Source organism: Falco biarmicus, chromosome 16 (genome assembly GCF_023638135.1).
Source record: "Falco biarmicus isolate bFalBia1 chromosome 16, bFalBia1.pri, whole genome shotgun sequence".
In the NCBI taxonomy this organism is placed as follows: Eukaryota; Metazoa; Chordata; class Aves; order Falconiformes; family Falconidae; genus Falco; species Falco biarmicus.
The window spans coordinates 1,779,658-1,915,462 of NC_079303.1; the positions used below are offsets into that span (position 1 = coordinate 1,779,658).

At 58.4% G+C, this 135,805-nt stretch overlaps 6 protein-coding genes across 9 annotated transcripts in view; 5 read left to right on the forward strand and 1 right to left on the reverse strand.

Annotated features, from left to right (window-relative positions):
• The first annotated feature begins 2,079 nt into the window (after positions 1-2,079).
• CSF1 (colony stimulating factor 1) lies at positions 2,080-10,556 on the forward strand. 2 transcript variants are annotated; one of them, XM_056361785.1, is made up of 9 exons: positions 2,080-2,200; positions 3,477-3,608; positions 5,394-5,456; positions 5,770-5,949; positions 6,214-6,391; positions 7,367-8,205; positions 8,474-8,529; positions 8,619-8,671; positions 9,004-10,556. In XM_056361785.1, exons 1-8 carry the CDS (start codon positions 2,180-2,182, stop codon positions 8,668-8,670), a joined length of 1,521 nt encoding a protein of 506 aa, XP_056217760.1. In that variant the 5' UTR covers positions 2,080-2,179; the 3' UTR covers position 8,671; positions 9,004-10,556. The 2 variants fall into 2 exon arrangements, with proteins under 2 accessions (XP_056217760.1, XP_056217761.1); XM_056361786.1 differs by having other exon boundaries at positions 8,078-8,205.
• A 4,271-nt stretch (positions 10,557-14,827) lies between these two features.
• On the forward strand, positions 14,828-42,618 carry AHCYL1 (adenosylhomocysteinase like 1). Of its 2 annotated transcripts, XM_056361687.1 has the most exons (18): positions 15,032-15,130; positions 15,994-16,144; positions 30,360-30,471; positions 30,834-30,977; positions 31,789-31,889; positions 32,168-32,270; positions 32,518-32,612; positions 33,508-33,614; positions 33,695-33,811; positions 34,029-34,092; positions 35,540-35,628; positions 36,109-36,179; positions 37,610-37,704; positions 37,789-37,887; positions 38,466-38,534; positions 39,705-39,783; positions 40,267-40,387; positions 40,535-42,618. In XM_056361687.1, exons 3-18 carry the CDS (start codon positions 30,381-30,383, stop codon positions 40,539-40,541), a joined length of 1,452 nt encoding a protein of 483 aa, XP_056217662.1. In that variant the 5' UTR covers positions 15,032-15,130; positions 15,994-16,144; positions 30,360-30,380; the 3' UTR covers positions 40,542-42,618. The 2 variants fall into 2 exon arrangements, with proteins under 2 accessions (XP_056217661.1, XP_056217662.1); XM_056361686.1 differs by lacking the exon at positions 15,994-16,144 and having other exon boundaries at positions 14,828-15,130.
• A 606-nt stretch (positions 42,619-43,224) lies between these two features.
• On the forward strand, positions 43,225-53,573 carry STRIP1 (striatin interacting protein 1). 2 transcript variants are annotated; one of them, XM_056361783.1, is made up of 21 exons: positions 43,225-43,290; positions 44,874-44,943; positions 45,233-45,307; positions 45,832-45,966; positions 46,351-46,471; positions 46,840-46,908; positions 47,351-47,457; positions 47,886-48,013; positions 48,470-48,652; positions 48,774-48,991; positions 49,247-49,312; positions 49,532-49,595; positions 49,988-50,059; positions 50,332-50,406; positions 50,602-50,699; positions 50,981-51,107; positions 51,200-51,300; positions 51,524-51,590; positions 51,878-51,982; positions 52,289-52,493; positions 52,821-53,573. In XM_056361783.1, exons 1-21 carry the CDS (start codon positions 43,240-43,242, stop codon positions 53,066-53,068), a joined length of 2,385 nt encoding a protein of 794 aa, XP_056217758.1. In that variant the 5' UTR covers positions 43,225-43,239; the 3' UTR covers positions 53,069-53,573. The 2 variants fall into 2 exon arrangements, with proteins under 2 accessions (XP_056217758.1, XP_056217757.1); XM_056361782.1 differs by lacking the exon at positions 43,225-43,290 and adding an exon at positions 43,299-43,454.
• Positions 53,574-56,759: 3,186 nt separating this feature from the next.
• ALX3 (ALX homeobox 3) lies at positions 56,760-59,270 on the reverse strand. The gene is made up of 3 exons (XM_056361845.1): positions 59,001-59,270; positions 57,728-57,790; positions 56,760-57,074 (listed from the first exon to the last, which is right to left on the reverse strand). The coding sequence occupies exons 1-3, from the start codon at positions 59,268-59,270 to the stop codon at positions 56,760-56,762; spliced, it is 648 nt and encodes a 215-aa protein (XP_056217820.1).
• Positions 59,271-91,082: 31,812 nt separating this feature from the next.
• On the forward strand, positions 91,083-114,209 carry SLC6A17 (solute carrier family 6 member 17). Its single transcript, XM_056362065.1, is given in 17 exon segments — positions 91,083-91,344; positions 99,008-99,415; positions 102,919-103,076; positions 103,358-103,484; positions 104,176-104,357; positions 105,458-105,568; positions 106,572-106,813; positions 107,492-107,684; positions 108,058-108,171; positions 108,173-108,208; positions 108,211-108,253; positions 108,447-108,606; positions 109,170-109,332; positions 109,776-109,916; positions 109,918-109,980; positions 109,982-110,035; positions 110,038-114,209. Coding segments are annotated over 16 exon segments (2,184 nt in total). The 5' UTR covers positions 91,083-91,344; positions 99,008-99,129; the 3' UTR covers positions 110,149-114,209.
• A 5,100-nt stretch (positions 114,210-119,309) lies between these two features.
• KCNC4 (potassium voltage-gated channel subfamily C member 4) overlaps positions 119,310-135,805 on the forward strand; it is a 22,316-nt gene continuing 5,820 nt past the window's right edge. The window contains 5 exon segments of the mRNA XM_056362096.1: positions 119,310-120,499; positions 120,501-120,644; positions 120,646-120,714; positions 125,513-126,449; positions 128,003-128,188. Coding sequence (XP_056218071.1) covers positions 120,062-120,499; positions 120,501-120,644; positions 120,646-120,714; positions 125,513-126,449; positions 128,003-128,188 — 1,774 coding nt within the window. The 5' untranslated portion in view covers positions 119,310-120,061.

Here is a 135,805-nt window from a genome sequence, read left to right on the forward strand (position 1 = left end):
CAACAGTTCACCTCGTGGCAACTAATTATTTCCATATATTCCCATATATTACTGGCAGCAAACTCCCCCAAGCAGAGGAGGAGGCTTTCTGCATGCCCAGCACCTCCGCACCGGTGGATTTGCTGTCCCCAGGTCTGTCCCCAAGTGGGTCTGTTGGTGCATTTCTTTGCACGTGGCTCCATCCGTGCGCTCGTGGAACCCTTCCTGGAAAACTGTGCAGGAGGATCCGCTTGTGCATACAGATCCGTCCACGCACACGTGATTGCATCCGTACAGATGTATGCACACAGATCTGTGCATGCAAATGGCCCTGCTTGTGTGCGCAAGGAGACAGCCGTGCAGATGTGCATCCAGCCATGCACATGGTTCTGTCCATGCACGCCCATGTGAATGGATCCATCCCTGCACACAGGGATCCATCCATGCCTGGCCACGCACATGGATCCACTCACAGCTCTGTGCCTGCCTGGCACCAGTGATAGGAAATGCAGCCGTGGGAGCTGGACCCAACCCTGGCAGGAGCACCCTGGCACCTCTCAGCACCCCCTTGTCCCAACACCTCCATTCCTGCCCTGCTCACACACGCCAACACCCCAAATTTGCCCCCGCCACTCCCCCCAGCACCCAGTGCACTCCTGCACCCTGCATCCCGGCATGGCAAGGGCACCCCGGTCCCGCGTCACCTGTGACCCTGTGCAAGGCAAAAGCATCTCCCAAGGGCATTTTGGCGGCGGTGGGGTGCAGGCAGTGGGGCTGGGAGTGTGTGGGGGGGTGGGCAGTGGGGCACGCGCCCCCTTGGGAAGATCGCCCATCTGTTCCATGCAGGATTTTCTGCAGGAAAACTTACGGCGTGGACCGGGAGCAAGGCACAGCATCGCAGCGGGGCTGCGCGTCAGCCAGCGCACCGGGGTGCACAGTGGTGTGCGCATGGATGTGTGTGCACGTGCTGCGTGTAGGATTGTGTGTGTACCCCTGTGCGTGTAAGGGGGGGGTTGTGCGCCAATAGAAACATGCAACCCTGAGCGTGTGGAATGTACGTGCGTGTGGGTGCATGCACAGCTGTGCAGTTACACAGGTGTGTGTGCAAGTGTGTGTGCACATAGGAGTTAATGCATATGTGCACTTTGGGTGCGTGTTTGTGTGCAGTGGCTACGTGGGTGGGGGGTGTGTGTGCACGTGTGTGGGTGTGCATGCATGCCTGTGCGTGCAGGCGTGGGGGCTGTGCGTGCATGTACATGTGTGTGTATGCCTGCATGTGCTCAGGGGTAAGCGTGCACATACGCATGTCTACAAGCCCCAGGGCTGTGTGTATGTGTGTGCATGTGCTCTGTGTGCACATGGGTACAAATGCCCAGGGGTGACCATACACATACACATGTGCAAGCCCCCGTGCTGTCCATGCAGTAGTGTGTGTGTGTATATACACCCCAGCGATGTGCATGCATGTGTGCATATGTATGTGTTCCAGGGGATGTGAATGCACATATGGGGGGTGTGTGTGTGTCTGTCCCTAGTGTGTACATGTATGTGTGTGTATGCATGCCTATGTGTGTGCCCAGGGGTGCACACGCATGTGTGTGTGCGTACCTGTCCCAAGGGGTGTGCATACGTATGTGTCCCAAGGGGTGTGCATGCGTGTGTGCATATGTACGTGTCCCAAGGGGTGTGCGTGCATGTGTGTGTGCATATGTACCTGTCCCAAGGGGTGTGCATGCATGTGTGTGTACATATGTACCTGTCCCAAGGGGCGTGCACGCACACACGGGAGGGTGCCCGTGACTGGCATGTGCACATGTGTGTGTGCATGCGTGCATGTGCGTGTGCCCAGGAGTGCTCATGCATGTGCGTGTGCACACATGTGTGCGTGCATGTGGCGGTGCAGGGGCTGGGGGTCGCGCACACAGCCCCCGGCTCTGCGAGTGTCCCGAGCCGAGCCGGGCTGTGGCGGGGCCGAGCCGAGCCGAGCCGAGCGGGGCCGAGCCGAGCGGGGCCGAGCCGAGCCGAGCCGAGCCGCGAGCGCTGGCCGCCCGCCAGCCCTTTCTCATAAACCACATGCTGCCGCGGCGCTATAAAGGGGAGCGCGGCGGCGGCGGCGGCTCAGCCCGGCCCCGCTCGGCCCCGCCGCCGCCTCGCCCGCACCGCCCGGCCCCGCCGCCGCCCCGGCCCCACGGCAGCCCCCATGCCCCGCCTCGGAGCCAAGGTACGGCGGCCCCTCCCGTGCCCCCCTCCGCCGCACGGCGCCCGCTGCCACCTGTGCGGGGTCCCCGGGGGGAGCAGCCCCCGCCGCTCCGCCAGGCCCGCTTCTCCTCGTCCCCCCTCCTCGATCGCGCAGGGAGACGTGGCAGGTCCCCGCCTGGGGGTCCCGGCTTCCCGGCGGGGTGATGCTCCAGCCCCGGCCCGCCTGCGGGACCCGCGGGGTGAGGCCCCGGCCCGGTTCCCGGGCCCGCGGGGTGAAGCCCCGTCCTCGTTCCCTGCTCCAGCCCCATCTCGGTTCCCGGGCCCGGCGCGGGGGGGCTACGGCCCCAGTCCCGTCCCGGTACCCCGCTCCAGCCCCGTCCCGGTTCCCGGACCCGCGGGGTGAGGCTCCAGCCCCGTCCCGGTTCCCTGCTCCAGCCCCATCCCGCCCCCGGTTCCAGCCCCGTCCCGGTTCCCGGACCCGCGGGGTGAGGCTCCAGCCCCGTCCCGCCGGGGTGAGGCTCCAGCCAGCCGTGGCCGTGCTCGGCGGTGGCCCGGGCGGCATCTCGCAGTTTCACAAGAGGGGAGGATTGCTGGACCAGCTCCAAGGGAAATTCCCCCCTGTCCGCCCCTCCATCACCCTCGGCACCCTCTCGGTGCCGGTGCATCGCGGGGTGGGGGGCACAAGCACCAACCCCGGGGGTCTGCTCCATCCCCGCCTCTGGGGTCTTGGCCCCGGGACAAGCCCTGTTGCCTGTCGGGGTCCCGCCGCGGTTCGGGGCCTCCCCGCTTCCTTGCAGGGGGATTGGGAGGGGAATTTGGGGCCACGCCAGAGCCACTGCATGGAAAGAGCCCGGCGGGTGCAGGCACTGGAGGCTGGGGGGGTCCAGAGGGTGGGAAGTGGATTTTTGGGGATGGGTGGGTCAGTGTGTCAGACGGCTCCCCGGAGCCGGGGTGGAGGAGAAGATTTGCAGGAGAGACTGAGAAATGGTACGGGAGAGGGGATGAGGGCTATTGGGGAATGTGGAGGTGGCTGCTAGCCATGTCTGGGCTTATGCCAGCCAGGCCCTGGCCACGCAGCCCCTGCACCACTGGGAAATTCCCGGCTGAGTTGGTGCTACTAAAAATAGCAGGATGGGGATGGGCACGGGGTTGGTGGACCACGGTGGGATTATCCCCTGGATCGTGGTCAAGCCTTGGCCGCCACAAAGGTGGCCACTGGGGGTGGTGGGGAAGGGTGGGGGGCTTAGGGGGCTGGGGGGGGTTACCCCTGCTTCAAGCCTTCCCTCTGCCATGCTCAGGCGTGCCTGCTCCGCTGCACCGTGCTGTCGTCCCTCCTCCTCCTCCTGGTCTGCAGCATCCATGAGACGGAGCAGAACAGCTACTGCCAGCAGATCATCACCGAGAGGCACCTGGCCGAGCTGGAGGAGCTGGTGAGTGCCCCGCCAGGCTCTGCTGGGGGGGAGAGGGGGGCTCGCTCGGGGCTGGGCAGGCACAAATCAGCCCTTATTTTAGGGCTGAAAATAGGCAAGTCGAGTTATTTTCTGCTCTACCAGCATCGTGATGGTACCCAGGAGCTGAGCATCCGTGGACACGAGGGACAAGTGGGCACTGGGGTGGGGGCAACGTGCTGTCATGCCCTTAGCAGGGATGGCTGCAGAAAAGTGCCGGCGGGAGAAGTGGAAGAAGAGGGGAAGCGGGAGCTGGCAGGAGCGTGGCCAGGAAGGGGACCCGAGTGGGGCTGGGTGGACGCGGGGGTGATGGGGAAGCCGTGGAGGGGCCCGGCGCTGTTTTCCGGGCGGTTGCGCAGGGGTTAAGCTGAGGAATCCGGCTGCATTCCTGAGTCCAGCTGCTTGCCTGGAAGCTGGGCTGGCAATGGGGCTGTGGGTGGGTGGCAGGCGAGGGGGGCCGCCGGCCAGGCTAGCGTTGGAGCCAGCCGGGCTGGGGCGAGGAGGGATGCCTTCATCCATGGGCAGCTCCGGGTGCTCCTGCTCACCCCACAGGGAGGCAATTCCTGGCCCCATCCCGGTTGCTGGAGCCGTATCTCGCCCTGGCCCTTGGCTCACCTCTGGACGGGGAATCACGCGGATGTTCAGGGGAGAAACGGGAATCGGGGGCACGCAGGGATTTATTTGCACGGTTGGCGCAGATTAAATTCTGCTGTTGCAGCAAACGGGGTGCGCGGCGGAGAAGCCATAGCTGTGCCTCTGAATCCTCGCTTGCTTTGCACTGAGCTCTCCGGCTCACAGCGCCTAACCGCTGGGCTGGGGCTGGTTTACCTCTTCCTCTTCAAGCACCGAGTTGTGGTGGTAGGAGATAACAGATCCGTGTGTGCAAGCTCTGCTTCCTCAGCTCCAACTGGCCCAGCACCCCGCAGCCCCGGGAAGCCTTTGCTTTGCAAGCCCTGGGGATTAAAAAGCGGGTGCAGTGGCTGGGGGGAGAAAGGGGATGGAGCAGGTTTGAATGGAAGCCGTGGTTTTTCTGCCGGGGATTGCAGCCCTCTCCTCTTCCCGCTGGCGGAGAAGCCAACCCTCGCTCCAGCCTCTGCAGGATAATGGAGCAATTGTTTCCGGGCCGGCATCCCAGGCTGGGAGGGTGAGGGCTGCCAGAATTGCCGGCCGGCAATTCTGGCAGCCCTCGCCCTCTCAGCCTGGGATACCATCCTGGAGGTGGGGGGCTTGTTTGGAGTGGGTTTTCACCCCCAGCGGAAAGACTTGTGGTGTGGGGGGCCAGCAGCGCTGCGTGCAGGACCCCGGCGCTGTGTGATGCTGAGGGATCTGTGACCTCTGTGTCACAGCCACCTCCTGCATGGCAGGATGCTCTTTTGCAGCCTGGCTTCGGCGGAGCAGGGGAGACTCTGGGAGGATCTAGCTGGGCTCTGTGTGGTGCTGGGAGGAAGAGGAGGAGAAGGAGGAAGGGAAGTGGGGTGGGAGCAGGCAGGGGGAGGCAGCCATCCCTGGTATGAGGGGCACGCTGTCCTGATGGGAGCGGGGCTCACCCCTGCCTGAGGTTTGACCTTAGGGAAGTGTCTGTGAGGAGGAGGACGGTGTGGGATGAAGAATGGGTGGCAGCAGACCCCGCCCCCCCCCCAGCCCTGTGGATTTTGGTCGGCTCAGGCACCCCTTTGTGCCCAGGGCACGGCACATCTCAGGGCTGCTCAGCTGCAGCCCCTCAGAGCGCCCATGGCCGTGGGGTCACATCCTGCTCTGTCCTTCCAGGCTGACACCCAAATGCAGCACCCGGGCAGGGTCTCCTTCAAGTTCATCGATAAGATGCAGCTGGTGAGTGGCTCCTTGCTGGACACCGGGGCACAGAAGGGGACCAGGGCTGCCTGGGGTGGGGGGTGGGGGGTGTCCCTGCATCCCCAGTCTCCCCTCTCCTGTCCCCCTTTGCGGGAGGCAGCCCAGGAGGGACCTGTCCTGCTTGGCCAGGCAACTGTCAAGCACTGGCTTGGGCCGCCTGTGGGACCAGGGAAAGGCATTTTGTGGCTCCATGCCTCAGTTTCCCCCAGGTAGAGAGTGGGATGGAGGATGGGCAGAGGCAGCAGCAAGTAACCAATCTCAATTTTGGGGTGGGGGGTCTGTGTCCTTGCAGAACAATTCCGTCTGCTACGTGAAAGCTGCCTTTCCTCTGCTGGGCAAGATCCTGGAGCGAACGGAGTTCAAGGAAAACTCCTCCAATGCCAAGAAGATGCAGATGGTGCGCAGGATGTACAGCCGCATCGACGAGAATGTTGACCCCTGCATCAGGGAGGAGGATGATGAGGAGAGAAAGGTACAGTGTCCCCTGCCTTGTGGGGTGCCAGATCTGCAGGGCTGTGGGTGTGAGCCCTCATCCTTGGGTGAAATGGGGTGTCCAGAGCATCCTGGGGTGGGTGCATGGGCAGGACCTGGAAGTGGAGCGGAGCTGGGGTGTGCACGGACACCAGGAGCCATGGGGGGTCAGACCCTGCCCTGGGTGCAGTGTGGTACCCCGTGGTGGTGGCACCGGTGCCCTGCGTGGTTGTGGAGCTGCTGCTGAGCCTGGCTCTTCCTCCAGCTCTCGCAGATGTGCTTCGAGGAGTTCACCACCTCCCCCTATGAGATGCTGGTGCTGGTGAAACAGTTCTTCCAGGACATTAACCAGCTGCTGCAGAACAAGGAGACCTTCGAGAAGGATTGCAGCCAGGTCTACCGCAGGACCTGCCTGGGACCCAGGAAGGCTGGATTCTCACCAGGTGAGATGCTGAGGCTTTGCCTCTGCCCGGCAAACGTGTGCTGGGCTGGGGGGCTTGGGTTCACCTGCATGGAGCAGCTTGGCAGCCGCGTGTCCCTGTCCGTGGGCACACGTGGGCGTCATGGGCACAGCATGTGTCTGAGTTGGTCCCTGTCTCTGTCGCTCGGCTGGTGGCCATCCCTGCAGGGTGGCCTGGGCGGTGTGTTGACGAGCTCCGTGTCTGTGTCTGGGGAGAGCCAGGGTGGGGAGAAGGGGGCTGGCCACCCCTTGGAGGTGGGATTTGGGCCGAATCCTGCTGGAAACAAGGCCAGAAAGAGATGCTGGCGGGGAATAAGGAGGCATCTCCATCGGCTGGGCTGGAGGCATCAGGCTTGGCTTCATCTCAAAGCCCCAGCACCTGGGTTGAGCGTAACACGGAGAAATCAAGGCGCTGAAACCCCTCTGCCACCGATGTGCTGCATGACCTTGGCTGTGTGACTTCAACTGCCCCGTGCCTCAGTTTCCCTCGAACAAGCCTTCAGGGAGAGCCCTGCCTGCCGGGGTGGAAGAGCCCGGTGTTGCCGTCCGTGCTTTTGCGAGTGCCCGTGCTGTGTGTTTGCATGCCCGTGGAGGACATGTCTTGCTGTCATCTGTGTGTTGGAGCCGTGCCGTGTTCCTGTGCCGTGGGGGACGTTAAACGTGGCTCCTGCAAGTCGTGGATAACCCACTGCCATCGGCTCAGGGGACCCGCTGATTCGGGTTTGCTTCATCCTGTCATCTGCTTGTCATCTCTGTGCTGCCGCCTGTGTCCCTGCCTGCTCCCTGCCTGTTCCCTGCCTCACCTTGGCTCTCCCCGTTTTTTTGGGGGGCTGTTTGACCCGCTTCCCCGGGGCTGCGGGGAGGGCCAGGGATGCTGCCCCCGACCTCTGATCTGCTGGCTGTGCCCCTCTTGGAGGCTGGTGACCCCACGGCCGTCTCTTCTCTCTGCTTCTTTCAGGTGTGGGGACAGATCCTGACTGCAATTGCCTGTCCCCTGCCCCCCCTTCTGCCACCCAGCCCTCCCTCCCTGCTGCCACCCATGCCGGCAGCGAGGTGGCACCCGCTAGCACCCAGGTCCCTTACAGCCTCCTCCATGCCACCCTCGCTGACTTAGACACCCCGTCACAGCCCCCCAGTAGCATGGACAGCGGTTCAGGGACCGAGGAGGTCCTGGGTGCTGGGGTAGGTGACGTGGCGTCGGTGCCGTCCCCCGCGATGCAGCAGACAGCTCCAGCCGACAGCGCCGAAGCCCTCCTGGATCCAGCTGGGACCCTTGGCCTGGCAGCGGTGGATGTCTCCATCCTGCGTGGGGATGGAGAGCTGGTGGAGGGGGGCACCGAAACGGTGGCCAACCACCTGCCGCAGGATCCGGCCCAGCAGCAGGGAGCCTCCGTCCTCCCGGATCATCCCGGTGGGCTCAGGATCACCACGCTGGCAGCATCCCCCAGCGCCGGCTCGGTGGGCGATGGAGCCAGGATCCGTCCCGCTGAGGCGTCGGAGCCCGTCATGCAGCTCCGTTTCTCCAGGATGGCCCCAGAGCCACGGGGCCAAGTGCCGGGTGGCCCCGGGGACGGGGCGAGGGTGCGAGGCTGGGGGCTGAGCCGGCTGCGGGAGCCCCAGGACGGCGGTGCCGGCCCCAGCTTTGACTCTGGCTTTGTTCCGAGCACAGAGCAGCGCAGGAAGGAGCCAGCCGTCAGGGAGGGCCGCCGGGAGCCCCTCATATACATCACGGTGGCCAGCGTGGTGGCCGTCTTGCTGGCCATGGGAGGGCTGCTCTTCTACAAGTGTAGGTCCAGGGTAAGCTCGCCCCTGCCCCTCCCCAGGCGCCAGCATCCTCTCCTGCCTCAGTTTCCTCACTTGTGTCCTGGTGCGTGGGGGTTGAGCCCCACTTTCCCCATCATTTTGAGATGGGGGGGGTCATGGGGACAAGTGGTGGTGCTGAGAGGGGTGGGAGGATGTTATCTGGGAGATTCCCCCCGTCATTGCATGGGGAATTGCCCCGCTGTGCTGCAGCCCCCTCCCCATCCCCAGGGCTCACCCCCCCATTCCCCTTTCCTCTGCACAGGTCCTGGAACGGCCACTGGAAGATGGAGACTGCGACCCCGAGGAGCCGGAGAGGAGGTGGGTGCAGTACCATCCTGCCTGGGGGGGCTGTGGGGACCCCCGCCCTGGCCTACCCTGCCCTAAACCCCCCTGACTTTCCCCCGCAGGGCGCTGCAGGGAGCGAGGGGATGTCCAGAGCTGGAGACTCAGGACCTCTGAGGTGAGCAGGGGCTGGATGGGACCTCACAGGGCTCCGGTCCAAGCCCGTGGGGACAGTGTTGAGTCCCTGGAGTGTCCCCACTGGCACTGACCTTGGCCACAGGCAGGGAAATCTGGCTGCTGGCAGGGAGTGGATGGGGTGGGAAGACCCGGAGAGGAACAGGTCTGCGCCCCAGCACTGCCAGCATGCGGTTTTGCAGCCCATTAATCCATTACCAGCACTTTCTTAATATATATAGTATTTTTTCCTGTGGTTTTTATGTATTTCTCCCCGCACCCCGCCCTCCCTGGCAGAGCCTCTGCTCCCGTTCATCATTCCCCTCCTTTCCCCAGGCCCGAGGCGGGATGTGAAGCTGCTCGGGGGATGGATCCGGCCACTCCTCGCTGTGTGAAGGAGGGTGGGCACACGCTGGCCCCTCTGCGGTCCCACCATGATGCTGATGCTCCCTCACCCCGCGCCGGTGGCCAGAGACTGCAAAAAAAACTCCCTGGCAGGGACAAAAGGATGGGGGGATGCACCCCGAGTGGGACCCCCAGGCACCAGGAAGCGAAGGGCTGGAAGGTGTTGGACCGATACTGAAGGGCTTTGCCGGGGCTGGTGTGGCACAAGGGTGCTGAGCAGGATGATGGAGATGCTGGCGCTGGATGTGGGATGATGGATCCTGCTCGAAGATGGCTGGTGCTGGCTGAAGATGGAGGGGACCAGCTCCCCAGATCCCTGGCTCTCCTCCCACCCCAGCATGGTGGGGTTTGGAGCAGCACCCATCGCCCCCCCTCTGCCCTGCCTTCAGCTGGAGCATCCTGGATGCTGGGGGATTGGGGGGGGTGGTGGTCAGCCACCGGGCCTCCCCTGGGCTGCACGACCCCAGCCCCCACTTGCAACTTAAACCCTCACACTGTGAATATTTAAAGCCCACCAGTGCCTGTGTCCCCACGCAGGGCCAGGCTTCGGGGGTGACGCTTGGCACCGTCCTGGTCCCCATCCTCCTGCCACCGGAGATCTGGCTCCGGTCCTGTGCCCGAGCTGGCCTCGGCTTGCTGTCGTGCCGTTAGGGTTTTCTTTTTAATATAGTGGATAAAAGCCTTGATCCCGCAGGAGGATTTTCCGGGGGGGCCTGTCCTGCCCCCTTGCAGGGTTATTGCTGCGAGCTGGCCTCGCTGGCGACTGAATTCTTTGGTGACTGCGCTTTGGAGAAGGGAAACGGGGCCGGGAAGGACTGGAATGACGTGGGTGTAATGGATGGAGATGCCCCACTCGGATACCCGGGGGCTTTTCGGCTCAGCCCTGCTCCGTGGCCTTGGGAAGAGCCTGGTCTGGGATGCACCAGCCCCAGAGATACCCCAGGCTTGGGCTGCATCCTGCCCCACCGCAGCACCCCTCTGGCCCCGAATGTGAAGCGTGGCCTGCGCTGCTCTTGGGTTTTGAAGTATTATTTTTATATGATGGAAGAAAATATGGACAAACCAAACTGTTTTTAAAGAAAGCATTACTATTAATTTTTTTTATATATATATGTGTGTGTGTATTTATGACTGCTAGAAGGAGGGGGTTCCAGTGCAAGGGATTGGTGTAAATCAGGAGGAAAGCCCTGACTGCAGCAGGGAGGCTGGGGCCAAACTTGCTGCTGGTGTAAGCAGCTGGCTCAGCACCAATTTGCACCGTGAAGGAGATGCTGACACCGTGCTGGCCCTGCTCCTGGGGGAGAAAACTTGCCTTTAAGCTGTGTTGGATTTATTTTGCCTCCATTTTTTTGTGGTTTTTTTTTTTTTTTTTTTACGATGAAATGTTGAAATATTTTATACAAAGTCATTTAAAGAAGTCTATTTAAAGAAAATAATAGAAAACAACTTGTATATTTAATATTATTAATAAACAGAGATGTGTAGCACTGTGTCAGCGTGGGAGCTCTGGGGTGGGGAGGGGATACAGCCTGCGCCCAGCCCTGGGGTCACTGATGGGGCGGGGGGGGGGAGTCTGGGACCTGGGGGCCCTGCTGGAGCAACCCCCGTGCCCAGGGGATGCTCCTGGGGACACTGATGGGGGGAGTCTGGGACCTGGGGGCCCTGCTGGAGTAAGCCTCATGTGCAGGGGATGCTCCTGGGGTCACTGATGGGGGGGTCTGGGACCTGGGGGTCCCGCTGGAGCGACCCCTGTGCCCAGGGGATGCTCCTGGGCTAGACCCAGGACCCCAGGCTGTGTCCCCTCCCTGCACCGAGGGGGTGGCTTTAGTGTCCTGCAGGGGGGAGTCCCCAGGAGCCCATGGGGGCAGCTCTGGGGGGGCTCTGGGAAGGCTGCCGGAGCCCTGGCTCGGGATCAGGCTCCCGGCCGCTTTCCTGTTGATGCAGGCGGGAGTTCATGGCCAGTGGCGCGAGGGTGGAGGGGACGGTCTGACCTTCCTGCCCCCCCCCAGCCCACCCGTGTCCCTCCGGGAGCGTGGGGGCCAGGGGCTTCAGCCTGGCATCCCTTCCCTGGCGGTGGGGCCCCCCGAAATCTGGGGAAGCATCTGTTTAAAGCAAACACACTCGAGGCTGCTCTCGGCAAAGCTTCCTGCGAGCACTTCACTTGGAGAGGCAGCGCGAAAAGAGGCATTTCCTTGCCCCCCCCCCCCCCCCCCCCCCCCCGCCCCCCCGGCCACTTTTGCCTTCCAGGAATGGGGGAGCCCTGCACCCCGCTCCTCTCGCACCGATCCAGCATCTCCAGGGGGGTACCCAGGGGGCTTCGACACCATGGGGAGCCCCTACCAGCGTGCTCACGGAGGGGTTGGGGGTGCAGTTTAAGCCCCTCCCCCTCCATCGCTCGCCCGGGGGGGGGGGGGACGGGAAGGGCAGGATGGGACCCGGGAGCCTTTTGCGGGTGTCAGGGTCCTGAGGTTGCTCTGCCTTTGCTGACAAACAGGATTCCTCGAGGGGAGCTGACTCAGCCCAGCCCTTCCTCTCCCCAGCAGCAGCCCGGGGGTTTCCCAGGTCCACATCCCCTTCCCAGGGAAGTGGGACCTATATATATCCCGCCGGATTCGGGCCACAATCATTATGGTTGGATTTGTGGGGGTATTTAAGGTCAGAGGCTGCTCTTAGGGGTGGGCAGGCTGCCCGGGTTTGGGGGTGCTGGGGGAAGCGAGCCCCTGCCCCGCAGGCAGCTCCAGGTGGAAGCCGGCTGCACAGGGGAGGGTGTTAACTCTGGAGCTGAATGATGGCAGGGCCGTGGTGGCAGCTTAATGCTTTGGCAGAGCTCAGAGGAGCGAAGGTGGAGGCGGCCCTGGCTGCTGGGGGGCTGTGAGGAGCACCCGTACCCGGCCCCTCCGAACTTACACCCCACAGACCCTCATCCCTGAGCCCCTCTGGCTGCTTGGAGCAGCCCAAACCTGTATAAGCACATGGAAAACGGGGGAAAAAAGCAAAAATCCGGGGGTCTGGGCAAGGAGGGTCCCTCTGCTTCTCTCATGGCCACAACTGGGGGTTCTTCCCCACCCTGCTGCTGACCCAGCTGGGAGCAGGGAAGTGACTCCCTGCCCCGACACCCCCCTCCAGCCCCCTGCGGGGGGGGCGGGGAGGGGAGGGGCAAAAACTGCTCTCAGCCCCCCACATCATGGGACACACAGAGCCAGGAGCCATATCCCGTCCCTCCACGGTTGTAGGGGAGGGTGGAAAAAGAATCCCCCCACTAGGGTTGAGGGGAGCAGGGAGGGTGGTGGCACCCTGGGGTCACTCTTGGGGGTCCAAAATGAGTGTTTGTCCCTTAAAAAGCTGCTTGGGTGGGGTAAAAAAAGATGGTTTTGGGCAAAAGATGGTTGGTGGGAGGGGAAGGTGTCGGCGAGCAGCTCCTGGGGTGGCACAGATGGGGGGCACTCTGCCCCAGCACCCCTCCTGGGCGCCCAGCACCAAACCTGGGGGGTCCTCCTGCATCCCCAGTGCTTGCAGCATCAGGGGAACTGGGACCTCCCAGGCTCATCCTGCTGCACTGAGACCCCCCCCAAGCGCCCCAAGACCCCCCCAGGCGCCCCGAGAGGGCTCTGCCCACCCTGGAAAGCTTCCCCCCGCGCCACCGCGCCACCACAGAGCTGCTGACGGGGCAGAAGTGCCCGGAAAAGGCCCCAGGACCGCGGTTCCTGGGGCACAGTGGGTTCGGGATGGGGTTTTGGCTGCTGGAGGGTTCTGGTGGCTGGAGGCCGTTTTGTGGCCAGACACAGTGATTTTGGTTAAAAAATGTTATCTGCATCCCGCCTCCCCCTCCCCGCCTTGGGATTTAACCCAAATGGCGATGTTTTTGCAGCTTGTGTGTTCAGGCGATGCCCCGGGGAAAGCAAAGCCCCTGCAAGGCTCAGACCCCACCTTGGGTGCCCCTGGGGGGCTTGGGGCTGGGGTCAGGGTGCCCGGGACAGGGGCATGAGCCTGTCCCCAAAGCCTGTTTGGGGACCCTATGGACCTGGGGGTGATGCTCGGGCCGGGTGGGTGAGCACCCATGGGTGGGTCTGCAAGTAGGGTGGTGCCCAGCAGGACAGATGGATGGACACCCATCGGTGGGGACAGGGGCCTGGGACAGGACAGACAGACACCCATGGGTGGGGACAGAGGCACAGCTGGGACAGACGGACAGCCATTGGTGGGGACAGGACAGACGGACACCCATCAGTGGGGACAGAGGCACGGTGGGGACAGACGGACACCCATTGGCATCCCAGGTGGGTGCCCCGGTGGATGCTCATCCCTGAGCCCTGCCCATGGTGCAGGATGCGGCCCCTTGGTATCCCTGGCCCCATGGGTGTGGGTGTCCCTGCCTGAAATGAGGGGGCCAGCATGGACCCCACACTGGGGACCCCGAGGAGGAGGAGGAGGAGGGGAGGAAGGCAGCCCTGCCCAGCACCCCCAAAAGGGGCTCAGCACCCCCCATCTGGGCTGTGGGTGCAGGCTGGGGATACCCAGGGACCTCAGGACCCCGTGCAGCTCGTTAACGGGTAATGAGGGCTGGGGAGGTCACGGACCTGACCCTACGCTGGCGCTGAGCAGGATCTGTGTGGCCGGGGCTGACCCTGCCCAGCACCCAAGGGTGCTGGCACCTGCCTGGGACCAGGCACCCAGATGGACCGTGCACCCACCCAGGGCTGGACACGCACCCGGGCCCGTGCACCCGCATCCCACTGAGCCCACACCCGCTCCCTCTGCCTTCCTGGCTTGGAGCTCAGCACTGGGCAGGATCAGGCCCAGCATGGCTGCTCCCAGCCTGGGTCCTGGGGTCCAAAGGGTGTCTGTGCCCCACCCCCCCCCCCGCCCGCTCCCACGGGCGCTGCCCATGTCCAACTTCTGCCACCATCCCTGTCACTTGTTTTTTCCCCATTATTTCTCCATTTTCTGGAATTCTGATTTTTTTCCCCCCAATTTATTTTTTTCCCCTATGTTTTAATTTATTTTTTTCCTGATTTATTTTTAATTTCCCCCGATTTAACTTTTTCCTCCCCCATTTATCTTTCCCCCGTGTTTTAATTTTTTCCCTGATTTATTTTTAATTTTTTCTCTCGATTTATTTGTTTCCTCCCCAATTTATTTTTCCCCCAGTTTTCGTTTATTTTTTTCCTTAATTTATTATTTTTATTTTTTCCCCATGTATCTTTTTCCTCCCCGTTTTATTTTTTCCTCCGTATTTTATTGTTTCCCTGATTTATTCTTAGTTTCCTCCCCGATTTAATTGTTTCTTCACAAATTTATTTTTTCTCCCAGTTTTAATTCTTTTTCCTTGATTTTTTACTTTTTCCCCATTTATGTTTTCCTCCCCAATTTTTTTCCCCCGTGTTTTAATTTTTTTTCCTGATTTTTTTTTTTATCCCCCCCGCCTTTCCCCTCCCCCCTGAACACACACACACTTTTCCCTGAGAATCCAGGTTCTTTTGTTTCCCCTTTGGCAGCTTCATGGGGATGCGCCCCGCGATCGGTCCCCCCGCCCCGCCCCGCCCCTGCCCGGCCCCGCCCCCTCTCCGCCCCGCCCCTGCCCGGCTCCTCCCCCTCTCCGCCCCGCCACTGCTCGGCTCCGCCCCCGCCGAGCCATCCCCGCCCGCCGCCGCCAGGGGGCGCCGCGCCCATTCCTCCCGCCGCCGCCGTGCGGCTTCACTTGCCCGGCGGGTGCGCGCTGACGTCAGTACGCGCTGACGTCACGGCAGGGCCGCCCCTGGCGCCGAGCGCGGCGGCCGCAGTCCCCGCCGCAGCGCGCTGCGAGCCGGCGGCACCGGAGCCTCCGCCGCGGGTCCGGCTGGGCCCAGCCGAGCCGGGCGAGGCCGAGCCGAACCGGGGCGCTCCTGCCTTCCCGCCGTGCCCCGCCCCGCCCGGTGCCGCGGGCGGCCCGCCCCGCCGCCGCCGCCTCAGGATGTCGGTGCCGGAGCCCGCCGGCGGCGACGAGGTGAAGCAGGCCAAGGAGGTGGAGGACGCTGAGAAGTACTCCTTCATGGCCACCGTCACCAAGGCCCCCAAGAAGGTACCGGTACCGGCGGGAGCCGGCCCAGCGCGAGGGAAGCAGCTCCCGGTTCGGAGGGGAGGCCCTGGCCCGGTTGGGGAGGGGAGCAGCCCCTGGTTTGAGGGGAGGCCCGGCCTGCTTCCGAGGGAGCAGCCCCCTGGGGTGGGGGGTGCTGGGGAAGCAGACCTGGGCCGGTTTGGGGGTGCCTGTGAGGGGGAGGGGTGGGAAATCGGTACCGGGCTTGGAGGGGGCTGGTACCGGTGGGGGGGCTGGCCCGGGCTGGGGGCGGCTGGTACCCAGCGTTGGGGCAGAGGTGGCCGGCAGGGGATGCTGGCCCAGTTTGGGGTGGGACAGGGGGACACTGGGTACTGGGGGAGAGGGTCTGCACTGGGGTACAGCCCCGGCCTAGCTGGGGATGAGGGGGGGCTGCTATGGGCAGGGCAGGGGCTCAGCCCTGGGGGGCCAGGGCCCCCTCTGGGCAGGAGGAGGTTGGGGGGAAGAGGGGGGTCTTGGCTGTGGCATAGGGGTGCCAGGGGGACCCCGGGCAGGGGGACAGGCAGGTACGACTGGGGGAGTGGGTTTGGGGGCCCTGTGTGTCAGGGCCGTGGGAGTGCCGTGTGTGTGGAGGTGACAGCACTTTGCAGTGGGGACAGAGGAGGGGGACCCGTTAAATAGGACGAGCTAGCGGCAGTGATCTGGAGACCCTGCTGTAGGTCACTCTGAAGGGCAGCACGAGGAAATTTGGAGTGTTGAACTCTTTTTGGGGCAAGGGGTCTGTTGGAGATGTGGGTGGGAGCACCTTTGGGCGGGGGGAGGAGGCTGCTGGAGCAGCCCCTTGGCGCTGAGCTCTCCTGAGTCACCTCTTTACCCTTTCATCCTTGAAGGCCTTCTCACAGGAGCTCCTGAGATCTCCGGGTGCCGCTCCCTGCTGCCCGCGGTGCTTGTGTAACCTTTACGGGGCATACAGATGGCACTGTGGGTGGGCGAGCGCTGGCCACGCCGCTGTGACAGGGTGCAGGACCTCCACTAACTCGGGTAACCAGCTTTTAGATAGATGAGCGCATGGAGACGTGTGCTTCTGCCTCGGTGCAGACCTGCCGGGCTTGGTAAGGTGCTGCTGAAGTCCCTGTCCTGCCAGCGAGGCGGATTTTGTGAGGCGGATTTTGTGCTCCGGGGCTGCGGCCAGAGGTCCCTGCTGTGCTGATCATCGTGTTCCCCCTGGGGCTGCAGCCACCTGCCTCCCTGCTGGAAGCAAAAGCAAAGCAGTTGCAGCAAAAGGCCAATGTCCTCCTTCTCTGGAGGAACGTCTCTCTTGCCTGTTCTGGCCGGTGGTGGGGTTAGGGGAGCGTCCGACCCTCCTGGCGGGGCTGCCGTCAGGTGGCTGTTTGGAGGCATCTCTCCTCGCCCAGCCTCATGGCTGCTGCTGGGGAGCAGGGCTCTGGAGGCTCTCCCTGTGTCCCAACCCTGTTTAGCTGGGCTGTGGACATGCATAGCCTGGAGGAAGGAGCAGAGGAATGCGGAGCTGCGATCTGTCTCTTCCAGCAGTGGCTCTGCGCAGCTCAAACTTGCGGATTGTTTTTACCTTTTCATTACCGGCGTCTTTCTCAAAGCTGGGGAGCGAACAGTGCAAGGCTGCAGCTGGCTGAGCTGAGAGGGGAGAGCAAACTACTAATCCTGAAGTATCCTATAGAGTCAAAATATGCGTCATGAAAAGAAATGCAATGTGTGTAGAGGGTAATCGATCCGGCATCCTCAGAGGCAAAGTTTGCGCGTGTCTTGGGGGTATGGAATTTTGTATCACCTTGAATTAGCTGCTGTACACACAGGCTTGTTGCCCAGCGTGAGGAGCACGGTCAGACTCGGCGGCTGCTGCAGCCTTTCCTGGCTGGGTGATGATATTAAAGGTGCCCAGAGCGAGACACGACATTTAAGGCTGATAACATCAGCAGCCAGTGAGATCTTGGGGAGCACGGATGCAGCTGAGGTCAAGGAACAAAATGCTTCAGGCCACTATTTTCCTTGCCTGGCTAGTTACTGTGGATAGAGCTCTGTAATAGCAGAGGCGTTGGCAGAAGGATAAAAGGACAAGGAAGGGAGAATTGCCCTCCTGAGATAAGATGGTGCGTGCCCCCAGCTCAGATGCCTTCGAAGCAGGATCGCAATTAAACCATTAAAGCACCTTTCTGTTTGAATGCAAGTCGAAGTGACTTTTGTGCGCACTGCCCTTGGAGCTCTCAGCGTGGTCAGAGGCCAGCGAAGATGATTGAGAGAGATGATTTACCAGCATTGAGGTAGGGGAAGTCGTGGTGTGCTGCTGGAGCAGGTCCCTCCCTGGGCTTTTAGGCTCCTTGAACTTTGTCGATGCAGTTTGCATAAGGTGATTGGAGATGGGGAGGGTGGGAATGTGGCCAGGCTTAGTGCAGGCTCCGTCTCCTCCGTGTGACCTGCTGCTGAATAGCTTCCCAAAGAGGAGCTATAACTTGTGCTGGCGCTTGGGGAAAGTGCCAGTGTGCAGCGGAAGAGCCGGTGTGAGTCTGCCAGCGTCCCGCGTCCAGCCGGGATCTGGGGGAGCATCTCGGACATAGCTGGAGGTACATCAGCCCCACGGGTGCTGAGAAGTCACCGGCATCCTCCTTGCTGTTGGCAGGCTGCATCGAGGGTGCCCGGAGCGAGCCCGAGCTGCCCAGCCAGCCTGGGGATTGCTGACCTCTTGTTTCCTCTCTTGCCAGTGACTTGTTTAAGGTGAAAAAGTGAAACAGCAGGAGGTAAGAGATTAAGAGATTAAATATGATCAACCCCGGATTTAAGTAGGAGCCGATGCAGTTGAGGTGAATGGAGCTGTAGCGTTTCTGCAGAAATGGGGTGGTTTCTCCCCAAAAGCTGGGGTTGCCTGGCTCTGCCAGAGCTCCTTTTTCACTGCAGTTTATGGGAAATTGGTCTGTCAGCAAAATAACACCAGCTTTGGTCAGAGCTAGGCGGTTCTTTGGTGGGGAGTGGTTTAAAGGCAGAGGTGAGCAGCGCTGAGCTTTCTGCTTTCTCCTGCGTGCCTTGATGTTGCTGGGGAGGATTTGAAACAGAAGCTTGCGGCTTGTCTGGGTTAAGTGAATACGGGTGTGGGGATGATGGCAGAGCTCAAGGGCAGGTTGTGCTCTTCCAGATCCTTGTGTGCCATCACTGCTGCGTCTGGGCATCTGCTCTCCTGCCTCCCTGGGGACCGTGGGTGCCCTTGACGGCAGTTGCTTTCCGAATCTGCGTCAGCCAGTTGGCGGAGCCTTAAACCCCCAACTGAACCGTGGGTGCCCTCAGCTGGGAAGGACGTGGGCCTGTGCTTGTGGCAAAGCAGGGGGGCTCGACAAGTGTTATTCCTGTCTGTCACTTCACCTGATCCCTGTGGTGGCCTTGTCTCGGGTGGAGGGGGGGAGGGTTGCTGTCTGGTGGGCTCCTTCCCACCTGGCTGCCGGCGGACAGACAGACAGACGGATGCTCTGCAGACAGATCTGCTTACTCATGCAGCGTGCCTGGAGTGTGAAATGGGCTAAAGCCTCGAGTTTGCTTTTGGGGAGGTGAGCTACATGGCACCTCTGCGCCCCGAGAAGCTGACGAGCCTGTGGCTGGTGTGTTTGGGTTGGTGCTGTGCCCCTGCGGATGCTGGCACTGGAGGAGTCCCGCTGAGGCTGTGCGGCGGCGAATGCTAATGCACAGTGCTGCAGCTTTGCAGTGGTAGCGAGCCGGAGCTGCGTGCTGGCTGGCACGGGGGTGGCAGGAGGTGGGAGCCAGGGGAAGGATGGGGAGAGGGGGATGGAGCCCGTGGGGAGCTGCGTCTCCTGGGGAGGGCTGGATGTCTCCTCCAGAGCATCGTTCCTGCTGCTGCTTTTTGCAGTTGCCTGCGGAGCCGCTCTGCTGCTGCCTGAGCGGTGTCTGACCTTGCTGCAGCCGGCTGCTTCCCTGCCCTGTGCACAGCCCCTTCCCAGGGCCGGCTTTTCTGCCCCATTTTTCTCAGTCCGGAGTCATCTCGGGTCCCTGCAGCTCTGCCAGGCCGGGTGCTAATAAACAACCTTCCACTTCACTCTGTCAGGGGGACGAGACTGTCATTGTACTGACAGAGCTGCCGGAGTCACTTGATTTTCCTTTCTTTAATTTCATCCTTTAGACTGGCTTCTCGTAAATTCTTCTGTGCCTTTGTGTGCTTGTCCAGGGCAGCAGCCACCACCTCCTCTCCCGGTGGTTTGGCCAAACGTACACTCGACCGTCTTTGCTTCCTTGCCCAGATCCTCCATGCTTTTGCTTTCTTGCTCTCGCTGCAGTTTTTCCTTCTTATAATGAGATGCTTGGGCTGGGGTGAGCTGAATGGCTCATGCTACTCTGTGTGGATCACCTGGGATGGGTCTGGCCTTCCTTGGGGTGCAGGAGAACCCCAATAAGCGAACACGCTGCTGTGGTTAGACAGTCACAGGCTGAGCTGGTCATACCCTGACCTGTGCTGAGAGCAAACCATGAGGGTGTTCTTAACAGAGATGATTTACTGGGTGCTGGAAGCCAACAGGTCACTGGTGGTGCTATATTAAAGTGATAAAATCGTAATTATTTCTGTTATAAGTCAGTCCTGGGTTCTTCTCATCACTTTGGTTTTTTGGAGGGTCTCATTGCTGTCCAGAGGGGAAGCTTCATCCTTGTGACCCAGCATTACTGCAAGGCCAGAAGATGCTTAATTGAGTTATTAAACTGGAGAGGAGGAAGAAAGGAGATCTTCGGGGTCTGATGGATGCAAGCCATCTTCAAAGCGGTGTGCCAGGGCATTTGGCTTTTGCTCCTGTTTTCCACCACCTGCAGTCCCGTGAGGTAGGCTGGGTTTCCACTCCAAGGTCTGGCCTTTGGAGGCGGTAGAAGAGCTGGATATTCGTTCTCCCCAGTCTTCAGAAGCATCTCTTATCATCTTTTGATGGTGGGGGCGTGGGGACCACCCATCTGAGCAGCGCTGGCTCTCCTGCGAGCCCTGCTGTGCTTGGTGGGAGCCTCCTTCCCATATGAGCAGCCAGGTCTGGAGCGTGGGAAGTGTGCTGGCGGCAGAAGCACAGTGTTTTCTTTTGGCCTTTCCCAAAATGTGAGATTATCTCCTGCTAGGGACCAGCCTACCACAATACTTGCTTTGGGGCCTGAACAGTTTTCACCGTGCTTTCCAGCCCATGCAAATGTCGGAGCCTGTTCCTGTGTTCCCTACTAGAGGTTGGGGCCGGGATTTTTTTCCTCTGGAAACCAGCTCTTCAAGGTCAGGTTGGAGTTGATCCTTTCGGATAACCCACTGGCTTGATGCGGGGATTTTGCAGGTGAGGATCCTGTCCGTGCTGTTCCTCCGAGGAGCTGGTGGGTGCCTCGTCCCAGATGTTAGAGCCGGGGAAGGTGTGGGATTTGCCTGCTCGGAGCAGCACTCAGGTGAAGAGATTTGCTTATGCCTGGCTGTGTCTTTTTATCATCAGGAGTTTCCTGAAGGCGCTGTTCACGTTTGCAGAGGGTTTGTTGCGTTTCCTGCTGAGCCTTTTGATCAGGGCTGCTTATCTGGGGACTCTGACTCACCTTCACTCAGCAGATGGTGGTGACGTTTGAGGTGACTGTCCCAGGGCCTGCTGCTGGCCCTGTGGAGCCGTGGGTGCAAAGGACCTTGTGCTAACGCTTCTGCAGAGCGTGACCCTGCTCTTTCTCAATGAGACTGTGGGTTGGGTCAATGCAGGGCTGGGGGCTGCTGTAGGAAGGTCGGGGGGTCCCACCAAGGAGGAGCATCTTGTTACCGTCTCAGCAGGGTATGCTGGAGCCCCCCATCAAAGCCCTGGGGACTTGGCCACCCTCAGCAGTGCCTGAACCTGGTCTGCTCCGTACCCCTCTAAGCGTGGGATAAGCATCATCTCCTCACGCTTCCCAGCGTGGGTAACCCTCGGCGGGGAATGGGCACTCTGCGGCAGCTTGGCTGATGGTCCAGAGAGAAAGCTGCCACTTGGGGTGGTTGGTTGTTTTTTTTTTTTTTTTCCAGCAGCTGATCTCACCCTGTGGGCTCCCTGCCTCTGAGAAAGTGGGATGCGGAAGCTGGGGCTATTCATGCCTTGAGGAGGCTGCCCCAGTTGCCCTGTTGCATTGGGCTGCTTGAACTGTGAATTTTAATTACACTTTGGGATCAATACGGTGGCCTTGGTAACGAGCTTATTGCTGCTGCAGAATCTGTTTACTTCAGGTTGGTGACAGCCAAAGAACTTAGGTGGCCGAGGACATGATGTTCCAGCTTGTCAAACAGGCTGCATTGTAATTCGGGTGAGGCTCCCGCGGTCCTCTGAGGTGGGTTCGGCTTCCCCTTGGCTGCCTCCCGCGGACCTGGAGTTCGCTGGCAGGACCCGTTCGTGCCTGGCGGCGGAGCCTTCTTAATTCAGGAGCCGTGATTTGGGTGGGGGTTGTGGGATTTTGGTTTATCTGCAAGGCGTGGGCCTAGGGAATAGCTCCTTCCAGCCTTCTGCGGGGAGGGAGAAGGTAGGCAGCCTGGAAAAGGAGGTTCCTCAGGGCTTTGCCTTGCTGAAAAAGACATGTTTTGGTTTTCTCCTTCCAGATGGCCTGGGGTGAGGTTCAACCTGTGTCTGCTGTTTTCTGTCTCCTCCTTTCACTTCCTGTAGGGAGCTCCGAGTATTGCACATTCTGTATTGCACATTCTTGCACCGTGGGGGCGAGGCTTGCATCCAACCTGGGCATGTTTTGGAGTGAGAACATCTGGCCAATCCCTGTTGACCTTGGAGCCATCAGCCTCTTGCAGGCAGCGTAGCCTGTGTCTCCCTATGTTAACCAACCCCTTCTCCAAATATTCTCTGAGCTCGCCATCCCCGCAAGGATGTCGCTTGTTACCCTTCCTGCCCCACTTGAAAGGAAGGAGCTTAATTGAATCAACCCTGTTTGCAGGATGGGGTCGGTTTTGCTCTGACGCGAGGAGTCGGTGTCTGGGCCGGTGATGTTTCTCCATCCTGGTGACGATTCCTCTGAATCCTGAGCAGTGAAGAGCCTAAGCTGAAGCCTGGGGTTCCTCTCCGGCCTTGCCTCTAAGCGGGTGCATCAAAATCAAAGTCTTTCCCAGGGCTGAAAATAGTGCGTTGGTAAATGAGAAATGAGCAGCTCTAGGTGATACACTTGTGGAAATAGCGCTGCGAGGGGCTTTTGGGGGTCAGCCAGGGCAAGCAAGGGGTATGGGGTGGGTGTACTGGTGATTTTTCTGACTGTGTGGCTGGTTTCCCTGACTCTCTGGGAGGTATTGCAAACAGGCTGCTCCTGTTTCAATGCTGATCCTGCCAGGCATTTTTCCCTTAGAGCCGTGGCATAGGGGTGGATGGAGGGTCTGCTGAGTGTAGCTGGAGCCTTGTCCCGGTGGTGTTTGCTATATTGGCCTCTTGAAAGACCAAAAGGGGTCTTGAAATGCTGTGATTCTGCAAGCCAGTTCTGGGGGAGAAAAGGAGGCAGGTGGATTGTGCAGCTGTGGCTGTAGAGGAGTTTTCTAATTTAAAAATCAATGCTAATGGAAGATGATTCCTTATCAGCTATTGCACACAAACACATTTCTATTGGCTTCCAGCTCCAAAGCAACCAGCCAGGCCGTTAGTCCTTGGGCTGCCCCGCGAGTATTTAACCCACAGTCCTGTCCATGCAATGCTCCCAGCAAGGTAACTCCAATTAATACCAATTATCCTATTGCCCAAACACTTGGTGTGCCAGAGGCGCACAGCTGGCTGGGCGCTGCAGGTCCACCCATAGGTGAGAAGTCTGGGATGTCTTTAAACCGATTGCTTTTTGCGCTGCGGGAAGCGATGTTTGCACGCCTGGGTAGCTGCGCTGGGCTTGTAGGGTTGACCTGCGCAACGTGGTGGGAGCTCACTGTCCTTAAGGATCCCAGATACCGGACTGCTGCTGTTCCTGCTGTGAGGAAGATATCCCTCTGCATGACAGCCGGGAGCAAGCCTTTGCTTCGATTCCTGCAGTCTAAGGACGAGATTCCTGCAGTCTAAGGACGAGATGCGTTATCTGCTGGTGGGGAGCTTTCCCTCTGCTTTTGCTGGAGGCAGTGCACCTTTGACCTCAAGGTGTTTATAAGGCAGTAGTTATTCCCAGTTACTGTTTAACAGCTGGGCACTCGAAATCACATTTATTTTATTTAATCCCGCTTTCTGTTTATTTTTCCTTTAACTAGCATTTACAGTGATTCCCATGATGACCGAAACCTTGCAGTGGTTTCCAGCCTATTAACCTTCATAATGGGTCCATTTTCTTACTGGTGTTTCTTCTTCTCTGCCAAGCTTTGGGGTTCGTGTGAATGTACTTCATTCCCCTCTTGTACTCATGGAAACTTTGGGGCTTTTTTTCCTTCCCAGTGTTTTACCCAACCAGCCCTTCTCTGCCGGTGAAGGATGGAGGCTGGTATCAGGGCTTGGCCGGTTTACTTTGCCAGGACCTCAGTGCCGTTTATTTCCTTGTCAAGAATGGTGTAAAGGTTTCCAGGCAGAGATCTGGCTGCAGTTCCTGCTCAGGGAGTTGGCGGGGAGAGTGCCAGCCAGGTCTCTGCCTCTCCGGGAAGAAAAACCTGCCCTGTGAACCCTCTGGGGGCTAGAGGTACAGAGCCAAGTTGCACAGAATTCAGCACTGATCGTGCTTCCATCCACAAAAAACAGCACCCTCGGGCAGCTCTTCCCAGCTATGTTGTCCAAGCAAAGCACTTTGAGGTTTCTTCTGAAGGTTTGGGTTGGGGGAACCATCAGGTGAAAGCCCTCCTGTTGCAAAGGCCACACCGGCAGCAGAAGTGGGTCGTGTTCTTCCGTACAACATCTCCAGCTGGGGCTGTGCCACCTCTAGCTCTCCCCAGGGCCCTTGGTGCTCTGCCAGTGGATGTGGAGGAACAGAAGATGCCTGCTGAGCACCCGCCTGCCAGCCTGCTCCTCCAGCATTCCTGTGGCATGGTGGGGCTGGAGCCATGGGCACTGCTAATGCACCACCACCACACACACGCCCCCCCCCCCCCCCCCCACTCCCTATGCCTGGCCTTGTGCTCTGGCTGGGGTATCTCTTGCTGCTGAACTGGTTTGGATTGGGAGTCTGGTTGTCCTATGAGTTTGGTTGCAGCCTCGTGTGAATTCACGCAGCCGCTTGTCACCAAGGTGTGTGTTGGCTCACTTGGCCGGAGCTCGGAGCTGGTAAAATGGGGTGGTTTATGAACTGCGTAGCTGAATCCACCTCAGAAACTTCCCCTTGCTAGTGATTTGGGGGTGAGGATGATGAGTGGTCAGGGTGGGAGCCTTACTGATCCTGATGTCCCCATCCCTCTGCTCCAAGTACCTGATTTTTCCTTTCCTTCAATCCTTACGGGATGCTGTGGTCCAGAAATACCCCTTCAGGGCTGGCTACCTCACAGGAGGGGAACCTTAAGAACATTTGTGTCCGCCTTGCCCATTTCCACCCCAAAAATACATGTGTCCTTTTGGGTTGTGGAGCAGGAGCTGTGTCCTGGAGGGCTGAGGACTACGGTGGGTTCCCTGCTCTGTGTCTAGATGCTGTCCTGTGGGAGCAGGGGCTTGGCTCTCCCAGCCTGGAAGTGGGGCAGAAGGGGTCTGAGGACAGTGACAGCCAAGTCCTCTAAACAAACCAAGCACCCTGGCATGGCCACACTGGCCATTCCCCCAGCTGTGGCAGGATGGCCACCAGCCCCGGGGCCAGTGCAGGGGAGAGACACTGGGAACCTGCGGCGAGTGGGCTTGGGGGGGCTTCAGCCCCTCGTCCCAAGGGAGGCACGTGCGGTGGGAGGCTGTGGATGGCTTTGGGGAGGGCTCATTTCTCCTGGTTGGGAAGCATGGGGTCCCCTGTGGGACCCAAGTGGTTGCAGAAGCAGAGCCTGGAAGAGTGCTATCCCTTCTCTGAGGAGGTGGCACAAGCAAACCTGCTACTACTCTCTTCTTTTTGACCTAGAATAGAAAAAAAAAAAGCTTCATGCTGGTTATCTCCCCTCCCCCTGCTGATGCATGGCTGGAGACCTCAGCCTCTGGGCCGCTTCTTTCCTCCCCTCGCTGCTGCATTGACTGAAGGTGCTGGCTCACTTCTGCAAATAAGTGGATTAAAACAAGTTGTCCTTTAGAAATGCCCAAACTCATCAGCCTGGCAGGACACAGCTCCTCCTGAGAAGGTGGTTGCAGCTCCCTGGGAGGAAACGATCCTTCTGCAGATAACAAATCCTCTGCGTTCGAAGCCTGGGTGTGTGAAAGTGCCCATCATCTTCAGGTCTGCAAAACTCAGCCTTGGTGCAAGCCGCTGATCATGTCTCATGTGTGAGTGGGGCTGGCGAGCAGGATGAGTGCTGATCCGAGCTGTAAAGCAGTTGTAAAGCTGTAAAGAAAGTCTGGTTGAATTTCTGGGCATGACAAAGAAACGATGAACTTAAAAGACAGGGCACGTCAGGGCTGCCTTAGCAGCGTGGGTAACCAGCAGTGCCCTCCCAGCCTCTGCCAGAGGGTTTTTGTTTGGGAGAGGAGATTAAATAAGGGGAACTGGCTGCCCTGAATAGTCCTGATCTCTGCTGCTTTCTGCAGTCAAAGGAAAGGTCTCAGGACCCTGGATCCTTCCAGGCTTTCCCCTGGGAGGGCAGAAGTGGATTAAAGAGACTTTCTCGCATTCCAGGTGGTTGTGGTGGGGTGAGAACATGTTCTGCTCTGATTTTGCTGTTTCTTGCTGCTGCATCATCACGTCCATGGATGGTGGTGGAGGGAATTTAGGAGGCTGGAGGGTTTTAGGTGCTTCGCTGCTTCCTTCTTGTCTTGGGTGATGTGCAGAGCCTGCTTTTGTACCCACCCCACCACTTAGTCCAGGACAGAAGCGGCTGTAAGGGCATTTTTTTTTTTTTTTTTTAAGCTGTTGTGGGTGTGCCATCACTTGCATTGTCCTTAATGAAAAATAATAATTAAAAAAAAGGACTTGCTAAGGCAAGTGGTATTGGTAAGATGGGAGCCTGAAGCTGCTCCCTGGCACGTGTCCTTTCCCCTGTGGAGCCTGCACCTCAGTGAACCGGGTCAGCATGCGGCCCTGGGGATGGCTGTGAGTTGGTGGATGCTTTCCAAAACCTCTTCATCCTCCTTCCGCAACCTGCTCCGCTGCCGTCCCCCGAGGCCGAAGAGGATGCGATCGGGGCTGTAGCGTGGTGAAGGAGCTTGAGCATCCTCTCTGCAGCCGTTCAGGAACAGAAAGAGTTTTCAAATAAGAAGTGGGGTTGTCTTTTGTGAGAGGGACTGTGCCTAGCTCATCTGTGCTTGAAGTAAATCCGGCTGGATTTACAAAGTCCTCTGCAGCTCAGAATCGGGTGTGTGTAACTTCTCTTACTCGCTAAGCTCAAAAAAGCTGTGCTCGAGCTGGAACGCTGGGGAAAAATGCAGGATAAACCATTGAGGATGGCACACCCAGCAGTCACGAGCTGCCGGTTCGTTTCGATGGTAGCAGTCCGGATCTGGGATCTGTTTGCTCTTTCTATGTGGCAATAATTTAAACAAAAGAGGCTGTGTGTGCTGCTGGGTTCGGGGTTCCCCAGCCGCTGTGCCCATGTGTGGGCAGGTACCTTCTAACAGGGAGAAGCTCCTTGAAGCGGACTGTTTAGCTTCATGGTGGTTTTGGGATGTGCTGGGCAGTGCAGCCAAAGAAAGTGGCTGGTGTTTGCCTTGGGAGGACCCAGGGGTCCCTGGCACCTCAGCGGCCGTCGTTGGAAAGTGTTGGATCCGTGTAGGAATGGGCACGGACGTGCCAGATTTCACAAGGGGAGAAAAATGTGCTTCTTTCTGGCTTGGCAGGTGTGACTGGGAGCAGGCAGCGTTCAGTGTTGTTTTGCAAAAACTTGGCTGGAGATGTCAGATCAGGACATCTCCCAAACCCCCCTGTGATATGAGCAAGGAGCTGTTGGTTTGGCACAGGGGTCTACCCAGGACCCTGGCCCCATCCTGTCCTGTAAGGGGATGGTGACGCTGGAAGCCACCCCGGCTCTGTTTCTGTGCAGAGATAGAGGTGCTGTGTTGTTTTGCCTCCTTGGTCATGAATTGCTGGGATGAAAAAATATTTTCCTTGCTCTCAAACCCTTGTGCTCCACCCGGTTGGAAAAGCTGCTTCCATCCAGCAGGATGAAGTTTGGGATGCGATTCGTGATCGTGCTTTCTGCAGCTGGACGGTCCCCATCCCCGTCCCCCCTCGCCGCAGCCAGACTGGCTTCGGTCATCTGCAGCCCCTGGCGGGGGATGCATTCATTCAAATTCCCATGCCAAGCCGAGGGATTACGAGATTTTCTCTGTTGCCTTAATGCAGCTAGAGAGCCCGGCACGTGGAAGGTAACGCAGCCGACGGTCACACGCGTCGCCAGTCGCTTGGGTCGCTTTGCCTGGTGGCAGCACCCGCCGTCCTCCCTCATCTTCCTCTCGGCTGGTTGCCGGATGCCGCGTTAATTTGCTGGGCTAGGAGGGGGTTTGATGTGCGAATGGCGCGTTCAACTCGGAAGCTGCTTGCAATGTTTGATGATAATTTTAGACAGGGCAGATTTTGCTAAGCTGTGGAGTTCAGATGAGCTCTGGTAAAGCCACGGCAGGGATTACTGTAGTTAATTCAGCACTTGGTTTCTTTAGCAGTGATTCTTTTTCCCCTTGGGTTCAAACCCTCTATTTCTAGACCTGCTGTTTCTCCTTAGAAGTGAGACTGTACCCAGGAGCTGGCTCAACACCCGTGGCTGGTCTGCTGATGAGGTTGAAGGTGTTCAGTAGATCTTGGTTGTCTTGATGGTGTGGAGCTGGGGAGCGCAGCAGCCCTCCATCCTCACCCTCTCCTTCCCTTTGCATCCCAAAATTTGCTGCGTGAGACCATCCAGGCAGCACATTTCACTGCAGGGAAGTGCCCTGGCCTGGGGCTCCGGTGTTCTGGCTGCTGTAAGCCAGACAGACACCCACCTGCACCCTGGGCCGGAGCAGCGAAGCCTGGGTTATCTGCTTTTTCCCTCGTGGATTCACCTCTTCCCTGGAAACCTTTCCCTGAGATGGAGAAAATTCCTCAGCTAACACTTTAAGCTGTTTTAATGCCAGCAGCTGTTTTATGGGGCGTGTTTATACCCTCTGGTTTGATGAGTTGCCAAAGGAAGAGCTGGGTGCAAAGGGGTTGAAATCTTACTGTTCTGAAATTGCTGATCGATTATTATTTTTTTTTTTAACATTTTTTTTTTTATTTCCGCCCCACCCCAGAAATGGCCATGAGCAATACACCAGCACAGAGGTGCACAAGCCTTTCCCAGGCTGTCTAGCAAAGATTGATCCAAGCCACAGACCTTGAACAAATTCCAGCAATACAATTCCTTGGTTGGGAAACCGCTGTGCCTGCCAGCTCCAGCCCTGCACCCCAAAGACACTGCTGCTACGTGCCTGCTGTTGATGGCTAGAAGTGCTTCTGCGCCTCTTTTATCGCTTGGTACCAGCTCTCCCGGTGGTGCCATGGGTTATGACGTCGTATAGTTCTTCCCTCTGCAGCAAATGACCTAAAACACTCGCAAAACCAAACTTGCAAACTCCATTTAGCATTTTCATTCCTTCCACTAATGCAAATTCATGCAATTTGCGTCAGAATTGCACAGGTGTCTGCTGGGAAGCCTGCTCTGGGAAGCAGATACCAGACTGTAACTTAGCCAGTACAGAGGAGCTGGCTAAAATCCTTTTAGCAGCAGCACCCACAAAAATGCATGGGGTGCTTGCCTGGGTGTGGTGACGGACTTGATCTGGTGCTAGCCCCATTCCTGGAGGGGGTGCTGGAGTCACCACCACCCCCCCCACGTGTCCTGCCTTGGACTGAGCAGTGGCTCTCGTGTCCCTGTTCTTCCCGAGCAGAATGCCAGTGCTGCTTTTGGCCCGTCAGCTGGGTTTCTCCAGGAGCCATAGCTCCATTTTACAGCCCCAATAGCTCTGCTAGTGCTGCAGACGCTCCAGACTGAGGAGATTCCTCCTTTCTGAGATGGATCATCTCAACTAAATAGTTTCATTCTTCTCCTCTTGAAAGCTGTTTGCTGCATCAAAGCTTTCAGGGAGCTTTTAGGATGGTTGTGGCATGGAAAACCCCTCCTCAAGGCCACTGTGGCCTGTCTCTTTCCATCATCTTGATTTCTTCAGGACTCTTCTAGAGGTCTCCTGGGTCTGTGGGGATGCTTTGTTAATCCCACTCCCTGTGATGACGTCTCATCCCTGTTAAGTGGCAAAATTAAATCCTGCAGTGACGTGATCAGAGGGAAGAGCTGTGCTGGGGCTCTTTGTCAGGGTCTCCCACATGGCAGTGTGCTGGGGAGGGGGGCATCAGGCTGGATTTGCTGGCGCTTTTCCTAATTCCCTTTTATCTTTGTCATCTTTCTCCTGCAGAAGCAGCAATAAGGCTCTTTGCTGGGTGGTCACACAGGATGAGTGCAGCAGCTGAGCAGTTTGGGGCTCTTTTTCCCCTACTTTTGGCCCACCGCACTTGAATTTGATGAGCCAGTGGTAGGTGCTGGAGCCTTGAGTTGCCTCTGGCTGAGAGAGGAAGGAGGGGTGGCTGTTTTAGGGCTTCTCTTACAATGGAAACATCTGTAATACAGAGGAGACTGAAAGCCAATGCAATGTCAACTACTTTTTGTTGAAATGTTCTCTCTTGCTGAGTTTTCTTCCCCCTGCTTTTAGTGTCGATTTTGGAAGGATGCGCCGTGTTTTTAACCTGCGGGATGCTCTGTTCTTGGGGAAGAGCCTGGAAGCCCCAGGGATCTGAGTTTGTGCTGGGACCACCCCAGCTTTCTCGCTGCTGCAGTTTTGGGGCAGAAATCCGTCGGGACCGGTTGGGGCAGGGTCTCTGCGCAGGGTTTGTCCGGAGGGCTGCCCAGTGTTTGTGTTGTACAAGCAGCCTGACTTTCTTGGAGAAGCGTCAGGGAGCTGAGATGGGTTAAGGGGGATGTTTCAGGCCTCGCTGGGTGCTCTTTTTATTTTCAGGTGTTAAGTCTGCCTTACCCTTCTGGTGACAGAGATGATCAGGCAGAGGAGGGGGTTTCATTTTTTGGCATCTGTAGCCACAGATCTATTCCTTGATTCATTTGATGATGGCCGTTTCTGAGATTACAACAGTCAGGGTAGACTGAAGGAAGCCGCAGGCCCGTATAGCCTGGAAAGATGCCGTGCCGTAAGGAGCACCTATTGATTTAGCACTTCTCTTCCTTTGCACTTCTCAGCAAATCCAGTTTGCAGATGACATGCAGGAGTTCACCAAGTTCCCAACCAAGACGGGCCGTCGGTCCCTGTCCCGCTCCATCTCACAGTCTTCCACCGACAGCTACAGCTCTGGTAGGTCCCAGGCTCCTCGTCCGTGCGTGGTCCTCCCCCAAGTCCAGCGCTGGTGCCACTGTGAGTGTGCTGCTCGTGCAGCATCTCAGGATGCTCCATACTGCTGTGTTGTACTCAGACGTGGAGGGGATAATTCTGGGGGTTCCTGAAGCTCAGGCATTGATTACCAGTTGATAACCCAGTTATCTCTAGAGAACAAGTGTGCAGAATTCCTTCTGGACGTTGGTTTTCCTTAGGAGATTTGTAGTTTGAGCCGTGAGTGTGTGTGTGTGTATGAAAGCTGGGAAGTGAAATGCAGCAGAAACCTGAGGTGCCTGGCCTCCTCAGACCTGGGGTAACATGCATTCCTCTCCTGGCTTTAGCTGCCTCCTACACAGACAGCTCTGATGATGAGGTGTCTCCCCGAGAGAAACAACAAACCAACTCCAAAGGCAGCAGCAATTTCTGTGTGAAGAACATCAAGCAGGCAGAGTTTGGGCGCCGGGAGATCGAGATCGCTGAACAAGGTAAAAGTGAAGCATGGAGTTCGTGGGGCTTGCAGCTGGGTGCTGTGCTTGCTGGAGTCCAGGAGCTGAGCCATGGTCATTCCCGCAACTCATGCTACAGCCTTGGACACACTGTCCTTTCCCCCAGCAAATCAGCAGATTATGTGGGGAAGAGCTAGATGTGACGGCAGACGTTAAAAATGTGTGGCATCTGTTTTCTGACAGCAGCAGAACTCTTGCAGGGTTTAATGTTCTGGTGGCTTTGCATGAGAAACCTCAATGGGCAAAGACATTTTGCAATCAGTGGGCAAAGACAACACCTACAGAGACATGAAAACTGACAGTCCCAAGCCCGTCCCCTGGGGCTTGCGGGAAGCTGAGTTACCGTTTCCAGTGGGGTGATTGGGTAACTTTGCTTTTGGGCTGCTTTGAGACACATGCTGCCAAAGCTGTGGAATAGAAAGATCATCCAGGCACGTTTAGAGCTGCTCTCCTGGGATGTGGCAGCACTGTTTTCATCTTCTGTAGGTGCTTCTCCTTGATGCTGTTCTGCTGCAGGGCTGGTGACTGTTCTTAACTGCCTTTGGGCAGCGCCTGACCCAGACCTCTCTCGTTACATGATCAAGTGACAAATGACACTGGTGTTTTGGTTCCATTTTGGACAGACCTGCCAGGCCAGGGATGAGGAGTTTTCTCCCCAGCTGTGTAATGACTATAGCAAAACCTGTGTGGCTGGATGTAGCCTGTGAGACCCCAGAAGGGACAGCAGCTCTGGCAGAGGGGGGCCTCTCTGCACTAAGCCATCGTTAACCCCCTTCTCTTCCTTTTGCAGACATGTCTGCTCTGATTTCACTCAGGAAACGAGCTCAAGGGGAGAAGCCTTTGGCTGGAGCTAAAATCGTGGGCTGTACCCACATCACAGCGCAGACTGCGGTGAGTGGCTGCTTCTTTGGGGTGTCTGGGGTGGAAGGGACTGGTTGTTCCCTGGGGAGGAAAGTCCCTTAGCTTCCCAGCCTTGGGGTATCAGAGGCAGCACCTCCACTTTTCTGGAAACATTTTGGAAAAGTTCTGCTGCCTGCATTTCCCCAGGGCAACGTTTGCTGGAGCCGCTCTGTTCCTGTCTGCCTGTTGCACGAGGCTGTGCCCGGGGCCCTGCGCCGTGTGCCCATCACCGCTCCCCCGGGCCTGCCGCTCACCCTGCTCTCTCGCAGGTGCTGATCGAGACGCTGTGTGCGCTGGGAGCACAGTGCCGCTGGTCTGCCTGTAACATCTATTCCACCCAGAATGAAGTGGCGGCTGCCTTGGCAGAAGCTGGTGAGTACAGCTGCGCCTAGGGATGCAGTGCCCTTCCAGCCCCTCCTGGCTCTGCAGCCTTGTCGCTGGGGGATGGTTTGGAGCAAGTATCTTTTAGGGAGGGATGAACAGGTCTAATCCTGCTGTGGGCCGCGGTTTGATCTCTATGTGGCCCTTTGGCCCTCCTGTCCGCGGTTTCCTGAGTTGGCCAAGCAGGAGGGAGCTCTGCCCAGCTCAGCAGATGCCAAGGATGCTCCTCTTCTTCTAGGTGTTGCCGTGTTCGCCTGGAAGGGGGAGTCAGAGGATGACTTCTGGTGGTGCATTGACCGCTGTGTTAACGTAGATGGCTGGCAGGCCAACATGGTAATGAGCCTTCTTCCAGCCCTTCCTGTTCCTCTGGAGTGGTCACTGGGTGCTCCTCACCCCTCTCTGGGGCTGTCCCTGGGAGCCCGTGGGCTGCCTGGGCACCTGCTGGCTTTGCAAAAGCCTCTGAGCCTCTGTTAAAGTGGGGATCCTGGAGAATGGCAGCCGGAGCTGGGTTGGGGGCAGCCGTGAGGGTTGTAGGAGCTGCAGAGACGATGTCCTGAGTTGCTCCCGTGCCACTGGGATGTACCATCTTCTGCTGGAGCTGCCAGCAAGCTGAGAAACTACAAGACCTCTTTCTGCCCAGGGTCACCCCTCTGGGAGCTGCCCCAACAGCTCCTCTCTTGACACAGATCCCATCCACCCTCTCCCACAGAGCAGGAGGGCTCTCTGCGGGGGGCCTTTCCCTGGCTGAAAGCACATGACACCTCTCACTGCCTTGATGCATGGTCCGTGATCACTAATGAAGCAACAGCACGCGTCAGTGGGCCGTGACAGCTCCTGCAGCCTTTCCTCTCAACTCTTTGCTTTCAGGGCATGAATGTTGTGGCGTCCTTCTGATCTCAGCCTGTTTAGTTAGTACTGCCTGTGGTCACGTTTCCAGGCTGCAGAGCAATAGCGGGGGCAGAAAACCTTGTTAGGATCCATCAGCTCCACGCAGGGGGTAAGAAATCCTCTATCTTTTGGAGGAGACCCCAAGTTGCTGGCAACTAGGGGAACCCAGGAGTCCTGGCCCCCAGGCCTCTGCCCAAACAGCCTTCCATTAGTGCCTGAAGATGCTCTCCATCTCTCTTTTTTTTTTTTTTTTTTTTCTTTCCCCCCATCCTGTTCCCAGTGAGTGCTTTTCCCAGTGGAAGGCCTGACTGCTCTATGTTTTTCCTTGCCTGTTCTCTAGATCCTGGATGACGGTGGGGACCTGACCCATTGGGTTTATAAGAAATACCCCAACGTATTCAAGAAGATCCGAGGAATTGTGGAGGAGAGCGTGACCGGTGTGCACAGGTGGGAAGTTTGGGAAGGCTGATCTGGACATCCTTTATTGAGTTGCCATTCTCTGCTCTGACCTGCTTGTCCTCTTGCAGGCTGTACCAGCTCTCCAAGGCCGGGAAGCTGTGTGTCCCAGCCATGAACGTGAACGATTCTGTCACCAAACAGAAATTTGATAACCTATATTGCTGCCGGGAATCCATCCTCGACGGGTGAGTCCAACCCTTCTTCCCATCCCCACTTTCACTCTCACACCAGTGGATTTGGCTCCAGCTCCTCTTGAGCAGAGGTTGGGCTCTTTGCTGCTTTGCCCTTGCTGTGTGCTTGCAGGACCTGGTTTTGGGGGGGCTCTTACAGCAGAGCACTGCCCTGTGCCGTCAGCGGTGTGCGCTTGACTAATCCCAACACAGGTCTCTCTCTGTCCCCCAGCCTGAAGAGGACCACGGATGTGATGTTTGGAGGGAAGCAAGTGGTGGTTTGTGGTTATGGGGAGGTGAGTTTCATAAGCGGCAGTCGGTGGAGCTGTGAGTCAGCCTCCCCCTGAGCTCAGCATCCTGCTTCTTCCCTGTGCAAAGACCACTTGCCCTTGATATAGGAGCAGATCAAACCTGGTGAGCAATTAGCAGGGAAATCTTGCTGGAACCTGCTGGGAGGCTGGAGAACAAGCATCAGATTTCCCAGTCTGCCCGCAGATTAGCTGGGCTGCAAATACAACAGTTGCTGGGAGCGCTGGCCTTGAATTTTAACTACCCATGGGTGCTCCCATCTGCTGTCCCTGGACAGAGTTCAGCATCCAGCGCGGCTGTCACTGAGCCTGTGACAGAGGAGGTGGAGGGGCAGGCTGCATCTCGCTGGGGGATAATGTTCTGGCAGAGAGGAATCGTGTCACAAACTTGTAAATGATTCTGCCCTGGAAGAGCATGGAGCTGGGAGTTGACACCTTCCCTCCATCTGTGCACTGTCTGCGTGGGTGTTTATCTTCCCGCGCTGCGAAGGGCCTGGCAGTAGCTGCAAGTGCTCGCTTCCCGGCAGGAGCACACTTACTGATTTATTTAGACGCCAGTGGAGCCCAGCTCTGCTCGACCGAGAGGCTGCCCTGGCTCTTGCCCAGGCGCTCCAGGGTGGCATCTGATTCTGATTCTCCAGCAATGAGCCATGCTGGGAGTTGTAGTCTCCGAGGCCTGTCCTGAGTTTTACTGGACTCCTTCAAAACAAGGGAATCCTTCCACCTTCACTGGTTTCCCCTTTGGATGTGGGCTGGAGTCCCAGTTTGCCCTGCCTGGCTGTTTTCTGTAGACCTGAGGTCAGAGCTGAGCGATAAGTGAAGGTGTCTCTGGAGATGTTTCTTGCCTGGCAGCATCTTGCTGCTCAGAAAATGGGGCTGAGCATGGGTACAGCTTAGCCAGGTGTTAGTGTGGGTAAGTGGCGTGGAAAGCCAGACTTCAGTTTATTTTTATGGTGAGGATAGCCAGAGATGCTGTTAGAGGAGCTCTGCTCTCCCCCATGCTTATGTGGGGGGTATGGGATGGAGGATCTGTCCCCTGATCAGTGCAGGGCAGCTCTGAATGCCACAGAAACACTTGGCTCAAAGGCAGGTGGGGGAAGTGCGTGCTTATCCAGGCTGGCTTTAATCTCCTCTTGGAGGAGAGCTCAGAAGGGCTCCTTCAATGCTGGGGGCTGTGCAGGCTGCGAGCATGTTGGTTTTGGAGAGCTGCTGCCAGCTGGTGGCCCTGCTGGAGGCCTGGTGGCCTTGGAGGGGGAGTTGGGCTTGCAGCAGAAGTGCCACTGGCTATTTATGTTGCTGAGCTGCTCCTGGCATCAGGCAAATGGCTGGGACGAGCATCTCCCAGTCCGGGATGCGCTTGGGCTGTTCTAGGGAAGGGGTTATAGCACTTGGCGTGCCCAGTGTTCACCTTCACACAGACGCTTTGCTTTGGCAGGTCGGCAAGGGGTGCTGCGCTGCTCTGAAAGCCCTGGGAGCAATTGTGTACGTCACGGAGATTGACCCCATCTGCGCTCTCCAAGCTTGGTAAGATGTTACATGCTGCTTGTGAGCATCTCTTCATCTGCTTCTGGCCTCCTTCAAACCCTGACGGGGGCTGAAACAGAGGCAGGAGGATCTGTGTGGCTCATGTCTGAGAATAGACATCTGGTTGGGGTGTGATGGGGAAGGGCTGGGGCAGCTTTCAGGGCTGGTGGGGTACCAAGCAGTAGACACTTGCCCCAGCTGCCTTGGGAAGGCTGCTGGAGGGTTCATGCAGGGCTAGCTTTATGCTCCGCATGTTCCCCTGGCTCCTCCAGCATTTGTGAGAGCAGGTTTGACGCCACATCTTTTGCACAGCCCTTCCTCGTGCATCTGGCGTCCCTGGGGGTGTGGAAGGATAGCCTGGCTGCTGCGTGAGCAGTTCGGAGCTGCTGCAGCAATACAGCGCTGAGAGCCCTCCTGGCCTGGGGCAGAGGGAACAGGCTTCTCCTCCTCATCGTGGTCCCTCTCTCCCTTTTTTGCCAGCATGGATGGATTTCGGGTGGTGAAGCTGAGCGAAGTAATCCGTCAGGTGGATGTCGTCATCACCTGCACAGGTAGGGATGGAGAAGGTCGTGGGTGAGCCTTGGAGCAGGCTGAGAAGGAGCAGTCATTCCAAAGCGGGGGTCTCAAGGGCTCTGGGGGAGCTGGGGATGGAGGACGCTTTGCTGCCATGTGCTGCTGGTTTTACAAGAGCAATAGCTGTGCTCTGGCAAGAACTTTTCCTCCTGCCCCCCTAGTCTGTTGTTTGGCCACAGTCCTCAGCCCCTGGGAGGAGGGACATCACCTGTTCAACTTAGTCATTCATCAGTGAATAAGTTGGGACATCAGTCCTGTTCAGTTTCCTCGTCAGTGACCTGGATGAAGGGACAGAGTGCACCCTCAGCAAGTTTGCTGATGATACAGGGCTGGGAGGAGTGGCTGAGTCACTAGGAGCCCGTGCTGCCGTTCAGTGATGCCTGGACAGGCGGTGGAGTTGGGCAGAGAGGAACCCGATGAAGTTCAACCATGGCAAGTGTAGGGTCCTGCACCTGGGGGGGAGCCACCACATGCACCAGTAAGGGCTGGGGCTGACCCGCTGGAGGCAGCGCTGCGGGGAAGGACCTGGGTAGTGCTGGTGCACAGCAACTTGCCCATGGGCCAGCACTGTGCCCTGGTGGCCAAGGGGCCAGTGGGACCCTGGGGTGCATGAGGAGGAGCGTGGCCAGCAGGTGGAGGGAGGGGATCCTTCCCCCCTCTGCTCTGCCCTGGGGAGGCACATCTGCAGTGCTGGGTCCGGTGCTGGGCTCCCCGGTTCAGGAGGAGCTGGGAACTGCTGGAGAGGGGCCAGCAGAGGCTACAAAGCCGATGAGGGGGCTGGAGCATCTCCCTTGTGAGGACAGGCTGCGAGAGCTGGGGCTGTTCAGCCTGGAGAAGACTGAGAGGGATCTTATCGACGTCTACAAAGAGCTTAAGGGCCAGTGTCAGGAGGACGGGGCCAGGCTCTTTTCAGTGGTGCCCAGGGACAGGGGCAACGGGCACAAACTGCAGCACAGGGAGCTCCACCTGAATATGAGGTAAAACCTTCCTCTGAGGGTGACAGAGCGCTGGAACAGGCTGCCAAGAGATGTCGTGGAGTCTCCTCTGGAGACATTCAAAACCCGCCTGGACGCAATCCTGCGCAACCTGATCTAGGTGAACCTGCTTTAGCACAGGGGGTTGGACTAGCTGATCTCCAGAGGTCCTGTCCAGGCTCATTCTGTGATCAGAGGTGTGTGTCCTAAGGGTATTTTGGGGTCTCCTAGAGCCTGGTTGGTTCATGGGACCAAAGATCAGTGTTCATCCCGTGTGTTTCTCTGCCGTCACAGCCAGGTGGGCTCTCATCCTTGTGGAAAGTTGATCTGATGTTGCCCCAAGCTGAGCTGCTGTGACTCGAGCGCAGGGAAGGAGGAATTGGAGGGTTATATTTGCACTGCCTTGGATTCATCTGTGCCCTCTCTGCCTGCAGGAAACAAGAATGTTGTGACCAGGGAACACCTGGATCGGATGAAGAACAGCTGCATCGTGTGCAACATGGGCCACTCCAACACGGAGATCGATGTGGTGAGTCTGCCTGCGGCCTCGATGGCTGTGTCCACCCCCCTGTCCTCCCATGCTGACTCCAGCCTCTTCCTCCTGCTCTTGCAGACCAGTCTCCGGACCCCAGAGCTGACCTGGGAGCGGGTCCGCTCCCAAGTGGACCATGTCATCTGGCCGGATGGGAAGCGGGTGGTGCTGCTGGCCGAGGTGCGCCGAGAGCTGTGCCGCGACAGTGCTTTGGGCCGCTATCACTGCGTGCCAGAGTTTGTAACAGAGATTTAACCAGGTGGAAGGGTGCTAGGAGGAGGATCAGAGCTCAAGAAAGGGTTTCTTGATTTTTTTTTTTTCTTTTTTCTTATTTTTTTTTTTCGTTTTCTTGAGGCGAGGGAGGTACCGTGTACCACATGCAGCCACAGAGGTGCCATCTGGCTCCATTCTTCCGAGCTGGGAGCCATCCCTATCAGCCAAACGCCATCTGCTCCTGGCTTTGGCAGGTTTTCCCATGCAGCAAACTGGCTGGGTGTGCTCTCTTCGCACTTGAGCTCTTCTGGCAGTAGGAGGGACTGGCTCTTTCTAGGGACCACAAAATTTCCCTGCCTTAAAGCTAAGGGTTAGGGTGGAAAATGAGGCAGAGTTTGAATGCTCTGATCGTGTAGGTGGCTCTTGAATCACTGTGCTGGGGTTGCCCTCTGCCCCAGAGGGGGTAGAGGTGAATCCTATCTCAAGATTCAGTTTGGTTTGGTGGCAAATTCAGCTCTCTGCCAACTCCTCCTGCTGTCTCCTAGGGCCGACTTCTTAACCTGAGCTGTTCCACGGTTCCCACCTTCGTTCTCTCCATCACGGCCACCACTCAGGTCCGTAGGCTTCGGGGTGGGGCGTGAGGGGTGGAGGATGCTCCGGGGCTTTGCATGAGCCTTGGGGTGGGGGTGGTTTGGAAGAAGCTGGGAACATGCAGTTGGACGGGTCCTTGGGATGGCACCAGTGCTAGAGATACTGTAGCCACCACCTCTCTGTTGGGATGAGTTAATGGTGGCAGGAACTTACTGGTTTGCTTACAGCTGGGAGAGAGCTTTTAAATGAGCCAGGCTTCATGGCAGAGCTCCTGCTGTGCTGTAAGCCACTGGAGAGCTCCCCTAGCACGGCTTTAAGCTAACCTCAAAGCAGGAGTTTGTTTTGTCTCTGGACTCTGATTTCAACAGCACAAAAAAACCCCGGGGTGAATTTTGGGGATGCGGAGGTCAGTGGTTAAAATGCTCCCCAGCATCAGCGCTGGCTCAGCTGGATGGACGCGGCTTGTCACTGTTTGTCATGACTCTGCCTTTCCAAAGAAAATGGTGATTAAATTTGGCTCCGCTCTGAGATCTGCGGTCGGTGCTGGCTGTGCGAGCAGCAGCCTCGGTCAGGGAGCAATGCAGGAAACCCGCTGGGCTGGAAAGGTGGAGGGGACTGATGGCTGGGGATGGCGATGGTGGGGGAGGGCAGCCATGCTAATGGTGGGAAATTTCCTTGGCTTCATGCTTGTGGGTCCGAACTGCCAGGGATGTGTTTTGGACCTGGCTCTCAGCTGTGTGAAGCGGCACTTGGGGGAGATGCAATTTGCTTGCTGCTGAAGGAGTGGCCGTGGTTTTTTTGGAGTAATGACGCCAGTTTAAAACGAGCAGTCCCTTCGTTTCCGTGTGACGCAGCAGCCGTATGGTTTAAGGGAATTGGATCTGCTCCCGTCTCCTCCATCCTTGTGTTCTGGTTTTCCCTGGGGCATTAAGCCCAGATGGTGCAAAAAGCTGGGTGGCATCCGATCTCTCTGGTCCTCCCCTGGTGGTGGAGGGATTACAAAGACCCGGAGAGGGATGTACCCTTAGGTGGAAGGCTTTCCTCAAGACATTTTGGGAATGGTTGCCCCCTCCCTCAGGCTCCCAAACCCGTCTGTCTGCTGCCAAGAGCTTGGTGCTGTGGTGGGTGCTCAGTGCTGCCCAGCTGGTGGCCATCCCTGACCGTCCGCGGGCTGTCCCCTGTGCTCTCTGCAGGCTCTGGCTCTGATTGAGCTTTACAACGCTCCCGAGGGCCGCTACAAACAGGACGTGTACCTGCTGCCGAAGAAGATGGGTGAGTGAAGGGAGCCCAGGCTCACTTACCCCCCTGCCCTGCAGTTTTGTGTGTCAGGAGAAACTCAGACCTGGTCTGGAAAAAACTTCCAGGGAGAGGAGGAGTGCAGGGAAGCCATCAGAGGCAGCAAGCAACCTTGAAATACGTGCAGGTGGTTTGATTTATTTTCCTTAACGTTCTACAGCGTGGCAGGCATCCCTTATCCTGCAGCCTGCCTGCTCCGAAGCTGTTCGTGCAACCTTTGTGCCTTTTGGTGCACATCCAGCCCTGCTCAGCACCAGGGCTTGTGCTCAGCTCTGCCATCAGCTTACGTGGTGGTGAATCCGTGGGGCCAGATGGCAAGGGCTGCCTAGCCAGACCCAGCGTGTGGCCTGGCCCTTTTCATGCCATATGATGAGTCCATACATCACGCCCCTGGCAGTGCAGCGGGGGGGGGTGTGTGCGCATCCCCTGATCCCCTTTTTCCTCTTCCCCCCTTCCCAGACGAGTATGTCGCCAGCTTGCATCTGCCTTCATTTGACGCCCACCTGACAGAACTGACGGACGATCAGGCGAAGTACCTGGGACTCAACAAAAACGGGCCTTTCAAACCCAATTACTACAGGTCAGTGCTGGCTGGGGCTGGGGGCTGCCCTCTCCCCACCCAGTGGGTGCCGTGGGGGCATCCCCTTGCCCTGGGCCAGCATCGGCTCCCAGGAGCTGTGTCCCCAAGCACCCATGGCCTCACTGTGTCCCCTCCTTTCTCTCCTAGATACTGACGGACCATACCCATGAAGGACCAGACCACACAAGGCAACATTAGAGAGATTATTTTTAAAGATAATTTTTATTTTGGTTTACCTTTTTCTTTTTTTTTTTTTTTTTTTTAACCAACCAAGGAACCTGTTTTTACATTTATCAGATTTTAAGGTCACTTTTTTTTCTTTTCTCTTTCTTCTTAGTTTCACCCTTTTATGTGATCACATCTCTGTCTGATCTTGGCAGACAACCTGGGATTCGCTTCTTGCTTTCATGTGGCTGAAGCCGCCGGTGGCTCCCAACCCTGGCTCCCGGAGAGGGTTTTCCTTTCCTGATGTGCCAAGGGCAGTTCATTCCTGCAGCGATGTTTTGGGGTTGTTTTTGGTTTTTGGGTTGTTTGTTTTTTTTTTTTCACCTTTCCAGCCTGCGTTAGTCTCGGCCGGGATCCCTGCAGATACGGAGATGCTGTTCTACCTTATCTTACGTTTCTTTCTTTGTGTGGATTATCTGCAACTTCTAAATTGCCTTAAAGAGCCCAGTTTTAGCTGCTAGATCCCTGCTCCTAGCGCTGCTTGGGAGCAGAGTGGCGCCTGCTGGCCACCTCGCGAATGGGTGACTGTCCCCAAGCCCGGCCAAGGTCCCTGCGCTGAGGTGGCCCAGGTTTGGTGGTTGCTGGCCCAGGTTTGGTGGCCGGCTGGGTTACGGGGGAGTTCACTGTTTCAGGGTGCTAATCTGAATTCGGATGGGGGTCGCTTACCCAGCATTATCCTCATCTCTCCTAGGTTTGGTTTGTTGTTTTTTTTTTTGATTTTGGGTTGTTGTTTTTTTTTTAGTCAAACCGCACCTTAATTGAGTTAAAAACATTTTTTTTTTGTTTATTTGTTTTTTCCTCTTTTCCTTTTTGATCCTTAAAAGAGATGTTTTAAAGCAGGGGGGGAAGTGTCAGGGATGCGGCTGCCTGCCGAGTCCGGGCGCTTGCTGCATCTGAATGGCTCCAGCTCCCACCTAGAACCATGGGGTGGTTTTAAAGGGTGTCTGGGGTTTTGGCTTTTTAGTTTTTTGGGGTGTTTCACTTGTTTTGAGACAGATGCAGAGATGAGCCTTCCCCATACCCCAGCCTGGGCCCTCTGCACCGCAGACCCCTGCGCAAAGCCCTCTGCTCCCTGCTGCTGTGCCGGCCCTCGAGCTGGATTGTCTCAGCTCTTCCCTGCCCTCTCGCAGTGCGTTTCAGCCACTCATCGCAGCCTCCATCCCCTTCCCCATCCTTGCTGGTGACGTGTTTCTCTTTTCCATCTCTTGCAGCTTGTCCCGGGATGGGGGAAGTTCCTTGCAACCCAGTGAGGTTTCTCTTGGCATTTTTTTTTTTTTTTTAATCTTCCCCAGATTGCCTCTTTCTTCCCCCAGCCAAGGCCAGAGCACGGAGGGAAGGAGGACCCCCGTTGCCTGCCCTGCCAGCATTTCCCGGTACAAGGATAATGGAGATGCTGTGGTACCCGTGACCGGGGCTGCTCCTTCACCTCTGGCCACCCCATCCCATGGACCAGGGATATGCTGCCTTAGTGCCGTGGGGGTGGGTCCCTGCCGGGGAGCTCCTTTGAGGGGATGGGAAGAAAACGGGAGGGGATGCTCGTGGCTTGGATCACCCTCCTCTTTTCCCCTCTGCCTCCTTGTCCTTTGACTATTCCCCTTTCTCACCCTGGACGGTCACTTGCTGTCCCCACAGATTTCGGGGACCACCTGTCTTGCAGGGTCCCCTCCGGCATCCCTCAAACTTCACGGGGGACTCATGCCTGGCTCAGTGAGCCGGGTGGGTGTCTGCAGGGAGGGAGCAAGAGTGTTCCCCCCTTCCCTGTGCTTGGGGGTCACAGGCCCCCCCTTTCCCACCCACGTTAGGGGCGAACCTTGGCATAAGGGCTCCATCTCTGTATAAGCCATGTTGGGGGGGGAGGGGGGGGAGCCCGGGGATGGCGGTGGCAGCATCGGGCTGGGAGGGAGAGGTTTATTTTGTATATGAATGATTTTTAATGAATGCAATATTAATCCTTGCAGATGAGCAATAAATCGTTAAAGTCTAATTAAAACTATTAGGAAAAAGGAAACGCTTTTGCTTGTGGGCAGTTTATTTGGAAGGGCGAGCGAATGCAATCCTTTGGGAACCCTGAGTTGTGTCTGAGGCTGGGGATCAATTTGGCAGCCCCCAGATGGGCTTTGGGGCCCCCCTGAGCCCCCCAGTATCACGTTTTGGGGTCCAACCCCCTCTGGGCCCTTTTGCTTGCGGTTTAACCCCCACCAAGGTCCCTCTGTTGGGGCCCGGCTCCCCTCCGAGCCCTGTCAGCCCGCCGCTGTTTGGGGTCTCGGACCCCAAAGCCCTTTGATTTGACGATTCACTCGTTCCAGGCCCCCCTAGTTTGGGGTCTGGCCCTCCAGTTTGGGGTCTGGCCCCCCGGGGCGGCCCCGCCCCTTCCTGCCCCTCCCAACATGGCGGCCCCCAGCGCCCAGCCGGGGCGGGCGGAAGTGCCCCTCCCAACATGGCTGCCGGCGGCGCCCTGCCACCCCGAAGATGGCCGCTCGGGGGCCGGCCGCCGCGCCCTCTGTGGCCGCCGGGGGCGGGCGGCGCCGGGCGGTGACGCGGCCGGGCCGGCGGAGCGGCGGGGCCGGCGGGCGGAGTCACAGCGCGGCCGCCCGAGCGGGCGCAGCCCCTGCGGTGCCACTCCCAAGATGGCGGCGGCGCTGCCCCGGCTCTCCCTGCCGCTCCCGCGAGAGGGGGGGGTGAGTCCTCGCGAGAGCTCGGCGCGGCGGAGGCGGCCGACATGGAGCCGGGCGGCGGCGCGGGGGGCGCGGGGCCGCTCCCCGGTAACAACAAGGCCCGCGGAGGAGCGGCGCCGCCCGGCAAGGCCCGCGACCTGGGCCGCCCGCCGCGCAAGGACTCGGAGGTCAGCGCCGCTGCCGCCGGGCCCGGCTCCGGCTCCGGGGGGGGGGCGGCCTTCCCGGGCGGGGCGGGCCGGGCCGGGCCGGGCCGCGTCCTCCTCCCGCCGGGGACCCGGGGCCTGCCCGCGGGCTCCACCGCCCGCCTCAGCCCTGACCCGGGCTCCGCCTTCCCCCGGGCCGGGCCTGAGCCGGCCGCTGCCCCTGGAGCCGGGGCCTGGCACTGCGGGGCCTGGCGCGCCAGCAGCCGGGGCCGGTGGCCGCTCCCCGCCAGGCCCGCTCGGTACCGGGCTGCCCGGGCCGGTGCCGTTCCGCCGCCTCTTCCCGCCGAGTCTGGCTCGGTCTGCGCTGGCCGGGGCGTGCGGCTGGCTCTGGTCCCAGCCCCCCGGGGCACCGGCCACCCCGCTCCCAGGGCAGCCCTGGGCTCTCACCGCCCCGCCCGGCGCCTCTCCCAGCCCCGTCCGCCGGTGCCGGTCCGGTGCGGCAGTGAGCGGGCCGCGGTGTCAGGTCCCCTGCGGCGGGTCGGTCCCGCTGTGGCAAGAGGTGACCGACCCCTCCAGGGAGGCACCGAGAACGCCCCCTGCGCCGTGGGGGGCCCGGAGGGTTGTGTGGGGCAGGGTGGAGCTGATGGATCCCATGTCTTTGCCGTCGTGTTCCCTGAACCCAGTTTAATTCCTGGGATGGCCCTAGAGCCGTCGGCTTCCAGGGGTGTCCCCCCCAGCGTGGGGACGCTCCCTGAGGTGACACAAGAGGGCCGTGAGGTCTGTGGGTGCTGGGGAGCAGCCCCCCAGCCCCACAGAGTGGCACAGACCCGTTGCCCTTTGGAGGAGCTGGTGGGTCGGATCAGCCCCTTGCTGAGGAGTGGGCGCCCTGGGGTGGGGAGGGTTTTGCGGTGGGTCCACGTGGGTGACTTAAAGGGAGCAGGTGTTTTGTGCTCTAAGGCTTCTGGATGTTTTTCCAGTCTTGGAGTTGTTGCGGTCTCGCTATTTGCATCTGCTGGCATCACTCCGATCGGCACCGGGTGGGGGATAGCCCAAATTTTCACACATCTCTGCAAAATGGGTGAGCTCTGAGAGCCGCCTGGTCCCGCATAACCTGCTTCCCACCCTGAGATGAAACGTTCCCTGCCTCCTGCTGTATTTTTTGGCCTTTTGGGGCTCCTGGAGTGTTTTAGAGGTGGTGCAGTGGCAGAGGCTGCCCACCGGCAAAGCGCAGCATGGCTCAATGCGGCGGAGCTGTGATGGAGATGCAGGAGGTGGGTAGGAGTTGCCTTGGTAACGTTTACGCTGCTGCGGGTACATTTTTGGGCTCAAACAGAAGATACAGTCCTGGATTCGCGGGAGGATGAGGTGAATTGGGAATATCTTGGGGATTTTGGTTTTCCTCAAAACCGCTGCAATTTAACTGAATTCTTCCTCTGCTTTCAGGGCTATTCGGAGTCCCCAGACCTGGAGTTTGAATATGCAGATACCGACAAATGGGCGGCAGAGCTCTCTGGTAAGGATCTCATCTTGATAGATCAATTAATCAGCCATGATTTTCTTTCCCGGTGGTGATTAAAGCAGCTCTGGCAATGCCAGTATCGCTCCATTCTTGTCCTTAAACGCCTTTTTCATGTTAAAAGGGCAGTGATACTGTCTAATTAATTTTTTTCAGCCTTATGCTGGATGTGTTTTTTGCATTTCCCTAATCTTGGGTAGAACTGCAATTAATGTAGCTGAGTTGCAGCTTTCTCTGGCGGCTCAGTGCAGGTTGTTGGAGATTTTCCTCTGTGCTCTTTTGGCAGAGCTGTACAGCTACACAGAAGGGCCGGAGTTCCTGCTCAACCGCAAGTGCTTTGAGGAGGACTTCAGGATCCACAGTAAGACCCTTCTTTTAGACCTCTGGGGAGGGACAGGGGTCTCCCGAAGGAGACGTGGGGATTGGCGCGTTAGCACTGCGTCAGAAAGCTCGAGCTGTGCACTGGTAATCATCAGGCGGTTTGTACTGGAGACCTCATTAGTGTGCGTGGGCTGGCCTTGGAGCGCAGCTTGCTGCCTCCAGTGTGCTCAGCATTTGCTGATGTTGGTGTCCGAAGTGGTTCGTTGGCGCTGGGACAGCTCTGCTGGAACATACTGGCATCAGCAAGAGCATCCAGCTTGTTCCCCATCAGCTGCCAGCGCTGGTGCAGATGGATGTGATTCATCTAGTCGTCTGGTGGAAGGCAGGAGACGGTCCCTCCGGGCCGATCACACATCCCTGGGCGTTACTCCCAGAAGCACAGTGTTCCCTGAAGCAGCCCGGTTTTCCCTCATGCTGAATCCTTTTGAGCTGTTCCTGCAACGTTTGTGTCCGGGGCTGGCAGAGGTGCCCCATGCCCTCAGCCTGCCCGCTTTGACTTTTCAGTGCGCGACAAGAAATGGACCGAGCTGGACAAGAACCAGCACCGCACCCACGCCATGCGGCTTCTCGATGGGCTGGAGGTCACCGCGCGGGAGAAGAGGCTGAGGGTTGCCCGAGCCATCCTTTATGTTGCCCAAGGTGACGCCGGGCCTCTGCCCCTTTATTTTTCCCGTTGCTAAATCCAGATAATGGATTGGAGGCAATCAGTTTAAAGTATTTTAAAATCATTTTCTTTCCTTGTATTTTTTAATTTTACCTGGGGTGTCTGGAATGAAGCTAGTTCTCATGGGAGGCAGACAGTTTATAGGAGATTGGTTCAAAATTTGGCCCACTTCCCTGTGCTGTGCCGGCTCTGCCAGATCTCGATTGCATTCCATACAAGAGCGCAGTTCCGTCCTCTGCATCTGACTTTCACCTTAAAATTAAGGCTGTGGGTTTTATTCCCTTTGCAAAACGCGCTGGTGGTGTGGGAGGGCCTCGGGATCCCTGCAGAGGTGGGATCCAGCGAGGGTATCATTGCAGGCACGTTTGGGGAGTGCGGCTCCGAGGCCGAGGTACAAGCTTGGATGAGGTATAACATCTTCCTCTTGCTGGAAGTGGGGACGTTCAACGCTTTGGTGGAGCTGCTCAACATGGAGATTGAGTGAGTACTGAGGGAAGGCGCTTCAGAAATGGCTCTGGAGCTCCTTGGCAGGAGTTTTCCCAGTCTGTGGCAGTCCCATTCCTGGTTTGCCTATCCCTAATGTGATTCCTGCAGCCACTGGAACGACTCCCGCTGTTCTGGGTGGATACGTAGTGTAGGGTTATACCTGATTTATACAGAAATGTGCTATGAGCTCTGCTGCCTGGCAGCAGATAGGGACAGGTCTGTTCCTCCTCCCTCGATTGCGCTGTGAGCAGGGGGCTTGCTGCGGTGGTATCTACTCCAGGGTTTGGCGGTGGTGTGTGGGTTACCTGTGGCAAAGTTAAGCTGCCTCCAAAGGCCCCTCTGAGGCCGTTTTCCCTCCGCAGTAACAGCGCGGCTTGCAGCAGTGCCGTGAGAAAGCCGGCCATCTCCCTGGCTGACAGCACGGACCTGAGGTATGGAGCAGGGCTGGGGAGAGGGGATGCTCTGGGGTCGAGGAGGGGGATCCAGCTGCTCGTTCCTTTGGCAAGCTGAGACGGGCCAGTTGGCACCGGAGGGTGTCCCAGGGCTGTCCCAGCTTCTGCCCCGGCTCTGTGAGCATCGTCAGGCGTGCTCAGGTCGGCAGATGTCCCTTGTCCTTGGCCTACACAGCAGGCATGTGGCTGCTTGGGGACATGAAAGCAGTGAAGTATGGGAAAGCAATTTTTTGCCCCATTTTGAGTTGCAGAGACCTTTTTCCCCAGTGCCTGAGCACCGATCCCCTGGTGTGGAGTGGGTGCATGGAAACCAGCTGTGGTCTGGGCAGATCCAGCCTCCCCCCAGAGCCCTGGGTGCCGGTGGTGCCTCCATAACTCATCCCAACCTTTGGTGATTGGCCCAACCTTCTGCTTTTTGCAGGGTGCTGCTGAACATCATGTACCTGATCGTGGAGACGGTTCGGCAGGAGGCGGAGGGGGACAAGCCCGAGTGGAAGAGCATGAGGCAGACCTTCCGAGCAGAGCTGGGTGAGGACCAGGTGCCTGGGGCTTGATGGGACAGAGGTTACAAGGGCTGAAGAGCAAGAGAGTGAGATGGGCTTTGGCTCTAGGCCTCGGTTCATAGGGACTGGCAGCACTGGGTTGGTTGCTGCTAGGCTGAACCTTGCTGGTGAGGTGAGGGGGGGATGGGCAGGGGAAGCCACTCAGCCTTTTGTGCTATCTGGGTGCTCTCCCTGGGGAAAAAAATGTCAATAGTGGGGCTGTTGTTTCCTCTCAATGAGAGGTAAGAAATTAGGGGAGTTTACAAGGCCTTGGAAAGGAAGAGAGGAGCTGTCTGGGGTGGGATGAGGATCTTGGAGAATAGAGGGTGTGAGGGTGCAGGGGCTGGCGGCCCTGGCAGTTGGGGTGAGGACAGGGATGAGGAATGCCTGCTGATTGCTGCCATGTGGTTCCAGGAGCCCCTCTGTACAACAATGAGCCCTTCTCAGTCATGCTCTTTGGGATGGTGACCAAATTCTGCAGCGGCCACGCTCCACACTTCCCCATGAAGAAGGTGCTGCTCTTGCTCTGGAAGGCTGTGCTGGTAAGGAGAGGCTGTGGGGTGTGCTGACACGTGTCTTGCAGTTTGGCGTTTGGCAGAGGAACAAGTTCTGCCCTCGGAGCTGGCTGTAATTGCTCCATCCTCTTTTTCTGGCGTTTAGCCGAGTAGTTTGTACCCTATTAAACCCACCCCTGGGTTTCATCCCGTAGGGGAGCATTGGATATCGGTGTCTGGAGCTGGATACCAAGGGATGGACCCAAAGCAAGGTCCCTGTCTGGGGTCTGCATGAAAGAAAAGGTCCAGACACTTCGGTTGCGAATGTCTGAGCACCCTCCTGTCCCTTTGGCCTTTCACAGTGACAAGAGCAGCATGGGGATGGGCAGCTCTTCGTTTTACACCCTGGGGGAAGGATTTGGGACGGGCAGGTGGAGGTGGCCCTGGCGCCAGGTGTTGAGGGGTCCCCTGTCCATGCTCAGGGTGCTGTGGTCTCCCTTGCAGTGCACTCTGGGGGGCTTTGAGGAGCTCCAGAGCATGAAGGCAGAGAAGCGGGAGATCCTGGGCCTCCCGCCGCTCCCGGAGGACAGCATTAAAGTGATCCGCAACATGCGAGCTGCCTCCCCGCCTGCGTCCGCCTCCGATCTGATCGAGCAGCAGCAGAAGCGAGGCCGGCGGGAGCACAAGGTGAGGCTGGCGCAGGGAAGCTGGGGACAGGGACGTTACTGGGGGCATGGCTGGGGTCGGGGCACTGATCTTGGAGCAGCTTGTCCCCGGGATATTCACCTGTCTGCCCTTCTCTCTCCAGGCCCTGATTAAGCAGGATAACCTTGACGCTTTCAATGAGCGAGACCCTTACAAAGCTGACGATTCCCGTGAGGAAGAGGAGGAGAACGATGACGACAACAGCCTAGAAGGAGAGACCTTCCCCCTTGAACGTGATGAAGTGATGCCTCCGCCCACCCAGCATCCCCCCAGCGACCGCATCACCTGCCCCAAGGGGCTGCCCTGGGCCCCCAAGGTCCGGTGAGTCCGTGGGGCTGACCTGCAGGGAAAGCTGGAATACGCTGTCGAAAAACCAGGCTGTTCAATGTTGAATACTTCAACAGGGGTGTGGGGAAGATGTTGGGGATGGGGGTGGTCACTTTGGTGCTGTTCCCTTGGTGGGGTGGGCTCATCTCCTTTATCCGACCACGAGGCTTTTGTTGATGCCCTGTGCCTGGGCTGTGGTGTGCCAGGTGGACAGCAAGATGTGACTCTTCCCCTTTTCGCTTTGCTCAGAGAGAAGGACATTGAGATGTTTCTGGAGTCCAGCCGCAGCAAGTTCATCGGCTACACGCTGGGCAGGTGGGTTCCCGCAGAGCCAGCCTGGGGGGCTGCTGGTTTTGGGGGGTTCGTGGTAGAGGCTGCTGATGTGGGGGCTGCCATTGCCCTCTGCTTGGCAGCAGAGAAGTCCTGAGCTTGCTGGCTGCTTCCTGGGTGGCGTGGTGGTCTCTGGCCCGTGCATGGGTGGCTTTCAGGTTTGCTCCTGCCTGCACCCAGCCTGGCTCTTTCCCTTCTCTCTAGTGACACCAACACCGTGGTGGGCTTGCCCAGGCCCATCCACGAGAGCATCCGAACCCTGAAACTGGTGAGTGCGTTGGCAGCAAATTCCTCCAGCCGCTGCCGCTGTGTTGGGTGCCCCTTCCCCGTACCCCTGCATCAATCACAGGTCAGGGCCAGTGGTGCATTTTCCTGACCCCTCCCCAACATGCTCAGCCCCATGACGGGAGCAGCCTTAAGTTTTCATGCCAACCCCGATCTCCCAGGCTGGCTGAGCCCCTTTCCTTACTGGCTTCATGCCTTTTTTACTGGGGTTGTCCCAGAGGTGAGGCGGGTGGCCAACACCCTGCCCATCAACGCCGGTTACCCACTGGAGCAGGAATAGCAGGGTGGGACTTAAAATTATGATGGGACTGGGCTGGGGCTGGTGGCATCGATGGGGTGGCCCGTGCTGTGAAGCCCTGTGCTCTTTCTGTGCAGCACAAGTACACGTCGATCGCAGAGGTGCAGGTGCACATGGAAGACGAGTACCTGCGCTCCCCGCTCTCTGGAGTGAGTGTGGGGATGAGGATGGGATGAAGATTTTGGGCTGGACGTTGAGGACACTGTTCTGCCAGGCCTTTTGGCTTTTGGCAGGGCTGGGGGGTTTGCTGAAGGGCTAGGAGGAGTGATTTCTCTGGGGCAGAGGGTGGGGTGTGTGAGGAGGCTTCGGGCAGGTGCCGAGGGTGTCCCATCCTTGGGGTTGGACGACCTTGGGCTGAGTAAGGCGCGTGGCACTGGTGGCAGCTCCTGGTAAGAGGTTTTTTGGTCTTCCCTGGCACCAGGGGGAAGAAGAAGTGGAGCAAGTCCCTGCGGAGATACTGTACCAGGGCCTCCTGCCAAGCCTGCCACAGTACATGGTGAGCTGGGGTGCACTGGGGGTCCCTGGGCTCAGTGGTGGGGGCCTCCTTCCACTGCTCCCTCCATCCCTTTCCAGTGGTGCCCCCAGGTTTTCTTCCCTCCCCACATACGTTACTCCCTCCTGCTGTGGGGAGAGGGGCCTGTGGCCAGTCCTCCTGCTCCCATACCCTTTTCCATCTCTCCCTTCTCCCCAGATCGCTTTGCTGAAGATCCTCCTTGCCGCAGCCCCCACCTCCAAAGCCAAGACAGACTCCATCAACATCCTGGCAGACGTCTTGCCGGAGGAGATGCCGTGAGTGACTGTGGAGGGCGAGCAGAGGTGCTGGGTGGTGGTGGGGAGGGAAGGGGGGGTGGGAGGGAGCCAGGCAGGGTGGTGTGGTTTGGGCTGGGGCTTTGCTGAGGCCTCCTGGGTGATCTGACCATCCGCTGCTCGGTGGTGTGCCAGGAATCGTGCGTTGCCAGGGGAGCTGGATGCTCAAGAGCCCAGGGGATGGCAGGAGCGTCTGCCAGCACCTCTGGGGCTGGCAGGGTGCGGATAGTGCCCCAGCCCTAGGATCCCTCTGTGTCCTCCAGGACAACAGTGCTGCAGAGCATGAAGCTGGGGGTGGATGTCAATCGGCACAAGGAGATCATCGTCAAAGCCATTTCTGCCGTACTGCTGCTCCTGCTCAAGCACTTCAAGCTGAATCACATCTACCAGGTGAGATGGGCCAGGGTCCAGCCCCCCTCTGCAGGGCTTTGGGGGTGGGCAGGACCCAGGCTGGGTCCCAGCTCACCCGCCTTTCTCCCCAGTTTGAGTACATGGCCCAGCATCTGGTCTTTGCCAACTGCATCCCGCTCATCCTGAAGTTCTTCAACCAGAACATCATGTCCTACATCACTGCCAAGAACAGGTAGCGGAGGGTGCTGCCTGCCTGCATCCCTGCTGGTTGTGGGGAGGGGTCCCTGCTTGTTTTGCCCTCCACAGTCCTTCCCTGGCTGTGCCTTGGGTGCCAGTGGACCCGGGGAAGTGCCCACTGCAGCTGATCTCTGGTGGGTGGGAGGTGTGGGGCTGCGTTACCCCCAGGCCAGGTAGGATCTGGGGGAGCAGGATGACACCCTCTCTCCTTCCCGCAGCATTTCTGTCCTGGACTACCCCTACTGTGTGGTGCACGAGCTGCCGGAGCTGACGGCAGAGAGCCTGGTGAGTCGCTGACTTCTCTGCCGGGTCCTGGCACCCTGGGGTGCTTCCCAGGGGGAATTGTGGGTGTGGGGAGGTGGTGGGGCTCCAGCATCCAGCTCTGGCACTCTCAGCACTCCTGTGCTCAGCCCCTGGCGCTGCTGGGGCTTTGTGGGGTGCACAGAGCTGGCGGACGCCTCCTGCCTGCGTGCTGTGCTGTACCTCTTTGGGCGAGGGTCCTCGGACCAGAAGACCCTCTCCTCATCCCTGCTCCGCTCTCTTGCCTGACCCCTGCCTCCGCTGTCCTGCAGGAAGCCGGAGACAACAACCAGTTTTGCTGGAGGAACCTCTTCTCCTGCATAAACCTCCTGCGCATCCTGAACAAGCTGACCAAGTGGAAGCACTCCCGCACCATGGTGAGGGCCGGGGAACCCACGGGGGGTTCAGCCCAGCCACGCTGGGCTGTCACGGGGTGCCTGGGCTGGGCGAGGGGGCTGTGGATACCTTGGGGTGCCCTTTGTTTGGCACCCCAGACCTCGCTGGGGAGCGGGAGCGGAGAGGGCGGGATGGAAAGGGAGAGGGAGAGTGCACACCACAGGGAAGGGTTTGTGGGTGCTGGAGGAGGTGGGTGGCACGCGTGCGGTGGGAGGTACCCGCACGTGCCCACCCCAGCCGTGTCACCCCGCTGTCCCCGGCTGCCGGGGGGGGGCTGTTCCCCGCAGATGCTGGTGGTGTTCAAGTCAGCACCCATCCTGAAGCGGGCGCTGAAGGTGAAGCAGGCCATGATGCAGCTCTACGTGCTGAAGCTGCTCAAGGTACAGACCAAGTACCTGGGCCGGCAGTGGAGGAAGAGCAACATGAAGACCATGTCGGCCATCTACCAGAAAGTGCGGCACCGTCTCAACGACGACTGGGCTTACGGCAACGGTACGTCCTGTGCAGCGGCTGCAGAGCGTCCCGTTACCGACTGTCCTTCCCACTCCGTGCAGTGACGTGTCTGTGCCCAGAGCTGTCCCTCTGCTGCTTGGGGCTTGGGCGGCCCTTGGGTCTGGTGTGCAGGGAAGGGATGTGGGGTGGTGGCATCGCGGAGAAGAGGGAAAGGGCTGGCAGCGGCTGGTGGAGCTGTTGGTGGCTGTCAGCTCTGCACCCTGCGTGTTGCTCTTTGTAAGGACCTGCAAAGACCTTTCCCAGGGGGGCTGGGCCGGCTGAAGAGCCCCCCAGCTCCCCTCTGACACCCCTTTTCCCTCTGCCCAGACCTGGACGCCCGTCCCTGGGACTTCCAGGCGGAAGAGTGCGCCCTGCGCGCCAGCATCGAGCGCTTCAACTCGCGTCGCTATGACCGGGCGCACAGCAACCCGGATTTTCTGCCTGTGGACAACTGCCTGCAGAGCGTGCTGGGCCAGCGCGTGGACCTGCCCGAGGATTTCCAGGTCAACTACGACCTGTGGCTGGAGCGGGAGGTCTTCTCCCGACCCATCTCTTGGGAGGAGCTGCTGCAGTGACGGATGGTGGGGAGGCAGGAGGGGTTGCTTTGGGGAGATCTCGAGGCTGGCCTGCTGCCGAGGGGCAGGGGGAGCAAGGCTTTTTGGGGGGTCTGTGGGGGCCTGGACCCCCGTGGTGGGCTTGGGAAGAGGCTGGAGCTGTTGGGGTCCTTGCCAAGACACCGTCCTGCCCCTCTGCCTCCTTCCAGGCTGTGCCAGGCTCAACCCTGAGCGGAGGATGAGGGCTTGGTGGTGGCCGCAGTGCCCTGGGGGTTTCCCGTGGGGTGGGGGGGGGACCTGTGCGATGCTTTTGGAAGCAGCACCCCCACCCCCCTCCTCCTGCCCCCCACCAGCCGGTGCCGAGAAGGGGGAGCAGGCGGCGGTGCGGGGAGCTGGGCAGCGAGGCGAGGGTCCCTGTGGCGCTGCTGTGGGACACGGGGAGCAGAGGTGGCTGTGGCAGGAAGGCAGTCTGTCCCCCTGCCCAGACCCTGCCTGGGGACGCGGTGGCGGGGTCGGGGGGGCTCTGGGGGGATGCTGGCGGGGGGAGTCGAGGGGCTGGAGACTGCAGTCTTCCCTCGCCCCGCTGGGTGGGGTGGATGAGCTGTACATATATATATATATATATATCTCTATTTCGTGATATCTGCTCCGAGTGTGCCTGGGCCCCGTGTGTCCCCGTCCCTCCCGCCCCTGGGAAGCAGCAAGGGATGGACCCCGCGATGGGGCAGAGCTGCTGCACGGGGCTCCCTGGCTCGTGTCCTTGTCCCTGCTCCCTCCTCAGGTCCCACTGTGGGTGGATTACCGCAAGATTTTAAATATTTATCTTGCAACTGGATCTGTTGGCTTTGGGGGAGCTGGTGACCTTTGGGGGTGCAGGCAGGAGCTGGCAGCCTTCCCTGAACCCCCTCGAGTTCTGTCCTGGCGTTCCGGTGCTCGTGTCACTGGGATTTTCTTTGGCCCCTGCTCCCAGCAGAGGAGCCAGGTGTCAAACCCCGCTCCCCAAAGCCTGCCCTCGGCAGAGCTCGGCCCGGCGCCTTGCTGTGCCTCAGTTTCCCTGGCAGAGGGGGGGCAGCAGCCCCAGCTAGCTCGGGTGGGTGAAATCCCAGGAGTTTCCCCCCTGGTTTGAGCAGGGAGGGGCAGAAGGAAGCTGCTTCCCTGCCCAGCTGTGGTGATGGCTGTGGGCACAGGGAGGTGGCACAGCCCCAGCTGCCTCCCTGTCGCCTGCTGGGATGCTCCAGGAGCGAGGCCAGCCGTGGGGGTGCTCAGCCACTGGCTTGGAGACCTTCAGGGGGGCTCTGAGGCGGGAGATGCCAAACTCAGCCCTTAGGAGACATCAGAGAAGCCACAGCAGCTCAGCCTCAGTGGTACCGTGCTCACAGTCTGCAGGCTGCGCAGCCTTGAGAGGGGCTGTGGGACCTATCCTGCCCCCCTCCCCCTTAGCCACGGGCAGGGGCTGGGTGGTGGCATTGAGCTGGAGCCCAGCGATCCCTCCAGGGTCCCTGGTGCTGCACCCTGATCTCATCCCGCCGTAAGCAGCACGGATCGGGGTGGGGGGTGCTGTGTCCTGAGCAGAATCTGGCCGATCGGGGTGGGGGGTGCTGTGTCCTGAGCAGGATCTGGCCGATCGGGGTCGGGGGGGTGCTGTGTCCTGAGCAGGATCTGGCCGATGGGGGTGGGGGCTGTGACCACCGCTGTGGCGTTGCATTGGGTGGTGCGTGTTTGCAAAGCGTGCTGAGCCCTCGCTGGGGGTTTTCCTTCTGCCCGGCTGCCCCCAGTGCCCCCCCTGGACCCCGGACCCCAGTCCCAGTGCAGGAGCCGGCCCGGGGAGCCTGGTGGGACACGGGCAGATGAGGTGCGAGCCCAGCTGAGCGCTCTCCATCTCACCTCGCTCCCCTCCGCCTGCGCCAGAATGTTCCCCAGCTGCGCGGGGCCATCACAGACGGCGGCTTTTATAGTGCTGCCGGAGCCATAAATAACTTATTAAAAATGTGTTTTATTGTTTATAAATGAATAACAAAATCCCCGCCAGTGGAAGGCGGGCTGCGAGAGCCAGGGTGCAAGATGTCCCAGGCGAGGGTGGGCACCCGCTGGGTGCGTGGCCGGGCTGTGAGCTGCCCCCCCGGGGGGCACCCGCCGTGGCCAGGCTGTGCCGGGGGTGCCAAGCCTGGTGGGTAAGGAACACCCGCACAGGCTCCCTTTGGCTGCAAACCTTGTTTTGTGGCCCAAATCAGGCTGGACTGACAGGTTGGATGCCTCCTTGAGGGGGGTCTGTGGTGCTTGACCAGCCCCCGACACCCCACCCCACCCCCCCCCCCATCTTAGCATCAGGATGCTGGAGACCAGGAGCTGGGGCAGGGTGGGGGTGGGTGGCATCACAGGTTTGGGGTTTTTTTTGGCACAAGGCGGCTCTTGAGGATGAGGCATCTCCTGGCAGTAAGGAGAGTGGGAGCAAAAGGGGGATTCCCATTTGTGGCTTCATCTGGCTGGGGGGGCGGGGGGGGTCACGCTGGCTGGAGGACAGGGTGGGACATGCTGCTGAGACGCGGTGCTTGGAGGAACTCACCGTGCACCCTGGGTCCCCTGGAGCAGATGAAGCGTGTGGGATGCGACGAGCTGATCCCCCACCCAAGACACCCGGGACTGGCTGTACAGGTACCACTGCTAACAGGCTTCCTGCAGGCCCCCAGAATGGGGCAACCGGCCCCCCCAAACTGGCCACTGGTGCCCCCAACACCCTGAGCTGAGGCACCCGGGATGAGGATCCCACCCGCTGGGATTAAAGCACCTCCTGCCTCATCGATCTGAGGGGTCACAGGGATGGGGTGGCTATGGGTGACCCCCCCAGGGAAAACCGCTTTGGTTTAAGTGTCTTCATCGCCGCAGCCCCCTGCCCTGTACTGGGTTACTGCCCATCCCAGGGGGCTCCACGTGTTGTGGGAGCTGGTGACTGTGCCAGGGGCTTGTCCTGAATCTTGTACCCCCTCCAAGCGGGAGCAGAAAGGGCTGCCGTGGCTTGGGGGGGCTTTGGGGGTTCCTTGAACACGGCTGGGATTTTTGCTTTGTCCCCAGTAACACCCCCCGACCACCGGCAGCCCCCATGGGTCTCCCCAGTGTGGTTGGACTGGGACGTGAAGAGCCCAATTTCTGTCACTGCTGCCTGCACTGGGGATTGACAGGCAAATTTCAGCTGGGGAGGGGAGCGCTACCCCCAAAACAACCTGCTGCCCCCCCCGATGGTGCTCCCCTGGCACCCCACACCGGCACAGCCCCCTCCCCTCATGTACCCAAGGCTGGTGCCCCCCGGGTTGGTCAGGGGGCCTTGCAGCCGGGGGGGGACAACGACCCTGCTGCAAACCACTGCCTGTCTCCATCACGTCCCATCCACTGAAGGTGCTTTGGGGGGCTCAGGGGTTTTTGGGAGCTGCTTTCGGGGTCCTGAGCTGCCAGTGCCAGCTCTGCTGGGGCGGACTGGGTTTGGGGGTGTCCTCCCTCCCCCGGCAGCCCCGCTTTGACCACCCCTCACCGGAGGGGCACCACGATGGAGTAGGCTGAGATGCAGGAAAGCTCGTGGAGATCGGGGTGCGTGGGGAAGGGGGGAAGGGTGACCCCACCGACCCGCTCCCCACCCTGGTGCTGGGGGGGGGAGGGGGGGAAGGACGAGGTCGGGTGGGGGTGGGGGTGCGAATGGTCCGTGTCCCTCCCCACGGGGGGATCATGTAGCCCAGTTCAGCAGGCTGCTGGTCGCCTCTTTGCTCTTCATCCTCAGCGGCACCAGGGTGGGTGACTTGTAATCTTCGGGTGCTGGCTCGAAGGGGTGGGCACCCAGGGCCGCGGGGGGGAGGCTGTGCAGGGAGTAGAGGCTGTTGATGCCGGGGTGGGGGCCGGGAGAAGCAGGGATGCCCATGAAGCCGGTGATGTTGCTGTGAGTGTGGGGGTACGGAGACATGCAGGGGGACGGGATGCTCTCGGGGGGCAGGAGCCCCGCAGGGCTTCCCGGGCCAGAGCTCGGCCACAGGTTGTTCTGCAGCTGAAAGAAAGGATGGGAGGGGGGGGGGAAAGCCCTAAGTGGAGTGGGGGGAGGCCAGCTGAGGGGGGGGGAACCACATCCCCCCACCTTGGATTCCCCTCACCCACAGGGTGCAAAGCGAGGGATGCTTTATTTTAATCGCCTGGGGCTGTTGATCCCTGGGTGAAATCTTCCTCCCCTGCCATCCAGGGTGGATGTGGGGGGGTTCGCATCAGGGATGTGCATGAAACTGAGTTTTAAATTATTTTTACACTTTTCAGTGTTGGGGGGAGAAAAATAACGGCAGTTTTGCAGAAAAGGGGGGTGGGAAGCACTGATGGATGTGGGACAGCTACAGGGGTTTCTTGGGGTGGGGGGGTGACACCCCAAAGCCTGTCCCAAAGGACATGTTCCCACAGGGGATGGAGTGGGACATAAAGCAGCATCTTCCTGCATGTGGTAAAATGTGACGTTGCTGTTTTCCCCCTTTTCCATCCAGGACCACGTGCCTTTCTCACGGGTGGATGGAGCTGCATCCCATGGGGGATGGGCCCCTGGGAGACAAGGGGCAAGAACAGGTGATGTGGGTCACCCCACGGGACCCCCGTGGGCAAAGGGATGGGACCCCTGCCCTGGGCGCGGGCTGGGGCAGGCAGCGCCACAGCATCTCTCACCTCCTGGATTTTCCCGTAACGTTCTCGTTTTCGCCACTTGGCCCGTCGGTTCTGGAACCAGACCTGGGGGATGGAGGAGGGGGCTGAGGTGCAGGGACCCCTGCCCAGGCAGCCCTCTGGTCATGGCCACGCTCAAATTCCCGCAGGAAAGGAGCCCTAATGGTGCCCCCACATCCCGGTAAAGCGGAGATGGAGGAAGCTGCCCTTGCATGCAGCCTTTTTCTCTACCAGTAGCAGAAATATCTCTTATCCCTCTTGGGAAACAAGCGGTCCTGCTCTGGGCACCATCCTTTTCCCTCCCTTGTGCTTCCAGGCCTCCTTCACCCCAGGTTTTGATGCAGAATGAGGCTCTTTGGGTCCTGCGTGGTCACAATGACCCACCTGCATGTCCCCTCTGTGGTGCTGGCTGGGGTGGTGCTGGGTCGAGCAGCACCTCCCGGGGCAGAGGACGTGGTGCGGGGGTGCTCAGCGCCCAGATTTCACGGTTACAGGTAATTCTGTTGAAATCCAGCCCCAGCCAGGGCTCCAGGCTGTGGTGGGTGCTGAGGGGCTGGGCGGTTGCAGGCTCAGGGTGTGCATCCCCTGCCTGTGCCGTGTCCCCAGATTCTGCCCCACAGGGAGGGCAGCACCCAGGACTCGGCGGCTTGAGGTACCCAGCACCCAATGGGTGCTCCCTGTTTGTTTCGTTACCCGCTCACCTTTGCTCTTCTCCCTGCTGGGTGCCCCCTCCAGCCGCCTCTTCCCGCTGGGAGCCTCAAACCGCAGATGCCTCTGGAAGCACCTCGCTGGCCTGACGCAAGCGTGATGCTGGCAGAACCGGGGTGGTGGGGGAGGGCCTCATCCTGCCCCACCTCCTGGGACATGCTACCCCCCCCACACACCCCATCCATGCTGAGCTCCCAGGGATCCCTCTCCTGGGATGGCAGCTCCATCGCTGCTCATCCTGGGCTGGAGGTGGAGGGGGGATCACATTTAGGGGCTGCTGAGCGGGGCAGGTTGGCAGTGACCTCCCAAATTTTGGCTCTTCCTGCCCCTCGGGTGCTGCAGAGAGGGGACAAGGGGAGAACTGGAGAGAGCTGAGAGGCAACCAGCACCCACACCCCGTGGCGGTGGGTGAAGCGTGTGCCGGGGCTGGATTTCCTCTCCAAGGCATAGCGTTAATTCTCCTGGGAAAAACAGCTGCGGAGGAGGGGAAAACCTCCTCCGGCTCTGCCCGCCACCACTCGGGGTGGCCGTGCCCGTCCCTACGGGAGCTGGGGACCCGCGCCCGTACCTGCACCCTGGCTTCGGTCAAGTCTGTCCGTAACGCCAGCTGCTCGCGGGCGTAGACGTCGGGGTAATGCGTCTTCTGGAAGACCTTCTCCAGCTCCTCCAGCTGGAACGTGCTGAAGGTTGTCCTGTTCCTCCGCTTCTTGCTTTTGCTCTTGCCCAGGGGCTCGGGGAGCTCAGGGACCCTGTGTTCCTGCAGGCTGCCCAGGGGTGCTGCCAGCGGGCACCCCAGCTCCCCCGGGGCTTTCACAGGGGCCCGGCAGGATGCGGGCATCACCTGGTACCCGCCTTTGCATCCCTTCTCGCCGCCTGGCAGGGGGAGAGGCACAAGGTGGGGTGGTGTTAATGGTGCTAATGAAGCCAAAAGCCCCCCCGTGCCCGCAGCCCCAACCCTCCCCTCCCACCTCTGCGTGGCCCCAGCCATCCTGGGGGGATGTTGGGGTAAGGCTCGGGCAAAGGGCTCGGCACAGGCATGCAGCGGGTCAAATCCATCATGGGGGAGAGCAAAATTCCTGCTGGCTGCGGGGCTGTGGGCATGCAATGGCCCCCGAGGGTGGGGGGAAGCCCGGCCAAAGCAGCGGGTGGCTGGGGACCCCGCTCGGGGACCCTTTTGGATGCTGCTGTTAAGGGATGGGGGGCAGAGAAGGCGAGCGCAGGGCTGCCTTGCAGGCAGGGTTTACTCCATTCTCCTCGTCCCTCTCCTCCAGTTCCCCTCCCCCCCCCCAGCACAGGCTGGCGCCTCCACCCTGCCCAGCTGTGCCCACCGCAGAGACATCGGTGCCACCAGCACCCCCAGCCCACCCTGGCGCTGGGCCCTATCCAGACCCCCGTGCCTGAGCTCGGTTCAAGGGCAGCCTTTGCCTGCCCCCCTCCCTCCCCCACCCCCAGCATTTCCCTGCAGCTGTAACTCTCAGGAAACCATTTGGAAAGGAGTGAAAAATACCCCCACCCACCCCCGCCAGCCTTTTTGCTTGGGAGGAGCTCCCCCTCCCCACGCTCCTTCAGGGCTGGGGGGCAAAGCAAGAAATATGGGGGTTCCCCCTTTCCCCTGGCTGCTGCTGCTGCATCTCTGGGGTGTCTGATGAAACGGGTTCAAGATCAGTCACGGCCAACGCATTTCGGAGGTCACCTTTGTCCCCCGGGAGGGTGGTTTGTCCCCACGCAGGGACACACGGAGCTCAGCACCTCTGGCTGATGCCGGGTGCTACTGGTACCCCAAGGAGCTGAACCAGTGATGGGAGAACTGAGGGGGGGCTCAGCAGATGGAAGGGATGGCTTGGTGTCCCCCCAGCGGCCGAGGGGACACAGGGGTGTCACCTGGGAAGGAGACAACCCGAAAATACGGGGGTTTGCCCTGGTCTCACCCCCAAGCTGAGCACCGGCTCCGGAGATGCAGTTTTGCTGCAGGTGGAGACCACTGGCCCCCTCAGAGGGGCAGGATCAGGCCCATGGCTGGGCCTTGGGCAGAGCACGGCGCTTGGGGCCGGCAAGGGGGGAAATCGCCTCCTTCGGGATGGATCCTCCTTCCCGTCCCGTTAACCATCACATCCTGGCAGAGCGGGTGAACGGGGTCCCCATCCCGATGGACCCACCGGGGGCTCCGCACCCCCTGAACCAGCCCTCGGCGCCGCGGCCCTTTCCGGACTTTCGGTTTTGAGTTTTGGTTGTTTTGTAATTAAGGCAATTTGGGGGTTACGGCACGCAGCTGAGCGCCAAGCCCCAGCTGCTTCGAATTAATGGCAAACTGTTATCTGGGGGGCGGGGGGTGTGTCTGGGGGGGTGAAGGCTCCTTGTCCCCCTTGGTACTGACCTGTCTACGTGCCTGGCGGTGGGTAACGGCGAAGGGATGAGGCCAAATTGCCGTTTCCTCCCTGTTTTCTCCTCTGAAGGGCTCGGCCGCTGGGCCGGGGAGGTTTACCGATAAAAAACAAGTCCCGCCAAGGTGCAGAGTGAAGGCAAAAACCCCCAAATGGGACCGACAGTAAGGAAAAAGGACCGAAATAAATTAAAATAAATTCCTCTGCACAAAGCGGTCCGATAAATAGAGCGGGTTTGGGGTTTTTTTCCCCCCTTTCCAAAGGCAACGCGCCGTGCTTCCGAGCAACCCGCGGGTTTTGGCGTTGGAGACAAATAAATAAATGGCCAGAAAGAAGGAGAAGGCAGGAAGGGAGCAGGATACGGGCATGTAGCTAAATAAACACGGCATCGCAGGGGGACAAAGAGGATGGGAAAAAGGGAAGATATTGATATTTTTTTTCCCCCCGCCATCCTTCCTAAAACTGACACCCCCACGCAAGATTTGGCGGCGCTGGGGAAGGCGGCAGCTGGGGAGCAGCTGTAACCGGGAGGGGAAAGGAGAACTCAAAGGGATCATTAGCGAAGGGATGGGGGCACGGGAAGGGCTCCCGGGAACCGGGACCACCACCCTGGCCACCGGTGAGAGGCTCCCGGGATCGGCACAGCCCCGCTGCAGCGGCAGCAGGTAAGCGCGGGGGGGATGGACACCAGCCCGGGACCCCCGGGACCCCCGGGGGGGGCTTTTTCTACCTGTTCCCCCCAGCCGGGAGCGGGGCTTTGCTGGGCCCCACCTGGTTCCCATTACACCCGCGGCGCTGCCTGTTTCTTCTTATATTAAAGCGAAGGGAAAAGGGGGGGAATGAAAGGGCCGGGGAGCCCCGGGGGGACGGGACGAGCCCGGTCAGCCCCGGCCGCAGTCCCCGACGGTCCCGGCCGGGAAGGGAAGCGCGACGGGGCCGGCGGTGTCGCTGGGCCGGGGGGAGCGATGGGGAGAGCCCCGGGGCTGCGGCTCGTCCTGCCGGGGGCGGGGAGGGCTACCGGGCACCGGGCAGCCGCGCGTCCCGGGGAGCCCCGGGCCCGTCCGTGCGGCCGGTCCTGCCTCTGGTCGTGCCCGGTGCGGCCCGGTCCCGGGAGCCGGCGGCGCCTTTCCAGCCTCCTCCGCGGGCCGGGGCCGCTCCCTGCCCGGTAACCGGCTCCGTGGCCGGGGGAGTGGGCCCGGGCCGGTCCCCGCCGTCGCGGCAGCGGGGCCGGGGCTCTCCCGTCACCTCTTCCCGCCGCTCCAGCAGGGCGAGCACGATCCCGGAGACCTCGGTCTCTCTGTCGTGACACAGGCCCGGTTGCCCGACACACGGCAGCACCGGCCCGGCCTTTGCCGGCTACCGTCGGGGGATGCCCGAGCGGTCTCCGCACCGACGGTGGCCACATCGCGACAGCGGCCGCCTCGGTGAAGCCGGGGGGCTGCGTGTCGGCGACAGGACACTGTGGGGGCGCGGGGATCAGGGCCGTCCCCCCGAGGGCAGCGGCAGGATCAGGCCCCGGGCGGGGGCAGAGCGCAGCAAAGTGAAGCCGAAGGGGCCGGGGCGGGGGTCGCGGACCCGGGTCCCTCCCCCCCGCCGCTCCCCCGGTACCTGCAGCCCCGGCCGGGCAGAACGGCTTCCCACGGACGGCCCCGGCGAGCGGCCCCGGGCCGGCGGCCCCCGGGTATCGGGGCGCAGCCCTGCCGGGCGGGCAGCGGGCCGGGCGCGGGCTGAGCGGCGGCGGCTGCCGGGGGGGGCCCGGCGGCCCGGCCGGGAAGGCGGGGGGAGCCCGGGGGAGCCCCGGGGGGGGCCCGGCCCGGCCCGGCGGGGGGGAAGGCCGGGCAGCCCGGTGCCTCCATGCCGCAGGTTGGAGGGAGCGGGGCGGCCGGCGGGAGCGGATTTTGTGCGGGGGGCCGGGGAGGAGGGGGATGGTGGGGATGGGGAGGGAGGGATCGCCGAGCCCCCCCCGCCCCCCCCCCCCCCCCACCCGCACACCCCAGCCCACTTCCCCCACTCCACAGCCAGTCACGTGCGTCCTCCCATCCCCTCCTCAGCCCGCTAATCCCGGCCCCCCCACCCCAGCGCCCTTCCCGAGTGGGTCGGAGCGGAGCAGTGGACCCCCCCTCCCCAGCCCCGAGCAGGGGCCGTGGGGGAGCCCTGCCCCCCCCCCTCCCAGCGCTCCCAGTGTCTCCCAGCCGCAGGAAATGCCCAGGCCCTGCCTTGGCGTAAAGCTTCGTCCCCAGCCGCTGCGAGCGGCTCCAGATCCCAGGCGGGGGGAGAAACTTCCATCCCTGACTCCCTCTGGGATCGTTTCCCTTTTCCAAGCTGTGCTGAGCCCGGCGGCGGCCCTTCCCTCCCCAGGGCCAGGGATACTGCCTGGGCAGGGCAGCCCAGGGGTGATCGTGACCCTGGGACATGGGATCCAGGGGTGATCGTGACCCTGGGATGCGAAATTCAGGGTGATTGTGACCCTGGGATGCAGGATCCAGGGGTGATAGTGACCCCTGGGACATGGGATCCAGGGGTGATCGTGACCCTGGGATGTGAAATCCAGGGGTGATCGTGACCCTGGGATGCGAAATTCAGGGTGATCGTGACCCTGGGATGTGAAACCCGGGGATGATTGTGACCCTGGGATGCAGGATCCAGGGGTGATAGTGACCCCTGGGACACGGGATCCAGGGGTGATCGTGACCCTGGGATGTGAAATCCAGGGGTGATCGTGACCCTGGGACGTGGGATCCAGGGGTGATCGTGACCCTGGGATGCGAAATCCAGGGATGATCGTGACCCTGGGACATGGGATCCAGCAATGATCATGACACTGGGACATGGGATCCAGGATCCCACGGTGACATGTCCCTCCTTGGAGCCTGCTGGCATGGGTGGTGTTTGCCCGCAGCACCAAGGTGGCCCTATCCTGCTCTCGGTGTGTCCCTGCCACTGGTCCCACACCAGGATTTGGGTCCCCCCATCCCAGCGGGCACCAGTGTGGGGCAGAGCTGATCAGAGCTTGCCTGAACTTTTTTTTCCAGCCTCTCTCCTCTCTTTTTGCTCTGATGCATCCATCCGCCTTGGAGCCGCTTCGGCTGCTCCCGGTGGCCGGGCGCTGGGCTTGGTGGAGGGGGAGGGGGTTATACAGCTTTGGGGGGGGTTGTGTGCGGAATAACGGGGCAGCTTTGGCGATCCTAAGGCTTGGTGTCGTGGAGAGAGGGGATGAAATAACAGGCATGGAAAAATGAGCAGATATCCGGGCTGAGGGGTGATTTTTACACCTCCATTTGCAGTTTTCCCTTATGCACAGCACAGACCGCAGCTTTTAACTCACCCTGGGGCATCGCTCCTTGCACCAGGTCTAGAAAAAAATAACCTGCAGGTATCGGGGCTGCAGGGCAGGGGATGGACTGGTTGGGAGCCACGAAAAGAGGTGGAGAAGGAGCAGGCGGCTCGCAGACGCGTGATGTTAAATAGCGGAACAGGCTAACACCGACCATTAAATAACATTATGCAGCGTGCTATCGCTTTTATTGCGGTGCTGGGGCTGTGCTTGGTTATCTCGGGCACGGTACAAATCTGGAATCACAAGACAGTCTCGTTTCAAAGAGCTTATGATAAAAATATAATGTCTTGGCAGCAGCTGCAGGATGGATACGATGTTGTTGGGTCGTTGCAAAAACCCGTGTTATCGCAGGCGCGGCGGGTTTGTGGCGTGTGGTATAAATCACGGCTGGATTTTCCAGCCCCTAGTCGGGGAAACCTGGGAGTTGCAAGAAAAATAGCGGCTGGGTTGGGATCCTGGGCTCAAACCTCTTCTGGCAGAGAGTCCCATGAGGGTCTGGCTCTGCAAACGGGGGTCTGAGTGTGCAGTGCCCCCTCCTCACCCACCCTTTATATGCCCACGGCAGCTCCGCTGCATCCTGCAGCATTCCCTGACGCTTTCCCTTCGCAGCAGCTGGAGCTGTCGGGATTTTCCCTGTTTGACTGTCCGCAGCTTGCTGCGTGTTGTAAATTATTGCTAAATACGGACTGTAAGTCCTCTGGCATGCAACAAGTCATTAAACATTATTAAACATTGCATAACTCCTGTAAAGGCTTATTAGTTTCAATGTACATCTCTCAGTTTTACTGCTGGCATTTAAAGGATTTTGATAGCAGGGGGATGAGTCTCTCCATGTGTGCTGGTGGTGCGGAGGGGATGGGCAGGCTGGTTTGGGATGTGCTGGTTTTCCAGGCTGGAGCCATTGCTGGAACCCTTCTGGGCAGGTGGAAGAGGTCTTGGGAAGGTGGGATTCGGGGTATTTGGGAGCTGAAGGCAGTGTGAGGAGAGGTTTGTGAGATCTTTTTGTGGGGTCGGTGTTGGTTCATGGAACTGCTGCGGGGTTTGGTCCCTCCAGCGAGCATGGCTGAGGACCAGGACTCCTGGGATCTCCTAAACCTTCCACCAACCCTCTACCTTGGTATTTTGTGTGTAGAGCCAGACCAGGGTGCCTCATTCTGCTGGTTTGGTGCTTGGTGTTGGGTGCTTTGAGATCGGGGACAAAGGCTGCTGGGGCAGCCCAGGGTGGGTGCCTCTTCTTAGAGCACCGGGGATGGGTGCCAGTATGGGACTGACTTGGACATGGAGGTCCCCATGGTGCTCCCAGGTCTCACTGGGGTTTGTTTGCCACAAACCGGATTATTTGTGGGCGAAGGATGATCCCAACAACCTCCTCGGCTGAAAAGCTTCCAGGAGAAACTTTTCACAATGTCACAGTGTCCGACTTGGCCATCTCCGGAGGGGAAGCGCTGCTGGGTCGGCTCTTGGGTTGAAATGACCTTTTGTGGCCCCATTTTAATTGCATCTGCCACCAAACGAGCCCTGGCAAGAGAGCCACCAAGTGCAGTGGGAGGACTCCAGCAGGATGCTCTGTGGGCAAATGTTTTCTGTTTTCAGTTTCTCTCTTGCTTGCTGGGAGGAGGATTTCCCCCCCCCCTTTGCCTCCCATTGGCTTTCCCCACCGTCTCCAGCCATCCCAGAGAGCTGCCTCGCCTCCCCTGGGATCATGAGATGTCACTGAAGAGCTCGGCAGGAGGCTGGGAGGGTTTGCATAGCTCTGTGGTTTGTATGAACATCCCTGCACAGCCGAGACTTTGCAACATTACCCAGAGCCTTGGAAATGCTGGCGGGACGCAGAGCAGTGCCTAACGCACAGGACCGGGGATGGGCTCTCCTTTTCCAAGGTCGGGCTTTCCCTCCCAGCCTGGAGGTCGAGCAGCAGGCAGCCTAGAGGAGGACCAGCAGCCGTGGTCCAGCCCGTGGGCTTTTTCTCCAGAGGGCTGATTTTTATTGTTTTTTTTCCCCTCTGCGCTCTGCAGTTTGGGAAGAAGGCCCATTCCGGGGAGCAGCCTGCTGGGAGAAAGCTATGGCTTCCTCTGGAAAGCAGGGAGGCAGCTCAGCTCAACGTGGCTCTGGCACATGAGCTTCAGGCTGAAGGCAGGAGGGACAGAGCCTGGGGACATCTGTCCTCCTGATGACACTGTTAGACACCAAAGCCCCCCTCCAGCCTGTAGCATCCCCAGCTGTGCTGGGTGGCTGCTGGCCCAGCGCTTGGAGGCTGATCTCCAGCTCTGCTGCTCCTCTCCATGCCCAGGTCAGGTCCTCAGCCTGGAGAAACCCCACGTATGGACAAAAGGAGCTGGGACGATGCGACGCAGGCCATTCCCCCCCACCTCTGCAAGGACATGCGTTTTGGGGAGGTTCTTCCCTTGCCCGGCGGGGGACTCAGCTGGCCACGCTGGCTGCTCGCGTCCCACAGCGAGGACCTTCTCCTAATCCCTGGGGAGATTTATACCACCACTTGTTGGGTGCCAACAGGCTTCTAGCTGTCTTGGGCACATCCCTGCCTCTCTGTCACACAGGGACAATAATCTCGGCTCTGAGCAGCAAAGGGAATCTGTGCCCTTGCTTACTTTTTTTTTTTTTTTTTTGCTAAAGCTGCAGAGCTATCGTGGGTTCAATCCTCAGCCCTTCCCTGTCTGCTCATCCCTCTTTGCTTCCCAAATATCCCAGAAAATCCTCCAATTCCTAACGTCCGACTCATTGCAGAGCTTCGTCTCAACCTACGGGTCGATCTCGCTCAGGAATGTGCACATTGATGCCGGCAAAAATGTCTTTATTGATTCACCTGGGGAAATCTCCCTTGCTGATTGCAACCCCGGGTTTGCGTTAGCGACTGGGAGACGGAGCCCCTCGGGCTGATCCTGCTGGAAACCCACGGGATCCACCGAGCCGGGCCCAGATTCGGTATTTAACAAGGTTGAGGATGTAGAAAACGGCCCTGTTTCCAGGTCTCCCAAAAGCAAAGCGCAACCACCAACATCCACCCACGTGTAATCCCGCTGCACAAAGGCAGGCGACAGCCTCTGTGTCATGAACGTGCTTTACGTGCACACGTATATATTCATATAAACGTATGCATATTTATACATGCACATTTATACATGCATGCATATTTATAGCCACACACATTTATAGCCACACATATTCATAGCCATCCAGATACATGCACTGAGAATTTAATCCCATGCAAATGCGTATTATAATTTTGCACACAAACGCAGCGTGTTTCTGTATCAGCACACGGGCACTAAAATCACGTAATTTGCGTCTAGACTGCGCAGGCATGCAGATGAGCGTGTGGAAATCGCACCCACATCATTGCACAAATACCTAAATTTGTACAAATTTAATGTGGTGGTATCGTCTGTACGGCCAGCCCTGCGGAGCTGGGTTGGAACCCTGTGGATGCAGCGAGGAGGGATGCGCGGCTGCTGCAATAACACGGGGGGGATTTTTCCCCGCAAATAGCAAATTTGTTGAAATGGTAACTTTTTTGGCGATATTTTTGAGATATTTTTTTGGTGATTGAAACCTCTAAGTTACTGTTTCCATCCTGGCGCTGCCTTCCAGCGCTCACTTCGGAGCAGCGTTCGGTGTCAAAGCGTGCCGTAAATTAATGATAGCAATAACAGTCGAGGAAACAAAACCCGGGAAAACGGCGGGGCTGCGGACGGGATGAAACCCGGCGGGAAAGCCAAGCCCCATCGCTTTTGTTTTCGTTTGCGTTCATGGAGATAGATTAGGAGGAAAGGAAAAAAAAAAAATCAACAGTATTTTGGCTTGATCCAAACCGATGTAAAAAATAGCAGTTTTTTAAAAAGCCAAGTGTTTATAAAGTGCTTCGGATATGTAGTGGCCTTTAGAGGAGCCGCAGGAATAAATGAGCTGAATTCCCTCAGGCTGCTTTAAACCAGGATCCGGCCGCATCCTTGCAGGCAGGGGCACGGGGTGGATTTCCAGCGCTGGGTAATTTGGGCTCTATAAACTCGATTTTACGCTGGGAGGCAGCGGGGACCGCCGAGCCCTGTGCTGCCGGCTCCCAGCCGGAGGGATGGATCCCTTCTTCCATCGCCGTGCTCCTACGCCGGCCAGTTTCTGCTTTAATAAGGAAAGGTTTTGTGGGGGACTTTCAGGCTGCTTTGGAAAGTGCTTCGGGATGCTGAGTTCGGGCTTGTTTTTCCTTCCAGCTGCTCCAAATATATATATATATTATATAAAAAAGAAGGAGCTGAAATTAAGCCTGGAAGTGGCAGCAAGCCGGTGGTGCCGGGGATTCGGGGGAGATGCTGGGCTGGATGTGTCCTTACGGCATTAATCCCAGTAAAAGACATGTAACTGGGAGCCGAATGGGTGTTTTGACTCCTAAAAATGTGATAGCGATCGCAAAATCAGGAATATCTCTAGGGATTAAAAGGAATTTATTCCAGATTTGCTCCGTTGGGAGGATTGGAGTCTTTCAGTTTAGAGTAACGCCGTTAACGCCACATAAATTGGAAATAACGGCATGAAATAAACGGGATCACTTTGGATTTAACATAGATGTAACTGGGAGCAGGATCTGGCCCCTGAATTCAGACAGCAGCCGGGTAAACGGGTGTAAATTGGGCGTTACTGCAGGTTTGTGCTGCCCGTGGGTGCACGGCAGCCTGGCTGGATCCGCTGCCGGGGAGATTAATTCCCAGTGGGATCAGTGTGGAGCTGGGCTGAGCCCCTCACCGGCGGCTCGGTCATCCTGAGTTTGCATGGGGGTCGGTCTGTAGCTGGAAAATGGCTGGAAAATGGTGCAAATGGAGGAAAAAAAAGGCAAAAAGGAGGGGGAGGGGCATGATTTTGGGGTGCTGGGGAGGGGGGGGGGTTAGCTCAGCTCCTGTTTGGGCAGGCAGAATTGAACCGACTCCCTGACCCCAGGGGGGGATCGGGGATAAATCCTAGCCTTTCCAGAAATCAGCTTTGTAAGAGCAAACGCGTTTGGCTGCAGCTTTCCCGGCTTGTTGGGAATCCGTGGAGTGGATCCCAGCAGCGCGCCGGGGGCTCAGCACCCGCCAGGTCACAGGCACTGGGGACCCGCACCATGCCTGGGGGTGTCCCAGGTGCTTCCCACACCTTGGGGGCTCATTTGGCCCCCCCAGCCGGGGCTGAGCCATCCAGGCAGCGGGTCCTGTGCTGTCCTGGCGATGCCGAATTACCCTGGTGAGGGCCCTGCTCCCCGTCCGGCTGCCACCGAGGGAAACCCCAAATTCCCCCCGGGATCTGCAGGCGGTGCACAGAGCCGGACAAAGCTTTTCCCCTCCCCGAGGGATTGATGGATTTATTCATCTCATCCCCTAATGAGCCATTTCCAGATCCCAGTAAATTATACGCACCGGGACAGATGAAATCTTGCTCCATAAATCAGATCTGTAGCCGACAAGTGCTGCCTGCATCATTATCCTGGCAAGTTTCGGAGATCCCAGGTATCGCCGCCTCCTTTGCAAATCCCAATAAATCTGGGAGTAATCATTCCCGACAGAGAGCCAGAAAAAGCACCGGAAAACATTTTCTTCCCTTAAAACGTAAGTGGAAAATTTATTGCAGGGAAAGGAAAAGTTTTCCCTGGAGAGTCCGTAACAAACAGTGATGCAAGTAACTCCCTGGGGCTGAGCCGGTGGGATGGCATCGCCTTGTGATTACTGGGATCAATTTGTAGCAGCCCCTAAAAATCAGGGAAAATTTTTTGGGGGGGAGAGAAACAAGGGGAAAAAAAAATAAAGCCAAGTGTCTCCAACTGCGTCCCGAAAGGACAGTGGAGCCAATGTGCCGGAGTCTGTTGCCTTCTGGTTTGTGTTTAGCCTTTGGAAAAAAAAAAAAAAATCCCCCCATGCAAACCTCCTCTTTCCTTAAGGGGAAGATTTATTTTATTAACTGGCTGACACCTGAAAGTAATCGGCTTTTTTTTTTTGGTGGCTGGTGGCGGGGGCAGGGGGGGAAGGAGCCATTCCTGGGGGCTCGCTGGGGAGGAGAGCTGTATTTTCTCACTGCTGTTGCTCCCGTACCGCATCCGTCCGTCCATCCATCCATCCATCCATCCATCCATCCATCCATCCATCCATCCGAGTGGGGCTCACCCTTACGCCCGAGCCTCACCGCTGGCTGAGCCCTGCACAGAGGAGTGGGAGCGTATGTGGGATGCTCCAGCCCGTTGGCGTGTCAGGCTGTGGTTTGGTGGTGGGTGCTGGATGTGTCTTTACCGTCGTGGTCTCATCAAGGAGATGACAGCAGGGCACAAAGTGCTCCTCTTTCAGATGGGGAAACTGAGGCACACGGCACTGGCGTAGGTGTTAAGGGTGGGAGATACGCCACCAGCACTTCCTTGGATGGGTTGGGGATGCTTGGTGGTCTTTCCAACTGGAGGGAGCCTGGGGAGGGGAGGCTGACCCCAAGGAGCCACCTTCATGCACCTGGGAGGGTGTTTTTCTGCTCCTCGCCATGTGCTTTCCCCTCCTCCCAGGCCAGGGCTTTGCAGAGGGCTTTGCTTTTCCCAAAGGCACGTCAGCAGCAGCTCTTGGAGTTCCATAATGGGGTTGCGCGTGTCAGGACTTCAAGAGATCAGGCTGGTGGCAATCTCTGTACCTGCCAGGATGAATGAAAGGTGACAACACCGAGAGTGCCGGGGGAGTTGTGTGGAAACCAGATGGGCTGTCAAGTCTTTGTGCTTCCCACCAATTTGTTTCGCCTGCCCCGGTTCCCAGCCTGGCTGGGTCGGCTGGTGTAAGGTGCGAGGAGCAGCTCGTGGGGGAACGGGAGCAGGCAGGAGCAGGGAAGGGGGAGATCAAAGTGCCCACCAGCTCAGAGCATGGGTTGGGTGGGCACCGTGGTGCTGTGGTCCGGGATGGATGGATGGATGGATGGGTGGATGAGAGAGAGGGGGATGAAGGCTGAGAACAAGGCAGGGTTGGGCAAGAGCTGAGCCCAGAAGCATTTGAGCTTTGCCATCGTTGGAAGATGTTTCTAGCACCTGGTTGGTTGGGTTGAAGGCAAAGGTGGTCGGATGGGACACACGTCACATCGCTTGGTTGCAGAGAAACTGTCTGTCAGGGCCAGGACTCCGTTTAGGCTCAGGACATCTCCATCTTGTAAAGCAAATGCTGCTCCTGGCTTTCTCCGGGGGTTTGTGCCTGGCCACCACCGTGTTCCTGCTGAGCTCTGGAGGGGTCCCAGCACCCAAACCTGACCCAGGTCTTCATCGGTGCACCCCAACGGTCCAAGCCAGACAAACTCAGCAGCACTGAGTGGGATGTGGAACAGGTCCAGGGAGCTGAGTGGCCACCAGTGGGGCCAACCCCACAGCTGCAGTGGGCAAATCTGCTTTGGGCAATGGTGTCCCCCAACCCATCATGTCCTGCTGCCTTCTCCAGCGGATGGGACCATGGGGCCTGCCAGGGCGGTGGGAAGGGTAGCCCTCCCCTCCATGGCCTTGCTGTAGGTCTGGAGATAGGGCGTAATTCCTGTCTCCTGGGTTTCTTCCCACCTTCTGCCATCGGTGTCTCATCTCCGGAGCCCCGGTGCCCCGGTGCTCTGTCCCCGGCGTGACCTCCCCCACCTGACCCAGGCAGCGAAAGGTTTCCTTCTTGCTCGGCCAACGCTGATAAGGGGAACCAGAAACAGCTTTGACCTTTCAACTGCAAATCTCTCTGCGAGGAGCCGCGAGCTGTTCCGTATCTCAAAGGTCCCTTGATAGGAAACAAAACCCGTGCCATTGAACTTTGAAGCAATTTCACCCCAAACTCTTCGGCACCCAAAAAAAAAACTGAGGAACCGGGCCAGCATGTGCAACTTGTGTAAGAGGTGCCTTGGGTTGATCAGGTGCCTGGAGTGTTGGTCCTCTGCTCTCTCCTTCCCTTTTGGATGATGCACTCACCTGTGGAGACCCCCCGGTGGGGTGCGAAGGCTTCAGGGAAGCTTGGCACCTCCTTTCTTCTCCTCTGAGAGTGAGGGACCCTGATTATGCCGGGACCTTGACCTCTGCCAGCCCAAGGAGGACTGGGGACAGACGGACAGGCCACTACGGGTGAGAAGTGCTGGGAAAGGGTAATTTAACCCCTGGGAGTTCAGCGGATGTGGGATGCGCCTATAGAAGCAAATCTCCATCCTTGCTTTCTTCCCCATCCCAAAGTGGTGCGGTCCAGCTCCTGACGTGCCCTGCTCTCTGTTTACACTGCTGTTATAGGAAGGTGATGACTGGAGGTGTTGGAGCTCGTTAATTGCTTTGAGTAAGCTAATTGGTATAAACACAACAGCGGGAGACGTGGCGGCTCTGCAAAGGGGAGTGTGCTCAGCTCTGAGGGGGAACTGGGCAGAGGTCCCGCATCCTGGTGGATGATCGAGTCCCGGTAACTGGGTTGGGGCTCTCGGGGTCCCGTTTCCCGTGCTGCAGCGTGGCTGTGAGCTGCACCTCGCTGCGTGTGAGCCCACAGGGCGGAGGGGAGCAGTGTGCTCCGGTACTTTCCCCAAATCCATCCCCACTTGGTTCCCATGACTTGAGCTTTTCCAGTGCCGGGGTTTTCCCCTGCGTTGGGTGTTTATCAAGTACAGCTCCATGGCACGAAAGAAAGGGCTGTCCCAGGTGATAGAGAGCCTAAGCATCCTGCAGAATCAGGCCCCAAGCACCAGCAGGCTCCCTATATTTTCTCTGATACTAACCCTACATTTTCCCTGCTGTTGCTTAACCCCATTAATGGGATCCGAGCCAGTTCAAAGCCTTGGGAGCAGCAGGGGGTGAAGTTCAGAGCAATAAGTGGAGGCGAGCTCTGCTAAATTGGAGTAAAAGATGTCTTCCTCCCGCTCCCCAAAGAGGCCACAGCATTTTCACATTAAACCTCTGTGCCCAGAGCCGTTGGGGAGGAAGAAGAAACACCCAGGATCAGCCCTTTCTGCATGGAGACGAGGGTCAAAGGGGCTGCTGCCTCCCAGCGCAGGGGGTAAGGACTCAGCAGCTGACCCCGTGGTCCAGCGCCCGGGAGAGGATGCTCCTGGAGAGATCCCCCAGAGAGCCAAGATCCCAGGATGCGAAGCCTGTGGGAAAGTCTTCAAGTCCAGGTAATTTGGGGGAAAATGAGTGTTTTACGGGGTTGAGTCAGGGAAAAAATTCTGGTGGGGTGTGGGCACCACCTTCCTCATTTGGAATGGGCAGAGTGGGCTGTTCTGGGGGAAAAGCGTCAATCAGTAATTATCTTTTTGGATGCTGCTTTTTTCTGATCATCTTCACTGGGGGTTCACCTCCCCACCCCAGCTGTGCAGAGCCCTGAAAGCTGGAGCGAGGAGCTGGAGAGGGGACCCGTGTGACGGAGGGAGCTGGGGATGGAGCCCCTTGTGCTGGGTGCGTGGGAGGGACATGGTTCTCTGGGTGCTGGGGTCTCGGGGGACCCTGTGGTGCAGGGGGGGCTCTGTATGAGGTGGTTTCACTGGGGCAGAGGATCTCGGGGTACAGAGGTGCTCACACAGGCTAGATTTTAGCAGCCTTAGTATTTTGGTCTAAAGCTCAGGCTGATGGATGGAGCTACCCCAGGAGCAGGATCTGACCCACACCAGCAGACCCCCTTTGCCCCCCTCGTGCCTTCCCCACCACGTCTCTCTCTGTCCCTCCACCCTTCCTTGCTCCTGGCTTTTTTTCCTGGCCCCACTTCTGGAAGGATGTGGCTTGGGTGAGGGGAAACGGAGCCCCCCCCCCTTCTCCTGGGGACACATGTGACCGGTGGGACAGCACTGCCTTGTCCCCAGGATGGGGTTTAATGGGTCCCACCTGGCTCCCAGGCGCAGCGTGCCCTGCGGCAGCCCCCCGCTGCTCTTCCCTTCAGCTCGCTGGGGGGAAGTAAATTCAATAACTTCACCGAGGGCATGAGCTGGCCGAGGCTTTCCTCGGCATTAACCCCGCTTCCTCTGCCGCACGGAGGAGTCACGGCTGTTAGCCGGGGCCGGCGGCAGCAGAGGGGAGGCAGAATGTCCCTCTCTGTGCCTCTGCTCCCCAGGGAGCCAAGAAGAGGTTGCCCCATCCTCTCAACCCAAGTCAAACCATGCCTGGGGACTTGCTGATCTGAGCAGAGGCTAAAATCGCACGGGGAAGGTTAATTGGCGGCTGGGAGCGATAAGGGTGCTGCAGAATCCTTTTTTTTTTTCGCTGTCTGTTTTGCTGCAGCTCTGTGGGTTTGCTCTCCATCCCTCCAGCATGGCAGCATCCTTTGTTGAACCAACCTGGGCAGGAGCAGGGCACCAAGAGCAGATGCTGGGCGGGGTGGGGATGTTGCGGCATCCCCTTGCTCCTGCCCTGCGTAGCGTGCCCCACAGATGCTGCGGTCCCTGGCACAGAGGCGACGCCAGGGAGCTGAATGTGGGAATGCTTTTTCACGGAGGCAGGCACAGAGCCTCCTCTGTGTCCGTCCAACTTGCAGTAATTTCATTAATTTGTTTCATTCAAAGGAGGCCAGACGCCGGCAGCACGGGACACGCTGACCCTATCGAGGCTGTGTCGTCCTGCAGGATGAAATCCATCCTTTCATTGATTCCAGCAGGGGCATCTCCCAGCCCAGCCGATTCCCCATGGCTCTGCACAGAGGATTAATTCTGCTCCCCCCCAACTTTTGCCCATTAACACAACAGCTTCTGGGTGAGAGCAGCCGCCTAAGGCAGGAGCGAGGGGTTGTATCCAGTCCCAAAAGAGCAGCAGAAACACCACCCCTGGGTGGGAACAGGGCAGAAAATGCATTTGCTATAGGAAGGAAAAATGCGTCTGCTCGGCAGGAGTCAGGTGCAGGAGTCGTGCATCACCATGAGGTCCATGATCCCACCACCCCTTGGCTTCTTGCTGGGACCCCTCCACCTCGCGGGGCTGCCACAACCCCCCTCCCTTCCCATGGGGAGCCCCATCCCACGGGGTGGCTCGGTGGGACAGCTGGGTTCAGGATGATGCTTTTTTTCCAAGGCACCCGCTGCCGGCTCCGGCTTCTGCCGGCCCCACAGGAATGCGCGGGGGCACCTGGAGGCACAGCCCCTGTTTGTTGTTTTAATAAATACGGAGCAGACGGATCCGGTGTGGGGTAGCTCTCCTTCGAGGAGCTGGACGGGCTGGGAGGGAGGGAGAGCAAGGAAGATGCTGGTGGAGGGGCTCAGCCCCATCCTGAGCTGCTGTCAATCACTGGCATCAGCTGCCCTGAGGCAGGGTGATTGACAGCAGGTGGAGAGGCTCCTGGTCAAGAGCTGCTGTCTCCTGTTTTCTTCTTGCTTTAGGGCAGAGGTTGAGGGCTAAACCCAGCTCCCGAGGGGGTAACGGGACGTGGGGTCAGGCTCTTAGGGTTTCTTTTCTTGGAGGCTCCCTGCAAATATCTTTCCTCTCTTCTCCTGTCAGAGCAGCCTGTAGAAGAGGAGGAGGACGAGGAGGGCTCCCTGCCACGCTGGCTACAGAGCCCAGCACAGGCTCGTGTTCTCCCCGCTACCCTATTTCACATCCCGGTCCCAGGAGCTGTGTGGGGATGCAAGAAGGCAGGAGGTGAGTGCTGTGCCCTCCCCAAACAAGCAACCCTCAGGGTAAATCCCAAATACCCCCCTGGGGTGCACCCCAGTATGTTTTACCCCACCTGTAGGGTTGGTTGCCCCAAAGGGACCCGGGCTCTGTGCCCATGCCAGCAGCAGCCGATCCGAAGGCATCAGCTGCCAAAGCCGGTGCTGGCTCCCAGGGCCCCCCATCAGTCCCAATTTCCTGCAGACCCCGGTGATAAGAGGCTGATCCTCAGCCGTGGAAATCCGATGCCCTGGTGTCAGGGAATGCAGGTCCTGGGGGACTGTGGAAACACAGCTGAGAATGAGCAGATCTCGTTGCTTTCCCTCCTCCTCCTCGCTGCCAAAGGAAAAAAAAAATCCCTTTGGAGGATGGATGTGGTCTTAGTGCCGCTCTCCGGCGTTGCGGCTGGACTGCATCACCCGGATTTCTGCCAGCAGCGCTGGCTCTGCATGGTTAAAAGCTGCCAGACACACCTGCACCCACCGAAGCCCCCAGTAAATAACTGGATGTTCGCTGTGATTTAATGTCATCCCCTTTTTTCGGCTTTGCCGTGGCTGCTGAGCCCCCAGGAACTCGCAGATCCCACCTGTGCTCTGGTAGAATCAGAGTTGGGTTGCAAAACAAGGCTCTGCCCGGTTCTCCCACACCTCTTCACCTCCCCTCGCGTGGGGTCTGGCCTGGCCGTGCCCAAACAGAGCAACGAACCCTCACATCTCCCTCCCAAACTGGTCTGGGAGCCTATATTGGGCAGGTGATGGTACTGTGGATTTTGCCAGATAAAAGTGCCGGTGAGATACTGGTCTTGGAGGGGTTGTCTCGTATCACACCAGCTCTGCATCTCGATGCTCTCTGCACAGCATGGACCAGAGGAGCTGAGCAATTCTGACTTATTTCATTCCTTCATCAACCCGGCTCAGGGTAAATCCATTCCCTGACCTCACCCCATCCCTGCACCCTGGGGGCTGCGCTGTCCCCTCCCTGTGCTGTGACATCCCTCAGCTTTGCTGGGTCTGAGGGTTTTGCCCCTCCAGCTAGTCTTGAATTTGGCGTGAATTTCTCCCTTTTCAGCTATTTCCGTGCATTTTGACCAGGTGTTTCAGCCTGGAGCTGCACATCCCAGACCTGACCGTGCTGGAGAGGGACCAGCTCCAGGTTCGGTATCTTTTTCCCAGGCAGGAATTGACTGAACTCCAGGACTGCTCCATCCTGGCAGTTGGTCCTGGAGGGTAGGGGGAAGGTGCAATGCTGAGGCAGGAAAACATCTCCAAAAATCTACTCTGCTGTAGATGGAGTGCTGTGCTCGAGGGACTGTAAAACCAGAGCTGGTGCATGCCCAGAAATCAGGCTGATTTAATGGACCTGTTTCCTAGATGGGTTTGTAGCCATGTGCCAACTGCTGCAGTGGTTGAACTAAACTGATTTTCCTGGGGAATTCCTTGTTTGGGAATGCTGGCACCAGCTGCTCCTCTGCCAGCTCGGCTGGGCAGTTTAATTCCTCATGGCGGGTTGTTCCCACGGGATTGTGCCTGTGTTAGAGTCTGGTTTTACCCCAGCGAGGTGGCAGCTCCAGGGTCCGTCTTGTCTCCTCTGTTTATAGCTGGTATAACACGGGGTCCCCACGCTTGGCCCACATTATGAGGGGACAGCTGGGGTCTGTACACAGGCTGGGGGTTTATATCCAGCACTGGGATCGAGTGGAGAATTTGGGACCCGCATCACGCTTGCGTCTGGTCTGTCTGGGGCAGAAACGTGGGCAGCGCATGTGAGTCCAGAACCGAGACGGCTGCAGGAGAAATCCCTGCTAAACAGCCAAGATCTTCATTTTTTCCACCCAAATAAAGTCTCAGCCAAAAAACGGGCTGTATCCAGGGCAACACCGGTGCCTTGCAGCCTGGGTTTGCTGCGATCCAGTTTGGGATTCCTTTGGACCAGCTCTGGGATGGGATGGCTCCGGGCATCACTCCGGGGTCTGCCCGGAGGGGATGGGAAGGGCTCGGCGGGGGGGGGTGGGTGTCTCCCGAGGCTCCCAGCTCCCCCCAGAGCCACACGGAGATGCTCCACTGCCACCTAGTGACAACGGGACCCCGGCCAGCCGGTGACAGCGGGACCCCGGCGGGGAGGGTGGGTGGCCCGGGGCCAGCCCTGCCGGAGGGCGGCGGGTCCTGCCCGTTCCCCCCGGGCCGTGCAGCCGAGCCGTGTCCCCAGGGGTAAGGGGGTCTCCCGGGGGAAAGGGTCTTCTCCGGGGCTGCTGGTTTCTTCCCTGCAAGGACGGAGTGTTTCCCTGCCATCCTCCCCCGTGCAGCCCGCTGCCGGCACCGGCCTGGCTCGGCTGGGCATCACTGCGGGGGAGATGGCTTCTCCAGCCCTGACTGTCCAAAGCAACGTGCTCAGGCTCTGAACAGCTCTAGCTCAGGCTACTGCATTTCAGAACCTTGCCTTTTCCAAAGGAACCGGTGGGAATAAGGTGCCTGTGCATCCTCGGCTGTGGGGACCCCATCCCCTCCAGTGCCTTGGACATGCTACAGCCTCCTGGAGCATCTCCCTGGAGAATCTCCCTGCCACCACCTCCTCCCTCCCTTCCCTCATCAACGCAGTGAAATTATTTAGTGCCTTTAACATAATTAACACGTTACAATCTTAAACTGCCAGCAGCTGCCCGGCTCTGCAATTTATCCTTCCACCCGGCCATTAATGCCTCCCTCCGGGCGGTTATAAAGCTGAAAAATGCTGCAAACCTGAGCCCTGCACTGGAGTAAAAGGAGGATCGGGGCATAGGACCTGTGTGCGTTAATGTAATTAACTCACCGTGATCCCAAATTGCTTGGCGGCTGCCTGGCTCCGTAATTCATCCTTCCACCAAGCTGTTAATGTGCCCATAGCGGCTGTTAGCACACATGCGTGTGCAAATGTGCATGCGAGGCTGCCCTGTTGTCCCCCTTCCCCGCTTTTTGGAGGTGATTTGCCTCCCAGCATCGTCCCCCCAAACATCTCACTCCTCCGCTTGCCACCCAAATCACAGCGGTGGCTGTATGCTGATACACCTCCGTTCTGTAATTACCTTTGCTTGTGCTAACTGTGTAATTGGGAGAGGCAACTACCTGGTGAAATGAGATGGGAAGAAGAGCTGGCTTGCTATCCCAGCACAGCTGCTCCTGGGATCCCTTCCTGGTCCGGGGGTAAATCAGGAGCAGGGTCCGTGCCTCTCTTGGAGAGGGGACCCTGTGGGTGCAGGTTGGTGCCTCGGCCGCATCCTGCTCACGCGGCGGCTGAAGACACCCCTTTCCAGTCATCCCTTTCCCCCCTTTTAACGCTCAAACTCCCGACCCTCAGGGTTTATCACAGCAGCAGTGGGTTCCCCCCAAATATCAGCCTCTCTCCCCAGCTCCACGCGTGCCAGCTGCCACCTTACCTGTGGGATTCCCCATGACAGGGTCACAGACAGCTCTCACCGGCTCGCTTTCACCTTTCCTCCCGTGTGTTTGCAGGCAGATGTCCCCGGCACTTGGTCTGTCCTCAGCCTGATCCTGTTCCCTCCTGGGATACTGGAAAAAGGAGGGTGAAGTCCCAAGCAGATGGATGGGGCAGGGAGGGGAGGGCTTGGAGCAGGATTAGCTCCAAGATTAAGGATCTGGCTTCTTTCAGTGGCGGTTTTTCTCATCGGTGCTCTAAGCTGATTGCGTTAAGCCGCTTGGTGAGTGATCACTTTGGCTGTATCTTCTCAATTTTGCCTCGGCTGTCCCTTAGGGCCAGATTTTTGGAAAGAAGGTGCCTGGGCTCAGGGTCTAACGGGGATCTGCTGGCTCCCCCCGAAACACACAACACTGATTGGGCTCGCCAATCCCCCCCATCCCCCCCGCCCTCCCCTCCACCCATGCCCCCATGTCCATCCCCAGCTTTTGGCTTTTCCAGCATGATTTCACCCACTTGGCTTGGTGAGCGGCTCAGAGATGGAGCACTAGCAGAGTCCTGACAAACTCATCACAGCTCGAATTCGGACACTGCAGCTCACTGTAGCCTTGGGTTTCAGTATCAAACTTTGCTCAGGAAGGACATTAAACCCCACGCACAACACATTTAATCTGCTGGCAGCACTAATCCTGTTTGGAAATACTCAGGTGAGGGATGCACAGCTCCGGTGCTTGGCCAAACCCCTCAGCTTCCCGACCAGACCACCTCCAATGTGGGGAGACGGGCTGTCTTTTCCCCTTTGAATCCTAAGCCCCAGCCGTTTTGCAGGATGTAGATGATCCTTGTGACTACACAGAGAGCTCAGCATTCCCAGCGTTCCCAGTATGAAGATACTGGGATTCCCCATAGGATTCCCCTGCAAAACCCCACGGTGCCAGGAGCCAGGATCTGTAGCTCCTGCTGTTTTTTCCCTGTGCTCATGGAGACACGCGGGTCGTGGAGCAGCATCCTCCCCGTTTTCCACCCAGGGCTGGCCCCGCTGCATGCAAACAATTAACAGGCCCTGGTTAATGGGATCTGCGGAGGTGGTGGGCAGATCCGGACCAGCCCAGCCAGGGATTTGGGGCCTTTCCAGAGCCTGAAGACCCCCCAAAGGGCAGGCGATGCTCAGCCCGTAAATCGAGAGTGGATGCTCCATCCTATGAGTAGATTCATGCAGTGCAGCCAATGGGCAGCTGGCTTTTTGCATATGTGATGAAGGGATAATTAACAGCTGGGTTTTCCCTCCCACCCTGCCCCCCCCCCCCCCCCCCCCCCCCAAATGGAGGATAAAAGGGCTGAGGGGAGTCTGGTGGCTTGTTGTTATTCTTTGTGTTATGGTAGGGCTGAGGCAAAGACCTGTGGTGGGGACCCCCAAAGCCCCCCCAGAGTGAGCTGCAGCGTGGCAGGGGCTGGTGGCCTTGGCCGCCAGCACAGCGCTGGTCCCCTGATGGGGGGTCATGATCTGGCGAGAGAGATCCCAGGCTGAGGAAGGCAGGGGATGCCCAAATTTATGGCCAGTGATTTTTTTTTTTTTTTTTTTTTTGTGTGTGTGTGTCCACTCTTGCCAGTTGGCATCAGGCTGGAGTAGGTGATTTGGGGGTGCGGGGAAAGCAACACTGCAGGAGAGGGGACCCCTGCGTGAGGGGTTTGGGCAAGGGGCAGGCAGGAGGGCAGGGATGGGAAGGGAGAGGCAGGTGTTGGGAGGTGCAGGTGGTACAGAAGGAGCCGCTGCGGGAGAGGGGGGATAATTATAGCCTGGAGCAGAGCTCAGCAGTCCCAGGTGTGTGTCCTCTTCTCAAGTGCGAGTGCTTGAATTGAGGCACCGTTAAAAAGCTGTGAGGCATTGGGGCATCTGCCTGGGTGTGTAAAGCATCTGTGACTGCTCTGAGCAGCTCTTGCTTCCCCGCTCCAGTGCGGCTCTGCCAGAGCCGGTTGCTGGAGGTCCCTGATGCCAGTGGGTGGTTTGGTGATGGAGCCTGGCTGGTCCCATCCTTGGCGCAGATGCTGCTCTCCCCAGCTCAGCCCTGCAAACCCTGGCTCCTTTCTTTTTCCCCCATTGCACCTGGGCTGCTTGGGGGCTAAGCCCCATCCTGTGCCATTCCCTGCGGGTCTCCTGCAGTCCAGGCAGGTGCTAGGGACCATCTCCCATCACTGGCAGCTCTTGCAGCAGAGCCAAGGTAGCGGAGCTGAAATAAGCCCAAGCAATTAAAAGCACCCGCGGCAGATGGTCGGTGCAGTCTGTCTCCCTGCCACTGCCACCTCCTCACTCTTCCCTTTCCTCATTCTCTTTCCCCACTCCTCTTATTCTTATTTTTGCTGACTTATTCCCCCTGGGACTTCCCAACCCTTCCCCAAAGCAGGACCCCTGCCTTCCCCTGCATCCCCAGCCCCTATTTCCACCCTGAATGGAGGTGCACAATGCAAACCCAAAGCCTCATCTGTTGAGCTCAGGTGTTTAGGTGAGGACACATCTTCTTAAGTGAGGAAACTAAGGCACAATGGGGGCTGGGACCTGGTTCCATCCGATCCCCCCCATCCCCAGCTGCAGAGAGATGGTGCTGTGTGTTTTGTGCCCTTGGCTCCAGCTCTGAGCATCAGAAGATGCTGTAGGGGCTGTAAATTCTAGCTAACAGAGAAGGGAAGGTTAAAATGTTCATAAAATCAGCCTGGTTGAATGGTTCCTATTTTATTCAGGTTCCTTCTGCATCCCCTGGCCCTCCCCTTGATTCACAGCCCCCTCCCCAGGTCCTGGGTTGAGCTCAGCCCCCCTGGCTCTGCCCAGGGGTTACACTTCCAGGTGGTGCAGCTGAAATTGAGCCAGGAGAACTGGCCTCTGACTGGGCCGTGGCTCAAAAGGCCACGGGCTTTGCAATCCTCTCTCCCAAACTTGAATATCCCCCATGCTTCCCCCCCCTCTTGCCGGGGACCCCCACGTGGCCGCATTCCTCTGCGGTCCCTTTCTCAGCGGCGGTGGCCGTGTCATTCAGCCGAGGTCGAGCCCTGCAGCGGGGACGATAGGATTTATCCCATCCTCCAGAAGATGCATTGTTTTTTGGGGGTTGATTTCTCCATTTTTTTTGTCTCTTCACCTCCTCTGGGGTCTCTTTGGCGTTGCCAGTTTTGTTGGGTGTCCAAACCTCCTCTCGGGTGGCAGCGGTTAAAGCCTGACCCGGACAATGGAGCGTGCTGCTGTCTTGGCAGCGGCTCGGTGTGCCGACAGCCGTGGGGATGCTGGCGGGGGGACGGGATGGGGACCGACAGGCGGTTGCTGCTTGGATGGTTTCCCACATAAAGGCTGAGCTGGGTGGGTGTTTCCACTGGAAGATGTCCTGGGAGGTCCCTGAATGGCTGGTTTCGAGGTGCTCTTGTGGGAGGATGCCCTGGGGGGTCCCAGCCAGGATCCTGCTGTGTCACTGCTGAAGAAGCTCCAAGCACTGTTGAAGTTCTGTTCGCTGAGCCCTGAGTAAATCCTTTCCCCATCCCATGAAGCGTTCCTTGATCTCAGCGCTGTCTCCAGCTTTGCTTGGCTCCAGGCGGTGCTGGAGCCTCAGGGGAAGGGATGGGGCATGGCAGGGGGACTCCTGCTTTGCAGCTGGCACAGAAGGCACTGGGAAAAAGGAGGAGAAACATGGGAGGATTGAACAGGTACAAAGCCAGACCCAAACCACAGCCAGCCCTGCTCTGGCCAGGGGTACCACCCACCACCCTGCATGGCCAGCACGTCTCCCCTCAGCAGAGCCATCTCCTGCTGTCACCCCTGTCCAGGTAAGGAGGCCTGGGGAGGAAAATCTCCCACTCCCAGCTCCTTGCAAAGCTGCAGCAAGCCCTGCCTCGGCTGAAAAATTCCCCTCTCCCAACATCTTGCAAAGCTGCAGCAAATCCTGCCTCAGTGCAGGATGCCCAAGTCATAAGCCTGCATCCCTGGTGTGAGGGGGACGGGGCAGCATGGCCATGCTGGACCCCCCCAGCTCAGCCCAGGAGATGCTTCACAGGCAGAAATGCTCCTCAGAGCTCTCCCGAGCCTATTTCTCCTCCTGGCCCTGCTCCAGCTGGGCTGGGTCTGTGCGGTTGGGTGGGAGAGAAGAAGAATCAGCCCCAGGGGGCCTAAGGGCTGGGAGATGGCTTTGTTCGTGCCAGCTATAGTAGGGCAGCCCGGCTCTTCCTGATGGGAGAGGGCTCCAGAGGGGCCGAGCATCAGTGGCTTCTCCGCATCGAGGCAGGGGAGAAGCAGCCCCACGGGCGACTGTCTCGCTGGGTGGATGGGAGCTCAGCGGGGAGGGCGAGGGATGGCATCCAGGCTCCTCTCTCCAGCAGCGATTCACATACCTTGGGGCTTGGTCTGTCCTGAAAGCGCAGTGAAACCCCCTCATGCAGGGAGCTTGGAGGGTTGAGGGGCAGGAGGGAGGGGAGGGCAGCTCATCCCAACCCGCTTGTCTTCATGTGGATGATCATTTCCAGCTGAACTGCTGGGATGGGATATTTTTTTTTTTTTTTTTATCAGCTGCTTCAGTCCTCCGAGTGACCTCTCCCAGCCCTGAGACCTCCTGCGTTTTGTCCCTTCACTGATATGGCTGCACTGGGGGCTAAACTGCAGCCGGAGACATCCCAGCAGCAGGTGAGATGCCGGAGAGCCCATGGAAACACCTGGAAGGGTGATGCCCAGGGGATGCAAAGACAAAAACATAACTGTGCCCAGGGTTTGGGGTAAGGAAACGCCTTTGGCCAGATATTTTGGGTTTCTTTTGGGCCAGGGGTGCTTGCAAGGATGTTGGAGGTGGGTCTGTGCCATGTACAGGGCAGTGGGTACCCCCACGGCATCTCTGTGGCAGCCTGACTTTGGGGACCTCCGAGGAAGGACAAGGAGGCACTTGTGTGCCCAGCGTTGGCACCGAGATCCAGTGGGATGTGCTGAGATGGAGCTGCAGGTAAAAATTCCCGGGGAAAAAACAGGCAGGATCTTTGCCCTTTGCTGCTCTCCACCGACCGTGGGTCAGCCCGAAGAGCTCGCTGGGAGGTGAAGCAAGGCTCCGGTGAAGGTCTCCGGGGACAGGCAGCGGCTGTTTCTGGGACAAGCCAGGAGAGCTCAGAGCTCAGGGTGTGTTTGTGCTGCAGTGCTGCAAACACTCCCCAGCCGCTGGAGCAAGCGCAGCGGCTGTGCTGCTCCATCCCTGCCCTTCTCCCCACATGGCTGTATCCTGCTCTGTGAGGTGCTCAGGCCTGGGAGGTGAGGGGTTTGGAGGCTTGCTCCCGGTCTGGAGTGGGATGCAGCAATTCACTTGGGGCTGGGATGAATGCAGGAGAGCAGCTGGGATGGAGGGAAGGGATGGGGTCTGGCTCCCAGTTTGATGCAGGGAGCCCGATGTCAGGCCCAATGGGGCTGGTCAGGGTGGTGGGTTGGGGCATGGGTGGGATTTTTCACTTGTACCCAGCTCCAAAAGGAAGGAGGGAGCAGAGTGAACCCACCACCCTGGGTGGCTCCATCTCGCGATGCCTTGCTTCCCACATCCACCCTGTGGGGCCGAAGGACCGGTCCTGCTCCGAGTCTGATTGCCGAGGTGAGCTGGGCATCTCACAGCCTGTGTGTTTTCCACCTTTTCCTTATTTTTCCAAGGGAGATAATTAAACATCACCTCCCTCATCCTCAGCTCCACTCAGCTACTAAGGGGTGACCTGGTTGCGGGGAGGCAATACCGCAGGGGCCGGGGGAATTCAGGCCAGGGGAGCTCAGTGCCTGGTGAGGGGGAGCTGAGGGGGAGATTTGGGGACCGTTTTGCCTGAAACGTATGAAAAAGCAGCATCCTGGGGAAGAAGGTGTGACGTCAAAGGCAGTGCTTAAAATATACCCAGGGCAAAATCACATGGCAGCTGGTGAAACAGGAGCCGACGCTCCACGCACCAAGTCCCGTGGGAGCCTTGAGGATCCGGTGGGAAGCATCCCCCAGCTGAAGCCGGCAGCTTCGCTGTCTCCGTTCCCTTATTCCAGCGGCTCCCTCGGCCTCTGCGGTGACCCAGGAGCTGCATGGGCAGGCTGGGGACCGCGGGATGGGCTGGCCGGTGGCAGGCGGTTTGGGGACCGCAGGTGGCCAGCTGGTTCCCATCTGCTCCCGGTAGCCAGGGCTGCGGCTGCACGGCCCTGGGGCAGTTTTTCCATGACTTCTGTTGAAAGCAGCTACTGAGGGGGACCGGCTGGATGGCGTTTGGCTGCTTCTCCGTAGCTGGGTAGGGAGTGATGCCAGGTGCCAAGTGACTGGGCGTTATCTCCCCAGGGGTGGCAGGGGCATGATGAGCAGCTTGGCAGGGGTGGCTCAGGATTCCAGGACATGCTTTTTGTCCCCAGGAGATGTGGGCTGGGGTGAAAATCCTCCGGTTTTGGCACTTTGAGCCCTGTTGAATCTGCCAGGCAGGTTGCACAGTCAGGGTGAGCATCGGAGGAACAAGCCATGTGCTGGTTTGGGCAGCATCGGACAAGGCTGTAGCAAACTCCCTCCTCACCAGGCTGCGTCCTGCTTTTGGGACCCAGAAAGGGGTCAAGTCACCACTCAAAGAAGCTGGCCCAAAGGCAGGCTGAGATCTCTCTTTATTCCTCCAGGAACGAATGGCGCAGCCGGCAGCGGTCATGCAAGAAGATCTGAGGCCAAGCAGCCCTTTGAAGGGTTTTTGTTTTCATTTCCAAGGACAGAACGTCCAAGGATCCTGCGGCTCCCCAGAGCAGGGCCAGGTGCTGGGACCATCCCAGGTCTCTGACTCAGGCCTCTGTGCTGCGCAGGGAGGGCTGGATCTGGCTGTGAGGGGGGGATTTTGGGTGTCTATCCCACTGCAAACCCTCCTGGAGGATGGAGGTGGCTCAGCCGGGGGGCGCAGGCAGCAAGGGGCAGGACCATGGGGCTGGCTGGGGTAGGGAAGAAATATCAGCCCAGCTACAGGCAAAACCTCTCTGAGATCACCCAGAGCCCCTCCGAAAAGACCCATCCAGACCACCAGAGCCACCTGGAAGTGGAGCCTGCTCCGCTGCTGCAGCTGGAGCCACTGTGGTGCCACCCGGCCCCGGCGCTCATGAACTGGCCCCATTGCACAACGCAGACTTGGCCACGGCTGCTCCGATGGCAGCTCGGCATGTGAAGAAAATTAAGACCAGAACTCAGGAGCAGCAGCTCTTTAAAGCGCGTTGTCCCGCTGCTAGGAGCCCTTGCCCAGGGGCGATGGGACATGGTTCTCATTCCTACGCCTGTGCTGGGGTTTATTATTTTTCCTTCTATTGTGCAGAGTCCCCTTTATTCCCTGCATGCTCGTCCCCCGGGGCTGAACGAAACAGTGTGGTTTTCTTCTTGCGCTCAGACACGGCTTATTGCCTCCTCCCAACCACCCTTTTGGTTTTTAGACATGAGCTCCAGGCCAAAAATAGATGGTCCCTGCTCCTTGCAGCCCCAGAGAACATCAACCAACAGGTGAGTGCATGGAGGGGCACTGGGGCTGGGTCCATTAAGATCACTACTAAATGGTGGAGGTTTCTTTTAAAGCTTATTTTCTCCATGATTCATGATGTTTCCAGTTGGGGCTGTCTGGCATTTTCTCCTCTTTTGGTGACATGGTACCCCGCGGTGTTGTCATCCTGCGCGAGTGACCCGGCAGGTTTGGGAGCCCTGGGATGTGCCATCACGTCTGCGTGGGCTTAATGGCCACCGGCTCAAGGTGTCCCTGTGCCCCCTCGTGATGATGATGAGGGGGCATCTCTGGGATAGAGAGGACAAATCCAAGAGGAATGGTCTGGTTGGGATCCTGGCTGTGCCACCGCCTCACCTTGGGCGCATCCCTTGGCCCCATGGGATGGGGGAAGCAGCCTGGCACAGCGGGCTGGGATCCTCGCATGGAAAATGCTCTGTAAGAGCCAAAAATTCCTTTGCTCTGAGTCAGGCCGGGCTCTCCTTTCCCAGGCTCTGCTCCTTTCCCTCCGCGTTAGCAGCCCCCAGCCTTGAACGAGCCGCGACAGGCCCTGGCTTTGCAGGCAAATACATATTTAGAAACCGGAGGGCATTATCCCCTTCGATTATTATCACTTGAATGTAGGTCGGCTTGACAGCTTAGGTGGAAAATCATCTTCTGAGCATACCGACAGCTCCACGCTCACTGTCCTGTTAATCCCTCCCTGTTTGCACTCTGCTTTGGGGGGGAAATCACCAGCGGAGGAGGCATTAAGGTGAATTATTAAGGCAGCTGTCTCCTCCCCAAGGTGCAGGGTGATGCCTGCGGCCGGGAGGGGTAAATGCATCTCCCCAAGCTGGCAGCACCCTCATGATGCTCCGAACTGCTGGGGGCTGACCAGGGTGGGATTCTTTCATCCCTGCAAATGTTGTGTCCATCCCTGCTCTCTGTCCATCTGGGTTTGTCCGACTGTCCCTCCCTCCCCGTGGCTCTGCCGGGTGTCCCTGCCTGGCTGCAGAGGGTTGGGAAATGCAGGCTGTGCCGCATCCCTCTTGCGAAGGACCGCTCCATCCTCACCCACTCGCCCCGCTGTATTTTTCTCCTCCCCCAATCACAACTTTCACCTTTTAAAAAGCCTTGGCGACGTCTCCCCCATGCCGGGCCCCCTCCCCTGGACCAGTCTTATGAATGAATGGTTGGTGGCCCTGTGATGCCATTTCCATGGTGACAGATGGCAGCCGAAAATGCGGGGATCAGGGTCACATGAGAGCAGCGGTAAATTCAGGCGGTTATTTATAGGCTGCTGCTCCAGCGTTTATGGAAATGCGTCTGTGTTCAACCGTGGTATCAGCCCTTCGCTGGCTCTCCGGAGCACTGCTCTTCCAGGGGAGACATTACTCATGCTCTGCTTTAATCCAGACTGTTCCCGCTGCTCAGGCTGGTGTTGGAAAAGTACCGGGCTCTCTGGGGTTTGGGGTATATATATTATTTTTTTTTTCCTTTGGAGCCCAAGTCTCTGGATCAACCTCAGCCATAGCCAGAGCTTCTTGCCTGTGGCATCTTCTGTGCCCATCACTGGCACCGTCTGCAGCATGACAGCCTGGGCCATCACCTGAAATTCCAGTCCTGAGCGTGCACGTTCATGGCAGAGCCCGGACCCAGCCTTGTCTAGGTTTTTTTTTTTTGGTTTTTTTTTTTTTTTAGCTCTGATACAGCTGGGGAATCTTTCTGTGCCTCGGTTTCCCAGTCAGCAACACACTTTGGTGATGGTTGCTCAGCCAAAGGGAGTTCTTTACATCCTCAGGGGAGGGTTGGTGACACCTCAAGGTGTCATCGAGTCCCCTGTGCCCCAGGAACTGCCCCCTCCCCAGCTCGAGTAGGCTCATCCCTGCTCGCTGTGGAGAGGCACAGGAGCAGGGGAGCTGAATGGCTGGTTCAGCCCCTCTTAATAAGGTTGCTTGATTTCCCTTTGCTTAAGACCCCCTTAATAAGGTCACCTGATCTTCTTTTGTTTAATCTCTGGGTGTGCAGAGAGCTTTCTGCTGCCGGGATTTGCAGCCCATGGGCTCTGCAGCTTCCCCAGCCCTCCCAAGCTCATACCTATCTCCCTATGGAGACAGTGTCGGGGTGCAATAAAAACCTCCACCTCTGGAAATGAGGAAGTTTTTTCTCCCACCGCTGGGCACTTCCCGGTGCCTGTGACGAGCCTGATGCTGGTCTGCACTGGGGTGTCTGGGAGAGTCTGTCCTCACGCCAGCCCTGCATTGGGTTGAATTTCAGTGGGGGCAGGAGCCCCTCCACAACCTGTGATGTCTCCTGGCTTCTCTCCCCCATGGCTTTGTCCCAGACCCCCGACTGCACCCCAACCCCTGGGCAGTTCCCCCATGGAAGTGACATGCTGTGGGGCACGTTTCTCTCTTCCCTGCTGACGAATACCTGAGTGCCTGTCCCCTGTGTGTCCCCACAGGAGGGGGCAGGGGATCGGCTCCGAGCCTCACTTTCCCTTCCCAGCCCAGCCCTCCATCCTTGCCCTCCAGGTTTGCTTCTCCCTGCAAGCAGCAAGTGTGCTCCGCAGGAGGGACCGCAACAAGATTCCACATCAAAAACACGGAATGCATCGTGCCTTCGGAGAGGGGGTGAAAGCTGACTGCAAACCTGAGGGGCTCCTGGCAGGCTTTGACCCACACCGCATCCCTCCCAGGCTGGTTTGCATCTGCCAAACTCCCCTCTGCCCTGCAAAGCTCTGCCGGGGCCCCCGTGAGATGCTCGGAGCCGTCGCAATGAGCTGAGCAGACGCTGGGGATTTTGCAGGGCGGTAAATCAGGAGCACGATGCGTCTCTTCCACTTCCAGCACGTGTGGAGCTGCCTTTCCCTGCCCGGGACAGGCTTAACGGAGCGGAGCCTGGCTTCATGTCTCCCGGGGGGCAGGGGGGAGAGTTACAGCCATCGCTCTGCCGCTGGCTCTCGGTGCAGGCGCTGGCGGAGCTCCCAGCTACCTGGGAGAATTGATCATTTTGTGCCCAATAGGCTGGAAAGGGAAACGGGACCAAAGGCCAGAAACGTGCATCGACATCGGGATCCGGGAGCTGGAAAGAGCGTGGTTTGGGGATGGAGGTCTGAGTCCTCCGGGGTTTGTCTCTTCTGAATATGTTTTTCCTCCCGTCAGGGTTTCTCACAGGCCTGGGAGCTGGATATGGGTACCAGTATCCCTGGCACCAGTAATGCACTGGTTGTGGCAATGTGTCTGGGCTACCCTGCTAGGACAGACTGAATCTGGGTTTTCAGGACCCACAGACCTTAATCTTTCCCACGGGATACTGAATCAGCAAGGAACTCCTTTGAAAACTCCCTTTCCCCACCAGTAAACCAACCCAACAGCCTTCTGGCTTTCCTCATTAACCCAATTAGATGTTTTCTGAGGGCAGGATTGTGGGCAGCACTGAATGGAAGGGGAGGGCTGATTTCTCCAGGTGTGCCACACCGCAATGACTGCATCAAAGCAGCCTAAGTGGCCGTTTTAATTAATTAAGCCTGTCTCAGAAGCTGGGTTTGGGGTTTGCTTGCCCCAAATTGCTGTGGGTGCTGCGTATTTCTGCCTTCCGATGAACCGCCCGGTGCCGCTCCGTGTCCTCTTGGGGTGGGGAGCGGGACCCCTTTGCCTGCAGAATTGCACCGTTGGCATCAAAGGTGGGTTAATTAATGCAAATCCCTCGTCCTGCAAAGCTGGTTTATGCCCCTCGCGCAGCCTGTGCTGCCCTGGGCAAGAGGGAACTGGTGGGGCTGGAGGGGGACATTGATGGAGACTGAGCCCAGCATTGGGTCTGGGGTTCCTGAGTGTCACCAGGCTCTGGGCCAGCCCCCAGTGTCACCGTGTTCAAAGGCTCCAGAGTGACACTGGGTTATGGGGGGCAGCACCTGGGTCCTGGCAGCCCCTCCTGCTTCCATCTGTCCCTGGGTGGGGGCTGAGACAAAGCGACCCCTCTAATATATCTGATCTATTATATATATCTCTGATATAACTGATCCTTGGGGGAAAGGGGTGACCAGATCCGCCCCCCCGAAGCACTCCCCAGGGCAGAGCTGCAGCGGAGGGGCAGGGGGGCACCTCTGGGGCGGCTCTTTTTGGGTAGGGGGGAGCATAATAAAAGGAGTTTTGCTTTTCCCGGCAGCACCAGGGTGGGCAAAGCTGACCCCCCTCCCCTGCCCGCGCTCGCTGCTATTTTTTATTTTAAATACAAGAGCTCCCCTTGGAGATCTGGGAGGGGGGGGTGGTGTGTGCAACCCGGCACCCCAGCTTTGACGTGCAGCCCTGGTGACTCAAGCCTGCGTCAGGGGCTGCGTGCCCCTTATTATTTATTAATTAATTTTTTTTTTTTTTAATTGCTTTGCTTTATTTTTGCATTTTTTTCCCGAGCCGAGGGAGCCGCCTCCCCCGGGCGGCGGTGCCGAGCCCAGCGCGCATCCGCCGTGGCGGCGGGGGGCGGGGGGGGAAACGAGCGGCCACCGGGCTCGGAGCTACCGGTACCTCCCCGCCTGTCCGCCGCGGGGGGCGCAGGCAGCAGCGGCGGCTCCCGCGTTACCGGCGGCTGCCCGGGTCCCTCCAGCACCGGGAGCCACGCACCGGCCCCGCCGCCGCCCGGGCTCAGCCCCCTCCCACCCCGGGGCGGCCGAACCTGCTCACTGTCTGCCGGGAATTTGCTCCGTTTCCACCGGCACCGGGTCGGTTCCACCCCTCCGGGCAGCCGCCGCGCCCAGGTAAGGCTGCGCCCTCCGGTCCCCCCCTCCCCCACCCCCCGGGGTCCCGCTGCCGGGGGTCCCCCCGCCTTGTTCGCCCCCTCCCCAGCGCTGCTGTCGGGGGCAGGTGCTCAGGGCCAGGCTGGGGGGGCTGCTGGGGGGCACACCTAAGCCTGGAGGCACCAGGCGTGGCCCTAAGGGTGGTGGCATCGAGGGCTTGGGGAGGGGGGGACACGGACATCCAGGGACAGCAAATGGCCTCGGTTACCCCGTAGAGGCTGGGGGGAGCTGCCGGGGGGGTGGCAGCGGCTGTGGGGCTGGGGGTGGTGGTGGGCTCATCCCCTCTGAGGATGGGCAGAAATGCAGCTTCCAGGTTGACCTTGACAATAACATTGGGAAGGGAGCAAGCGTGCGGCTGCGAGAGGTGTTTCACTCCCGGCCCCTGAAGTGTTGGGGGTTTGTTTTCCCGTCTTTGATTTTTATGGTGTTCCCTGAATGCGGATGGCTGGGCTGGAGGCAGAAAAATGGGGATTGGGGTCCTGGTTTTGTGCGATTCCCGATACTGGGTGTGGGGAGTCCTCATTCCATGCTGTGCATTTATTGCATGGTGAGATGCGCCCAAAGGTGCATGTTTCAGGGTGGTGGCTCGGCCAAGCGCCGATTTGCATCGCTCCAGGGACGTGGGGCTTAGACCGGCTGAGAAATCTGGTCCTAGCTCTTTGTGAAGGACCCAGAAGGTGAAATCCTTTGGCTTTTTGGCTGCCTTGTGCCTGAGGCACCTGAGGTTTGTATCCATCAGGAGCTGATGCAACTATTTCTGGTTTTGGTAGGAAAAAACCCGAAATGCCTGAGCTATTCTCGGCAGGGCATAGAGTTCCTTGTGGATGTCTCTCTAGAGGTGTCGGGACTAGGTCAAGGAACCTGGATGGCGGTTTGACTGCGAATCAGCTGCCTGGAAGGGAAATAAAATGTGGGTCTGAGCTGTCCTCCGGGATCAATTGGAGCCAGCTCCGCTGAAGTCAATAGGAATAAAAGGGATTGGTTTAAATCCGGAGTGACTCCCCTGCTACTTCAGGCTTGCACAGAGCTGGGAATCTGGGCTTACACTAGAGCCAGAGTCACGAGGACCAAATTTACCCTGGATCAGATGCTGACCTGTGTGTATCCAGACTAAACCGTTGCCTTGGGAGGAGAAGCTCTGCTTTTACCCTCTCCTGGGTTGTGTTTGGACTCGTTTGTTTACAAACGTAGCAGCAGCTTCGTGAATGACAATAGGGAAAAGCAGAGCTTGCAGGGGGATTTGGGTGCTGCCCCTTTGCTGCCTTTTAGGATAAACCTGGGCTGGGTTTGGGTTCAGTTGCTAACCTTCAGCCGGAGGGGATGAGTTAAGGATCGCGGAGATCTAACTGGAAAAAGATCATCTGGTGAATCAAGCGGAGCCCTGAAGGAATCATATGATGGTTGGCTTTGATACGGTGTCACGCTACTGCAGCTGATGTATGTTTTCATGATACTAAATGAGACATGAAAGGAGACTAAATTCGATGAATCAACGGGCTCATACGCTTCGTGACAAACCCAAGCGCCAAGTCTTCCCTTCCTCCGGCGCTGTTGTGTCTGTCTCATGACCCAGCCGCAAAACTGCCCTTTCCGCAGGTTTCTTGGCACCTATTGAAGAAAAGGCTTGGTGTAACGTCACAGCCTGCCACGGGGAGGGTAAAACCCCCTGAACTGGGGGCAGTGGGAGATGCCCCCACCTTTGGGGTGGAGCGGGTGGCTGGGGTAGCCCCACCTCTGCTTGCCTTTGTCGGGGCTGGGGGTTATTTATAACATCTGGGCGCTTTTGCTGGCGAAAGCCACTTAGGTAGGTGTAAGACAGAAGCGGAGGCAGCTCTGATTCATCAGCAAACGTGAACTGCTCCTGTGTCATGATGCAGCCTTCCAGTACGTAACAGGGCCGACAGGGAAGCTGGGGAGGGACTTTTTACAAGGGCATGTAGTGATGGGACAAGGGGAATGGCTTTGAGATGAAAGAGGGGAGATTCAGATTAGATATTAGGAAGAAATTCTTTATTGTGAGGGTGGTGAGGCACAGGCAGCCCAGAGAAGCTGTGGATGCCCCATCCCTCGATGTTCAAGGCCAGGTTAGACGGGGCTTGGAGCAACCTGGTCTGGTGGAAGGTGTCCCCACCCGTGGCAGGGGGATGAAATCAGGTGGTCTTTAAGGTCCCTTCCAACCCAAACCTTTGTGTGAGTCTATGATCAAGCAGGCCTGAGTGCCTGCACGGGAAGGATGCGGTGCAGAGCATCTCCAGCACCTCTGGCAGGGAAATGCCCGGTGTGTGCCATTGAGCTGCTCTCAACCCGGTGCCGGGAGCTTGGTTTCCAGAAAAGCTTCTTGCGGGTGCCCTTGTCCTTGGGCACCCCTGCGCTCTCCCATCTGCTCACGCCAGCCCTGCCCAGAGTTTGTGCCTCCCCACACGTGGGTGTAGGGGAGGGAGCACACCGGGACGCAGCTTGGCTGGTGGGACTGAGTCACAGTGTGTCATCTCCACAGGGCGGTGAGAGCCTGGCACTAATTAACAGGGATCGTTTAAAGAAGGGGAGAGAGGGAGCAGCCCTAATGAGCCCAGATGGCAAAAAAATCTTCCCTGTGCAGCCAGAGAGGATGAACGGGGAGGAGCAAGCCCCAGCACTGAACAGATTTAAGATGGAGGCATCCTGGACCAGCCTTGGCTGGTGGAAGGGAGGTTTGCATGACCGAGGCTGGAGGAAGGTCCTTGGGGCAGGGCTGGGGGCGGGGGGGGCGTCAGAGCTGCAGGGCTTCTGCGTTGGGCAAAAATCTCTTCCTGGGGCTTTGAAGCGGAGCTTGGATGCTGCTGGGAGCGTCCTGCCCTTGGTTCCTTGTGGCTTGTAAGAGTGGGATACCCCCCAAAGGACCTGCTCCGCACAGGCGATCCCTCTCCCGTTGCAGAGGCGCTTCTGACCATGGGGAACAGCAGCTAGGGGCCTGGGGCTGGTTTTCTCGTGATTTGGCCTCAAAACCGGGATGTGCATCCAGGGCTTCTTCCCTGTTCCGCTTGACTTTGCAGCGTACAGAGGGATGCTTGCTCCTTCCCTCTGCCTCTCCTTCCCGGGCTCTCTGGCTTCCTGGGTGACCTTGGATCCATCCCTTCCCCTCCCTGCTTCGTTTTCCCCATCAATGCCAAACAGCCTGGCCCCGGTGCAAGGTTTCCCTGGCCCTGTGCGTGTTGGGGAGGATGGGGAGCTGCAAATGGATGCTCAGATCTCCCAGCCTGAACCCGAGAGCAGCCTTCCACCTCCTGAAATCCCTCTGTGCCTCTGGCTCCTTTGCTCTTCCCTCCCTTCCCTGTGACCTTGATGGACTGAGCTGAACCTTCCCGGGTCTGGTGAGCTGGATGCTTCACCAGGAGCATCTTCCCTCTCTCCTTTAGGAGCTGAGGGGATTTGCCTGGAAGCTGAGTGCAGCGGGGATGCAGCTGAAGGAGAAGAGGCAGCAGGGTAGGGAGGGACCAGCAGAGAGTCCCCATGGTTTAGATGTTAATTTTGATTTCACCCAATCTTAGCCTGTGTTTTTTCCTGCCTCAGTTTCCCCTTTATGGACCCAAACAGGGTATAAGTATAGAATTTGGACACAGGAAAGGAGAAATCTTCCCCTGTGGCCATCCTCTAGACCCAGAGCATGTTTGCTGGTGGTGGCTGTTTTCCCCGGAGGCTGCTGTAAATCCCCATCTCCTCGCCTGCCTCTGTGCTCCCAGGCCTAGCTGAAAGCCTTGCTGACATGCTTCCAGCCTGCATTTATTGCTCCCCAGCCAGCATCCCGAGAAAGCAAGGACGGGCCAAGCCAGGACACGCAGCTTGGAGCATCTCTCCTCTGCTGAACCATTTGTGATGCTGCTGGCAGGGCTGGGCTGGGTGATGCAGTGCCCTCTGCTCCCGGAGCAATTCACTCATCCCAAATGGCAGCTTTTCCCCAGTAAGTGTTTCCGTCTCCAACTGGGATCGATGGGAACCTCTGGGCAGTGGTTAAACCCCCGGGGTGTAGCAAAGCAGGAGCTTCTTAATCTCTGGCCCTTCCCTGAGTGGGGTGAATCCAGCTTGTACCACAGCAAACCATCGCTGTGTGCCTTTGACCTGCTGCAGTGGTGGCTCCTGAACTGTCAGTGACACCTGTGTCACCTGGGCAGGGGGAACATGGATGGGGGATTGCTGCTTTGTGCAGGCAGAAGCCCCAGGCTCAGCTGGTGAGTCTGGGGCAGGAGCGGGGCTCGGGGGGTGATGGTTGCTTTGCATGGAGGGTGAGGTCCTGCACGGGGTTAGACATGAAGGCACCCACTGGGGACCGTGAAAGCGGGAATCCCATTCAAGGAGATACCCAGGGACACCGCGCAGTGGGAGATGTAGGAGGTAGGTCATTCCCAGGGACAACCCAGTGATGCTTTCCTCAACATCTCCCTTTGTAATGCCCTGCAGGGTGGTGGCGTCTGCTCTCAAGTGGTCTCTAGAGACACCGTCACCGACCGAGCACAGACTGGTCCTTTCCCTGGTCCTGCTGTGGGAAAAGCCGTGGTGCCTCTCCAGGCACCTATGTGGGTGGCATCAATGCTGGTTTTACACGGGCGAGGTGGCTGGTGCAAAGGCACCCCTGGTCTGGTGGTGCAAGGGAGGTTATTACAAGCCGTGGGCTCTGAAAGACCCTAATCTGTCTTCTAAAGGGAAAGAAAAAAATGCACATTTAAGAAAATTAAGGCCATGAGGGCTAAGTAAACAAGCTGAATCTCCATCTGTCAGTGACAAGGGTTTTCTATCTCTTTCCAGCCCGGAAAGCTCCTGGTTGTCAGCTGATCTGCCTCGTCTTTCTCACAGGGTGGTTATTATTTTTGGCAGATGAATTTTTGATTAAATTGCCTTTTCAATCAAAGAAATGAGTGGGAATACTTTTCTCAGATGGATTTGGACTGCGCTTTCCAGTTTGAGGGGTGTGGGCCTTGGGGCTGATGCAAAATGCTGGGAAAGTTGATAGGAAGAGCCCCACTGGCCTCACTGGTCCCTGGATTGTTCCCTGGATTGGGTCCCTGTGCCCTGTGGGTTGGTGGCTTTGTGCTGGTTCTGGCTGGTTTCATCCCACGGTACCAGCAGGGATGTGGACAGCAATGGTTGAGTACGCTCAGGACATTGCTGTAGGGAATGGTCCTCTCTCCTTTAGACCTGGATCTCCTCTGGGCATCACCACCACCTCCAGGCTGGGGCTGAGCCATCAGGGAGACAGCAGGACCTCCCGCAGGCAAGCCGTGGGGACACAGGGACAGAGCCATGCCAGGACCAAGATTTGGACCTCTGCCTTGGGTTTCTCCTGCTCTAGTGCAATTTGGGTGCATCTCCCACGGGGAGGAAGACTTGTACCTCTGCTCCTTCATCTTCACCTCATCCCCATGCCCAGAGAGCCCTTGCCATAGCCCCAGAAAAGTGGCCAGGCACCCCTTTTGATTCCCATTGATGGGAAAGTTGCTGTCTTGAGCATCCTCCAAGGCTCCGAGAGCCTCTGAGGCTTGGAGGTGTTTGAAGAAAACTGTTCCTCAAGGACCCTCTGTCCTGCTGCCTCTCAGCTCCTAAGGATAACACTGGGGGGGACCTAAACTGAGGAGGGGGGAGAGGTAGAGATCCAGAGAGAGATGCTGTGGGTCTGTCCTGACCCCGTCACACTGGCCTGGCTCAACACCACCTTCCCCGGGGCTGGGCACCTCCCAGACTTTGTTCCAAGGGGTTGAGCTGTCCCAGGAGAGCAGTTTGTGTGCCCTTGCCATGGGCATCGAGCTGTGGGGGCTTGGCCAGCAGATCCTAGGTCTTCTGGGCGCTATCCCTAATGTAAAGAGATAATTTATCCCCCAAGGCTGGGCTGTCCTGAAGGTCTGAGTCACCTTTGCTCCAAAGGAGCTTCAGTAGCTGCTGAGCAGACAGGGTGAAGCAAATAATTTGGGGGTGATTCAGCCAGGTCTGTACTAATTTATCCAGAGCCTAATCCAAAATCGATGGAAATCCCAATGATTTCCTTTCCTGGCTGCTGGATGAGGCCCTTCCCCACCCTCTGTGCCTGTCCCCATCCTGGCTGAGGGTGCTCCAGCCCTGGGCAGCCACGTGCCGGTAATTGCCTCTATCAAGCCATGAGCGGTTTACGTGAATGAGCCCTCGTTAGGAAATTAAACATTGCTGGGCCAGGCTTGAAAGAATAATTCAAACGGCTTCTCTGGAGGAGCCGGATCCAGGAAAGATTTGGAGCTGACACAGTTGCCTGGCAACGGATGCAGCCGACAGCCGAAAATAGCTTTTCTAATAGGAGCGATGCCTGGCAAAGGGAGAACTTTCTTCAGGGGTGAAAAACCACCGAGGTGAGGGTGATGAGGGTGACGTTTCCTGCTGCAGGTGCTTTTCTTCCTCCCACACCACGCTGGGACCTCGGTGTGCTGGTTGGGGATGGGCTGAACCTGCTGCTGTGAAAAGATTTGGGATTGTGGGCTGAATTGGGTCAAAGAGCTGGATGTTTGTCCAAAGGAAAGAAGAGCTGGGGATGGCTCTGGAAAATCACGGGAGAGTTTTCCTTTGGCTCGCCAGAGGGGACAGCAAGGAGATCCATCCCACATCGCCCATCCTGCATCATCCATTGTGGTAAAGACCAGCACGCCCACGCTGCCCCGAGCCTGTGCTGATGGGTTATTTGTGCAGCGTCACCTGTGAGATGCCACCTGGGTCTTGTACAAGCTTTGAACTGAATGAGAAAGCCCCCGGAGTGAGGGGGAGATGATGCTGCAGCCTGGTCGGGGTGGGACAGGTCCTAGAGCACGGCACCATCGCTCTGCCAGCGGCCAGTGTCCAGCCTGCTGTCCCCTGGAAAGTAGGGGTGGAGGGGGGAGGAAAGAAAGTGTGACCCTTGGGGATAGTCATTTTTTCAAGACATGGGGCTTCTTTTGCGCTTTCTGTGTTTTCTTCCCAGCTGGGGTGGGAGCTGCCAGTCTGACCCCAGTTCTCCCAGTATGAAGAGGAGGGATGTGGTTCATTCCTGGCTTGGGGATCCCCAGCAGAGTGGATTTCTCTGATGCCCCCAAGCTTTTTGAGGCAGGGGCAAGCACTTCAGTGCTCAGCTGGGTTGTGGGCACCCCCTGAAATGCCTCTGTGCAGCATCGCTCCGCAGCTGGAGGAGTCCCCGGTGCAAACGTGCAGCTGCCTGTTTGCAAACGCAGCTCACCACGCGCACCCGCTCGTCACCACGCCGGCGGCGAACCCACGCTCCCACCCACGCTCCCTCCGTGGGTCCAAAAATCACCCTGACTGCACCCATGGCATCTGCTGCCGTTGGTTTTGGGAATGAGGCGGTGGGGGCAAACTGGTGTTAACTGGTGTGACTGGTGTGGTGCTCTCCGGACAAGGTGGGTCCGTGATGAGGGATGTGTGTTACAGGATGCTCTGTGAAGGCTGAACCAGGGGGTTGCTCCTGGTCCTTCATGGAGAAGGGGGCCCTTCACATCCCCCAGTCCAGAGGGAGGTCCCCAAGGTGTGGGGTGATGGGGACCCTTCTCCCCCTTGTGCTGCTGGTCCCACCAGCACCAGGACACCCTGGGGGTAAGGCAAAACCCATTCACCCTCTGTTGACCCCTTCCCCCCCCCCCAGGTCCTGCTGATGAAGAGGAGGTGAGACCTGAGCTGTAGCTCACACAGGTGCCATTCCCTGCGGGACGTTTATCTTCTCCCTTGACGCCATCCCGCCCCCCGGGGCCACGTGGAGCCGTCCCGATGCCAAAGAACAGCAAGGTGACGCAGCGGGAGCACAGCAGCGAGCATGTCACCGAGTCGGTGGCTGACCTGCTGGCCCACGAAGAGCCCGTGGACTACAAACGTAGTGTCCTCAACGTGACGGGGGAGACCTGGGATAAGCAGAAGGATGGAGATGAGGATCTGGATGCGGAGAACCGGCCAGCGTGGAACAGCAAGCTGCAGTACATCCTGGCACAGATCGGCTACTCCGTGGGGCTGGGCAACGTCTGGCGCTTCCCCTACCTGTGCCAGAAGAACGGAGGAGGTGAGAGATGGGCAGGGGTGGGCTCAGCCCTTGGGGAGGGGGATATGGCCCATTCCTGCCTCCTGGCATGTCAGGGTGTGGGTCCTGGGGCAGGACGGGGGTTACTGGGGCTCTGAAGGAGGAAAGGGGCCACCAGGAGCTGCTCACGGCTGCACGTTCATCAGTTCAGCGATGCGGGAATGGCCTCTTCCTAAAGGGTGTCCACCTGCCCGCTCCAAACTCGGCGTGAATCCCAGGCTGGGAGCCCGGATTTCTTGCTGGAGCCCTCAATTCCTGTTGGGGCAATGTGGGAACTAGGGGTGGGGTGGGGGGAAAGGAAGAGAGAGTCCCTCCATTTCCCTAGGTCCTGAAGCCACTTTGGGTAGGCACCAGTCCCTTCCCAGATCCTCCTTCCAGCCAGCCTGTCCTCCCATCCCACCCTAGGCTTCCAGGAGCAGCCCAGAGGGCCGGGTCTCTTCCAGCCAGGCTGAGACCTGACACCCTTCATGACAGCGATGAGAGGGCATCATTAGGTGCTCATCGTTAATCCAAATGCAGCCCTTGAGACCGCTCCACCGCAGCCCTGACCTTTGCCGTGATGCGAAGCAGCCGCTGCCGAGAGGCACTGAACGCGGCCGGGATCAGCCCAGCTTTCCCCTCTCCCGCTTGCCCTCCCCTTGTTCCCGGCACTGCGTCATTTGGCGTGCCCCCAGCCCCAGGGCTGGCAAGCCTGCAGCGCTCTCAATAATTAAAACATCTCTGGTGTCATCTTCACGATGAGTCATTCTCCCAAAGGAAGACCTGTGCAGTCAGCACTTCCCACCCGGGGGCTGCTCGCACCCCCGTTCCCTTCCCGGCTGGGATGGAGCACACTGCGGCCGGTTCCTGCATCCCAGCATCTCCCCAGCCGCTGGCACACTTAGCTCCCTGCGCCCCAGTTTGGGTCCAGGCCAGGCTGGGTTTCGGTGCAGCACAGCTTTGCACGGCGCGTTGCAAAACTGACTGGGGGGTGTCTCAGCGTGGTCTTGGGTTGCAGCGAGTATCCGCAGGTGCTGTGGGGCTCGGGCACCCGCGTTAGCTGCGTTGCACGTGCTGGTGCACGTGTGCGTTGGATGTGGCGGGGAGGGTTGTACGCTGGCCTGAAGGAGGGTGGGGGCAGCACCCCGGTAAATTCGGGGCTGGGATAGATCGATACATCCCTGCTGGTTTCATTACACAGCTCTCAGCATCTGGCCTCTGACTTCCAAGCAGATTTTCCTGATTAAATGAGATTAGGAACGAGCTCAGACCCAGAGGCTGGAGATCCACGGTCCTGCTTCTCTGTAAGCACTTAACCCAGCCGTGCCTCAGTTTCCCCACTGGCACAGCAGTCAATAGCTAACTGTAATTAGTGCAATGAATGAAAATTTCTCAACTTATGCCAAGGTCTCTACTGTCCTGTGTGTCTGCGGGGCTTTAGCCTCGGCTGTCTCAGGTGCTGGGTAACGGGAGGAGCAGCTTGTATTCCCAGGCTGGGATTCATCCTGGTGTATTCCCTAGCAAACCCAGGGCTGAATTTGCTGTCTATCCGTGGGGAGCATTAAGCAAGTGGTTTTAGACAAAAGGCCAGATGGGGACAGAGAACTGAACGTACAGCAGCCCGGAGACCTGCTGCAGCAGAGGAGACGGGTGTGCTGGGTTTGAACCTGGCAGCTTGGCCCCATCCTGCGGTGGGATGCAGGGGCACGGAGCCAGGCAGGGACCAGGACAAGGAGCTGGTTTGAGGTGCTCCTTGCTGTTGCAAAATATCTTCCTGCAGCGGGTCTCAAAAACGGCTTTACAAGCTGCCCCAAGCATTGCTCTGTTTTACAGGTGGGGAAACTGAGGCACAAACTGGGAACTGCCTTGAGCAGCAGATCGCTGAGCTTTCCTGCACTTTTTCTTTTGGCCAAGTGGCATCATCTCCCCTGACCCGTGGGGCAGACACTGAATTTCTGCCTTTTCTTCCAACCATATTTAACCCTCTCGGCCCCTGACTGGGGTTCCCACCGGGCTGTGAGGCCGATGCCAGATGGATGCGGGAGCTGGGTACTGATGGTCGGACCCCCCTGGGTGTGCTGAGCAGCCCCGGGATGGGGTGGTGGCTGCTGCTTTCTCTCCTGGTCCCCAAGCAGGTGTCTGCGGGGGAGGACGGCTGCGTGCTGGTAGGAGGATGGGCTGGAGCCAAATTTCCAGGACTTGGTGTGCCAGGAGCCAGCATGGGCTGGCAGCGCTGCCTGCCGTGCTTCCACGCTGGTGCTGCCGAGCGCAGTGATGCGCGGATCGTGTCTGTGGTGCACCACCGTGCTGGCGCCCGTCTTCCCAGAGATCACAGGAAGAAATTCTCCAATATTGGACAAATTTGCATTTGAATCTGTCCATCTGTCTCATCTCCATCCGTCTGTCCACGGGCTGAGTGTGGATGCCCAGGAGGGTTTTGCAGTGACTCGTGGTCCTTCCCGAGTTACACCACGCTCTGTCCTGCTCTCTGCCTCTCCTTTCATCCTCCTCATCATGCTGGGCTGCTGCCTCTTCATTTCTCTCCCCACCTGTGTTCCTAACACATTCATCCCCACCCTGCTGCCACGGCGCTTGGCTCGGGACACTGTTGTGGGCTGAGCTGCTTTGTGGTTCCACTGCGCGGAGCAGCATCAACTGCCACAGGTCCTGTCTGCGGCCAGGGGGTGGTGGCTGTCACCGAGGTGTAAATCCAGCCGGGAATTTGCTCAACACAACCAGGCTCTGGTGTACATATGCTTTTGGATCGCCTGCCGCCCTGTGGGAATGAGCCACACGCTTCCGAGCCTGTTCCTCAGCCCCTGGCAGGAGGTTGGAGTAATTTACGCTGCAGCGTGAGTCATCGCATCCTTTACGGCCATTTGGTTATGCTTCAGGAACTGCTAATTTCTCTCTGGCCTCTTCAATTAGGTAGAGATTAACCGAGTTTCTAATTAGAGCTGTTTCTACCTCTACCGAAGGACCTTGCTGTGTGCCGGGTGGCACGTGGTGGGGTGAATGCTGCTGCTGGGGACATGGGGTGCCTGTGGGGGGGGGTGTGTTGGTGCAGGGGGCTTGGCTGTGCCCACACACGCCTGTGCAGGCAGGACCCGGGTGGACAGGAGGGCTCCTGCACGCCTGTGTGTCCGAGACAGCTGGGAACACGTGCGTGTCCCCATGGATTGGCTTACGGAGGGTCTCCTTGTGCATGGGGCGATGTGCCCGTAGGGATGCGCGGTGTCCTTAGGTGCCTTGGGATCTATCCCACATGTACCCACACTGGCAGGGGATGTTGCACCCTTTCCTTCCATGCGTGTTTGCTTCTCTCCATTGCTGCCTTCTCTGCTCCCAAGCACTGATCTGCACTCCCAGATCTGTTGCAAACGAACCGGTGGACCAGGCAGCGCCTGTCCCAGCTCTGCTCTGCCTGTCCATCCCTGTCCGTCCATCTGTGGCTGCATGAGAGCAGGCAGAGACGGGTCTGTGATGAGCTTTCTGTCCCCTGCCAGGTGCCTACCTGGTCCCATACCTGGTCCTGCTCATCATCATCGGGCTCCCCCTCTTCTTCCTGGAGCTGGCAGTGGGGCAGCGGATCCGGAGGGGCAGCATCGGCGTCTGGAATTACATCTGCCCCCGCCTGGGAGGCATCGGCTATGCCAGCTGCCTCGTGAGTGCACCCATGGGTCCCCTCGGACCCCCACCCTGGGGTGTGCGGGATGGCTTTGGAAGCTGCAAAGCTGGGGGTGGTCTGCAAGCAAACCTCGAGGGGTCTCATGCAGAGGTCTGAAAGGTCAAAGGGAGTTTTTCCAGCTCCACTTGTGGGTCTGGGGCTGGTTTGGGAATGGGCCCATCCCCTGATCCCACCCCCAGGTCCCTGCCCAGTGGGAGGTGTGTTGGGGACGTGGTCACTGCCCTGTGACAATACCGTGTCCTCCTCTGTCCCCCCAGGTCTGTTTTTTTGTCGGTCTCTATTACAACGTCATCATTGGCTGGAGCATCTTTTACTTCTTTAAGTCCTTCCAGTACCCTCTTCCCTGGAGCGAGTGTCCCATTGTGAAAAACGGCTCCGTGGCCGGTAAGGGATGGCCACCGGCATGGTGGGCTGCGAGGGGACAGTTCCCAGTGAAGGGGGGCTGTGGGACACTGGGGACTCCAACATCTGTAGCTATCAGGCTGGGGACACCGGAGGTTGAGGTGTCTCCTGGGGCACTGGGTCCCCTCCAGTCCAGCTGCCTGGATCGTATGGAGATGGTTCCCTTGGACGAATCTCCCCCATGCTTTCCCCTTGGTGTCTGTCCCCACTGGTGGGATTTGATGCCAACTGGGAGATCCAGAGCTTGGGTCTCCAGGCTGCCTCGGTGCTTGGGGCCAGGATCTGACCCGGGGCCGTGGAGGGAGGCGGTGAGACCCAGGCAGGGCTCACCTGGCTGCTCCATCAGTGCCTGACTGAGATGCTGATGGTGCTAATGGTTTTTAATCACATCGGAGCATCTCCTTGGGACACTCTGGGAGGTTTTATAGCAAATGTAAATGTCTCTCCCTGTATTTAACATCTTATTTTTACCTGACGATGGCTTTATGTCCTGTCTCTTCTTCTTTCTGCTAAAAATGAGCCCCATTAATTCCTGTCCTTTAGTTACGGGGGGTGCCTGCCTTCCCTGGCTGGCTCTGGCAGGAATTTTACATTAATTGATGCTCATTCCCTAAGAGACAGCGAACGACTCTCCCCCAGCCCCTCACGCTCTCCTGCCTCTGCTCGGTTGCAGTTGTGGAGACCGAATGCGAGAGGAGCTCGGCCACCACCTACTTCTGGTACCGGGAGACCCTGGACATTTCCAACTCCATCTCGGAGAGCGGCGGGCTCAACTGGAAGATGACCCTGTGTCTGCTGGTGGCCTGGAGCCTTGTTGGCTTGGCTATGATCAAAGGCATCCAGTCCTCGGGGAAGGTGGGTATTGGTGGCCACCTGAGCCTGGCTGGGGTCTGTCCTCAAGGCAGAACCCTCCTGCCTGGACCACACTCTCCTGCCCAGAGCTGGGGTGGCTGGAGGATGCTGTGTCCCCTGGGATGCTCACGCCTGCTCCAGAGCTGGGGGCATCTCAAAAAGGTCAAAAGAGGGTGTAGGGAAGGGGTTGAGTCCAGCTGCCACCTGTAGCCATGGCCCAGGGCTCAGCCACGTCAGGCCACCAAATCTGCCCAGCCCCTGCGTTCAGGGGCCATCAGCGGTCCGGTCCCCTGATGTGTGCCACCTCCATGGATGCTCGGAGGATGCAGGGGTGAGGGCTGAGCCCCCCCTTTGCACAACGAGCATGGGGACTCTGCACAGGAGAAGCAGGGCAAGGAGGAACAGAGAGCTTTGGGAGAGGGATGCCGTTCGCGTGCAGAGGCCACCGACGTTTCGAGCCAGGCTGCGTCCGCAGTGGGGTCAGGTGCAGAGGGGTATGGTCTCCCCGGACACTTGAGCATCCCTGTCTCCAGACTTGCTCTGTGACAATCTGGTGTGTTAGCAGGTAGCAGAGGGCAATGAGACCCCTGCCCCATGGCCCTGAGAGTGGTGGGGTGGGAGGGAGCTGCAGGCACAGGACCACGGCAGCAGGTCTCCCCCAGCCAGGATGAGGTCCCAGGTGCTCATCGCAGCCCTGGGAACGCGCCCCATGCCGGGGCCAGCTGGGGCTGTGGGCAGTGCTGATGGGAGGGGGTGTGGGGGTGCAGAGCTGTCCTTCCCTCGGGCTCCCCCAGCACCACCAGTTTGTTTCAGGGATTTTGGGAGCCAACAGCAGCATCTTCCTGTTCAGCAGCCCCAACAGATTTTCTCTCTTAAGTGTGCCCAAGCACTTTGCACACCCACCTGAGCATCAACGCTTGTTACATCCCGCACTGAGGCGCCCCACAGCTCAGCCCTGTGCTGCCCGAGGAGCAGACCTCATCTGGGGGTGTGACACCCCCTCCTCACCCCTGTTGTGCTGTCCCTGGGTTGGATGGGGAGGTGGCTGAGCTCAGCAGGCAGTAAAACGAGCCCGTGCCCACACTGCATCCCTCTTCCCCTAGGTGATGTACTTCAGCTCGCTCTTCCCCTACGTGGTGCTGGTTTGCTTCTTGGTGCGGGGACTTCTGCTGCGTGGGGCGGTGGATGGGATCATGCACATGTTCACACCCAAGGTGAGAGCCCCCTGAGCAGGTTCTCCTAACCAGACTCGTAAGCAGCTTCTCCTCCCGGCTGGTTGCACCCTGTTTTTTCCGCATGCTCCCCACCCCAAAAAAACCTGAGTACCAACCCCAAACCACCTCGGAGATCCTGATACATCATCAGGATGTGCCGGTAGCACCCTAAACGTGGCCAGGACAGCCAAGAGCCTCGCAGACTCACCGCCCTGGAGCTGCTTGGAGCCTTAGTATCACTCCCGTCACCTTTAGGTGCCCAGGGGTGGCGGGGTGGGGGTGCCCAAGGCGATATATTTAAAGACTTCATGGGAAGATGCTGGCTGGCAGCAAAACCTCCGCTGGTGGTATACATCCATTAATTAACAAGCTAATTAATTCATTAAGCAGAATATAGATGAGCCAGCTTAGCTGGTGAGGCTTTTAGAAGATACTAATTATGATTTCTTGACAAATGATGCTCGGAGGCCTCCAGCCTGCAGCTCTGGCTCGCGGGGTGGGGTGGGGGGGATGTGGTGGGGGGGAATGGGAGGCTGAACAAACCCGCTGGCCAAGACATTTCATTTCCAGAGCTCCAGACACTCTGGAGGCAGCAGATGGCCAGGGGAGGATGGAGACCCCATTGTTGGGTGTCATGTGGCTCCCTTGGGTGGAGGGACGGGGACGTCAGCTCTCCAGGGCAGCTGGGGTGGTCCACTGGGAAGCTGTAGGGCTTTGCACTGGGAGACTGGGCACGCAGCTTGGGCTCTGGGGCAGACGGAGTCAGGTAAAACCTTCATCTACCTTTCTCTGCCTCAGTTTCCCCATCTGTGGGAAGACACTAAGGACCTACCAGTGCTGGGTGATGCAAGACCTGATCATGGTGGGTCAAAGCATCCCCATGTCTGTTGCAAAACCAGCCCAGGCTGTTGGCACAGCAGCCTTCTAATTTGCTTCTGGCACCACTGGAACGAGTTGTGGGACCACCAAACCCCCTAACTTCTTCTTATGTCTTCCTTCCAAGCTGGACAAGATGCTGGACCCCCAGGTGTGGCGGGAGGCAGCTACGCAGGTTTTTTTCGCCTTGGGCCTGGGCTTTGGGGGAGTCATCGCCTTCTCCAGCTACAACAAGCAGGACAACAACTGCCACTTTGATGCCACGCTTGTCTCCTTCATCAATTTCTTCACATCTGTCCTGGCCACGCTGGTTGTGTTTGCTGTGCTGGGTTTCAAGGCCAATATCATGAATGAGAAATGTGTGGTGGAGTAAGATTTGCTTTTTTCTCTCGTTGGGGTGGGTGGGTCTTTGCTGCTGCTGGTCGTGGTGGGTCTGGAGGCAGTAGAGTCAGTGCTCTGCAGCTGGGTGATGCTGTGTTTTGGTGGACCCAGGTTGCTGATGGTCAAGACCTGGGATCTCCAGCGATGTCCCATTGTAGCCGAGGGAGTTGGGGATTAGCTCCTCCAAGCTAAAATCCAGCCCTAAGATGGGCTCTTAGTCTGTAAATTGAGGTGAACCCAACATGCCTGGTCACCTCACCTGGGATCCCCCAGTTGCCACTCGTCATGGTCCAGTTGCCTGCAGGGTTAGGGGAGCTGCTGTGCTGTACCCCAGAAGCAGCTGCGGGAGGGTGGATTTGGGCACCTGGTGTGACCTTTAGGCAGTGAGTTGCATCCATAAAAGTCCGGGCTATGCAGTGTGGCGTCCCGGAGCAGGAGATAAACCTGGGATGGACGTGTAAAGAGCCCGTTCACTGGTGGGACCCCGTCTGCATTCTCTGTCTGTGGCCTTGGGAAGATGCGAAGAGGTCCTCGGGCTCAGACCTGGGTAACGCAACCCAGGGAGGTTCATGCTGCCTGGTGCAAAGGGCTTGCACGGTCAAACCCTGTCCTTCCCCCCGGGAGGAAGGGGACACCTCTGGGTAACCAGGCTCTGCTCTCCCTTAGGAACGCTGAGAAGATCTTAGGCTACCTGAACACCAATGTGCTGAGCCACGACCTCATCCCGCCCCACGTGAACTTCTCCCACCTCACCGCCAAAGACTACAATGAGATGTACAGGGTGATCATGACCGTGAAAGAGGGGCACTTCAAAGAACTGGGCTTGGATGCTTGCCTCTTGGAGGACGAACTCAACAAGGTACCTGGTGGCACTCCTGGTAGGACCAGGAGGTCACCTATCCCGTTGCCTCCCCCTGGTAGGAGCTGCTCTACTTGCATCACTCCTGGCACATGGATCTGGAAAAACTGTTTTTAGAGACTCTCCAAGGATGAGGGTTCCCTGTTGCTGTGGTCTTCCTCAGCACACAGTGGTCCTTCCTGGGGTGGGGGAAAGGTTTGCCCATAGCAAGTCTAGTGGGGTCATCACTGCTTCCAGGCTGGTATCCCAGCCTGGAGTTTTCTTTCCTTGAAGAGGGGTTCAGTGAGAGACACCTGAGGCATGCAGGGGCTTGCAGGCTGTGTCCCTGACATGTTTTTTTCTCATCTTTTGGTGCTCTCTCCCCCCTGAACAGTCCGTGCAAGGAACTGGTCTGGCCTTCATTGCTTTCACGGAAGCCATGACCCACTTCCCAGCCTCACCGTTTTGGTCCGTCATGTTCTTCCTGATGCTGATAAACCTGGGGTTGGGGCAGCATGATCGGGACCATGTCAGGCATCACTACCCGCCCATCATCGACACCTTCAAGGTGCGGAAGGAAGTGTTCACAGGTGAGGTCTTTTTCTCCTGCCACCTCCTGGGGAAGGGGTAGAGGGTCGCCATTGCCCTGGGGAGTCACCCCAGAAGAGTGTGGACATAATGGATGCATACTGGGCCCTGCTGGTGCAGGGAACGGACCTCATGGTGGAGACCTTGTTTCCCCTTGGGGTGCTCTGCTGACCATGCCTGTTTGCTCCCCCACAGTTGGTTGCTGCATCTTCGCCTTCGTAGTGGGACTGATCTTTGTGCAGCGCTCTGGGAATTACTTTGTCACCATGTTTGACGATTATTCAGCCACGCTGCCGCTCACGGTGGTGGTCATCCTGGAGAACATCGCCGTGGCCTGGATTTACGGCACCAAGAAGTAAGATGTTTAGTACAACAAAAAGAATAACTGCGCCATAACTCCTGGCTAAAAACCCCAACCTCCTTCCAGCTCTTTTCCATATGACTTTTTCCCCAAGAGGCCAACTCCGATGGAGTGAATGCCCCCAGGGGCAGCTGCCTTATAGAGGCAGGAACTCAGTTCACCTTGATCCTCTGGCCCTGCCCTAGGTGTAACCCAGCCTCAGGAGCAGGTCCTTCCCGGGGGTATCTACTGTTGGTTGTGATGCTCTGTTGCTTGTGATGACCCTTTTTGTCTGAGGTTTGAGGTCCTTCTGGAAGGTGATCTTGTTCCCCGCAGTGCCTGCTTCTGTTGCTCATAGGTTGGCCAGAGCAAAGGAGGTTGTGGCTAATGCTCAAATGTCCTTTTCCTTAGGAGGTTCCCTCCTACAGGCTTGAGGGACCCTGGACATGCTCACCCTGGATGAGCTGGGTGGTTCTTCAGGCTCTGCCTTGAGCATTATTTACAACGGGGGGATCCTGGGAGGGAGCTTCTCACTTGAAGGTGGGGAACGGCGTGGTTCCATCTCTTCTTCTTGGCAGGTTCATGCAGGAGCTGACGGAAATGTTGGGTTTCCGGCCCTATCAGTTCTACTACTACACCTGGAAGTATGTCTCTCCCATCTGCATGGCCGTGCTCATGACCGCCAGCATCATCCAGCTGGGGGTCAGCCCGCCGGGCTACAGCGCATGGATCAGAGAGGAGGTGAGCACAGCTCCGCCCCCCCCAGCCACCTCCAGCCCAGGTCCGGGCTGAGCAGGGGGCAGAGCTAAGAGCTGCAGACCACCCTGCTCTTTCACAGCTCTGCTTGCTTCTCCTCCCTGCTCCTGCTGGGAGACACCTTGCCTGTGGCTGTTTATCCTCTACACAGGAGCCAGGTTTGTCCACGCTGCCCAGAAGTCTCCAGCTGGGTCTGACCACAAGTTTGAGCTTGGATTTTGGTTTGCTTCCACAGCTACATGCTGTGTGAAGGACCATGTCCTTTTCCTTGATTTGAACCCACCCTCTGATAGCTTCATGTGGTGACCCTGAGGAGCTGCTCCTGGCTGGAGATGTACCTGTACTCTGTCTGGCCACGGAGATGTTGTACCTGGTGTGCATCACCCTTGCTGTAACAGCCCCTTGATGCTAATATCTGTCTCTTCCAGGCTGCAGAGAAGTTTCTTTTCTACCCAACCTGGGCCATGGCTATCCTCATCTCGCTGATCATCCTGGCATCCCTCCCTCTGCCTCTGGTCTTCATCCTCCGGCAGTTCCACCTCGTGTCGGATGGCTCTAATGCCCTCTCGGATCACCTACAAGAAGGGCCGGATGATGAAGGACATCTCCAATCTGGAAGATAACGACGAGACCCCGCTTCATCCTGAGCAAAGTGCCCAGCGAGACCCCATCCCCCATGCCCACGCAGACCGTTCCTACCTGGGTCCTGGCAGCAATTCCCCCATGGAAATGAGTAGTGCCCCCAACGGACGGTACGGGAGCGGGTACCTACTGGCCAGTACCCCTGAATCCGAACTGTGATGGTTGCCTGCCCAACCACCCCCACCGGGAGAGGAGGTCACGGGGGAGTGGATCCTGGCTGTCCAGGCAACAGGAAAATTAATTAATAAGGAAGACGAAGAAGAAACCCCTCTTAAAATCGTAACCAAAAGCAGCCATTTCTAAGGTGACATCGGGAAGAAGGGATTGCGGGAGGGGCAGGACTCCCTCCGACAACCCTCGGCTGGAGGGCAGGATCCCCCGGGCTTGACTTCGGGGAATGGAGGAGGAACAAGAGAAGCTGCAATATTTTTCCAAGAGTTGTTCTCACGCAGCTCGAATCTGAAGCAAAGAATCTCTCTTTTCTAAGCAGCTGATGGTTGGAAAAAGGACCTGGCATCCCAGTGCTCTTCCCTCCCAGTTTGTTGTCCTTTAGCCGGGAGGAGTCATGGCCTTATTCCAACGAGCACAATTAACCATCGATGTTCATAGCACAAAAAGGTGCTGTTGTTGTCACCATCGTTTGTTGTTGTTGTATCTCCTGTAGGTTTTTATAGCTGTGGGACACACCCGGACAACCCCCAGGTTTTGGCAGGGTTGGCAGGGAGCAGCGCGGGGCTGGCTGAGATGCTGCGATGTGCGAAACGGTGGATGCTGGCTCCTTGGTGTTGTTGCCACCGGTGTGGGGACGGCGTCTGTGGGTTGCTCTGAGACATGGAGTTGCCACGTCCGTGGGATGAGGTGGTCGGGCATGCCCCGTGGCTGGGCAGCTGTCGTGCTGAGTGGCAGAAGGACCTCTGAAGTGAGTGTGGTTTGGATGTGTGAGCGTGTGTGGGATCTGGGTAGGGCTACTGTGATGGAGGTCAGGATCGTGACACATGGGATGCTCTGCTGAACCAAAATCCCTGGCATAGCGATCGTCTCCTCTTGCCACTCTCTTTAGATGTCCCAGAGGGACAAGCAAAGCTGTGGGGCATCGAGTCCTCCCACAGTCCTGGTTTAGCTCTCAGGAAACCACCCCCTGGCTTACCCCCCCTTGCACCCACCAGCTGAGGTGAGCTGGACAGTGAGCTATCTCTGGACGTGCGTCCTCATTTCTCAGCTTCGAGCCAGGGGGGTGTGCATGGCCTCCTGTCACCCCTCCACAGGAGCTCCCCGACCTTCAGATGGGGGTAACCAGCTCTGGGGGTCTGCTGAGCAGCAGTTATGGGGAGTCAGTGCCAGGGAGCTCTCGATCCAGGCTGGTGAGCCCTTGTTAGAGCCTAGGAGCCTCTGTCGTGCCCATCCATGTTACTGGGGACCAGACTGATGTGACCTTACGTTGTGTCTCCCCAGGCTGGCTAGGAAAGGTTGGCATCTCCCAGCTCCAAGTCTCTCCCACTGGGAATGAAGGTCATTTCCCTGAATCCTACGTGTAGCCAAGCATTTCTGTCAAGGGTACCAGTATTCATTGGCATCTTCCTCCCTTTCCCCATGGGGCAGGGTAGCAGCAGCCCTGCTTGCGCCCTTTCTCCCTCTCAGCACGTTGCTGTGGCCTCCAGAAGCTGAGGGAGTTCTTCATCCTTGGTTCTGTTGGGCTTGGATCATGCGTGATGGTATTTCAAGCCAGTCGGAAGGCCAAGTTTGTGGCCAGGAGCCCTTGTCTCCGCTTTCCTGTCGATGGGCTTTTTCCACCTTGATTCTCCTTGTGGCTGGGAGGTGAAGGGCAGAAATTATCCTGGTCCACTTGCCACATCCTTGACTCCTCTTAGCCTCCCTGGGGCCAGGAGGTGCCGCACAAGGACATTTCTCTTGTGGGTTGTGATCTCTTATTTATAGTCCTTCTCCATGGGCTTGGCTGGTGACCTGGAGACTTCCTGGATGATTAGCTCAGGTCCTTCGTTAACCAATTTTCCAGGGGGAAAATGGAGGCATGGAAGCAGCCCAGTCTTTGATGGCTCTGCGAAGCGCCAGGTCAGGATCAGCCGTGCTCTTGTCACTCCTCCAGCAGTCCCCCTGTCACCATCCCCGGCGCCGTCTTTCTCCTTCCCCTGCCCGTGCAGAGGGACGCAGAAATATCCCCACGGCATCATCTCTGAATGGGAGAAGCACAAACCCGTGGCGTTTCCCCATCATTAGCCAAGATGTCCCCCTCCCATCTCTTCTTTCTCCCTCTGTCCCCAGTTTCCTCCACCCGACCAGCAAAACAGAGGATGAGCCTAATCGTTGCCCAGTGTCACCTGCCCGATGCCCCTGAGCCCAGGGGCCGGATTCCTACCATAGCTCCCATGGAGTTAACGGAGCAGGACACCTCCTGTGGCCCAAGTGCTCAGTGCCATCCGCTCCCGTGGCGTGATGCTCCTCGAGCCCTGGGGGGAAGGATCCAGCCCTCCGTGCTCCCATCACCATTCCCGAACCAGCCAGGGAGGCGTTTTGCTTTCCTCCCCCTCTTCTTGCAGCATCAATAAGAGGCAAAGTCAATAAGAAGGTAACAAAAAAAGCTATATTAATATATATATAAAATATATACAGAGCGAGGAGATGGAATAATAACGTAGAGATTCTCTATTTCTATTGTATATTTATTCTGTAAATGTCTCTGTAAATGCTGTTAAATGACAAAACGTATTCCAAAGTGGCCTGTGACCTATTTTCATCCCCCGTGCTGTACAGATCAATTCTCATTGTATATTGGGACATATTTTTACCTTTTTATTTCTCATGCGTGGTGGGTGGCCGTCCATCCCCCCCCCCTGCCCCAGCCCCAGGGGGTCCAGCTGCCCTGGGGATCCAGCAAAAAGGAGGAGGAGGAGGAGGAGGGACGTCGCCTTTATTTTTATCCGTGGAGATACTGTATTTCTTCGTGGCATTTGCTCGGTGTTAGGCACAGGGTGTTGGGGGTCTGTGTGTGTGCGCGTGTTAAAATTTTCAGTGATCCGTGTCGTCACCGTGTGAGCGTGCGCGTGTTCGTCCGTAGATGCCGTGCGTGGGGCTGTGCGTGCGTGGATGTGTTGCGCGGGTGCGGTTTGTTTAGGATCCACTTCTCGCTGTACTCGGTCACTTTTGGAGCCTGCGTTGGGGGTTTCTCCTGTTCGCTGGGGCAGGTTCTCCCTCCACACACCTTCTGGGGGTCCCTGGGCTGCAGATCAGGCCAATCCCCCGTGGCTTTTAGCCCTTAAAAATCACTTTTTATCCTCTTTTTTTCTCCACAGAGGCACAGGGAATAGCTGCTAGTTGTGAGCACAGGCACTTTTCAGTTTTCCTCCAGGCAGTGGGAGAAGGAGGGGGGAACCGCTGCCAATATTCCTGTCCCCCCACGTCAGCTCCCAGCTTGGTTCCCAGCCCCGATCCTGCTGCTGGGGGCAGGATGGGGTCCCTGGCTGGGGGACAGGGAGGGTGCTGGGTAGATCAGGAGGGGTCAAAACCCCGTCCCCTCTCTGGGGAGGGGTTAAATGGGTCTGGAGAGGGGATGGCTGGTGCTGAGGGGCAGAAAGGAGCTTTGCAGGAGGGTGCCCCAGCCCGTGACGGTGGCTCTGTGGGTCCGAGGGTATGTGCAGTTCCCGGGCTCTGCTGCTGGTGCTGTGGGCAGGGGCTGGATCTGCCCTTGATGCTGGTGCAATGCAGAGGGGATGGCTGGAGCCGGCTGTGCTCCGCTGATTTTGCACCATCCTGGGGTGTCCCTTGGCCCCTTCCCCCCAATCCCTCCGAAAGAGCCCCTGCTTCACCTCCCTGGCACCCACCCAGACCCTGCAGGTCATGTTAAACCCCAGCACCTCCCTGGAGCAACTTCCACTGCCTTCCCTCTGTCCCCCAGCCTTCCCTGAGCCTGGGTCTCACTGGTGGGAGTGGGGAGCAGAGCCGGGTGGCCTTGGTGGCTGGGGAGGGACATGGCACAGCTCAGACAGAGCCATGGCAGCAAGCAGGATGTGGCCACTTCCCCTGTGGGCAAGCACAATGCTGGCAACCCCCTCCTCTACAGGTAAAAGCACAGATCTCGTAGTAACTCGTCCCATGTACCCTCGTAGCCGGTGTATTTACCACGCGTGCCGTGCCGTGCCGGCCGGACTCCTCGGCAGTCGAGAGAAACCCTGTAACAGCTGTAATGGAGTCTGATTAAAAGTCTCTTCTTACCAAATCTCTTCTCACCGAGTCTTTTCTCTGCCTCTGTTTCCTTTCTTGGGGTGGGCTTTGGGGTCTCCCTGAGGTTGGGGGGTCACAGAGAGCTAAAGCTATGGAACTGGGGCTGTCGGCACCCATGGGTGTCGATGTCTCCATCCTCACCTGTCCTGCCACCGCTACTGTCCTTCTGTCTCCCCCTCATCCTCTTGATTCCCTTCCTCCACCCAGCATCAGCCCCTGCAAGGGGGTCGCTCAGGGCACAACTCCCCGCAGGTGCTTCAGGAGCATCGTGGAGGTGATCTTCGATCCTGGACCAGTTCAACCAGTACGCACTGGCTTTATGGATGCATAGACTGGTAAGACGTAGTGTCTACTCCTCTGCACAATGCCCTGCTAATGTTGCTGGTGGCTTATCCTGAGCACTGGGGGTACTGGGAGTCTGGAGGCTGGCACTGGAAGTACTAGGAGTCTCGACACCCTTCCTGGGGAAGGACCCAGAGATTTCCAGCAGCCCCAGCTGACTTCAGCTGCTGGGTATTAGCTTGGTAACTGGCTTGGTGGAGAGTAGGGCTGCCCCTTCCCTTCCTTCCCTTCCCTTCCCTTCCCTTCCCTTCCCTTCCCTTCCCTTCCTCCTTCCCCTTCCCTTCCCCTTCCCCTTCCCTTCCCCTTCCTCCCTTCCCCCTTCCCTTCCCCTTCCCTTCCCCTTCCCTTCCCCTTCCCTTCCCCTTCCCTTCCCCTTCCCTTCCCCCTTCCCTTCCCCTTCCCTTCCCCCTTCCCTTCCCCTTCCCTTCCCCTTCCCTTCCCCTTCCCTTCCCCTTTTCCCTTCCCTTCCCTTCCCTTCCCTCCCATCTTTTGTTTGGCTTCTCCAGGGCTGATTCAGCCCCAGGGAGCATGAGGAAGGGGGGAAGAAAACAGAATGGAGGGGACCAGGTGAGATCCACCAGCACCAGGGATGCTATTGGGGTACCGCTGTGGCTGTGAGCTGAGCTTGTCCCCCACCGTGGTGGCAGCCGCGTAGGAGCAGGGCAGGTTCTCTGAGCACCTCTGCATCACCTGGAGATGTTGGTGCAGGATTGGGGCTGGAGGAGCAGCACTGCTCGTGGTGGAGGCAGGAGGTGACACACGGGTTATCTTTGCCCAGAGGCTCTCCAGAACCTGGTTCTGGGGTTAAAACATCCCCCAGGGGTGACAGCCAGGGTGACGGCACACATAGGGCAGCGCTGACCCCAGCACGGCCCAGTCTGTGGCAGCAGGGATCAAGATGCTCCCAGCTCCTCCTCAGCGAAGTGGCACGGTGGAGGGATGCAGGATTACAGGTGCAGCACCCATCGAGCCCAGGGCTCAGGGTGATGCCCAGGGCTTTGTGGTACCCACATGTGGTGCTCACTGCTGTGCTGAGCTGGCCGGCCTCAGCCCGCCCCTCTGCTCCCACTGTGGTGCGCTGGGTGGCTCTGCACTTGGGGAGAGGCTTGGACCCCAGACCCAGGAGGGGACATGTCCCCACCTCCAGACCATGAGGACAAGGTGCTGGCAGGCTGCTGCCACGCCAGCTTGTCCCCAGGCCACCCCCAGCATGGAGGGGCCTCATTTGGTTTTATCCCTCTTTCCTCAGCGCCTGCAAAAGCAAACACTGCAGAACCCCTGAGCAGTGGCTCTGTTGCATCTTTGGGATCGTGGCTGCTCGGGGTTGGGGGGGGTGTCTGGGCAAGCTGCTGCCGTGGAAAAGCCCTGGCCAGGAGGGTGAGGGGGGCAGGGTTTGGCTTCACCCACCCTGCAGAGCGATGAGGGCTGGGAGCGGGTCCGGAGGGGCCAGAAACATGCAGGTCCCGGTGCCAGGGGCTCCCTGCAAAACAGATGGATGAAACAAACTGAAAAGGTGATTATGGCCCTTGCGGGACTAGAAAAAAGATCCAGAGAGATGGGACCAGATGTAAAATTTAAGCTAAATACATGCTTTGAAAAAAAAATAATAATTGAATTTCCCGTGACAGTGAGGCAGGGAGCCTTCAGAGACTAGTGGGAGGCAAAGGCTGGTGCCATGGGATTGAGGGGTGGTTTTCCGATGTCCCATCTCAAACCAGCTCTGGACCAGGGTATGGACACACGGTGGAGCTGCTAACAGGAACATCTCACTGTGGTTCCCCAAAACATCTCAGAAAGAAAAACGGAGACAGTTATCCTGACTCTTCTAGACAGGGAAACAGAGGCACAGCACCAGGTCATGAACCGCTCCCAGCCGTTCCAAAGGCAGACGATCCCCATCCCGCTCCAGCCGAGCCTCCTCCCGCTCCCAGATTGCTTTTACGGAGCCAAATTGCATCAACGATGACATGGATGGAGCCAGATTCGCCGTCACCCTCTGCCGCCCCGCTCCCTCCCTTGCCTCGGCTCTCGGCTCCGTTGCAGGACCCACAAGGTGGCACTGTGTGACAGCAGCATGGGGACCCTGCCACCCGCGGCCTCGGGAGAAATTTGGGGTGCAGGCCCCACGTGGGGGGTCGGGGGCTGAGCTAGCTCTTCTTCCAGATGGAGGTCTCGGAGGGATGGGGCTGCAGGCGCTGTCCGTGCAGCCGGCGCAGCCCCAAATACCCGTGCTCAGCTGGTGATGAGCAATTGTGGCGGAAAGATTCACCTGGCAGTGATGAACCCTGCCCATGGCTTGCAACGGCTTCTTGGAGAAGACCCACCTCCAGCACAGCGTCCCAGAAGGTTGCCTGGGGCATCAGCACCCTGCGGCGCCGTGGCTGCCACCACCCACAAGCTGGGGATGGACCTGTCCCACCCAAAGCAGAAGGGAAGAGGGCAGAGACCTTGGGTGCAGCACCTAGGCATTGCTGAGGTCAACGTATCTTTTTATTACTGGAATCTGGAGCTGCAAGCACCTGAAGAGGTTGGCTTGTCCATCTCTACCCCAAAACAGGATTGTTTCTCCCTAAAGTGAGCTGCAGCCCGCCTTTCTCTTCCATCCCTCCATGGATGGAGGCATTGCATGATCCCAGCGTGTCCCCAACCTCTCCTTTGGGCCACACAGCTGTCCCGAGCATCCCACATTGTGTTGGCCTCGGTGTGCCAACCTGGGGACGTGTCCGATGTGCTGGGCCATGGGCAGGGCTCAGGGTGCTGTGCCAGGGCAGGGGCAGAGACAGTGCAGAGACCTGTGAGGGGGGAACCCAGAGACCCCTTACTGCATCCTCAGGACACACCCAAGTGCTGTGGCTTTCCAGGTTGGAGCTGATCCTCCTTGAGATCTTCCAGGTCCTGCTCTTCATTCCATCCTTCACTTGGATGTTGTCTGAGATGCCTTCAGCCTGGCAGGAGGTCCCTGCAGAAGTGACTCCCTCTTGCTCCAAAAGGCCCTTATTCATCAAGCTCTTTCTATTTTCTCTCTTTCTCTTTTTTTCTTTTTTTTTCTTTTTTTTTTTTTTTCATGGACATTAAAAATCTGAAGGCATATTTAGAGAGCAGACAGCTTTGGGCGGGTGTTGCTGAAAAGATCTCTTCCTTCCCCAGATACAACCCATTTGTCTGCCTGGCCACCTCCTCCCACCCCAGGAACGGCCGCGCTTGGGTGCACGAAGATCTCCCTGGGATGAAAGTCGCCGGATAAAATATTAGCATCAGGTCGCAGCATTCCTTCCTCCTGGCCAAACTCGCATTACCGATGATGAGGAGCTGAGCTGCGATGCCTGGCTGGTGATGCAAGGCTCGATTTTTCCAGCACGGTTTTCCCTCGGGCTCCAGGCTCTCCCGCTGGTGCAGCCCCGGGTGGTTTGGGTGTGGAGCTACGCCAGCCTCCACCCGCTCAGGATCCGGCCCTGGAAGCTGTCGAGTTGCAGTTACAGTTGGAGCAGGGCTTTCTTGGGGGTAAGATTTTAAGCGCGGCTCTCATGCCTCCTGGCTTTTTGGGTGGAGCGTTTTGCCCCAGCCACCCCCACCCCCACCCCCTGGTAAGGGGGTGAGCATGTCACCGAGGGGACAAAGCTGGGCAGGGGGTGAGGAAGGGACTGGGGGCCCTGGTGGGGATGCTCCACAGAGCCCAGAGAGCTGCAGAGAGGGATGCTGGAGTGGGCCAGCATCCCCCACTCACTGTCCCCTTGCCCTGCACCAAGGACACCTTTACCCAAGCGCTGACCCCCCCCCGGGTTCACCCCCCGGAACAGGTCTCTGCTGGGCTTGGATCCCGCCTGTGACCCCAAAGCACCCACCTGCACCCCCTCAGCACCAGCAGCGCCAGCGTGGGAGTAAACAGCGCTGGCAGGACCAGGTCCCTCTGGTCTTCGCCTTGGTGACAGGCTTGTCCCCCTGGGGCACCACAGCTCCTCCCCAGCCCCAGGAGATGGGGCTGAGCATCACCAGCACCCCGGGAGGGGGGTAAGAGCCCCCCAGGGAGGGGGGTTTAGGGACAGGGCCCCTGGGGCTGGGGGGTTGGTACCCTGAGTGCCAGCCTCGGTGCCTGCGGGTGCAGGTCTGGGGAAGGGGCGTCTGTCACACAGAAGCTGAGGCAGGAGCGGGGGATGCTCGGGGAGGGTCGGGGGAGGGAAGGAGGGCCAGCTCTGCCTGCGGCCCCCCAGCTCCCCGCCAGCCACGGCCCCGCTCCCGGGGTCGGTCTCTCCTGACCTCTCGGCGAGCGAGGGATCGCGAGCCAGGGAGGGATGGGATCTGCTCGAGCCTCTGCCAAGAGCTGGCTCCAGATCCGCAGGCAGCTCTGGGCTGCATTTCCCCTCCGGCGCGAAGCGGAGCTGGGGTGTCCGGGGTTCACTCCGCGCTGACACCGACCCCCCGAGAGCCCCACCTGCCCCTCGGGGAGGTGAGCCGGGGCCGGGGGCCGGGGAGGGGGGGGGAGGGGGCGCTGGGATGGGGTGGAGGGGCCGGAGGGATGGAAGGATGGGAGGATGGAGGGAGGGGATGCGGGGATGCGGGAGCGTGGTTGGGAGGGAGGGCAGCGGCGGGGGGCGCCGGCGGGGGGCTGTGGGGCTGGGCGCTGGGGCGGGGGGGGGGTCCCCAGCCCCCCGGCGGGGCGGTGCCGGCTCCCGTAACCCCGCCGCTCGCTCCCAGCCCTATAAAAGCCCCGGGCGGCGGCGCTTCCCCCGCCGAGCCCCGGAGCCGCTCCCGCCGCCTCCCCCGCGCCGGGAGGCAACTGCCGGGGCGCAACAGGCCCCCCCCGGCCCGGCCCGGCGGCAGCGGGGCCCCCCCGGCGCCGCAGCCCCCCCGGCGCCGGCAGGGCCCGGCTGGGGGGGGGGGAGCGGGAGGGGAGGCGGAGGGGGCCCATCCCCCCCCGGCCGGGTACCGGGGGAGGCGCCCCCCGACCGCCGCCCCCTCCCCGAGCGCGGCCCGGGGGGTCGGGGGGAGCGCGGCGCTGCCGGCGCGGGGGGGGGGGGGGGCGGGCGGCGGGGCCCCCCCGCTGGCGCTGCAGGTACCGGGGACACGGGCACACACGCAGCCCTGCGGGGCTCGGGGCTCGGGCCCCCGGCCTCGGCGGCGGCAGCAGCATCCTCCCAGCCCGGCCCGCATCCCTCCGCGGCGGAGCCCCCCCAGCCCTCCCCGCCGCCCCCTCCTCCGGGCACTTGTTGCTGCCCGGCGGGGCTGGGCTGGCTCCTGGTTTAGGGCGGTTTTATTCGGGGGGGTGGGTGGTTTTGGAGGGGGGTGGAGGTTGCAGCCTCCCCTGCTGTCCCCCAGCAGCCAGCGGTGCCCGGCTCGGCTCCAGCCTGCTCCCCCCCAAGGCCAGAGCCAAGCCTGAGCCCCCCCCTTTTCCCCTCCCCAGTCCCATCTCTGCCCCCCTCTCCTGCCTCTGCCGACCCCCAGCTCCTCGCCCGGAGGAAGGGTGCGTGTAGCGTGCATCTCCCATCCACCGAAATCTATGATCAGCTCGGTGTGTGTCTCCTCCTACCGTGGACGCAAGTCTGGGAACAAACCACCCTCCAAAACATGCCTGAAGGAAGAGATGGGCAAAGGGGAAGAGTCGGACAAGATCACCATCAACGTAGGTGGTACCCGGCATGAGACCTACAAAAGCACCCTACGGACTTTGCCGGGCACCCGCCTGGCCTGGCTGGCTGACCCCGATGCCCAGAGCAACTTTGACTTTGATGGTAAAAGCAATGAGTTCTTCTTCGACCGTCACCCTGGGATCTTCTCCTACGTGCTCAACTACTACCGTACGGGCAAGCTGCACTGCCCCGCGGACATCTGCGGGCCCCTCTTCGAGGAGGAGCTGACCTACTGGGGCATCGACGAGACGGACGTGGAGCCGTGCTGCTGGATGACCTACCGCCAGCACCGGGATGCCGAAGAGGCCCCTGGACATCTTCGAGAGTCCCGAGCCGGGTGGAGGGGCTGGTGGAGAGGAGCCTGAAGAGGAAGGGGGTAGGGAGATGGCCCTTCAGCGCCTGGGCATGGATGACAGGCCACCAGGGGCGGCAGGGGCTGCCGGAGGGGGGTGGCTGCTGTCGGAATTGGCAGCCCAGGATGTGGGCGCTCTTTGAGGATCCCTACTCGTCCAAGGCAGCAAGGGTAAGCTCCCGAAACGTGCCAGTGGGGAGGCGGGATGGGGCCGTGCTGGGCTTGCGTCTTCATCTCCCCATCCCCGTGGGAGAGGTGAGCTCTCCTAGTGGGCTATATGCCCCCTCCCCTCCATAGCCACCTCCTCCTACCATGGGGCACGTCGGCCATCTCCCATCCTACGGGAAGTTTTCCCATCTCCAATCCTGTAGGAAGTCCCTTCCATCGCCTCCCCGTCTCCTCCCAGCACATCCCATCGGGGGGAGCTGGGTTGAAACTGGGGACAGGCCCACTCCCTGCCTCCTTTGCACCCTCGGGTGCTGCCTGGGCACCTGCTGGGCACACAGGGATGAGGGATTGTCCTTGGCCAGGCTGAGTCCTGGCGGAGTTTCAGGATGCTCTAGAACAGGCAGGATTGTTCGGGTTCCTCTTGGGTTGTGTGCGTGCCCATGCCAAAACCCACGTTTAGTGGCCCAGGTGTGGAGTGGGGGGACAGGGCTGGTGCCTGTTGGCACCCAGATCAGGTCCTATGGTAAGCAAATGGGATCCTCATGGTTGTCCCCAAGGATCTCCTGCTCCTCTTCTACAGCAGCGGCAGCCCCAAAGGACACTGTGCGCCTCTGCGCAAGCAGCTCTCCCTGTGCCACACAAGTGCCCTTGTCCCCACACCCCTGTCCCCCACCGTCACCCGCGTCGATGCCGCCCCCGCGCAGTCTACGGTGCCCATCAGCACGTGCAAGCGCAGGCACTCAGCCGCGTTAACGCACAGCCCCCCCCCCCCACCCCCAGCCCCCTTCATCCACACACATCCCTGGGGAGCTGGTGCACCACGTACACATAGGCGTGAGCACGTACGTGCACAGTGTCCACCCGTGACCCTCCTTGGTCTTGGGGACGAACCCTACCCACAGGCACTGACATTCCCAGGACGGATCCCCCATAACCAGTCGCATCTCTGGGCTCCCAGCCTGACACGGGCACTATTCTGCACATGCATCTCCTCTCCCAGCTACTCCTAGATCATCCCCCAAATGCTGCCCACCGACCCCCAGACACCCACCCATACCCATCCAGTCCCATCCCTGCGTGCGTGTCTCCCATCATGCCCAGCCTATAAATCTGCTGCACACACACATGGAGGCATTTGGGATCAAAATGAATCCTGGATACATTTAGAGGTGCAAAAAAACCCATCAATGGTACGAAATCCTGCAGGCATTTCACACCCACCAGCAGCGCGCGGGGCAGGGGGTCAGCTTGTCAAGGCGGTGTTTTTGCAGCTAACGTAAGAGCAACACACACACGCACATGCAGAGGATGCCTGGGCAGCAAGAGCTTTACTCTGTTTAAAAGGGGTACCCAGTCCTTTGCCCATCTCTGAGGGCTTGTCGCCTCCGAGAGATGCTCTGCAAAGCTCCACGTAAAAAATAAAAAATAAAAGCCAAACCCAAGCACAGTAATTCAACTCAAATTTTTTCACCTTGTTATTTGGTTCTGCTTTTGCCATGTGCTGGGCTGCTCTTGGAAGGGCGTTTGCATCAGCAGGAGATGTATGCTGGAGGGAGCAGAGATGGCTGTGGTGTGAACCCTGACTGGGATTGGAGTGGGACCAGTCTGCGCTGGGAGCTCCCTGCTTCCTTCTTACTGCTCTAAGATAAACGCTGGACATAGCACTGCCACAGGGATGGTCTCTTTCCAGTGCTAATGCTCGCGGGCTCTCCTGAGTCGTATTTTCCACCCTAAAATATCAGTATAGTTTTGCAGTGGCTTAGGAGAACTGCTTTGGCAGAAGGGGAAACTGAGGCACGAAGCAGTGCAACCAAGCCAAATGAGCACAACCTGCCCCGTGCACCCAGTTAATGCGGGGAACTCTTACTGGTGTGGAGTCATGGATGGATGCTCCGGGACCCAGGAGCAATGTCCGTGGTGCCGCCTGGGCATTTTGGGGTGGCCGAAGTGGGATTTTCCATTTTGGAGTCTCCCCCTCCCTTTTCAGAGCAAAAGGGGTGCTGCCGGCCGCAGCGTTGGGCCCGGGGAAGCGCCGCAGCAGCTGACCCGGTGTGCCTTGCCGGAGCTCGGCAGCAGCGGGAAGGAGAGCGGCCCCAGGTCCTGTGCGTGCCCCCGCTCCCTGGATCTGCGGCAGCCGTGACTAAGGGTCTCCAGGGCTGAGTTTCTCCTGTTCTTGCTCCTCCTCGGCCACGGAGCAGCCCCTCGGGCCCTGACTCAGTTGGCTCCTGGCTGTTTCCATCTTTCCTCCTTCCAACATGTCTCTTCCCAGCACCTCCTGAGCTGGCAACTGCGTGTGGATAGACCTCCCCCTGGTTTTTAGCCTTTTTTCCTTGTAGCATTGATGCCCACGGGATCACTGGCTGCGTGTCTGGTCCAGGCTCGGTGAAAATGTGGTCCCTGGTGCAGCTGCTGTCCCAGCTGGAGTTTAAAACTCTTTTTTTTTCTCCCCATGGGAAACTGCCCTGGTTGGGATTTTCCTTCTATTTCCAAACTGCCTACTTGTAGATCCTCATTATTTTTCCCTTTGCAGACCGACTTGTGGGGTCCTGACCCCACTTCCATTGGGACTTCCAGGCTGGTGACCCCCCGTAGGGTCACGGTTTTTGGGAACCCCCATCTCGAGCTGTTGAGGGCATGCTGAGATCATGCAAATCGTCAGCAGGTCCTGGAGGACTTATTTGCTGCGACTTTTGGTGCTGTGTTGGTAGCTATTGGGTGTATCCGTAGGGTTGTTTTTTTTATTTTTAAGACAGTTTTGGGAAAAAACCCTCGAGCTTGGAGCAGAGGCCAGAGCTGAGGTGAGACATCTCAGGTCAGATCTTCAGCTGACACAAACTGGAGCAGCATTATTGACTTCGGAGGGGGACGATGGCTGGCACTGGCTGTGAACTTGGCTCTCCTATTTTTAGAGGTTGTTTTTGCTCCTGGGGCTAAATCAGATCTCACCTACACAGCTCATGCAGCAGCGCTGCTTCGTTGTCGGAGTGTTCGCAGGGTCTCACTCTCTTCCTTGGCAATTTTTTTTCTTCTGACTTCGCTTTTACTCTTCAGGTTTCCCTGAGATTCCCCATACAGGGAAGCTCGGGCATGTTGCTCAGCCCTCAGCTGAAAAGTGGATTATTTTGGCCATGGCACCGCCGTGTAGACACACTTGCCCGGTTAACTGGCCTTGTTGGTTGTTGTTTTTTTCGGTTGGGTTTGCTTCCCGAACTGTGCATGGCTGATGGGAATGCCAGCATTAGAGCCCCATCGTGGTGTGTGGTCCAGAGTGGTCTGACCTGAGGGGTCTGGAGCATCTCAGCCCACCCTCCCAGCAGGCGTCTGTCACTGGGAGGGGAGAATCATCTTCCAGAGGTTTCTCCATCAGTTAGAGCCTGGCTTAAACTTCACACCTAACTTTTGGGGAGCTGACACTCTCTGTGCCGGACCCACACAGGTTTGCCCTTGGGGACACCCCTCAAGGATGCTCTTGGCAGGCTCAGGGCTGCTGGCACGTTACCGCTGGTGTCCAGGGCCGGGTTTTTCTCCAGCGTGACTCAGGCTGTCTCTGCTGCTGATTCACTCCAGCCGAGGACCTGGGCTGTCATCTCGAGCAGGCTCGCGGCACGGCTGCCTGCTGAACGCAGCCGGTCGGGTGGGTTTGCCAGCAAAAGGTCACATCCTGCTCGGTGCGGGTGGGATGAGTTAGCAGCAAAAGGTGCTGTCACAGGGTCTGCTCCCAGGAAGCCAAACCCACCGTGCTCTTGAGCTGGAGAAAGGTAGAAGAAGGGCTTTTCTGCTCAGAGGCTTTTTTTTTTTTTTCGGGGGCTCTTGGAAACAGATGCTCTGGGTAATGGACTCATCATGAGCTCATCCTGCCGGGGAGGAGGGCTGAGCAGGATTGAGGGGGGGGACAAAGCGTTTTCTTTCTGACACAGCCTGCGATTTCCACCCTGTGCAGCCGGTCCCTCCTCGCTCGCATCCCGGCAGCGTGCCGTGGGGAGGAGGCGGCACGGAAGGGGACAAAGGTCTCACCGGTGGGGCAGAGGGGGAGAAATGGGAGCATCTGAGTGTCACCAGGTCCAGGCACCCTGAGCTCTGCTTGCTCCTTTCCTCCTCATCCTGCCCACCCAGTACTGGGACCATTCGTGGGCACCTCATCCACCACTGACTCTTAGGGAGCAGGGAAGTGGCAAAAGGACATCTCTGATACATCCAGACCCCAAATCTCAGGTCACGAATGGCTCAAACATTTCACCTGGGAGGTTAGGCTGAATGTGGGGGAAAGCTCTTCAGCTTAGTCCTCTCAAAGTTCCCTTTTCATGTGTGTTCCCAGCGGAGGCTTGCTCCAAACCCAGGCTGCTGGAGGTCTCCCTTCATCCCCATCACTGTCATTTCTGACCCATCTCCAGCCGCAGCCGAAGCTCAGCACCTTCCCCTGCATCTATTGTAGCACTTGAAGAAAGGTTCTGGACTGGTGGCCCCAGACACTGCGGTTTGCTGTCAACTCACACGACAGGTCCAGGGAACCCTCCCCGTTCTCCATCCTTGGTCTTGAGGAGCAGGTGGCAGCAGTGTAGCTCCTGGGGTGGTTTTGAGTCTGTTGTGTTCGTTTTTATTGAATGAGGACTTCTCCCATCCCTGCTATTGCTGTTCGCTAGCAGGGATTAGAAAAAATGTACCAAAGGCAGGTGACACCAGGAGTATGTCTTGGGCTGCCCCGAAGTTCTTGTCGTGGTGGTTCATAAAATTGCTGCTCTCCTCCAAAGAGGGGAGGTTGACCCCAATCAGCTAACGGCCCATGTAATTTCTGCTTTTGCAGGTAGTTGCTTTTGCCTCGCTTTTCTTCATCCTGGTCTCCATCACGACCTTCTGCCTGGAGACGCACGAAGCCTTCAACATCGACGTCAACGTGACGGAGACCCTTGTGGTTGGCAACACCACGACGATCCTGCTGACGCATAAAGTGGAGACGGAGCCCATCCTCACCTACATTGAAGGGGTCTGTGTCCTGTGGTTCACCCTCGAGTTCCTGGTTCGCATCATCTGCTGTCCAGATAAGCTTCTCTTCGTTAAAAACCTGCTCAACATTATTGACTTTGTGGCCATCTTGCCCTTCTACCTGGAGGTAGGTCTCAGTGGCCTGTCCTCCAAAGCTGCCCGGGACGTACTGGGCTTCCTACGGGTTGTCCGTTTCGTCCGGATCCTCCGGATCTTCAAGCTGACACGGCACTTTGTGGGTCTCCGGGTGCTGGGCCACACACTCCGGGCCAGCACCAACGAATTCCTGCTCCTCATCATCTTCCTGGCTTTGGGGGTCTTGATTTTCGCCACTATGATCTACTACGCCGAGCGGATTGGAGCCAAGACGTCCGACCCCCGTGGGAGCGACCACACTCACTTTAAGAACATCCCCATCGGGTTCTGGTGGGCTGTGGTCACCATGACGACCCTGGGCTACGGCGACATGTACCCCAAGACCTGGTCAGGCATGGTGGTGGGGGCTCTCTGCGCGTTGGCCGGGGTGCTCACCATTGCCATGCCCGTGCCTGTCATTGTCAATAACTTTGGGATGTACTATTCCTTGGCCATGGCCAAGCAGAAGCTGCCAAAGAAGAAGAAAAAGCATATACCCCGTCCGGCCCCGCTGGACTCCCCTACCTACTGCAAATCCGAGGAAAACTCCCCCCGTAACAGCACCCAGAGCGACACTTGCCCGTTGGCGGTGGAGGAGGGGGCGGCTGAACGGAAAGGGTCAGGTGAGACCCCAGAGGTGGGGCAGAGGGAGGGGCAGACCTCCGGGAGACCCCAGGGCAGCATTTTTAGCCCCCTGTGTCCCAGGGTCCTTGGGGACCTCCCTGCCACAGGATGTGGCCCCCAGCTCTTGGGTTGGCGAGACGTTGGTACAGAAGGGGCTGGGACCCTTGGGTGTCCAGGTGTTGGGTGCTGTGTTGGTGGACCAGGATGGTGCAGAGCAGGATCCCCCGCTAGGCAGGGGGGGAAAGGCCATGGCCTGCTCTCCTGGTGGCATAGATGGAGTCACCGCGGTGTGATTCACGGTGTCCCTACCTCGCCCACCTCTCCCTCACACTGACAGAGGTAAGACCCTTGTCCCCATTCCCATCTTAGCCTGATGATGCCCTCAGATCAGGTTTTCTTTTGCTTCCTCCCACCATAAACCAGGGCAAGCTTCACTAAAATGGATAAATCCATAGATATTCCCCTGGGTGTGGCCCACCTCCCCGTTCGTCTTCTAGTAGTGTCCCTGCATGGCAAGGTCAGCGCTGCTCCAAATCCTTTTTTTTTTCTTTTTTTTTTTTTTTCTCTGTGCTCACAGAGGAGCAAAATCAGCCCCTGCATGTTTATATTTTGGTCTCGTGCGCTGAGCTGAAGTTTGGGGTTTGGCCAGTCTTTCCTTCAGGTGGGGAGAGGGCATGGCCCCAGCTGTGGGGGGCTGTCGGTGGGCAGCATCGCTTGGGCTAAGCTTGGGGGACCACCAGAGCCCCGCTGTGGTATTGTTGCTGGCCACAGAGGCTGCTTGGCCCCTTTTCGTCTTGGTTCGCTGCCAGCGACACCTCTGGAGCAGCCAGCTTTGCAGTGTGGAAAGAGGAGGGACCGTGGTGGGATGGGGTCCTGAGCCAACATGGCATTCACTGAGGTCAGCCCCGAGCAGCTGCACATCTGGCCACATGTGTTTTGTAGTGATGGTCCTTCGCCTGTGGGGACACAGGGAGCTCCAAATGCTGTTTTCCTTTATAAATATCCCTTCTCCACGTGCCTATGCATCCCGAGCAGGGAGAGCAGCTCTCCTGCTCTGGAGGGGCAGGTCAGCCCCATCCCTTGCACCCCAGCACCTATCCAGACCCTCCCCTGGTAGAGCATCCTCCCAGCTAATGAACCACCGAGTCAGATGACATAAATTAGCACTTACCTGAGCAGCCAGTATCCCAGCAGTGTGAATTTTGGAGAGCTAATTCGCACCAATTAGGTGGGTGGATCTCAAGGACCAGGGGTGGTTTTTCCGCTGGCTAGAACCCTGCTGGGCTTCACACAGGGCAGATAATGCTCAGCAGGACCAAGAGCTGCTGTTTGCTGCTTGGGATTAAAATATGGCGTGGTCCTGCTCCCTGGTCACTCTGAGTTAGCATCTCCAGGCTGGGATCCGTACCTGAATTTGCAGGTGTTGCTCTGGACCATCTGCAATCTGGTGTCCTGCTTCCTTGCGTGGTGTAAACAAACCCTTGGGGCCACCCCAAGCACCTTGTCCCCTGCGTTTATCAGCTGCTGATGGGTCTGTGCCACCTTCTTGCAGACTCGAAGCAGAACGGTGAGGCCAATGTGGTGCTGGCAGACGAGGAGCAGCCGCTGTCACCAATGGATGAGGAGAAGCGGCCCATGCGGCGCTCCAGCACCCGGGAGAAGAACAAGAAATCCTCCACGTGCTTCCTGCTGGCCACGGGGGACTTCTCCTGCGCAGCGGACGGAGGCATCCAGAAAGGTATGGCTGGTGCTGGAGGTGTGAGCCTCTCCGTGGGCTGGGGCGGGTGGGGTGGTTGGTTGCATTGGTCCAAGAGGGTGGTTCATCTCCATCTGCCTGCCTGGCTATCGGTCTCTGCTCCCGGCATCCACCTGCCTTCCTGCCTCGCCATCTGCTGCATCTCCGTCCACCGCGTCTCGCCGTGCTAGCTCTACACTTTGTTTTCTCCTTCCCTGGTTGCCACCATCCGGGGGCTGTGACCCCACACTGGCCGCGCTGCCTCTTCTGGGGACAGCTCTGTCCCCCTGCTCCCCAGTGCTCCAGTTTCTCCCATCCCTCCAGCTCCTCTCCCTCAGCTTCACCCACCCATCTCAGGGTGGAGTGAGGTGAGGGGGTAAGTGAAGGTGGTCAAGAAGGTTTTTGGCAGGGAAAAAAAATCCACAGGCTTTTCCTTTCCTCTCCCCCTCTGATGTCTCTTGGTGGGTTCGAGCATGGGGAGCTGCGATGTGTCGAGTGCTGCCGTGCCAGAAGCACCGGGCTGCCAGAAAGGCTGTCTCCTCTGGGTTTGGAAAGGGAGCTTTGCTGAGTGTTGAGGTTTTCTGTGGCAAACTGTGGGGGAGATGAGTCAGGAAAACACAAAACTCTTCTTCCCATGACAAAACAACAGTCCTCTTCAGCCTGGTCCCTTCACGCTGTCCTCCAGCCTTCTCCGCTCCACCAGTGAGCGTGACCTGTGCCCAGCACCCAGCCCCTGGGAGGCTAAATCCAGCACCTACCTTGAGCCACAAAATCCAGCTACATCCTTGATCGCTGGGATAATTCTCAGGACGCAGCTCAGTTTTTTTAGTTCTGTGGATTTTCTTGTGTGCCTGGGGTGGTGTGGGGTGATGCAGCTGCAGAGCTGACCTACCTCTGATGGTACCTCCCTGGTACTGTCGAATGCCAGTTACAGGGAACAGTGCATGTGAGCTGGCACCAGGCAGGAGAAGAGGTGATGGGCTACGTCCCTGAGCTGTGCGCCGGGACCTGTTGGCTTGTGGTGTCACTGCTTTGGAGACCCTCAAGGGTTTGCTGCTGTGGCTCTGCTTGGGATGGTGAGGACTGGATGGGCTTGGGGCATAGGGAGGTGTTTGGGGGCAGTCACATCTGTCACATCAGTAGAAGCAATTTGGTTGCTTCCTCCTGGGAAACTGAGGAATGCCCCTGCCATTCCTGTTCAACCTCATCCCTCAGAAAGAGGAAAACAATGAAAAGCTTTGCTCATCTTCAGGCAGAAGGGTACTATACAAATACTTGCTTGAAATGCCTCGTGTTTGTTTCCTGGAAGTGCCTTTTTCTGTGAAGTTGGTCTCTTTTCTTAACACCTGCTACTGCAGAGAGGTGAGGGGGCTCTCATCCCACTCCTGACTGGGGGGGATGCTGAACTGGATGGGATGAAGGACAGGGATGAGAGCCAGTGCTGATCTTCATCCTTACAAGATGCTCAAGTCAGGCATCTCTTCAGCTGAAGCATTTGAGCTTAGTCCCGCTGAAGCCAGAACCAGAGTAGATCCAGGAGTTGAGGACCCAGTGCTGCTCTCGCCGGGCTCCCGAATCGCAGGACTTGGTTGCGGGAGACCAGGAGGTTTTTCTCCTTGCACGGTGGCAGCAACAGCTGTTTGGAAGGACACTTCGGGGAGCTTTCTTGGTTTGTTCGGGTGTCTTTCTTCCAAGATCAGGGTGCTTTTCACAATTAAAAGTAGATGTGTATGTGGATCACTTATCCCCACCTTGCTGAAACGGTCTTGCACCTGGAGAAAGGTGGATCTGGTGTCCAGAGGGGCTTGAGTGACGTGCAAGACCAAAATCTGGGGAAGAGGAAATGGCAATAGCTGCGTCCTGCTTGGGCTGTTGGGGATGGACCGGTGGGATGGTCCTGGGAGGTCAGGGCTGATGCCTTCCCTGATGAAATGCTCCAGGGTGGTCAGGGTTAGTGGTGACCAGAGATGGTCAGAGGGGCAAAGCAGCCTCCTGTGCTCCGGCCAAAAGCCATTGGGAGCCACAGAGTTGCCTCTTCCCTCGGTCCTGATTTATCTCCTGCTGAGGCTGTTTGTTCTGGTACTGGGATGTTGGCAGCTCTGCAAATTGAGATGAGCTTGGTTCTGAGCCCAACTTGCTGATGGCCATCTGTCAGATCCTGGGACAGGTACTGATGTCTGTACAAGCTGTGGAAATCAGGAGATGGAGCTGGTTCAGGAATATGCTGCAGATCTCGGCATCCATCATGGTTCGAGCCCGATTCCAGCGGTTGGTCTCATTGGGGCAGCTCAAAGAGAAGAGCTAGTCCCTGCCCACCACCCCTTGGACCTGGGCCCTGCAGAAGTCTGAGCTGGATTGCAGTGGATCGGCATGCGGCATGTGTTTCTTGTCCCTATCGCTGCTTCCAGTGGTGTCACCTTGGTGCCTTGCTGCTGGGGCTGGCTTCGGACCCCTTATCTCCCTTCAGCACTCAAGTCCTGCTCAGCAGTTCCCCAAAATGTGTCCTGGCGTGGGTCTGTCTTGGCACATGAGCTCCTGTCCTTTGCTTGGATGGAGGGATATGGCGGCAGGATGAGTCCGACAGCCCCCCTGCCAGCAAGATTGGTTATGATGGTGTAGGAAATGGTAGTGGTTGAAACCAGAGTGGGATTTTGAGAGAAGCCACAGGGCATGTGGTTAAATGGAGGGAAGGGGATTTACCTTCCAGCACCTTCCTTTGACGGCACACCGGCATGGCAAAGCAGCAATGTTCGGCTTGGTTGCCAGAACCCAGAGCATCGTGCTGCTGCCTTTTACTCCGCTGCTTGCTATCCGCGCAGGGCCATGACCAGCATGTGGCTTGGGCGGTGTGGCATCGAGCGCGGGGATGCTCACGGGAGTGATTCTTGGCTGGGTGGGGGGAAGCGAGGACAAGCCCACGTTTGCACGGGGACAGGCGTGTGAGTGTGTGCAACACACAGACGAGCGCCAGGCCGCCGTTATAAACAAGCACAGGCGTTCCTGGGCAATGCTGCCTGCTTGCATTACCCCGTCCCCATCTGCTGCCGGCTCCAAGCGTGTGCGAGCCTGCACGTGTGCCTGGGCGCCGCGAGCGTCTGCATGTGGGGAGCACGGCATCGCCAGGGCCTGGCCAAGAGCCCCCGGGGGTTACACGCTGCCCCACCACCCTCTTTATAAGATGCCTCTATACAGCTCCTTGGCAACAAACCCGTTTACAAAGCAATCCCGGTGCCCTTGGTTTAGCACCTATGCGAGTTGCTGGAATACTGGCTCCGTTAACCGGTGGCAATTAGCAGATCACAACCCTCTGGTGCTTTGCAGCCTGAATCCGTGGTGGCACCTGGCCCTGAGCTTGGTGGAAAACCGTGATGGCCTTGAGGGACGGACTGCTGAGCTCCTTCCCAGGTGCTCCGGTGAGCATGGCTTGGGAATAAACTGATGGAGAAAATTAAGTGTTGGGTTTGGGGCAGGTTTGCCCTTGGAGTCCTGTTGCAGAGGGGCCCTGGGGCAATCAGGCATCTTTATGAAGTGCTGCCCCAAACAGTGATGCTTGAGACTTAATCAAAACTGGCAGCGTGATTTTGGCCCTGTTCCTACGCCCATTTGCATCCTTTTCTATTCAGTCATCTGAGCAAGAATGCAAAGAGCATCCCTATAAAGTGCTCAGCCGCATCAGTGGGTCCTCGTATAGCCAAGGCAGCTGCCAGCAAGCCCCGACCCCATAACACCTTCCTGCCAAACTGATGTTGTTGGGGTGCTGGAGCCACCGGCAGCCCCAAGCTTTCGGGGACCGATTGCATCTCGGCACGGTTGCTTCCCATGTGCATGGCTCAGGGTGGCAGGGAAGCGCGTGAGCCCTTCAAAGAGCCTCAGTGCTCCCAGGAAAAGAGCAAGGTTTGCTGAAGGGGGAGCCCGGGGAATTTTTGAGTGGATTTTGGGGGGGAGCCGGAGGTTTTCGCATCAGCTGCTGTAGGTGGGAAACATCCCCAGCTTCCCCCGGCCCCGACTCCGGCTCAGGGCTGTGCTCGCTTCCCTCCTTGCAAGTGTGGATTCGTGCCAAACAGTAAATAAGGAAATTGCTCTTCTCTTCGGGGCCTGATTCTGGTCTCGCTTCCACTGTGGGAACTGGAAAAGCTTTGCTGAAGTCAGCAACAGGTTTAGGCAGATGGCCCTCTGTCCGCTGGCCCTGCCGCTGCTGCGGAGCCGGAGGAGCAGGGCATCCTCAGGGGTTGAAGACTCCGGTGCCTCCTTGCCGGCTGCTCCGGTTGGGAAATGATGAGGGGGGGGAAAAAAAAGCATAAAAAGGGGGTAAAAATCAGATTTAAATGGGTAATGCTCTGGAGCCCTTTCCAGACGCTGCTCATGTCTCAGCATCCTCCTCGGGGGCGTGTGTGTGGGGGGTGATGCCGTGATCGCTCCGGTGGGAGCGTTAATCCACGATCCGAGCCTGGAGCAGCCTGGCCAGGCCAGCACCCGCCGCTGGTGCCTTCGCATCGAAGCAGAACCCGAAGATGCGCCATTCACTCCCCGGGGGGAGGGATGCGGGGATGGTTTCGAGCTTGGCACTGCCGAAGGGGCCATCCATCACCTTGTTTTTCTGCTGTCAGGGAGCTGCCGTGTGCGCACACAGGCTTGCTGCTCGGAGCTGGCTGTGCTTGCGGGGAAGGGAACGGCTCGGCTGGATTCGCTTGCCTGGGCGCTCTCGGGGAAGACGCAGCCAGCATGGCACAGCGCAGGGAGGTTGGGCTCATCGCGGCCGGGAGCGTCCTTAATTTTCCATATTTTGGCAGCAGAGCTGTCCCCACAAGGTGCGGTGATCCAGAGAGCAGATCTTGGGTCTCGTCTTTGAACAGGGCTGCTGTTTGGACCTAAAAATGGAATTTTCAGTGCAAATACTTAGTTTCTTTCCAGAAAGAAAAGGGGCTTTTGACCTGTGAGAGCATTTTTTTTTTTTTTTTTCTGGCTGTTGCTTTTCAATAACAGCTGGAGCAATTTCTGGCTCTTTGGGGAAATGTGAAGGGTTCCTATGCTTAAAGCAATAGAAATATTTGCTCTTTAATGCAATTTCTTGTGGAAAATAATGAGCACGTCTACCTGCTCCTTTCCGTACAGAAAGGTGTCAGCAGCAGCCTGCTGCGACAGCCAGCTTGAAAAACAGAGCCGGGGGAATAACTCCTTCCAAATCCCATATTTGTTTGAATTCTGCTGCTTTTCCCTGTTTGCTTCAGCCCACAAAATCCCCAGACTCATTCCTCATTCAGAGCAATTTGGGGAACAAAACCCACCGCCCCCAGGACCGCTTCGGTCTCCCAGCATCGGATGATTCCTGGGTCCTGGGTTTGGCTGGCGCTGCTGGACTGCACGGGGAGCCGAGGGGTAGGGAGGGGAAGGTCTGGAGGATCTGCCGAAGCTTGGCTGCCCTCCAGAAGCCCTTCCTGAATTTTTTGAGGGGGTTGAACTGGGGTGTGGGACTGGGCGATGCTCTCCCTGGCGCTCTGTGCTTTCCGAGCCTTGGGAAGGAGGCTGCTCGGCTCTAACCTGTCCGTTTTCTTCACCAAGGCTATGGAAAATCCCGAAGCCTAAGCAGCATAGATGGTGTGGCAGGATCCACGGTGGGCTTGGCTCCCCTCACGTCCCGCTGCAGCTCTCCCTGTCCTCTGCGGCGTCCCTGCTCTCCCGTCCCCTCCATCCTCTAAAACGCCGCCTGGATCCTGCTTTGTCGTGTCGTGTATGTGTGTCGCTCTGTCCCCCCCCGGTCCCCGTGACGCCGTGTCTCCGGAGCGGTGCCTGTGCCCAGAGGAGGCTGAGCTGGGACATCTCCACCCCCGAGAAGCGGGTTCTGACCCTCGCCAGCCCAGCGCTGCTGCCCTGCTCCCCTTGCCCAGTTTGCAGGACGTGTCACGTCTCCATTGAACTTGTCTCATGTCCACGTGTCTGGGACAATCCCTGAAGTAGGTGTTGGTTGCTTCTTTTTTCCTCCTCCCCTCCTCCCTCCCCTGTTGAAACCTTATTCATCCTAAATAAATTGGGCCAACCCATGCGATTCCCTCTGGTGTCGAGCCCTCCTTCCCGTGGGCCGTTTGCACTTGGGCTAAAGGGTGGTGGAAATGCAAGGAGGACATGTTGACTCATAAAATTATATATCATTGTGCTGGAAATGGCTGAGTTCATATAATTTTAGGCCTTTTTTTTTTTTTTTTTTTTTTTTTTTTTTTTTTTTTTTAAACAGCCTCAAGTTTCTGGAGGCAACAGATGAATAAACCTCTATTCCCTGCCCAGCAGCTGTTCCCCTCTTGTTTTGTGCCTTTTTCTGCCTGAATCACACTTGCTCCTTCCCTGCTTGTGTCTGCTTCTCCATCCAACCTCAGGCGTGGTCCTGGGGCTGCAGGTGGCTTTGGCAGCCTTGGGAACCAGCCCCGAGGTCCCACGGAGGCTGTAGGGCCCCGGGCTGGGTGGGGGGAGCATGCGGAGGCTGGGATAAAGGATTGGCAAAATATAGGTGTGATGCTCCTATGGAGAGGTGGGAGGTGGTGGGGAGAGGGATGTGGGTCCCTGGAGCGGCTGGGGAAGCTGCTGCAGCTGTTGGGTACTGAGCAACTGAGAGACTTGAGATAAAATGATGCCTAAATGGATGGGGGTGGGGGTGTGAATCCTCTTTTGAGCTGGGATGCAGGGTGGTGGGGCAGAGCATCCCCCTGGGGATGGGAGCTGGGTTTGAGCCAGGTCCTTGCCCATCATGGAGGGTGAGGGTGGGGCGCCAGGCTCCCTGTTGCTCAGGTTTTGCTCAGGTATATTAATTAGGTTTTTTTGGGATGATTTTCAATGATCTTCGGTGTCTTCTTGAACTAGAACAACACCTTCGCTCCCCTGACTTGGGTCTCATTTGTAGCTCTGTCACCTGGCTCTGTGTGTCCCCTCCCCTGGAGGTGTCTGGGTCTGGGGGGGCTGTAAGGGGCTGGTTTGGGGGGGGCAGCCCCGGTCTCCACGCTCATCCTGCTGCTCTCTCGACCCCCTTCCCTTACTCTAAGCAAGTCCGCCTCCATGGGGCTGGAGCCTGGGGACTTCCAGCTGGAGGATGGGGAGCAAAGCTTAGCTTTAGGTGTGTTAAAAAAACCCCCCCGACAACAGCCCCAAGAGCTTTTTGGGGGTCAGGCCCTTCCCCTCCATCACAGCCAAACCGGAGCTGGTGCTCTGGGGGTGATGCGGAGTGAGGGTCCCCTTGGTGCAAGGCTGGTCCCTGCACCCCGAAGGAGCCAGGCTGGATTTTGGCACATCCCACAGCCAGGACTCTCCTGCTCCACCCCAGGCTTCCCATGCCTCAGTTTCCCTCTGTGCAGAGCACGGTTAGGACCGAGAGCCTCTTGCAGCCAAATTCCTTGCTGCCACAGTGGAGGAGACTAGGTGAGGAGGAAGCATTAAATGCCTTACCTGGCTTATATTTTTCCTCCCCACTGAGCTGAAGGAGCTGCCAGGAGGAGCCAGTCACAACATCTCCAAAACAACCCCCATCCAAGCCCTGCCCGGGGCCCACAAGAAGCCCTCGCCTTTTAATTTGTTTTTTTTCTTCCCCTGCCCCAGCTGCGTGAGCAGAGCAGCAAGAGTCGAAGGGACCCAGAAAAG

Excerpts from the sequence above, each read along its gene's own strand:
- CSF1 (XM_056361785.1), top strand. The coding sequence starts at position 2,180 with ATGCCCCGCCTCGGAGCCAAG. Across the intron at positions 5,457-5,769 it reads TCATCGATAAGATGCAGCTG|AACAATTCCGTCTGCTACGT; the intron begins GTGAGTGGCTCC and ends GTGTCCTTGCAG. Across the intron at positions 6,392-7,366 it reads GAAGGCTGGATTCTCACCAG|GTGTGGGGACAGATCCTGAC; the intron begins GTGAGATGCTGA and ends TGCTTCTTTCAG.
- AHCYL1 (XM_056361686.1), top strand. The coding sequence starts at position 15,023 with ATGTCGGTGCCGGAGCCCGCCGGCGGCGACGAGGTGAAGCAGGCCAAG. Across the intron at positions 15,131-30,359 it reads TCACCAAGGCCCCCAAGAAG|CAAATCCAGTTTGCAGATGA; the intron begins GTACCGGTACCG and ends TGCACTTCTCAG. Across the intron at positions 38,535-39,704 it reads CCATCACGGCCACCACTCAG|GCTCTGGCTCTGATTGAGCT; the intron begins GTCCGTAGGCTT and ends TGCTCTCTGCAG.
- STRIP1 (XM_056361782.1), top strand. The coding sequence starts at position 43,332 with ATGGAGCCGGGCGGCGGCGCGGGGGGCGCGGGGCCGCTCCCCGGTAAC. Across the intron at positions 47,458-47,885 it reads GACCTTCCGAGCAGAGCTGG|GAGCCCCTCTGTACAACAAT; the intron begins GTGAGGACCAGG and ends ATGTGGTTCCAG. Across the intron at positions 50,407-50,601 it reads CAAGCCTGCCACAGTACATG|ATCGCTTTGCTGAAGATCCT; the intron begins GTGAGCTGGGGT and ends CCTTCTCCCCAG.
- ALX3 (XM_056361845.1), bottom strand. The coding sequence starts at position 59,270 with ATGCCCGCATCCTGCCGGGCCCCTGTGAAAGCCCCGGGGGAGCTGGGG. Across the intron at positions 57,791-59,000 it reads TGACCGAAGCCAGGGTGCAG|GTCTGGTTCCAGAACCGACG; the intron begins GTACGGGCGCGG and ends TCCATCCCCCAG. Across the intron at positions 57,075-57,727 it reads GTTACGGGAAAATCCAGGAG|CTGCAGAACAACCTGTGGCC; the intron begins GTGAGAGATGCT and ends CCTTTCTTTCAG.